The 139,404-nt window shown below is 50.6% G+C and overlaps 8 protein-coding genes across 9 annotated transcripts; 3 read left to right on the plus strand and 5 right to left on the minus strand.

Annotated features, from left to right (window-relative positions):
• Nucleotides 1-2,568: 2,568 nt before the first annotated feature.
• TGFB1 (transforming growth factor beta 1) lies at nt 2,569-17,289 on the minus strand. The gene is made up of 7 exons (XM_058529384.1): nt 16,922-17,289; nt 13,645-13,805; nt 12,247-12,364; nt 10,511-10,588; nt 10,205-10,352; nt 4,870-5,023; nt 2,569-4,375 (listed from the first exon to the last, which is right to left on the minus strand). The coding sequence occupies exons 1-7, from the start codon at nt 17,274-17,276 to the stop codon at nt 4,217-4,219; spliced, it is 1,173 nt and encodes a 390-aa protein (XP_058385367.1). The 5' UTR covers nt 17,277-17,289; the 3' UTR covers nt 2,569-4,216.
• A 996-nt stretch (nt 17,290-18,285) lies between these two features.
• Nucleotides 18,286-24,897, minus strand: B9D2 (B9 domain containing 2). 2 transcript variants are annotated; one of them, XM_058529387.1, is made up of 4 exons: nt 24,760-24,897; nt 24,185-24,276; nt 21,406-21,531; nt 18,286-19,393 (listed from the first exon to the last, which is right to left on the minus strand). In XM_058529387.1, the coding sequence occupies exons 2-4, from the start codon at nt 24,270-24,272 to the stop codon at nt 19,080-19,082; spliced, it is 528 nt and encodes a 175-aa protein (XP_058385370.1). In that variant the 5' UTR covers nt 24,273-24,276; nt 24,760-24,897; the 3' UTR covers nt 18,286-19,079. The 2 variants fall into 2 exon arrangements, with proteins under 2 accessions (XP_058385370.1, XP_058385369.1); XM_058529386.1 differs by having other exon boundaries at nt 24,695-24,897.
• Nucleotides 24,898-32,124: 7,227 nt separating this feature from the next.
• Nucleotides 32,125-37,302, plus strand: TMEM91 (transmembrane protein 91). Its single transcript, XM_058529390.1, has 4 exons — nt 32,125-32,348; nt 33,374-33,612; nt 36,311-36,460; nt 36,963-37,302. The coding sequence occupies exons 2-4, from the start codon at nt 33,406-33,408 to the stop codon at nt 37,119-37,121; spliced, it is 516 nt and encodes a 171-aa protein (XP_058385373.1). The 5' UTR covers nt 32,125-32,348; nt 33,374-33,405; the 3' UTR covers nt 37,122-37,302.
• Nucleotides 37,303-39,335: 2,033 nt separating this feature from the next.
• On the minus strand, nt 39,336-47,944 carry EXOSC5 (exosome component 5). Its single transcript, XM_058531076.1, has 7 exons — nt 47,813-47,944; nt 47,446-47,686; nt 43,354-43,467; nt 42,938-43,059; nt 41,516-41,656; nt 40,327-40,416; nt 39,336-39,506 (listed from the first exon to the last, which is right to left on the minus strand). The coding sequence occupies exons 1-7, from the start codon at nt 47,942-47,944 to the stop codon at nt 39,414-39,416; spliced, it is 933 nt and encodes a 310-aa protein (XP_058387059.1). The 3' UTR covers nt 39,336-39,413.
• On the plus strand, nt 47,923-66,011 carry BCKDHA (branched chain keto acid dehydrogenase E1 subunit alpha). The gene is made up of 9 exons (XM_058529388.1): nt 47,923-48,195; nt 54,537-54,725; nt 54,827-54,913; nt 58,669-58,777; nt 61,337-61,498; nt 63,565-63,771; nt 63,976-64,117; nt 64,341-64,512; nt 65,457-66,011. The coding sequence occupies exons 1-9, from the start codon at nt 48,025-48,027 to the stop codon at nt 65,625-65,627; spliced, it is 1,410 nt and encodes a 469-aa protein (XP_058385371.1). The 5' UTR covers nt 47,923-48,024; the 3' UTR covers nt 65,628-66,011.
• Nucleotides 66,012-66,393: 382 nt separating this feature from the next.
• Nucleotides 66,394-69,396, minus strand: B3GNT8 (UDP-GlcNAc:betaGal beta-1,3-N-acetylglucosaminyltransferase 8). The gene is made up of 2 exons (XM_058529389.1): nt 68,252-69,396; nt 66,394-67,827 (listed from the first exon to the last, which is right to left on the minus strand). Exon 2 carries the CDS (start codon nt 67,794-67,796, stop codon nt 66,603-66,605), a length of 1,194 nt encoding a protein of 397 aa, XP_058385372.1. The 5' UTR covers nt 67,797-67,827; nt 68,252-69,396; the 3' UTR covers nt 66,394-66,602.
• A 1,615-nt stretch (nt 69,397-71,011) lies between these two features.
• Nucleotides 71,012-76,326, minus strand: DMAC2 (distal membrane arm assembly component 2). The gene is made up of 6 exons (XM_058529391.1): nt 76,292-76,326; nt 74,908-75,104; nt 73,799-73,879; nt 72,891-73,027; nt 72,619-72,781; nt 71,012-72,228 (listed from the first exon to the last, which is right to left on the minus strand). The coding sequence occupies exons 1-6, from the start codon at nt 76,307-76,309 to the stop codon at nt 72,078-72,080; spliced, it is 747 nt and encodes a 248-aa protein (XP_058385374.1). The 5' UTR covers nt 76,310-76,326; the 3' UTR covers nt 71,012-72,077.
• Nucleotides 76,145-80,843, plus strand: ERICH4 (glutamate rich 4). Its single transcript, XM_058529392.1, has 2 exons — nt 76,145-79,013; nt 80,126-80,843. Exons 1-2 carry the CDS (start codon nt 78,681-78,683, stop codon nt 80,357-80,359), a joined length of 567 nt encoding a protein of 188 aa, XP_058385375.1. The 5' UTR covers nt 76,145-78,680; the 3' UTR covers nt 80,360-80,843.
• The last annotated feature ends 58,561 nt before the right edge of the window (nt 80,844-139,404 follow it).

The raw sequence follows: 139,404 nt of genomic DNA on the forward strand, positions 1-139,404 counted from the left end.
CGGGCTGCTGCCGCCCCCGGGCTGGGGCCGAGTAAACACAGCGGCCGACAGCCCGGGATATTTATACCGAGGGCCGGGCGTGGGTCCAGTGCCCACCACAGCCCCTGCCCTGCCCTGCCTGCCACAGCCAGCCCCGAGCCAGCGTGGCACCAGCCAGCAAGGAGATGCACCGCAGACGCAGCCTCCACTCAGCACGGAAGCCACAAGGCGCATTGCTCAGGATGCCAGTGACTTCACTGGGGACACACGGTGCCCCCTCCCCTGGAAACACCAGCACGAAATGCAGACCCGCACCACAGCTGCTCATGAATGCGAACATGAACACACACCCACCCCGCTGAGAACCTGAAACTCCCTCGAAAGTGATGCAAAATGAAAACCCACACACTGAAGTCACCAGCCCACATGTGGGCACACAAAATGCAGACAGCACCTGCTCAAAGACACCCACAGAGGCTGCGAACACCAGTCCCCAAGATGGACACAGACACGCACACACACGCCAAGAGTGACAGCAAGCATGTTGGAGACACACCAGACAAACATGCTCAGAATGCCAGTGACACACATTGATCAGAAAACAGAGCCCAGAGACACCTTCCCCACTGATACACAAACACTGGGCACTGTCTCACACACGCACTGAAAACACAACTCATGTAAGAAACACAAAACAACACCTCCTGGAAAGGCACTTTTCTCACAGACCCATAAACACAGAGAGAACATCCATGTTTCAAGTGAGACTCACTAAGAATGCACAAGTTTACACCCAGAGAACAGCCTAGGTGTCGAGGAAAAATTCAAACCCACAACTTGCCCCAGGGATTCGGCCCACTCATACACACAGACAGACCGAGTCACAGTGTCAGGATCCAGCACCCAGAGAGCACACGAGCTCGTGCAGCAGAAACAGCCTGGCCACAAACATGTAGAGTCAAACGTGCCGGGGACACACATGTTGAAAATATCCGTCCATCCCCAGCACAGGCCACAGGCACCCAGCTGGTGTGTGAGAGACCCCCATGCTAGACACACAAAACTCACAACCATAAAGCTTGCAGACTCACACACACACAAAGGAGTCTGAACTCAAATTCACATGAGAAACACACAAAAGACACCAACACTCAGATGTCCCGAGATTTAGAGGGAGAGGGGCTTTCTCTGTCTCCCTCCTTTCTCTCTCTCCGTGTCTCTCCCCCGCCCACCCTTCTGCGCTGACCCCGGTCACAGGCCTATCTGGAGGAGGGGGCAGGAAGACCTGAGCTGGCCTCCCCTGGCCCTGCTTCCTGCCCCGTGGGGGCCGGACGGGAAGCCGGGGCTCCAGCCGGAACCCAGGCTCCCTCCCCATGACTTCCCTCCCTGCCCGCGGAGGCGGGGGAGGGGAGCGGGGCACCCTGAACCCCTGATCTCACCCCTGTGCTTGGCTGGGGGCTGGAGCTGCCTTCTCCCAACCAGGCCTGGCCACCCCAAGGGGCCAGGGGTGCCTGGTGGCTGGGCCCACGTGGCCCGGGGAAGGTGCTGAGCCCGCAAGTTTCCCTTTCTGGCCGCAGCGCCAGCTCACCAGGCAGCCCCGGGCAGGTGGGCGGGGTGTGTCACAAGGGCGTGGCGAGGGCTTGGGCGACCGCGGGAGTGTGCAGCCCCGGTGCGCAGCCAGGACTTGTCCTTGGGCCGGGGCACGCGCTGGGCGTGTGAGGGCCACGACCCTGGGGGTGTGTCTGGGTGTGTGGGACTGCTCGTCTGGGACCTGGGGTGTGACAGTGTGTCTGGGTATGACGGGCCATGTGGGACTCCCCAGGCCCAAGCGTGTGGGGCTGTGAGATGTCAGACTGAGTGGGCACAATCGACGGGCAGGCTGTGATCGTGACATGTCAGATCTCCGTGTGTGGTGCGTGTCCGGTTGGGACTGTGACGCATCAGGTCGTGTGCGTGCGCACTGTGCCTGTCTGTGACCGTGACCCCATGGAGAATCTTTGTATAACTGTTGGTGGGTCCCGGCTGGAGTCTCTGTTTCATTTCCTGATGGGGCTCTGATGCTGTGAGGTGTGTGTCTGTGCGTGGCACCGTCTCTGAATCTGTGTCTAGTGTGTGGTGGTTGTGACTGTGACCCTACAGAATGTATTTGTGTGACTGTGTTTTGCCACGTGCCTACTGAAGTCCTTGCTTGTGTTCTGTCCCAGTGAAGCTCCAGGGCTGGACTGTGTATGCAATGGGGCGGCATGTGTGTCCGCCAGGTGTCACAGTCCACGTATCATGGGTCCTGTAGGAGTTTTTGCATGTCCGTCGTGGCTCTGAGAGGTGAATGTGTTTTCGTGGCTGTGGGACACCGTCGACATTTGAACCTGTGTGAGTGTGAATGTGTGTGTACATGTGCTGCATCCTCACGGAGCAGCAGTGACAACAGTCCGTGTCACTGTGTTCTTGCAGGTGTCTCCACACACCAGACTGGTGACAACGGCGGCGTTTCCTTGCATAGTGAACTCCTCCCACCCCCACCTCACCCCTGGCCCTCTGCAGCTCCCACACCTAGGACAGGAGGAATAACCACATTTCTACCTCTGGGCTGGGCTGGGAGAGCCCTGGTGCCCACTTACCCCGACCTAATGCCACCCATCAACAAACACTGTCCTCCCCCAGGACAGTCACTGGGCAGAAGAGCAGGTCGGCCCGGACCTGGGAAGGGCACGGGAGAGAGACGGAGGAACTGAAAGCTGGGAGGAAGAGGGGAAACTGAGAGGCCAGAGAAAGAGGAAGCAGGCGAGAGTTCACAAGCAAGACCACAGCAGATGGGAAGAAATGAGACAGCAGAGGGAAACCTACCCTATGTCAGGGCACTGTCATTTCTCGCCTAGACAACCGGTCTCCCTGCAGTCACCCTCTCCCCCGTTCAGTCTACTCTCAACCGTCAGCCAGAGGGACGGTCTGAGCACCGATGTCAGATCACACCTCTCCTGTTCAGAACCCTGTCAGGGCTCCTGTCTGCCCCAGAGTACAAGTTCTCACAGGTGCCCACAGGCCTGATGTGGAAAGCCATACCAGGGCAGAGGTTACCTGCATAGACCCTCCACTCCAGTTGCCTAGGTTCAAATCCCAGCTCTGCCACTTGCTAGCTCTGTGGCCTTAACAAGTAACTTAACCTCCCTGTGCCTCAGTATTCCCATCTGTGTAGTGGGGAGCAAATAGTCTCTACAGCAGGAGTCAGCAAACTTTTTCTATAAAGGGCCAGGAAGTAAATAGTTTTGACTTTGCATACAGTTTCTACTCAAGCCTGCCCTTGTAGCACAAACAGCAATAGACAATACCTAAACGAACGAGCGTGACTGTGCTCCAATAAAACTCTACAGAAACAGGGAGCGGGTCAGAATTAGCCTGCAGGCAGTAGTTTGCCAGCCCCTGCTCCGCCAGGCTGTGGGCAGAATGCAGCAAGCTAGTAGATTCATACCTGGCGTGGGGAATTGTTATTACTTCTGGCCTGTGAGTGTTGCCATCTGACTCAGCTCCCAACACCCTTCCTCCTGCCCCTCCCTTCCAACCACACTGGCCTGTTCCTTCCCTGTGGAGCTCACCCCAAGTTCACCCTCACCTCCAGGCCTTTGCTTTTGTCCTCCTAGCAAGGACACTCTCCCGTGATCCTCCCCCAGGCTACCTTCTTGGCTTCCTTCAAGTCCCAAATGCCACCTCCTCCGAGAAGCCCTCCCTCCTCTCCACAGCCATCTCTCGCTCCATTCTGCTTGCCTGTTTGGTGCCCCTTCCATGTCTGTCTCCTCCCCAGAAAGTAGATTCCCGGTGGGCAGAATCTATTCCCTTAACCTTTCGGGGCTTCCGTTTCCTCACCTTTAAAGTGGGTATTATCAGAGTCCCTGTATCTCAGAGCTTTGTTACGGTGATTAAATGAGTTAATGAACATAAGGCGCTTAGAACGGGGCCCAAGGCGCTCAATCAATAAACCTAACCAGGGTTCCCCAGGAGTACTTGGAAGGGGAGTGTTCGTGCGAGGAGGGGCAGATGAACGCGAGAGAGACAGGAGGCGGCAGATGGAGCGGAGGCCGGGAACGTCAGGCGCCCAACGACACGGAGACCCCGTCCTCTCTCCACCTTTAATGGCCCCCCCAGTGGGCTTGGGGCGCGGTGTCCTTAAATACAGCCCGGGCGAGGCGGGCGGGGGCGGGGCCGGGCCTGCCGGGGGCGGGGCCTGCCGGGCGGGGGCGGGTCCTCAGCTGCACTTGCAGGAGCGCACGATCATGTTGGACAGCTGCTCCACCTTGGCCTTGCGGCCCACGTAGTACACGATGGGCAGCGGCTCCAGCACCTGCGGCACGCAGCACGGCGCCGCCGACGCGCCCGGGTTGTGCTGGTTGTACAGGGCCAAGACCTGCGGGCGGGCGGGCGCGTCAGGTTCGGGGGCGCGGAGAGGGCGCCCCCACCCCGCCAGCCTCTCCCCGTCTCCCCGTCTTATCTCGGGTCGGTTTCTCTCTCCATCTCTGCCTCTCCCCGTTTTCTACTCTTGGCTTGCACCTCACAGTCTTTCTCTCTCCTTCCATCTTCCTAACTCTCTATGTCTGCATCCTCCTGCCTTTTTCTCTGTCTCTCCGTTTCTCCTCCTTCCATTTCCCCGACTCTGCCCCTCTAAGTCACTCGTCTCCGTGGGTCTCCCCATATTTCTGTCTCCCTCTGCGTCGTGTCTCTAACCACTCAGACCCTGTCTCTAGCTTCTCTCCCATGTCTTTACCAACTGCCTCCAAGCACCCTGTCTCTCTCTTTTTCTCCCCAGCTCGCCAGTTCATCTCTGACTTGACCTCTTTCTCCCTTCCCTCCCTCGGTCCCTGCTCCCCGCGGCCCCTACCCCCAGCCCAGGAGCGGACGCACCTTGCTGTACTGCGTGTCCAGGCTCCAAATGTAGGGGCAGGGCCCCAGGCAGAAGTTGGCGTGGTAGCCCTTGGGCTCGTGGATCCACTTCCAGCCCAGATCCTTGCGGAAGTCGATGTAGAGCTGCCGCACGCAGCAGTTCTTCTCCGTGGAGCTGCAAGCGGAGACGGGAACCGGTCAGGAGGGTGGAGAGGCTGCCCCATACCCCTCCTCCTGGGGCCGGTGGGGGGGTGTTTCACCCTGGTTGCCCCCAGCACCCCTGTGATAATAACAGCAATAACAGTAATAGTAATGATAATGACTAACTGATAAAGCACTTCCTCTAGCCAAGCACTGAGCTCAGGGCGTCATAATAAACATTATCTCGTGCGATGCGGAAAACAAGCCTGTAAGAAGCCAAATGACCATCCACAGGGGACAGCTAAGTAAATCACAGCACAGCCACACACTGGAACGTAAAGACAGTGCAGCTCCGCGGGTGTGCAACGTGTTTATGGAACTGCTGCATGCTGGGCCTCAGCACACGCACAACAGACAGGAATCCCTGCCTTCTGGGGCCCATGCTACAGAGTGTCATGTGGCTCCTCTGCTCGGAACATGGCTCCATCTCACTCAGGGCAAACGCCCAAGTCCTCACCAGGAACTGCAAGGCGCTCCTGAATCTGGCTGATGTCAACTCCCTCTCCACTGTCACTCTCCTCCAGCCCCACTAGCATCCTCGCTGGTCCTCAAACACAGTCCTATCCCAGGGCCTTTGCACCTGCTGTTCCCGCTGCCTGGCCTGCTATTCCCACAGATATCCACTCTGGCCCGTTCTTCACTTCATTTAAATGTGTGCTCAAATGTCCTCTCGGGGAGCCTTAACTCCTAGAACACTGCCTGGCATGCAGTAGGTGCTCAATAAATACCAGTTACACAAATGAATGTCATCTCCTCAGAGTCTTTCCTAGACCATCCTCTCCAAAATCCCCATCCAAATCATTGTTAATTCCATTCAGTGTAATCACAGCATTTCAGTTACGCAAGAAAATGGGAAAATGTCTGTATCCGAAGTGGTGCAAATCTTAATACCTGTTGGAGCTGGCTGAGAGTTTACGGGAGTTCATTATACTATCTTGGTTGCTTATGTATACTTCTGAAATTTTCCATAATAAAAAAAAATTTTAATCAGAATAGGAAAAAAAAACAGTCCCTAATATCTATTTCTTCCTTTCCCTTTCCTCTGATTTATTTTCCTTCTTAGAACTTATTGCTACCTGCTCTTTATTAGAGATGGGTTTATCTGTTCATTATCTGTGTTCCTCTGAGGACGGCACTTTTGTCTGTTTTGTCCTTTAATGTATCCCCAGTGCCTACAACAGTACCCAGCACACAGGAGGCGCTCAGCAAATACTGGCTGTATGAATTAATGGATCAATATGTTAGGTTTTTAAAAAGCATGTTGGAGAATAGTGGTGTATAAGGCTCTATTTCTCTGGACTCTTGATCTCCATCCCATGCTCGGATGCAAAAGCCAGTCCTCCTGAGCCTTCTGCTGGTGTGGAAGGAACTCTCAGCCCTGGGGCCATGGCTGAGATGGGCAAGGAGCTTGGCTAAAAAGCTTGACTCACGGGCAGCCGAGAATGCTTTATATTCCATGTTCATAACATGTGCAGGAAACACGATGCAAAGCTACAGGTGCAGTATGGTCCAAATTTTGTTTTGCATAAAAGGACTAGAAGGAAATATATTAAATTGTTGACAGTGACTTTTTCTGTGTCGTAGTGTGATGGGTGACAGCTTTCTGTATTTTCCAAATTCTCAAGAGTGAGTACATGTTACTTTAGAATCAGGAAAAAAATTTCTTTAAAATAAAGAAAATGCAGCACCCTCTCCCTTCAAAAAGAAAAAAGACAACCATTTAGACAAAATAAAAAATCTATGGATATGTGTAAGTGTTTCATACAGAGACTGTCTCTGGAAAGAGACACAAATATAGTAACAGTGGCTGCCTCTTCAGAGAGGGGCCGCAGGTCAGAGCTGGGGGCGGTCTCTGAGAATCCTTCTAGGTTTGGTCCATGTGCCTGTATTTACCTAATCAAAAAGGAATCAATAGAGAATTAATTAATTTCAAAACCCTGCAAGGCAGGCCTTATTATTATTCCCATTTGAGGGATGAAGAAATGAGCCTCAGAGAAAGGGAGACATTGCCTGCTCATATGTAGCACGTAAGTGGTGGAGTTCGGGCCAGGTTCACAGCGAACTCTGTGCCACCCCAGAGCCTGTAGCCTCAGCTGCCCAGTGCCACCAGGTCAGCTTAAGCAGAGGGGGAAGAGGCGATGACACAGGATCTCTCAGGGCAAGACAAGGCCTCTCCAAGAGCCACAGAGCCCTGAGATCCCTGGGAGCTCAGCCTGGTCCCTCTCCAATCTGGTTGGGCCTCAGTTTCCCCATCTGTGCAAAGATGCAGGGGTCATTGGATCAAATTGGGCCAAGGAGGCATCGGGAAGTCCATGTTTGGGCTCAGGGAGGGTCCTGAGCCCAGGAAACCAGTGGGGAAAAAGGTTCCTGAATTTCAAGAGGGTCCTGGTCTCACAAAAGGGGAAGCACCACTGTCCAGAATAATCTTTCATTTCTGGTCCAACTCTGGCTGGGCTTCTGAGGTCCTAAGATTTGAATAGTCTGTGATTCTATCATCCAACTCAGCCGTTCTCCGTGCAAGGTCCCTGGAGCAGAAGCAGCATCGCCTGGGAACTTGTGGGAAATGCCAATTCTTGGGCCTCACCCCAGACCCACTGAATCAGAGACTGGGGGTGGCAGTGGGGGACCTCCAGGTGACCCTGAGGCACTCTCCAACCCACTTGTTCAGTACACATCTGGGCCCTGGGATACCCACAGCCCAGGCCCTTGCAAAGCTCCTGCAGATTCCTCTGCCCTCCCATCTGTCAGGACCCAACAGGGCCTGCTGAGTAACAGAAACCCACTCGGGGCCCCAGGGCAGGCTGAGGGGCCTCACCTCCACCTTGGATGTTGGGGGATGGGTCAGGGAGCCTTCCCAGTGGAGATGGTGTTTGAGCTAAGAACAACTTTTTATTAGGGAAAGCCTCAAACTTATACAAAAGCAGAGAATATTACACTGAACCCTCATGTCTCCATCAGCAGCTTCAACAATGGTCAAGTCATGGCCAATTTCATTGTATCTCTGCCCCTGTCCACTTCCTCACCCCCACTGAATGATTCTGAAACACATGCCATCCATGGTGTAATTTCATCCATATGTATTTCAATATGCATCCCCAAGAAAATCAGGACTATTTTAAAACATAACCACAACACCATATAAGAAAAATTAACCATAATTCCTTGATATCATCACATATCTAGTCAGAATTCACATTTTCCCAACAGTCTCATAAACATCTTATTTTATTTTTTTTTTTTTGTGAGGAAGACTAGCCCTGAGCTAACATCCGATGCCAATCCTGTCCTTTTTTCTTGAGGAAGACTGGCCCTGGGCTAACATCCGTGCCCATCCTCCTCTACTTTATATGAGACGCCGCCACAACATGGCTTAGCAAGCGGTGTGTTGGTGTGCGCCCGGGATCCAAACCTGCAAACCCCAGGCCGCCGCAGCGGAGCGCACGCACTTAACCACTGTGCCACCGGGCCGGCCCCATAAACATCTTTTTTTTAATAATAGTCTGCATAGGGGCCGGCCCTGTGGCGTAGCGGTTAAGTGCACGCGCTCCAGGGCTGGTGGCCCGGGTCCGGATCCCGGGCGCACACTGATGCACCACTTGTCAGGCCATGCTGTGGTGGCGTCCCACATAAAGTGGAGGAAGATGGGCACGGATGTTAGCTCAGGCCCAGTCTTCCTCAGCAAAAAGAGGAGGATTGGCATGGATGTTAGCTCAGGGCTGATCTTCCTCACACACACAAAAATATATATATATAATAGTCTGCATAAATAAAGGTCCAAATAAGGTCTCCACATTGCAATTGGTTGCTGTATCTCTTAAGATGCTTTTTAAGATCGGCAGAACCATCTCTCCGTGTGTTCCCCCCTCTGCATTGTATTTGTGCAAGAAACTGGGTCAGGTTTCCTACAATCTGGCTGTTGTGGACTGCATACCTGTGGTGTTAACATGTTCCCCTGTCCCCATATTTCTGAAAAATTGGTAGTTGTTTTGATTGGCTTTGGGTTCGATTTTTTGGCAAGACTTCATAGGTGACATTGTGTCCCTCCCTACGGAGCTCACAAGGCTGGCTGCCTCTCTTTGTGATGTTATTAGCTGTTGGTACTCAAGACCTCAATCCATTCATTCATTCATAGGGTTGCGGGGTTGAGGGTAGGATCTGGTGGTGAAGAAGCCTGGGAGCAGAGCTGATTTTCCAGCAGGGGAACAGCATGTAACAAAGCCCAGAGGCACCATCAAAACATTAAGCAGAGGAGGGACAAGATCAGATTATCATTCTAAATTCCCAACATTCTAACTCTGAATTTCAACCTTCTAGGAGTCCAACTTTTCAACTTTCTTAGATTGCAGTACTCCAGCATTTCAAGATTTAAACACTCCAACAGCATTTCCAACTTTCTAGGATTCCCACATTCTAACTCTTGAGGATCTTGGCATTCTTGAATTCTAGGATTTCAAAACTGCATTCCACAGTTCTGAGCCCATCACTCAAGAGGTCCAAGCTGCCACTTTCTAAGATCTCAGCTTTCCAAGATTCTAACATTCCAATACTGAGTCCTAACATTTCTAGGCATACCAATATTCTGGCTTTCTCCAACTCCAACATTTGTGGATGCTAATATTTTAACACAGGATCCCACCACTCTGAGCCCAAGATTCAAGGACTCCAATCTGCCAACACTGGAGACTCCAAACTGTCAATGGTATAGAAATCCAACACGGGCAATCTTCCAATTCTGAATTTCCAAATTCTAGGATCCCAACATTCCTGGAGTTAACATTCTTAGATTTCAATAATTAACACTGAATTCTAGCATCCTACAGTCTCAACATTCTAGAACCCCAACCTGCCAACAATATAGGAATCTAACACGGCGACCTTCCAACATTGAATCCACACATTCTCAGTGTTCAACATTCCAACGGTCTCTGATTCCAACACATCAGCAAGAAAGCAACCTGATCTCAACATTCTAGGACTCCTAGTTCACACGTCCCAGCATTCTAGGACTCGGACCTCATCCCCTGAGCTCCCTAGGCTGAAAGAGATGCCAGCCCCAGCCCAGCACCAGCCGGGTGCCCAGCCCCCGGCACCTGGTCAGCAGACGGCAATCGGGCCTCCAGCCTGGAAGGCCTCAGTGGAAGGCTGCAAGGTTCACCTGAAACAGTAGTTGGTGTCCAGAGCTCGGCGGTGCCGGGAGCTGTGCAGGTGCTGGGCCCTCTCCAGCGGGGTGGCCATGAGGAGCAGGAAGGGCCGGTTCATGCCATGAATGGTGGCCAGGTCACCTCGGCGGCTAGAACTGAACCCTGCTTTGATATGGGAGTCAGAGGGGGCCAGGGGGAGACAGACACACACACTCTCAGATGGATGACTGGGTGGATGGGCAGGGGGAGGAAGACACACACATGTGCACCACACACACACACTCATTGGGCATGGGGCCAGGCCAGGGAGGGGGGCTCACCGTTGATGTCCACTTGAAGTTTGTTATCTTTGCTGTCACAGGAGCAGTGGGCACTGAGGCGAAATCCCTGCATTACCTCTGTGGGAGTGGGGAGAGGGAAGCCAGTGTGAGGGTGCTGCTCACCCAGCCCCTGGGGGAGGAGTAAGGAAGGAGCAAACCCGGGCGGCTCCTGCCTGCCCCTTCCTCTACCTGTGCTCACTGCCCCACTTGCTCCAATTCTTTGTCTTGTGGGCCCTTTTTGCCTCCTTCAGGTCTCAGTTCAAATGTCACCTCCTACGAGAGGCCCTCCAAGACACAGGCTCCTCCTCCACTGTGACATCACTTTATTTTCTCCACAGCACTTATCCTCTCTGACATTGTGTTTGGCTATTTATTTCTCGCATTGTTCTCAGTGGAAAGCAGGATGCATGGGGGAGGGATCCCTGTTTTCTTGTTCCCCGCTGGGCCTGGCCCTCAGTCATAAAAACAAACATCTACTGAGTGTGCAGGGGGCCCCAGGTCCTGTGCTAAACACCCTGTATGCATCATCTCCTTTAACCCTCACCAAAGCTCCCTATTGTACAGACGAGGAAGCCAAGGCCCACAGAGAGGCGGCGACTTAGCCCAAGTGGGAAAAGGCAGGGCTGGGATGCACATGCCGGGGCTCCTGCCCCAGGGCAGGTATGGGAGGAAGGTTTCCTCAGCGAACGAGAGAATGAGGTTTTCTAGGCTCCCACTAGGTGCTGAACCCTGTGCTGGGTGCTCTGGACTCAGCAATGACCAAGACAGGCCTTTGTCCTGCAGCCCAGGACACTCCTCTCACCGCCCACCCGCTCCCTAACCCTCACCTTTTCATCTGGCCAAACCACCACTTTCCCATGAGTCTCAGCACGATCCCCCTCACCCAGGAAGCCCTCCCAGACCCCCCCGGATGGGTTTGGGTGTCTGCTCTGGTGTCTCACGGCATTTACGGCCTCCCCATCCTGGCCCTGATCATTCCAGTCATCACTGCCTGCTAAAGGTCTTGGCAAGACTTCCTAGGTGTCTAGGAGTGACTGTGGGCCCCATGAGGGCCAGAAGTTGTCTTGGGTACCATGTGACCCCACAACACCCAGTACAGAGCCAGCACAGACCTACTGGCATTTTTTGAGTGAAGGAATGAATGAGAGAGAGATTAGGAAGGGGATGTGGGAGCTACGGACTCAGTCGGGAGAGACACAGTCCTCTTCCAGACACGTCAGATGTGTCAGGCTCTCCCTGGACTCTGGGCCTTTGCACAGCCTGTCCCTCTGCCTCGAACTCTTGTTCCTCCTTTCCTGGGCTGGTTCTGCTCATCTCTCAGACACCAGCTCCAATGTCCCCTCCTCCAGGAAGCCCTCCCTGACCCCAAGCTGGGTCAGGCACTTCCTCTGGGCTCCCCATTCCAGCCTTGCCCACTCTGGGTTATTACTACCTGGTTTTCAGGTCTCCCCACTCCCCCCACCTTCTCCCACCCCAGCAATGGGCCATGAGCTCCATGACGGCAAGGATGGAGTTGTTTTGGTCCCTGCTGTGTCCCCAGCATCACCCAGCACGGGGCAGGTGCTCAGGAAATGGATCAACCATCAATCACTCAGATTAGAGTGTCTGGGAGAAGGGCCAGGTCTGGGCTCTTTGGCGCCAACACGGGGTGGGGGTGCTAGGCAAGGTGAGCCCGGGAAGAACAATGGGGTCAACCCCATTACAAAATAGGGGCGGGGCAAACAACCAGTCCTCACCTCCCTGGCTCAGCCACTGCCGCACGACTCCAGTAACATCAAAGGACAGCCACTCCGGCGAGTCACTGGGGGTCAGCAGCCGGTTACTGAGGTAGCGCCAGGAATTATTGCTGTATTTCTGGGGGATGACGACGTGGGGGAGAGAGACAGCGGGTAGATGATGCCACAGCCCCCGCATACGCTGTGCACCCCATACTTCATCTGCTCCCCAAAACAGGCCTCCAGACAGTCCCTCACAGTCCCCTCCCAGACATCCACACTATGGGGTCCCCACCAAAGCATCTGCTCCCACAGCGGCCCTCAGAGGAGAGAAGGAGAGAGAGCCCCAGGCTGGGAGTCAAGGCACCTGGGCAGCCCAGCCTCTGCCCCTGGCCCCCTGTGGGCCGTGGACACTTCTTTTCCCTCTCTAGGCCTCAGTTTTCTCACTGGTGAAGTGCCAGGCCCCTTTCAGCTTGGACAGCCCACGATGCTGATTCTGCAGACATCCTGGGGTTCCCTGAGCATACAGTTTCACAAACTTGACAGCCCAAATTCTAAGAGTCTATAACTTTCTAAGGGTTCATGTTAGAAGTCATTTCATAACTCCAGGGCTCAGTGGTGCCCCAAGAATCACACATTCAATGAGCCCGAGAAGTTCTAGGAGACGAATGTCCTACAAAGCCAGGAGTCTGACACGCCACAATCCTAGATGCTGCAGATGCCTGACATCCATGTGGAACGATCCCCTGGGGTAGACAGGACACTCCAGGGGCTGGCAGCAGAAAGCCGAATTCTCTAGACTCCAAGAAGTTAGCATCAGACATAGTTCCCTCGTTGTAAGGTCTAACCCCTACCAGTGAATCTAATGTCCCATATAACACGGATTCTAGGTCCCATAACCTTGTAGAGACTCCAGCCCTTCCAGAGGCTCCAGTCTTCCTGGGAACTCTAAATCTTCTAGAACAGAGCTACCCAAGAGAACTTTCTGTGATGGTGGAAATGTTCTTTACCTGCGGCGTCCAAAGTATCAGCCGCTAACCACATGTGACTACAGGCCTCTTGAAATGTGACCAGTGAGACTGAGGAATTGAATTTTTTCTTTAATTCTAATCAACTTAAATGGCCATATGTGGCTAGTGGCTACCGTACTGGACAGGGCGGTTCGAGAGTCTCCAACATGGTTCCAGAGATTCCAGCTTTCAAGAGTCCTGCGTTCTTAGAGTCCATCTCCTAAGATTCCAGCCTTCTAAGTGGTTAACATTCTAGGGTGCAAGGAGTCTGCAAGTTCCCAAGAGCCCTATGACTCTATGGTCTGTGCTCCTCCATCCTTCAGGTCGTCTGTGTGGACCTTGCAGCCACCAGCCTTTCAGCCGCCCCACCTGGCCCCAGCCCGGCCCACCTGTGTGGCGCGCGCCCCACCTGGTACAGCTCCACATGGTGCTCCACTTTTAACTTGAGCCTCATCAGACGCAGCTCTGCCCGGGAGAGCAGCACGGGATCGGGCACTGCCTCCCGGAGCTCCGATGTGTTGAAGAACATATATATGCTGTGTGGACTCTGCTTGACAGTCTTATAGATGTCTAGGTAGAAGAAGCGGAGAGGGGGGATATCAGGGGTTTGGCAGGAGTGTGGGAGCTGGTGCACCCCTGGTCTATGAGCGTGGGCCCCAGGGCTGACAGCCCTGGGTGGGAGTGCAACCCTGATGCTTTTTAGCTGTGTGATCTTGGGCAAGTGGCTTCCTCTCTCCAGGTTTGTTTCCTCCTCTGTAAAATGGGGTCCTACCCACTCTTCTCTCCCATCATCTGTAAAGTGCCCACTCAGTACAAAGCTGGCACCCAGGGGGCTGCTCTGCTTGCTCAGGCCTCCCCAGTGCTTACAGCCTCAAATGCAAGTTATAACGCAGCGTAGGCATCAAGGGCATTTGGATCAGACCCTGCCTCTGCTGCCTGCCAGCTCTGTGACCTTGGGCAAGTCACATTCCCTCTCGGAGCCTCGGTTTCCTGCTACTCTTTGGGAAACAGCAACTTGACATCAAGTTCCCCGCCTTCCAACCCAGGCTCTCCTAACCGAAGCGCTGTGTTGTAACTTTGGGCCAATGAATTCCTCTCTCTGTGCCAGATTCTCACCTATGAAACAAGGACCGAATGCAGGATTATAGTGTGAAATAAGTGAGCTGGGGCAGATAAAAGCGTATAGCACAGAGTCCGCGTACAGCGCTCACTCTAATGTGTGTGTTAAAGAGCGTTTACTACATGCCAGGCACTATTCAAAGCCCTTTACAAGGGTTAAGACATTTAAACCTCATAACAACCCCGGGAGGAAGACACTATTATTATATGCATTTTATAGATGGGAAACTGAGGCACAAAGAGATTAAGTCATTTGCCCCAAGGCCACATGGCTAAGAAGCTGCAGAATGGGGATTCAAACTCAGGCAGTCTGTCCAGAGACTGTGCTCTTAACCCCTGGACTATGCTGCCTCCTTGCTAATGTGATGTTATTATTGCTCTTATTTTATTATTATTATTAATTGCTTCCTCCATTAGCTGGTTAGAAAGCAAAGTTCATTCTAGGTAGCAATGGCTTCTGGGGGGGAGAAAATTAGGAAGAGTGTGTTCTAGCCTAGGAAAAGTTCGGGGTTGGTCATGAACTCCTGCATGAACTGGGTCACCTGCTTTAGGCCTCAGCAGTGGGGGTGCCGAAATGGTGGAGACAGGATCTGATGAGAAAGAATGGAGGAAACCCCTTCTGTGGGCCCCATTCTCCTCCTCCCCCCCACTCTAGCCAGGCCAGCCCCCACCCCTCACAAATAAGCCCTATCTTGGCCCAGGGGTTACTCAGCAACCCCCAAAGGAAGGATAGAGCCCAGCCGGGGAGACAGATAGGCAGGAAAAGAGAAAGGAGGAGCAGAAATGGTCAGAGGGAGAGATGGAGAGACCACAGAGACAGGGAGAGGAGAGGAATTGGGTATGGAGGAGAAAAAGAGAGAGAGAGAGAGGGAAGAGATGGAGAGACACAGACTGGGAGACCCATACAGGGACAGACAGAGTAATGGGGATGCAAAGAGATGAGAGACAGACACACACGGGAAGAGAGACACAGGGTTTGCGGGCGAGATGGAGACAGTCCGGGAGGACAGAAGGCGATCGAAGGTACTATCAGTGTTAGAGAAATCCCTACAACGAAGGTGAAGCGACGACGGAAAAGAAGGTGAGACCGAGATGTGTGTGGGGAGCAGCGTCATTTGGCTGGAGCCGCAAACTAAGCGCACGAATGGGTCAGGGACCCACAAGTCCACCGCCCAAGAGAGAAAATGAAAGCAGGGGGACCGCCCCCCAACCTCCCGCCCACCGGGACGCCTGGGTCCCCGCTAGGGCGCCGAAAGGGCGGGCCCAGCGGTAGCTCCGCCCCGAGCCGGGGTGCAGAGGGCGGGAGGCGCCGCCGCCGCGAAGGCGGGGACCCGACCTGCCTCGTCTCGCCCCAGGCTCCGCGCGCGATCCCCGCCCCCCCGGGGCACGGGAAGGAAAGGGAGGGAGGGAGGGCGAGGTGGCCGGACGCTGGGGTTTCCCCAGCCTCCCAGAGAGGAACTGGGAGTTTGGGGTCCAGGTTCTCAGCCTTTGGCTCTGCGGGGTCCTCCTCCCTCCTTCCGGAAGCGCAGGCTCCTCCCCCCGCGCGTGGCACCCACGTGGGGCTTCTTCACCCCTACCAGCTCAGTTTCCTCACCCCGATCTTGTAGAGTCGTACCCACCCACTTCTCCCCCTACGGCTCGACTCCTCACTGAGCTCACTTCTTTCCATACGGCGGCATAGGGGGGGCTCGCTGCTCCCAGCACGGCACCGTCTCTCTCTCCTCCGCCCCCCTCCCGGGTCCACCTTTCCCACGCTTGTCTCCCCTCTCTGTAAACCCCTTCCCACGACCCAGTATTCTAGGTTCCCCGGGGGCTCGCTTCCTCTGCTGGGCTTCCTCTCACGTCCCCATGCGAAATACTGAGGGCACCTCCCCGCGCATCCCCGGCACCCTCCGGGGTCTCCGCTTCTCTCCCACTAGCTTTCCCCTCCCTACGACCTCGCGTCCCTTTCTTCCCCGAATTTACACCCTCCTCACCGTCTCTCTCTCTCTGGGCCCTCCCCCAATCCCGCGTGCTCCTTGCGCCCTCCACAAGCGGGTCCACTCTCCGCTTTCCTGACACCTCCGGGATTCGCTTCACCCAGCTTTTCTGTCCTTCTTGAACCTCCCCGCCTCACGACCCCTGAGCTCTGGGTCAGCTTTCCGCACTGCCTCTCCTTTCCCAAATGCTGGGATCTTCCCGTCTCCCAAACAGGGCTCCCACTCTGCAGCCCCCCACCCCACGACCCCCGCATTCTAGTGCACCCTGGAGGGAGAAGTCTTTTTCTATTCCTCCCCCGAATTGCTTCTCTCTCTCTAGGGGACTTCCCCCACGATCCCGCATGTTCCTGTCGCCCTCTAGAAGCGGTCCACTTGGCTCACTATCTCCTCTTCTTCAAGACCAGATACCTGGTGGGGTAAGGAGCTCAGCCCTATCCTGTTTGGGATCTCCCTCCCACGTTCCTGGCGCCCCCGGGGGTCCTCTTCCTCCAGCCAGTTTTCTCCGCCAGTATTTTCCTCCCCATGACCCCCGCACTCCGGCGCCCCCTGGGGGCTCCCCTCCAGGGTCCCCTGCCCCTCTGAGCTCACCCTTGCTTGTTTCCACCATTAGCACGCGGGTGACCTCCTTGGCGTAGTAGTCCGCCTCGGGCTCGGGCTCCGTCTCGGCGCTCTCCCCGGCCACCCGGTCGCGGGTACTGTTGTAAAGGGCCAGCACGGCCTCGGGCAGCGGGCCGGGCGGAACCTCCCCCTGGCTCGGGGGGGTGGCGAGCCGAAGCTTGGACAGGATCTGGCCGCGGATTGCCTCGATGCGCTTCCGCTTCACCAGCTCCATGTCGATGGTCTTGCAGGTGGACAGTCCGGCGGCTGGCCGGCCAGGCGTCAGCACTAGTAGCCACAGCAGCGGCAGCAGCAGCGGCAGCAGCCGCAGCCCGGAGGGCGGCATGGGGGAGGCGGCGCCCCCCGGCACTGCCGAGAGCGCGAGCCGGGCTGGGGTGGGAAGAGGGAGGCCCCACCCCTACAGGGGCTGGGGGGGCTCCCGAGGAAAGGTAGGAGGGTCTGGGGGGAAAAGTTGAGGCCCGCAGGGAGAACGGAGCGGCGGTGGAGGGGAGGCTCTGATGGGTGGTTTCTCGGTATCCCACCGAAGAAACCCAGATGGGCGAGATCTGGTACCAGAGGTGGGTGGTCCTGAATAGGGGAGCTGTGGCAGATCTGAGCGAGATCCCGTCTCCCGGATCCCGGAGAAGGGTCCTTGGGCGCGCAGGGGCTCAGGAGAGAGGCTGGGGAGAGGGCGTGCAGGGGGGTGCGCCCGAGGTCTGGGTCAGGTCTTCTTGGGAGTCGGGTTTGCGGCTCCTGAGGGCTGGTCCGGAATGAGGGCGCCTGGGGGACGCCGTGTAGGGGCCAGAGAGGGAGCAAGAGTCCGAGGCGGTGGGGGGGCGGTCTGGGGTCCCCAAGTCCTGCCTCCTCGCAGGGCAGCGCCGCGCCAAGCGGTCCCCGCGCCTCCAGCTCCCAGCGGCAGCGGAAAAGTCTCAAAACTTTTTTTCCTCTTCTCCCAACCAGCTCGTCCCTCCTCCCGCTCCTCCTCCCCCTCCTCCTCGCAGTGGCGGCGGCGGCGGCGGGGGCGGCGGCGGCTGGTCTCAGACTCTGGGGCCTCGGGCTGCTCCTCGGCGGCTCCTTCCTCCGCTCCGGGCCGAGGCCGGCCCCGTGGGCCGCTCCGAGCCGGGGGGTGCCCCGGAGGGGGCGTCCCCCCTGGCCCCGGCCGGGGGCCTCGCTGTCTGGCTGAGCCGCGGCGGGCGGAGACGGTGGGACGACCGGGGCGCGAAGGGCGGCGGCGGCGGCGGCGGGGACCGGCTGGGGCGGCGGGGGGTTTTGAAGCCGCCCCGGCCCCACCCAGGAAGCGCGCGGGGCGGGGGCGGCCCCCAGGGGGAGGGTATGGGGGGGCCGGGCCACCGTCCTCATCTCGCGTGGGCGGGCTCCGAGGGGGGTCCCTTAAGCCCTGGGGGGAGGGGGCGGGCACCCCGGCTCCGCCCCACAAACAGGGTGCTGCCTCCTGGCGGCCGAGCGCTACCAAAGCGCTCCCAACGACCGGGATGCGTGTAGCTTTGAGGACTGTGCGGGTCAGCGAGAAAATGAAGACCTGGCCTTAATCAGAGGATGGGGACACAGCGTACAGGGGATCAGAGAAGGGGGACCCCGGGCAGAGAGAGTGGGAGGCTGAGGCAGAGGGGACAGGGTCAGCCAGAAGACGGGGACCCACTGGGGAGAGGGGGACAGAGGAGGGGGACCCCCAAGGAGAGACAGTCATAAGAGGGTAACCCAGAGTGGGGAGGAGTCAGAGGTTGAGGCAGAGGATGGCGGTAGCGGGTCTGTCAGAAGGTGGGGGCCTGAGGATGGCAGGTGTCGGGGAGGATGGGGCACAGGACATCCGACAGATGAAGGAGGTCAGGAAGGCACCCACACTGGTGGGAACTGCTCTCCTTTATTGAGCACTTCCATGTGCCAAGCAGCCCCTTCTCACCCCTCCCTCTGTGACCCCACGTGCTTACTGCCCCGGTTTTACAGATGGGGAAACTGGACCTGAGAGGGCAGCCACTGGGCTGAGGTGGTAGCCAGGACAGAAGCTGCGCCATGCCTTGGCTGGGGTCAGGTGTGACAGTCTCCAGAGCCCACACTTCTGACCACTGTACCATCCTGCCCCTCACTGGGTCCAGGGGTGTGGATGCGGGTTGGCCGTCGGAGGCAGGGTCCCTCAACATTCAACGCCATAGCGGTCGAAGTGGCGCAGCAGTAGGCCCAGCTCAAGGTGCACGGTGCCACCGGCAGCTGTGTGCAGGCGATAGCGGTCGGCCCCACTGTAGATGGCATCCCCATGCAGCAGCTGAGGCCCGCCACCCACGAAGGCCCGTGCCAGCTGCTCCCGCCAGCTGCCCAGGGGCCGCCACGTGGGGCAGTCCAGCTGGTGGGTGCCTGGACTGCTGGGCACGTGGCAAAAGCCGTAGCCTGCAAGCTGGCAGCGGCCAAAGCTGTCCTGGGACCACACCTGGAGATGGAGCCGGGGCCAGCCTGCAGGACAGGAGGGAGAGAGGAAAGGAGGGATGGGTAAAGCCCAGCCTCCTGTTCCTGGAGACCCCAGGCCCAGTCCTTCCCCCCTGGGTTTCTGCCTCAGCCTCCTCTCTGGACTCTCAGCCAAAGGGATCTTTCTGAATCCATGTTCCTCCCCTGCTCAAAACTCTTTCATGGCTCCCCGGTGCCTTCAGTATGAAGTCCAACCTCAACATTCAAGACCCTTTGGATCAGGCCTCTGCTGACTTCCCTCTTTGTGGCCTCCTCATCCATGTGCCCATCTCAGGGCAGCCCAGTCCCCAGTGAGCACCTTGGGCCTTGTCCTGGACACCTCCTTCCTTTGCTCCCCATGGCCACACCCTGTCCCTGTCTCTGGGCTCAAGGCCCTTTTTCTTCCCCCTCCAATCCATCTTCCACTTTTCTCCCCCTTCCACAGGTTTCCCAGTGTCCTTAGAATACAGTTCAGCTCCTCAGCCTGGTAGGCAAAACCCTTGGAGATCCGGCCCCATTCACCCCCTTTTCTGAACCCCTCAGTGCTGGGCCCTCTTCTAGAAGCTGAGGGACACAGCAGTGAGCAGAGCAGACAAAAATTCCTGCCCTTGTGTAGCTGACATCCTAGATAACAAACGTAGTAAAGAAGCAAATTATAGGGTATGTCAGGTGGTGATAACAGCTCTGGAGAAAAATAAAGCCGGGGGGGGGGGGGGGCGGGATGGTGGGGATGCAGTTTTAGAAAGAAGGTGATCAAGAAAAGGTTCATGGAGAAGGTGACATTTGAGCAAATGCTTAAAGGAGAGAAGGGAGCGGGCCATGTAGACATGTAGGGGAGTGCGCTCCCAGCAGAGGGAACAGCCAGGGCAAAAGCCTTGAGGAGGCAGCTGCCTGATGGGGCCAGGGTGCTGGAGCCCACTGAGAGGGGAGCAGGGGGAGGAGGTGACAGAGCCAGATCACGCAGGGCCTTGTGATTCCTGGTAAGCCTCTGGCTTTTACCCTGAGTGAGACGGGGTACCCGGAGGGCCCGGAGCAGAGGAGGAATGTGACCTGACTTAGGTGTTCACCGGGGGACAGACTCTGGAGGGTGGGGTGGAAAAATCACTGAAGAGCCTACTGTAATAGCCCAGGTGAGACATGAGGGTAGAAAAAGGTGAGGGTGGGAGGGAGAGGGGAGAAGTGGTGGGATGTTTGGCATTTCAAAGGTAGAGCCAACGGGATCTCCTGATGGACAGAATGGGGGGTTGAGAAAAGAAGAGGCAAGGATGATGCCCATACTGGGCGACTTGGGGTCCCTAAAAGCTGAAAGGACTGTTGCCTACCTCACCTCAAAACTCACAAGGCAGCCAGAAGGATCTTTTAAAAGCGAAATCTGACTTGTCAGTCGCCTGCTCTGGCTCTCTAGTGCCTTCAGGAGACGGCCTCAGCTCTGCGGCCTGGCATTCAAGGCCCTGCGTGGCCTGTCCTCTGTCCCCTGCCACCTCACCCTCTGCAGTCCTCCTGCAGGCGCTCAGTAAATACTATTTATATTGTTGAAATATATGGCATATTTACCTAGGCTATTTCCTGGAATGCACTCCTCTCTAATGACCCAAATTTTCCACCAGAAAAGGTTTTCTGATACCCATCCTCCGCCTGCATGCTCATTTCCCCTCTGAGCAGCTGAGGAGCCCTTCCTGCCAACTGCTACCAGCCCTGCCTCTCTCCCTCTCATAAGCCCCTCCCAGCTTCCTCCTGATTGAAGACTCTCTTCATTTGTCTCTTTCAAAGTCACCTCCCTCTCCCCCTGGTCCCCACGCTCCCCTCTCCCCCACCACCCCTGGCCTCTGCCCTGGTCCCATGCACTCTAGAGCCAGCCTGGGGAGGCCTCCCCTCAGCCTCTCCAGGGCCAGGCCTGGCTGGGAAAGGGACCCAAAGGGCCTGGGGAGCAGGCAGAGGACTTGGAGCTCCCAGTCCCAGGAGCGGTGGGGGCTGCTACCCCCTCCCCTCAGCCTGGCCCGGGGCCCAGGCCGGGGACCTACCTTGAAGGCCTTTGGTGGCGAAGTGCAGGTCGATGGGGTGGGACCAGTAGGCCATGTCCCCTACTTGGGGGGTGTCCACCTGTGTTTGGCCCTCCCGCACGCCAGACAGGAGCTTCCATGCCGCCCCTGCAGTGAGAGCCAGGACATCACTGGGGCAAGGAGGGGTGGGTGACAGCCACCAGGAAGGGGATGTGACTGTGGCTGTAGGACCCCATTTCTCCCTGACATTAGGGGGCAGGGCTTACAAAGCATGGACTCTGGAGCCAAATGTCTGGGTTCAAATCCTGGCACTACTTCTTCCTGCCTGTGCAACCTTGGGCAAGTCACCTTTGCCTCAGTCCCCCTATCTGTAAAGTGGGTCTAACAATAACGCATTTCTCAAAGTTTTGTGAGAAGATTACATGAGCTGATACACGCTAAGCCCTTAGCACAGTCCTGGGGCATGGTAAGTGCTAGATAAGTGTTGGATATCATCTTATTACTGTTCTCACCCCACCTGGTGCAAGGACTAAGACTGGGCTAAGGGTGCTCTCCCCAGGCACATGGAGAAAGGTGCATGATAACAGCGATCCCACTGAGGCTGATAATAATAGCAAAAATGCGCTGGGTGCTTACTCAATGCCAGACGCTGTGCTAAGCGCTTTAGGAATGAATTCATTTAATCTGCCCTCTGGGACTCTTAATCCCCACCCTGGCCCCCAGTTTACCCACTCTCCTCCACAGCCCACAAGGCCTGTGTAGCCTGGCCTGTGCCCCCTTCCTCAACTCAGCTCCCATCACTCTCCCCAGCCCTCACCACCCTTGGGCCTCACTGGTCCTATTTTTGTTCCTGTCCTCGGGCCTTTGCACTGGCTGTTCCCTCTGCCAAGAAAGCTCTGCTCCTGGATGTCCCCATGCCTGGCTTTTTTTTTCATCCTTCAGGAACCAGCTCAAGTGCTGCTTTCGCAGAGGGGTTCTCCCTCACCCCCCTTTCCCCAAACTAGTCTCCATCACATCATCTCTTCCCATTTCTTCCTAGTGCTTACCACGATCTGTCATCACTGTGCCCGTTTCTTTATCTGCTGATTTATTTTCTGTCTCCCCTACTGTGAGCCCCAGGACAGCAGGGATCTTGTACACTGCTAGGATCCCCTGGACCTCCAACCCAGATCTTGGTATACAGAAGGTGCTCAACAAATGTTTGTTGGACAAATAAGTGATCCTAGGAGGCAGGTGCTAATCCAATCCTCATTTTACAGGTAAAGAAACCGACTCTAAGAAGGAAAGTCACTTGGCCATTCATTCCATGAACATTCATTGAACACCTACTGTGTGCCAAGCACTGTTCTCCACGTTGGGGATACAGCAGGACCACACACCTAGGTCCCACAGTGGAGCTGGATTCAAACTGAGCTCTGTCTGACTGCAGAGTTCAATCCCTTTATCCGACTGCCCCTGAGCTCTCTGCTAGATTAACTACCTCGCAAGAGCCCCCTGAAATAATAAAAATCACGTTAGTTACTGCTCCCTTCTGGGCCATGCAAGGAAAGTGCCAGGCCCTGAGTCTAGTTCTTCACATGCGAGACTTCCCAACATCCCTATGAAGGACAAACGTTCCCACTTTACAGAAGAGGAAACGGGGGCTCCAAGACGGGACAGCTGGACTGGAACCCAAGTCTGACTGGGCTCAGCTGGAGGACCCCAAATTCCCAGGCAATCTCAACCAGCACCCTACCCACCAGTGAAATCACCAAGGACCCGGGGCCTGAAGACATGATAATGGCAATAGCCACACTCGTAGCACGGGCATGTTCCTGTGCCAAGCAGCATACCTGGGCTTTAAAAATAAGTCCCACCCAATTGTTACAGGAGCCAGACACTCACTGAGCACTTACTAAGCCAGGCCCTCTTCTAAGTGCTGGTGATGTCCACTTAGTCCTCACAACAACCCCATGAGGTAAGTATTGTGATTATTCCTATAGTACAGACAGGGAAATTGAGGCAAAGACAATGCCCAAGGTCACATAATTAATAAGCCACAGCTGGTTTTGAACCCAGGCAGTCTGTGCTCTTAACCTCAACACTCTGCTGCCTCTTAGCTGCTGTTAGCTTCATTATCAGACAAGGAAGGGAAGGCTCAGGGCAGTCAAGTCCAAAGTCCCCCAATGAATAGGTTCGTATTTGAGCCCAGATCTGGCAGCCTATGGCCCTAACCATTATGCTGCACCACCATGCTATACTGCCTTTGATGGGGAGGCATGAAAATTGGAGCCTCTGAGGTCCCTCCAGGGGCTGTGTGGATGGACTTGTATGACAGCCAGAATGGGGTTCCTACATTCCCACAGAGAATTATGAATACAGGAGGGTGGCCTCTCCTGTGTAAATCTGGGATGAAAACTTCCATTTTACAGTAAGAACTCAATAAAGTAGAGGCTGTTAAGCAAAGAATTAAGATGCCAGAGGGACCCAAGGCACCCCTAAGACAGGGAGCAAAGTCCAAACAGTGGGGTTAGGGCTGTCTACTGTTTTGAGCATTGGAAGTGTGTGTGTGGGGGGGTCTAGCCTGTAGTCCCCATCTTTAGGGGCTGTGTGTTCAGAGAGTGGGAGTCAGAGCCCCCAGAGATGGGATAGGAAGGAATAAGAAGGGAGCCTGAGAATCACGTGGACAGTGTGGTCAGGCTAGGAGTCCTGAGAGCCAATGGAAGATGCAGAGCAGGGAATGGTCAGGGCATCAAGGAAGGAGGGTGGAGCATCTAGGCTAGGGGGCTCTTGGTGGGGAAATGAACCAGGCCCGGAATACCTGTGTGGACGCCCCACTTGCAGAAGAGGCTACTTTCCGAGAAACCTGTGGCACCCAAGATCTGCCCGATCACGTGCACCTCAGCCATGGCCCTGAGAGGGGAAAGATATAATCACAGCCCTCTGAGATACGGGTATTATTATGTCCACCTGACAGATGGGAAAACTGAGCCCCACGGAGTAAGGGGCTGTACTAGGATTCCAAGCTAGTTTCGTCAAACCACTGAGGCAGCAGTCTTAACCATGATCCTAACTGCCTCGCTAGGAGAGCCCCGGATAAATATGGGGAGCTGGGCTGAGAAGCTGGCGTCTAACTTTGCCTGCCTTAAAATAACCTTTTCCTCTTGCTCATTACGACGGAAAGCCCCGCCCCAGGGGCCTACGGCTCCGCCCACAAGCACAGAAGCCCCGCCCCCTCGCGTCAGATCGCCCAAGCTCCATGAGGCGCATGCGTCTTAAGTGCATGGCCGCCTTAGCCCCGCCTCTAAGCCCGCGCATGCGTTATTCCTACCTCAGAGCGCTTAACGGTTAGGAGGGGCGAAAGCGGCAGTGGGGCTTGGAGTTCATGGGCCTGACCTGTCCCTCTCTCCGCGGGCGCTGAATTCCCAGGCCTGGTTCGCCCCTCTCCCAGGACTTTCCCAGCAGTGAGAGATCTGAAGCAGTGAGATCCCTCCGAGCCGCGCCCGCCTCCGGGCTCCCTGCTTGTTGCTGGGGCAACAGCAGCCTCTTCCCCTGGCCTTGCACCCGCCCTGCGCGTCGCTAATTGGCCCTAGCCGTCCTCGAGGGTGGGGCTAAGCTATGATGGACGTTTTCTCTCCCCCGCTGTCTCCATTTTGGGAAAAGTGTCTCTCCAGCCACGACCCACGGTTCCGCCTTTTGGGGCGTGGCCGGGCAGCTGCCATCTTGAGTGTGGCTGAGGAAGTTTGAGCGCCAACTGTTTCTTCCAGTAACCCTCTTTACAAAATAAGCGAAGACGTCGATGCCCTATGCTCCCCTAAACTCTCTCCCAACCGGACCACAAATCAGAGACTTGAGCCAGGAACAAGAGGGACTCTTTCTCAGGTCATTGTGTGCATCCCCCTGCCTCATAACTGGAAAAAAGATCCTTCCTCTTTCAGAGAGACTCGAGAAGTTGGGGAGGGGGGTTTCCTTCCTTTTTTAGAGTTCCCCCAGGCTCCTCAAGGACTGATAAATCCAACTTCCTTCTCAGAAATACTGCCCAGTTCAGTTACTGCTGGCTCTGAGCAAGGAGGCGGGTGTGGGGGCAGGGGTATGAGAAATGAGGAACTGCGGCCCCTTTTTCTGCAGAAAATCCGGTTCTTGAAGACTAGACTCTGCCAGTGTCTTATCTTGTGGCCTTGCACGCCTTTGTGTCTCCATTATCTCATCCATGTAATGGGCGCAAGGAGACTGTCAGCGGCCCTGATACGTTCTGATTTCCTGAGCAGGGCCTTTCCCGCCCCCTAAGTGCAGTTGACCCTTAGTTACTCCTCCAGCCCAGACCAGGAGTCCAAAGGGAACTTTTTCTCCTACTTTTTAGCAAAACGGGACCACAAAAGTTCGAGTCACCAGCTCAAAGTTATAGGGAGGGGGCAACATTTCAATAGTATAATATTTATATAAATAATTTAATAGGATAATATTTCACTAATAGATATATTTGAAAGCTACCATTTATTGAGTGCTTTCTCTGCGACAGCCCCTGTAAACTGATCGTTTTGCATGCATGGTCTCCTTTAATCCTTGCAGGGTAGGTAACATTATTGGCTTTATTTAAGATGAAGAAATTGAGGCAAAATCTTTTGTCTTAGCCAAATCGATCACAGTTCTGTCTGACTCTTTAAACCTTGCTTTAAACCTTGTGTTCTCAACCTTTCTGCTATCCTGCCTCTCTTGGATACACGTCTCCCAGTGTCAAAGGAATATGGAAGTTGTGCCTGGGTGTCCTCCTAGACTCCATCACTTCCCACATGCGACAAGTCATCAAGGCCTGTCAATGCTCCTTCTTAAATATTTTTTCTTCAATTGGTTTCTTCCCCACTGGGTGATATTAGTGATTAAGAAAAAGGTTCCCAGGGGCTGGCCCTGTGGCGTAGCGGTTAAGTGCACGCACTCCGCTGCAGCGGCCTGGGGTTGGGATCCTGGCACTGACGCACCGCTTGTCAGGCCACGCTGTGGCGGCATCCCACATAAAGTGGAGGAAGATGGTCACAGATGTTAGCCCAGGGCCATTCTTCCTCAGCAAAAAGAGGAGGATTGGCAGATGTTAGCTCAGGGCCAATCTTCCTCACACACAAAAAAAGAAAATGGTTCCCAAGTCAATTGCCTGGATTTAAGTCTCGGCTCGGCCCCTTCTATGTGACCTTTAGCCTCTTTGTGCCTCAGTTTCCTCATCTGTAATGTGAGGTTGAATGATAGGACCCACCTTGTTGGACTGTTGTCAGGATTTGATGAGCTAATGGATGAAGCTGTTTTGAAATAATGTCCACAGCTTCTTTGACACCCCTTCTTTCAATAGGTGGAGACTAATTCCTCTACCATCCAGTATGGGCTGCACTTAGTAACTTGCTTGTAACAAATAGAGTGTGACAAAAGTGTTGCTGGGTGCCTTTTTTTGTTTTTTGTGAGCAAGATCAGCCGTGAGCTAACATCCATGCCAATCCTCCTCGTTTTTTTTTTTTTTTTTTTGGCTGAGGAAGACTGGCCCTGAGCTAACATCCGTGCCCATCTTCCTCCACTTTATATGGGATGCTGCCACAGCATGGCCTGACAAGTGGTACATGGGTGCGCATCCGGGATCTGAACCTGGGCCACCAGCAGCAGAGTGCGCACACTTAACCGCTATGCCACAGCGCCGGCCCTGCTGGGTAACTTCTGAGACTGGGCCACAAAAGGCATTGAGGCTTCCTCCTTCCTCTTTTTCTTGGATCACATCACTGAGGGAGGTCCACCACCATGTTGTGATGATGTTACTGCGCAAAGGGCATGATCTGCTTGCCACAAGACAAAAGCCAATTGTCAAGAGGCAAGATGGTGGCAGAGAAAGGGCATTTATTAAGCAATAAGCTAGCAAATTGGAAGATGGGGGACTAGCGTCCTAAAGAACCATCTTAAGGGGAGCACAGCATCTTGAGGCAGTTCTGTAGGCCAGTGGGTTATGCAGGAGGGGGTTAGGAATGTTAGCCCTCTGGTGTTAGACTGGGAGTTGCCACACCAGATCTTTCCATTGTCATTGATGATGGCTATCAGCATAGACTCTCTGCCCAGGGGGTCATCACATTACTTATCACAGCTGACAGGTACATACTCAAGCAGGGGCCATAAAATCTACAGAGCATGTACATCGCCTGAAGGGTGCATATCCAGTTGGGTCAGTGAGTCAGAGGTCATTGAGAATTACAGTATGGTTTCTTTTCTACAATGTGGCTTCCCTTATGTCAATCTTGTGTTGAGACGGTATCAATGGCGGTGAAGCAGGCACTTGAGAGACCCAAATGGGGAAGAACTGAGGCCTCCTGCCAGCAACCAGCACCATGTGAGTGACCTATCTTGGAAGCAGATCTTCTAACCCCAGTCAAGTCTTCAGATGACTATATATAGCTATGGCCAACATGCTGACTGTAACTTCGTGAGATGTCCGGAGCCAGAACCACCCAGCTAAGCTGTTGCCAGATTCCTGACTGACAGAAACCATGTCAGATGATATACGTTTGTTGTTTTAAGCCACTAAGTTTTGGGGGATAATTTGTTACGCAGCAAAAGATAGCTAATACGAGTATGTAATGAATTTAGGACAGTGCCTGGCACATAGGAAGCACCATAAATATTTGCTATTATTGATGGCTTTTACTGTTGTTGTTATTAGTGAAATGGCATATTTTACATATTATTATTATTATTACTATTTTTGGTGAGGAAGATTGTCCCTGAGCTAACATCTGTGCCAGTCTTCCTCTACTTTGTACATGGCTTGATGAGCAGTGTGTAGATCCACACCCAGGATCTGAACCCCTGAACTCTAGGCCGCCAGAGCAGAGTGCATGAACTTAACCACTATGCCAGCAGGCCAGCCCCCACATATTCTTTTTTTTACAAGAATCACACTGAATACTTATTTATTTACTTTTTACTTTTTATTTTTAAATTTTTCAAAAATGTGGTTGGAGCTGGCCCAGTGGCACAGTGGTTAAGTTCATGCACTCTGCTTCAGCAGCCCAGGGTTCGCAGGTTCAGATCCCCAGTGTGGACCTAGGCACTGCATATCAAGCCATGCTGTGGCGCCGTCCCATGTACAAAATAGAGGAAGATGAGCACAGATGTTAGCTCATGGCCAATCTCCCTCACCGAAAAGAAAAAAATGTGGTAAAATACACATAAAATTTACCATCTTAGCCATTTTTAATTGTACAGCTCAGTGGCATTAAGTACATTCGCATAATTGTGCAACCAATCTCTAGAACTCTTTTCATCTTGCAAAACTGAAACTCTGTAACCATTAAACAAAAACTCCCCATTCCCCCCTCCCTTCCGTCCCTGGTAACCACCCTTCTACTTTCTGTCTCTATGAATTTGACTACTCTAGGTAACTCATATAAGTAGAATCGTTCAATATTTGTCCTTTTATGACTGGCTTATTTCATTGAGCATAATGTCCTCAAGGATCATCCATGTTGTACCACATGTCAGAATTCCCTTGCTTTGTAAAGCTGAATAATATTCCACTGTATATATACACCCTGTTTTTTTAATCCATTCACCTGTTGATGGACACTTGGGTTGCTTCCACCTTTTGGCTGTTGTGAATAGTGCTGCTGTGAACGTGGGTGTACACATATCTCTTGAAGACCCTGCTGTCAGTTCTTTGGGGTATACACCCAGAAGTGGAATTGCTGGATCACGTGGCAATTCTATTTTTAATTTTTTGAGGAACTGCCATACTGTTTTCCATAGTGACTGTACGTATTGTTTTACATCTTGCTTTTTTCACTCAGCGATACATCTTGGAAATTTATAGACCGTGTCAGTATGTAAAGCTCTAACTCACTCTTTTTCAAAAATAACCATTCGAAGTATAATATATGTACAGAAAAGTGCACAAATCATAAATGAAAAGCTGGATTCAATTTCATAAACTCAACACACCTAGTAACCAGAATTCGCTTCAAGAAAAGAACGTGACCAGCCCCCCAGGATGCCCTTCATGCCTCCTCCAGGATGCCCCCAAGGGTAATCACTAACTGAACTTTTTTTTTTTTTTTTTTTGGTGAGGAAGAGTCACCCTGAGCTACCATCTGTTGCCAATCTTCCTCTTTTTGCTTGACATGTGTTGCCAATCTTCCTCTTTGTGCTTGAGGAAGATTGTCCCTGAGCTGACATCTGTGCCAATCTTCCTCTATTTTGTATATGGGATGCCACCACAGCATGGCTTGATGAGCGGTGTGTAGGTCGCACCCGGGATCTGAACCTGTGAACCCTGGGCTGCTGAAGCGGAGCGTGCGAACCTAACCTCTACAGCACCAGGCCGGCCCCAATTGTCATGTTTCTTTAGTCACCTTTAATCTATTTTTTAATTTTTTTATTGATTTTTTTGGGTGAGGAAGATTGGCCCTGAGCTAACACTTGTTGCCAATCTTCCTCTTTTTGCTTGAGAAAGATTGTTCCTGAGCTAACATCTGTCCCAATCTTCCTCTACTTTGTATATGGGACGCCGCCACAGCATGGTTTGATAAGCGGTGTGTAGGTCCGTGCCAAGGATAGGAACCCGTGAACCCTGACCACAGAAGCAGAGCACGCAAACTTAACCACTATGCCCCCAGGCCATCCCCTAGTCACCTTTAATCTAGAACAGACCTGCCAGGTTTTTAATTTTTTTGTTATTATTTTGGTTTTCATGACACTGACATTTTGAAGAGTACAGGCCTGCTACTTTATAGAGTGTCCCTTAAATTGGCTTTGTCTCACGTTTTCTCATGATTAGATTCAGATGATGCTTTTTTGGCAGGAAAACTACAGAAATGATGTGTGTCCTTCTTGGTGCACCTCTGGAGGCACGTGATGTCGATCTGTCCCAATACTGGTGATGTTAACTTCTGTCACTTGGCTGAGGTGGCGGCTGCTGGTATCCTCCACTAAGACTATTTGTTTTCTTTTGTAATAAATAAGTCATCTGTGGGAAGATACTTTGAGACTAAATAAATATCCTGTTTCTAGTCAGACTTTCTCTCAATGGCTTAAGCTTCGTTGATGATCCCGGCTGGAACCTCGTGTTTAATATCCCAGGACCATCACAAACGTTAAGAGTCCCGGGCCTCTTGTGACCCCCTGAAACGGGTGGGGTTGGGGACACTGTACAAGGCTGATGGTGGCCAGAGAGATCTAACTGGAAGTGAAGGAATCTTTAGGTGGCCTAGAGGGCGAAGGGACCCATAGAGCTCAGAGATTTGGTGAAAAACTGAGGCTGGTGGGAATTCATGCCCTCACCCCACAAATATGTATTAAAGGCCCACTTTATGCCAGGCACTGTTCTAGGCTCTGTGACACAGCAGTGAACAAAACACGTCAAATCCCAGCCCTCCTGGAGCTGACACTCCAACTACAAACAGAAATATATCATGCTTCATAGTGATAAGCCAAGGTTAAGGAGATAGAGAGTAACAGGTTCTCTCTCCCGGATAAAACAACCCTGCTCCCTTTCCCTCTCATCTACCCTCCCCTGGGTCTCCCCGCCTCTGTTGTCTGCCAGAAACTCTGGCTGAGCCAAGTGCACTTGCAGACGCCATCTGCTCTCCCCGGGAACGGGGCCCGTGCCAGCTCCAGCGTCTGGTCTTCTGGCACGGAGCCCTGGAGCCCTGGAGCGAGGGAACTCTGCCTGGCCCCATGTGGGCAGGGGAATCCTCCAGTTTGGCTGACTGGGACTGCTGAGACAGAGGGTTTCTGGGAAAGGGAAGCCAGTGCAAGTTGGGTGGGCTCCCTGAAGGAGGTGGAGGCCTGCAGGGCGAGGAGAGTCCCCCAGTCAGACTGAAGGAGATGGATATAATAATCATATTCACAAACATCATCAACCACGTTCAGAGCGCCTACTTTGCCAGGCTTTGGGTAAATGGCAGACATTTGTTATCACACCAATCTAAGTGCTTTATGTATGTTATCACATCTAAGAGGCAGGGAGAATTTACCCCGTTTTACTGATGAAGACATTGGGGTTCAGAGAGGTGACGCCATTATGCAGAAGTCACACAGCAAGTGCCTTGAAGAGCCTGGAAAGGAACTCAGGTCTGTGTGGGTCCAAACACTGACTCATAACCACCACCTGTACCACCTGATAACCAGCGTTATCACTCCCACCTCTGCCTCCTCTCCCTGGAAGCCCCCACCCCAATTTCTGCCTCTTAGGCCAGCAAGGAATACAGCCCTGGGTTTCAATCTGCCGGGCCTGGTTCCAGTTGTTACCTTAGCCAAGTGAGCATATGTCTGAACCTCAGTTTCTTTATCTGCAAAATAGGGACAGAAAGAGAGCTCCTGAGAGGAATCAACACGATGATGAGCGTGAAGCATCTAACGCACAGGGGCGGAGATAGTCTGCACTCAGGCAACTGGCAGCGTGCTCTCAGGCGAGGCCCTCACCTCTCCGCGCCTGTATCCTCCCGTGCACAACAGGACAATACATGATGGTGCCTCCGAGGTCGTTCTGAAGAGTAAATGCGTACGTGTGTATGGAAGCACTAACAACAGTACACATAGTTAGCCGTCATTGCTGCTGCTATTATTATTGGGGAGGGGAGGGAGAGTGGGGGTGGAGGCGGGGCCAAGCCAGGAAGGTCCTGGAGGATCGGGGGCGCCCCCTCCTCCGCCCCGCTGCGCTCGGGCCTGGGCTCAGAGCCTGCCGTCCTCGGAGACTCCCGCTTGCTCCCGCACACCCGGGGAGGCAGGGGTCGGCCCGGGCGCTGACGTCGGCCTTCAAGGCCCCCTCCCCGACCACCGCGAAGGAGGAGCCGGGGAGCCCGCGCCCCGCCCCCATCCCCACCCCCGCGCGCTGCGGGCCCGGGGCGCAGAGAGGGGAGCAGAACCGGTCGCGGGGCGCACTGAGTTCCCCATCCCCGGGCGGCGGGGTCGGGGCGGGCGTCGGTGCAGGAGGCCCAGGAGGTCCCAGCATTTGGCCGTGGGCGGTGAGTGAGAGGCGGAGGTGGGGGGCACAGCCCCTCCCGCGGGTCCTGGCGTTGGGGATGGGGAGGCCAACCGTTAGCGAGGAAATCGGCTCAAGCCAGGTTTGGAGTCAAGGCGAGAGGCTTGGGCGCCCCCCGGGGGGATGGTGGGGTGAGAATATTCTTTGTGGTTGAGTGTGCACAAGTGTGTGGTGGGTTGGGGATGTTATGGGGGAGGTGTGTAAAGGTGGATTCTGGTAAAACAGGAGGTGTCTGGGGAGCGGGTGGGTGCGCAGGGAGTAGTGTGGGGTCATGGGTGTGGGTGGAATAGGGGAAGGGTGCGTGGATCGGGTGTTTGGGGCAAGTGTGCAAGGGATGTGATGGGAACAAGGGAGAGTGTCCGGGCTGCATGTGTGGGAAGCCTATGCATATGGGGGCATCTGATGCTGGGGGGATTAGGAGCCTGCAAGGAGTCACTTGAGATGAGTGTGTAAGAAGGTTGGGGGCTCCGGAGCGGTGTTTTCTGGAAGCTGATGTTGTCTGGGGCAAGTATGCCGGGAGTCCCTTGGGAGATGAGTGGGCGGTGGTGGGGGTTAGGCTTGCCTGAATGGGTGGGTGTGGCAGGGCACTTGGGTATTCAGAGTGTGCAGGCTTCCGTGGCAACAGGGGGTGTGTGGACTAGAGTGAAGTGCAAAGTGTCATTGGGGATGGGTGTAGGTGAGAGGGATGGGTATGTGAACCCAGGATGGGTGTGTTAAGTTCATGGGGCAAGTAAGTGTGTAAGGCAGGGTTTGGAATAAGTGTGCAACAGGTAAGTGGTTTAACTTGAGGAGAGAGATGCCCAGAATTGAATGTGCAGACCCCTGAGTTCTCTTCCCAACTTGGGCCAGCCTCTTTTATGCTCTGGGCCTCAGTTTTACTATCTGTAAATGGGTCTAAGGGTTGTTGAACTAACTAGTCTCTGCCTGGAGTCTCTCCAGAGTCAGAAGTCAGGGGAAGGAGCAAGGGGAGACTTTTACAACTTGTCTTTTTCTTTCCCCTACCCCCAGGACACTCCTCCCAGAGGAGCCTCTCCCCAGCCATGGAGAGCCCCAGTCTCCGAGAGCTCCAGCGGCCTCTGCTGGCGGGCGTGGGCTGCGAGCCGGCTGTCCAGAAAACTGGGGAGCCTGAGCTGGGGCCTCCCTTTCGAGAGACAGCCTTTGCGGAGTCGCTGAGGGGTTGGCAGTGCCTACCACCTCTTCCCTCTGTGAGCGCCAGCCTGGGGGAGCCAGGGCCCCCCGACCTTGAGGTAGGCCTTCGTGGGAGCAGGGGGAGGGGGCTAGAGGCCAACCCAGCTGTGGTCAACATCTGGCAACCTGGCTGGGCTATCTGCCTTCGGCCTGGATTCTCACTTTTTCAGGTTATGGTTTTTCCTGTGCTACATCTCCCCTGGTTTCTTTACCTTTTTCTCTCCAGATGTGTCTCTCATCTTTGTCCTTTTGCCTTTGGCTCTCCATCTTCCCTCTGATTTCTGACTCCCTGGCTCTCCATGTGTCCCTCTGTCTCCAGAGCGGACACATCTCTGGCCTCTGTTGGCCCTGGTGTCTTTTTTCAAATTAATGTCACTTTTTTTTTTTTTTTGGTGAGGAAGATTGGCCCTGAGCTAACATCTGTTACCAATCTTCCTCTTTTTGCTTGAGAAAGATTGGCTATGAGCTAACATCTGTACCAATCTTTCCTCTATTTTGTATGTGGGTTGCCGCCACAACACGGCTGCCACTGAGTGGTGTAGGTCTGTGCCTGGGAACCAAACTGAACTTAACCACTACACCACTGGCCTGCCTCCTTAAGGTCACTTTTTATAATTTCTCATTCCTTGTACACATTGTCAAATTTGTCTTTTATTTCTTTTTTTGTTTTGTTTTGTTTTGTGAGGAAGATTAGCTAACATCTGTTGCCAATCCTCCTCTTTTTGCTGAGGAAGATTGGCCACTGAAGCAGAGCGCACGCACTTAACCACTTGTGCCACCGGCCAGCCCCAGTCTTTTATTTCTTAAACATGGTTTTCAGGTTGCTATTGCTGTATAAGAAATCACCACATGGGGCCGGCCCGGTGGTGCAAGCGGTTAAGTGCACGCTCCGCTACAGTGGCCCGGGGTTCGCCGGTTCGGATCCCAGGTGCACACCGACACACCGCTTGTCAGGCCATGCTGTGGCGGTGTTCCACATAAAGTGGGCATGGATGTTAGCCCAGGGCCAGTCTTCCTCAGCAAAAAGAGGAGGATTGGCATGGATGTTAGCTCAGCGCCGGTCTTCCTCACACACACTAAAAAGAAATCACCACAAAATTTAGTAGCTTAAAACAACAACAATCATTCTGATGGCTCATGGTCTCTATGGGTCGGGAATTTGGGAAGGACTCCGTTGGTGGTTCTGCCTCAGGGTCTTTCATGAGGTTGCAGTCAGCCGGTGGCTAGAGCTGGAACTGTCACGGGCTGAAGCAGCTGGGGGCTGGCTGGGTATCTCTCTCTTCATGTAGTCTGAGGATCTCTATGTGGGTCTCCCTATGTCGCTGGTTTGGGCTTCCTGACAGCATGGTGGCTTCACGGCCGTCACACTGCTTACATGCCTCCAGCCTCCAGCATGTGTGTTTCAGCAAAGCAGAAGCTGCCCCCTTTTCTGACTTTGGCTCGGAAGCCCTGTGGCATTATTTCCATCACATTCTATCAATTACCAGTGAGTCACAGCCTCCTTAGACTCAAGGAAAGAGGACAGAGACCTCACCCGTTGATGGGAACAGTATCAGTCACAATCTAAGAAAAGCATGCAGGATGGGAGAGGTGGTTGTGGCCATTTTTGGAAACACATTCTGCCACATTGTGGCAGTAAGCATCACCTTGACACTGTATGTGTCTGATAATTCCATTATTTGAAGACGTCGAGGGCCTTATTGGTTCTGCTAGTTCTCATTCACCGTTCCTTGTGTGCTTGATTATCTTTGACTGCATTCTGGTCATCATATTTAAAAAATTATTCTTAGGAAAAATTGTTTTGAGGCCTAGAATGAAGGTACTTTCCTCCAGAGTGGATTTGGTTTCCTTCTGTCAGCTGCCTGGGGGTACTCCCAGTTAGAGATCATTTTTAATCTAGTTTGAGGTTTGAATGAAAGGTTAATTTTTCTGGGATTGGCAAATGCCTGCAAGGTGAAAGGGACCTTCGCTGTTTGTTTGACCTCTTTGTTAAATTTTTTTTTTTTTGTGAGGAAGATCAGCTCTGAGCTAACATCCATGCCAATCCTCCTCTTTTTGCTGAGGAAGATGGGCCCTGGGCTAACATTTGTGCCCATCTTCCTCTACTTTATATGGGACGCTGCCACAGCATGGCCTGACAAGCGGTGCATCGGTGGTGCCCGGGATCCGAACCCGGGCCGCCAGCAGCGGAGTGCGGGCACTTAACTGCTACGCCATGGGGCCGGCCTCGACCTCTTTGTTAAGTTAACCTTGATTTTTCACTTAATTTTTGGCCTTATAGTAACTCCTTAAAATCTTGTGAGCTATTTGATGCAAGATTTTAAAATATGTATTTTTTATCTAGAACTTATAGGTTTCAGCAGGCGGGTTTGTCCTAGACATTTAGGCCACCAGAGCTGTCTCCCCTAATCTCCATCTTTTTGCAGGTTCCTGTCCCCGATGGTGGCTGTCTCTGCTTCAGGGGTTTTCAACTCAGAGATTATAAGCAATTGTAGTATCCATGATTGGACTGGTGAACTCCTTGAAAATGAACTCAAAACTTTGGGTGTGGGTGGGGCTTTTCTCTGGAGACAGGGCTCACAGCTTCCCCTCATGGGGATCCAGATGTAGAACAGTTAAGAGCCTATCCCCTGGACGTTTTTCTGTCTTGGTGTTTCTGGGGAGGCCCTGGTATTGGTCTTTGGGGGCTATGGGGAGCAGAGCAGTGAGGCAGGGAAGATGGGTGGAGATGCCCACCAGGCCCTCTGTTGCCCATAGGATGTGTCATCCAGTGACAGTGACTCAGACTGGGATGGGGGCAGCCTTCTCTCGCCGCTCCTACCCCACGACCACCTCGGCTTGGCCGTCTTCTCCATGCTGTGCTGCTTCTGGCCCGTGGGCATTGCCGCCTTCTGCCTAGCCCAGAAGGTCAGTCTGTGTGTGGGATTGGGAGGGGACTGGATATAAAAGAGAAAAATGCATTCAAAAGAAAACAAAACAGAGGAGCTCTTGCGGGGGTTGGGGGGGGGATAGAGATGGAGCGAAGGATTCGCACATCCTTCGAGGGGAGCGGAGTGGTGGTGAAGAACCTGAAGTCAGATCCTAGGTCTGTCACACTTAAGATTTTGGGCAAGCCACTGAACTTCCCTGCGCCTCATTTTCCTCATCCGTGAAAAGGGAATAGTTCCTACCTCAGGGTCATTGTGAGGATAAAATGAGTTGGAACAGTGGCATCTAGTAATAGTATATTTTTATTAGTCACTCGTACCCCCAGTGCCCAGCTGTGCGTGACCCACAGTGGTACTCCCTAGTTTTTTTTGTAATATATGAATAAATACAGGGGTGTGTCGGGTGGGGGAGGGACTAGGGCTGCGGGAAGCAGGGTGGGGTGAGGGGATGCCTGAGTCACCGCTGCCCAACGCCTCCACAGACCAACAAGGCTTGGGCCGAGGGGGACGTCCAGGGGGCAGGGGCCGCCTCCCGCCGCGCCTTCCTGCTGGGGGTCCTGGCTGTGGGGCTGGGCGTGTGCACTTACGCGGCCGCCCTGGTGACCCTGGCCGCCTACCTCGCCTCCCGAGACCCGCCCTAGTGGGCCCCGCGGCCCCCACTGTGAACCCAGAGGCCGGCAGCCCAGCGCGCCCGCGGTCAGAGAGGAGAATCCGGGGGGATGAGGCGGCGGCGGCGGCGGCATCCGGAATCGGGAGTGAGCTGGACCACCCCCTCGCCTTCCTGGCCGCCGCAACGTGAGATTAAACGCCAGACACTCTTGCAGCCAAACCTGTGTCTGTCTGTGTGTGTGGGAAGGTGGAAAGGGCTGGGAGCGCCTGAGACCAGGAAGGGACAGGCCAGGGTGACAGGCTGTCCCCAGGGTGTTCCTGGACACCTCAGAGCCGGAGACGGGGGAATCCGAGGGGGGAGGGTTTCCAAATTAGATGTTCTCTTCACAACGGGGGTGCTCAGTAGTGAATTAGAGAGAGCCGGTTCCAAGTCTTTACTCCACATATCAGCTGTTAACCTTGGCCCAAGTGACTCCTTTTTGAGCCTCACTTTTCCTCATCTGCAAAATGGGACTAATTTTCCCCACACCCCGGAGCTGTGGCAAGGACCAAATGGGTCATACATGTGAACAACAGTCTCCCTGAGCTCTTTGGGCAGCAAGAGACAGAAACTCAACTCAAACTGCCTTATGTAACAGGGAAGAAAGCTGAGGTAAAACTGGATTCAGGGGCTCAAATGAAATGGTCTGGCCTCTCCATCTCTTGGCCCTCCTTTCCTCTGCTGGCTTCATTGCATGCCGGCTCCCCCTTCTGGAGGAGACAAATGGCCCGGCAGCTCAGGGACCCCAGAGGTCCTCTTCCCCAGGCGCCCCCTCATTGGCCCGCCTTGGGTGGGAGGCAGCCCCATCCACTGGCCTGAGATGGGGAGAGGGATGGAGCCCTAAAGTGACATCAAAGTGCTGGCACCCAGCAAGCAAAACTGACTCTGCCATGAGCCCTTAGCAGAGGCACACAGCAAGTGCTCACTAACTGGGACCCCAATACTACCAAGTAATGGAGTGAGAGGTGGTTTAGTTTTCTCTCTCCCTTTAATGCCATGCCAGTGGATCTTGCTAGAAGAAAACACTATTCCCCATCTAGCATTCCCCTGAGCATCTCATGGAGCAAAATTTCAAGCTCAAGATACTTATGTGTTTCCTTCTTGGTTACCGGGGCAATTGTGAGAACTGCCTGAGTATGTGTAGGGCCCGCCAGATGGGCCATTTTCATCATAAACCCCCAGACGGCAGTGGCAGACAGGATCCGGCGGCCATGTGGCCCAGCTGTGGGAGTTATTCCTTGCAGGATGCTCGCCTGTTCTTGGCTCCTGGACGCTAAATAGGAGGGGGTGGCTGCAAGCAAATGGCAACTAAAAATGTCCCCCATATTTCCGTATGCCCCTTCGGGGGTGCCACCGCCCCTGAGAACCAGTGGGCCTCAACCACCTCTGTTTAGAGATGGGCATTGTAGTCCAGTGTGCTGGTGTCTCCCTGGGTTTGTCTGAACAGTCAGGGCTCTGGGACCGGGCTCTGGGTGGGACCCATGCTCCATCGCTGACTAGCTGGTGACCTCCTGACTAGCTGGTGACCTCTGGCAGCCAACCGGGTTCTGGGCTTGATTCCTCATCTAAAAAGGGGAACTCTAACAGCCCTGCCTCCCAGGGTTGTTGGGCGGGTAACAGCAGCGCTCAGAGCCAGACTCCTTTCCGAGGCCCATTCCCTCCCTTGACCCATCTCCTCCCTCTCCTGCCCTTACTTGCTCCGCTCCAGCCACACTGGCTGCCTTGCTGGTCCTCGACTCTCCGCAGGGCTCTGCCTGAGGCCTGTCGCTCACACACGGATGAGCTGGCTCTCTGGCTTCCTCCCGGGCTTCCCTCAGACATCCGCTCTCTGTGAAGGCATCCCTGACTGATGTATTAAATTCACCCTGCCCAAACGAACTCACCCAAACCCCTCTTCCCCGCTTTTTGTTTTTTCATAGCATTCACCACTACCTGACAAACACCAATTTATTTGTCCATCACCCCACTGCTCCTCGAACCTGGGACCTAGGTCTTGTTCACTGCTCAGTCCTCAGCACCTAGCAGGGCCTGCACACAGTGGGTGCTCAACAGGTATTTGTTAGACTGAATGAATTCATTCAATAAATGTGCAGGGCTAGGAGTGTTTTCCCAGGGGTGGATGGGGATGGGGTCTGTGACCCCAGACCGAGGGGCTGTAGCCACGCTCTCTTGGCAAGACCACAAGCTCACCGGGCACACAAGGACAGAGGCTGGGCCACAGGTTTATTTTGTGCTGGAGGTAGTGGGTGGAGGCCGCGGGAGGGGCGCCCTGCCCCAGCTCGCCTCAGCTCTTGGAGTACCGCCTCTGTAGCGATTCCCGGTAGAAGCAGAAGACGTGCTGTGAGGCGGCCTGGGCTGCAGCCAGGCACTGCTGGAGCTGGGAGGGGGAGAGACTGGTCAGTGCTGGGGGACCATCCGTGCACCCACACGGCCTGGCCAGCCCAAGAGCTTCCGCCCGCCCCCACCTGATTCCCAGAGCCCCACACCTACCACCTCCCCCTTCACCTGGAGTCCCTCCCCCCAAGGTGAGGCAGGTGGTAAGGGGATTATGCCAAGTACATTTCCTTCTTTCCCACTTCATGAGCTTTCTTAGAGGGAAAGGGGAGAAAAAAAGAGAAAGTGAGGGCTTCGGGGGTCAGAGCAGCTCCAGGTCCTCACACCAATGGGATCTGGCATCCTGACACCCAGAAGAGACCTCAACCTCGGAGAGCTCCAGAATTGGAGAGATCTGGAGCTTTAAAGCCACAGGCCCTGTGACTCCAAATAATCTTAAAAGCCATGGAATGTGAGACCCTAAATCGTTACTGCCACATATTCCTAGATTCACAGGAGGTCCGGTTGGCAATGCTCTTGGAGACCATTTGGCTCAACTGTTTCCAAACTGTTCTTCAGAGACCTGGAATTCTGGGTGTGTACTACTCTGAGCTGGAAGCTGGGGTGGGGTGGGGGGGCTTCAGTTGCCCCCACCTCCTGATTTCAACCTGAGCTTCTCCTCTCTTTTCCTATCTCATAATTGGGCTTCCCTTTCAAATTCCCACAAAAGTTTCTGTGGCTACAAAGTTCAAAAATGCCTGTTTACAGAAAGGATGCAAGGGGCTCTGCTTAAACCTCTCACAGTAGGGGGCAGGTTTAGGACAAGACCTCATGTCAGATGGGAGGGAAGGATCTGGCGTTCACCCCCCTCCACACACTGGTACCTCAGCATCTGAGTAGAGCCCCTTGGTGGTGGACATGAGCAGCTTCCGTTCCACGCTCTCGAGTGCAAAGGTCAGGACTGCCTGGGCCTCCTAGAGACGAGAGGAAGAAGGTGGGGGACCCGGGCCTCGCCCTTCCCACAGCCAGGCACTGGGGCATCAAGTGTAGCTGTTGTTTTGTCTGCATTCCACCTCTTCCCTGCTTCCCCTGGAACACTCTCTGCCTTGCCTTTTGTGGAACTGCTCCCCACACCAGATTCCAACCACACGGTTCTGACAGGGGCTTCCGAGCACAGCACTCCTGCCCCATAGGGAGAGCCACAGTGCGTCATTTACGTGGCGCCCCTCAGCCTCCTGGCCCCTTCCACACTCTGTACTGAGGGGGCTGGCAGCTGGCAAGCTATTTCCCAGAGTCCCTTGCCAGTTAGGTTCTAGCAGTAATCTGGTGGGAGACTGGAAGGAGAGGGAGAACAGCAGCCTGCTCCTCACTCCAACAGTCAGGGCAAAGCCGGGACTTCTTTTGTGCATCCAGGACTGGGACAGAGCCTCAACAGCACAGAGCTGGGGCTGGCCCACAGGCTTCCCCCAGGGCTGGGAGAGGCTCTCATCTCTGGGTGTCCTCGCCTCTTTCATTTTGCTCCTTCAGCTCTTCCAACACTGTTGTAACCAGTTCCCTGCATCAGATTCCCTGTCGGAAATCCCCCAAGTGGTTTCTGCTTTCCTGACTGGACATGATCATTATAGCCCTGGGTGAATAACTCAGAATAACCAGAGCCCTAGGACACTGTGAACTTGAGCTGATGAGGAAAGCTCTCTTCTCTCCTCCTTTGCTTTTGAGCCTCTTAAGAGGGAAGCAGGGAGCTTAAGGGGCCAGTCGCAACCTCAGGAGAGACGCTGGCCAGGGGGGATGGAGCTGATGTGCAGAAAAGATCAGGGACTGAGAAATGAAGCAAAAAACACTCGGTTGGCATGTGAGGCCCTGGCTCTAGCCAGACCTCCGTTCTTTCTGAGTTTGGTCCTGAATGTCAGTAAATTCCCTTCTTGCTTAAGCGGGTTTGAGCTGGGTTTCTAGCACTTGCCCCGATGAACAGAGCAGAGCTTGCCAGCTGCGACTGAGGTGGTAGGGGCCGAATGTTGTGGAGAAGCAGGCACGTCTGCCCACGGCCCTCGCCACCCTGGGCTTCATACCTACCTTTTCCTGCTTGGCCGTGGGGTCCAGCACGAGGGTCCCATCAGAGTACAGGGCACAGGTGACCCCACAGAAGAGGGCCCGCATGGGCACACCTGCATCCACCAATGCCATGCAGGCGGCGTTCAGGCAACAAGCCAGGAGCTGAGTGCCGCGGGGAGTGGTTAAGAAGTTTCCACCGTAGGGCTGGCCGGCAGAATGTATCCTCGCCTCCGTTCACCCTAACAGTGCTTGAGGTGGACTTCACTAACTGGTCCAGGAAGGCAGTATGGCAGAGTGGTTCTAAGTGGTTCTGGCATCAAGTCACCCTGGGTTCCAGAGCTGACTCTGCCATCTCTCAGCTGTGTGACCTTAAGCAAGTGACTTCCTCTCTCTGAGCCTCAACCAGGGATCATAATGATATTCAATAGATATGTACTTGGCATCTGCCAAGCACCTTCAGGGAAACTGAGGGCCAGAGAGGGGAGAAACCTTCCAAGATCACATGGGGAGGGAGTGGCAGAGCCAGGCCTGGAGCTGGGGAATCTAACAGGCAGCTGATACCAGGTGACAGATGGGTGGGGTGACAGAGGGGAGTCATTACCACTGCCCTCAGTCCAGTGGAGAGGCGTGGCTGTGGCATGGTGGAAGGCGAGCCTGGAGTCAGACAGCAGGCCCTCAAGTGTTTCTTCCCCAGGGCTAGCACAGTGGATACAGGCCAGCTTTAGAATCGGGCAGTCCCACCTCTGCCACTGACCCTCCATTACTTCCCCTCTGAGCTTCAGTTTCCCCCTCTGTGAAATGGGGTCATAACAGCCCTTCTTTCCTTCCTGTCTGTGAAATGCCTGCTCAATGCAGGGCCATGTGCCAGCACGGCCTTCTAGAAATGCCCATTTCTGGTCCTCAGCCTCAACCTCTCTCGCCCAAACCATAGGGATCTTTCAGGGTCCTTCTGCAGACCCAACCACTCTGCCTGCTCAGGGCCCCCCAGTGTTGACCCTCGAATCCAAGCTCAGGGTCAGAGGAGAGGTCAATGGCACAGGCTTTGGAGTCAGACAGGCATAGGTGTGAGTCTTGCCTCCCTGCTTTCCAGCTGTGTGACCTTGGGCAAGCGACTTTCCTTCTCCAGGTATCAGTTTCCTCACCTGAAACATGGGAACATAAGTACACCCACCTGCCAAGGACCTTGGGCTCAGGAACCAGATGGCTTAGGCGCAAGTCCTGGCTCTGCCAATTACTAGATATGTGAGTTAATATGTGTAAGGCACTCAAAACAGTGCCTGGCACATAGTAAGCACTCAAGCTGTGTTTGCTATTCTTTTTCAACAAGTTGGTGGCTGTCAAGTGTTTGGAGGTCTTCTGGCTGGCAGAGAGCCATCGGCAAGGGAGGCAATCAGGGAGATGCTGGAGGACTTCCTGGAGGCGGTGGCCCAGGGGAAAGGATACAGAGCCAGCATCGCTGATGATCTGCAGCACCACAGTGATGGAGGTGCGGGGGTGCAGTGCCCCCAGCACCACCGCTTCACATGTGTTCCTGATCAGCCGCTCCCGGCTCTTCTCTGCTACGCCTAGGGAAATCAGGGGTGGGGTGGGGTTGTCAGGCTCTTCTCTTCCATCTGGCTCACCTTCCTTCATAGGCCCCACCCAAGCCCTCTGGAAAGAGCCTGCAGTCTCAGCCCGGGTTGGTGCAGGACCCTGCATGGATGACAGATCCCCAGTGGGAAGGAGACAGGGCCTGACTGCCACCCACCCCACCCCTCCCACCTGCATCACCCAATGAGGGAGCCTCCTGGGGGAGGAAAACCCGAGAGTTTCCATGCCCCGTGCTGCTGCCTACTCCCATCCCAGCTGGGCCCAATTACCAGGCAGCCCGATCTTTGGCCTCAGGATCACTTCTAGCGTGGCCTTGTTGAAGATCTCTTTGCTGACCTTCACCTCGGCCGGCCCGTACACGCCTGCCAGGACGGAGGTATCCCCTGGGGAGACAGCATGGGAGGCCTCACCCACATCTTCCCTGCCTCTGGGGCCCAATGCGTGGTACTTAACAGTGTGGGCACTGAGCTGGATGGCTGGGGTTCCCCACGTCACCCCCACTCCAGCCCACTATTTGTTGGCAGTGATTCTTTGAGTACTCGCTTCACTTGTCTGCCCCTGCTTCCTCATCTGTAAAGTGGGCATAACAACAGTACCTCCTTCAGTGTTGTGAGGATTAAATGAGACCATCCATGTAAACACTTATGACACTGCCTGGTACATGCTGAGTGCACAACAGACTTTAGCTGATATTAACTTTATGGGAAGTTCTTCCTGAGAGCTAACCTTCCTCCCTCTTACTGCACTGGTCTCAACTTTTCCTTCCAAAGCTTCTCTCAACCCAGCTCTCTTCCTTCAGGCTCTTGTCTCCAACTCTGCAGCAATCAGGACACCTGAAAAAGGGACAAATATCTGGGGGTGGGTCCTGACTCCTGCTTATTTTCCCAGAGTGGGAATGAACGGGGGCAAAGAAGGTAAGACCCGGGAAATAAAGGCCTCGCTTCTGGTCCTGTCTGCCTCCTACTGGCTCTGTAACCTCAGCTGATTTTGCTCACTTCTCTACCATTTGCAAAATGACGAGACTGATTACAGCAGCGGCTTCCAAACTTTTCTGACTATAACTCCCAATTTGTTACTGTTAGTACCATCAAGTCAATTCCGACTCCTAGTGACCCTGTGGACGGCAGAGTGGACCTTCTCTGTCTTTTTGAGCCATCCTCTCGCCTTCTGGCACTGTATCAGACAATGCTCTGCTGCTATTCATAGGGTTTTCATGGCCAGTTTTTTCGGATGTGGCTGGGCAGATCCTTCTTCCTAGTCTGTCTAGTCTGGAAGCTCTTCTGAAACCTGCCCACCATGGGTGACTCTGCTGGTATTTGAAATCCCAGTGGCATAGCTTTCATCATCACAGCAACACACAACTGCCACAGGATGACAACCGCCAGACAGACGGGTGGCGTGGTTCCCTGACTAGGACATAAACCCCGGGCCGCAGCGGTGAGAGTGCTGAATTTTAACCACTAGACCACAATAACTCCCAATAAGAAATACATTTTACAGCAAGTCCCAAAACTCACGCAAATCCGTGTGTGTGTAAATGGAACAGAGCGCTCACAAAACAGCTCTTATCATCACTGCTTTGCTACACTCTGATATTTTCTACTCTATTCCAGATAAAAAGAATGCTGGTTGCAACCCACTAACACAGTGGTTCTCAACCCTGGCTGCACACTGGAATCACTGCGAAGCCTGAAAAGATGCTGATGCCTAGGCCCCTCCGTGAGAGATCCGAATTCACTTGCTCAGGGGTGGGGCTCAGGCACTGGGAGCGTCAGAGGTCATCCTAATCTGCAGCTGGGCCTACACTCTGCAGCTCTAGCACAGCTTCAGAACACTGGCCTGCAATCAGAATCACCAAGCAGTGAAAAATGTGGAGGGTGAGCCTTGGTAGGCGTGGGGTGGGTTCTGGGGTGCTGCATTTTTAACAAGCTCACCAGAGGTCCTGAGGCCAGAAGCACACAAGGGACATACTCTTGAGGATCTGCAAGGACTCCTCTTGCTCCAGGGTCCTGGGGCTTTGCGGTTTTACAACATGCAAGGGGCTACCTTTCTCCTTATTTCTTAAGTTCTAAGAAACTCCAGGCATCTGAATTTAGCAAGAGAGCTAAGCCTGGGGGAGGGCCTGGGTCGGAGCTGTTTTTCCTGGGGCTTGGAAGGAGGAGCTGCCACACAACTGAGGAATTCTCATGGCTCCTGGAGAATCTGCCCTAAAGGGGGAAATTACCCAAGCAGAACTAGATCCTGCTGGGGGCTTCATTCCTGTTACTCCAGACGAGCTGTCTGTGGTCCACCTGAGCATAGGACCACCCTCCCCTCTCACGTTCTTGAGCAATTCTTTCCTCTTTGGACCCACATCCATCTTCAACTCCTGCCCCACCTATATGATCATCTTACAGCAAAGCTCTGGAAGAGCTGTCTCCACTGGCTCTCTTCTTCCCTTCTTCGACCCCACCACTCCACTGGAGCAGCTCTTGATGGCGTCACCAGTGACCTCCAAATTGTCAACCCATGGGTCTATTCCATCCTCACGTGATGCAACCTCTCAGTAGGACTGACGATGCAGTTGGTCGGCCCTTACATCTCAAACACATTCTCTGGGCCCCAAGTTACCACCCTCTCTCGGTTTTCCTCCTACCTTGCTAGCTCCTCACATGTTAGAAGACCCAGGGTTTAGTCCTGCAACCTCTTCTCTTTTCTATCTATACTCATTTTCTTGGTGATTTCATCCAATCAATAGCCTGAAATACTATCTAAAGCCAGAGGATTCCGAATTACATGTCCAGATTGGGTCTTTCTTCTGAATTCCAGACTTGTATGTCCAACTGCCCAGTCCGCATTGCCACTGTGATATCTACTAGGCACTGCAAACTTAATGTTCCAAACTGAACTCACCTTCCCCCAGCACAGCTGATCTGGGGAAAAACCTTAGCGTTATCCCTTTCTTCTCATACCCCAAAACCAAACCACCTGCAAATTTTGTTGGTTTTACCTTCAAAATAACCCCAGAATCTTACCACGTCCAGTGCTTCCACTCTGGTCTGAGCCACCATCATCTCCCCCTTTCCTCCATACCATCTACAGTCAACACCGCAGCCAGAGAGATTCTATTAAAATATACTCAGACCATGTCACATGGCTCCCATGGCATTCACTAGGCCTTCTGTGATGTACAAGCCTCCTTACCTGTCTCCAAAACCTCCTCCCACTGCTCTAGCCACGGTGGTCTCCTGACTTCCTCAAACATACCAGGCAAGTTCTTGCCTCAGGGCCTTTGCCCTTGCTGTTCCCCATGCTTTGGTGTGCTTTCCCTCCTGATATCTTCAGGGTTTGCTCCGTTACCTTTAGGTCTTTATTCAAATATTACCATCTCATTGCGGCCTCTCCTGACCATCCTGTGCAAGATTGCAACCCTCTCTGGCACACTCTATTCCCCTTCCCTCCTAATTTTTCCCCATGGCATTTTACTTAGTTATTGTCTGTCTTCTTGACTACAATGTAAACTCCATTAGGTCAGGGATTAAAAAAAAATTTTTTATCATGTATTCTCCCTGCCTAGAACAGTACTTAGCACAAATATGTACATGTTCAGTGAAGAAATGAATGAGACGAGCTTTGTACTGGGTAGAAGGTAATGCCCTAGTGAGGGGACTGAAGCATCCATGGGGGTTATCCTTAGGCTTATCTCCAGGGCAATATTTATCTCAGTCAGGGAGTGGAGTCTAGTTTGAGGGGTATTTAGCTACAAGAAGGGGATACTTACTCAATAAGTAAGACCTGCCCCAATCTAGCGATATTTACTCACATGGAGAGATGTGTATCCTAGTCAAAGGGATATTTACCCAATTGGTGGGGTGGGGACATTACCCTCAATCTGAAAAGTATTTACTGGGGTAAAAGATCTGCCACGGTCTGGGAAGTAATTAAGCCGGTAGTGGTGACTGGTCAGTCTACCGGGTATTTATGCAACTGGACAGGTTTGCCTCAGCCTGGGATGTGTGGACTCAGGGTGTGCGTGTGGGAGACGAAGGAATCTAGTCAAAGGGGATATTTACTCCGGTGAAATTTTCCCTATTCTAAAGTATTCATTCTTATGGAAAGGTCTGCCCCGCTCTCATTCTGAAGAGTTATTTACCGGAATGGAAATATCTTCTTCCTTCTAGTCGGAAGAGATATATGTACCCTGGCGTACCTGGTAGTATCCAGCCAGGCATGAAGTTGTGTGCCAGTCCAGGAGGGACATTTACCAGCTAGTATAGGAGGAGGAGGGCACTCCTTTGCATGGTACACTGCAGCCGCGCCCCAAAACAATTATGACTTGAGGGAACACGGCCCGGGCAGTATTTACTGGGTTAAGTTCTTACCTTGCAGGAAAGAGGCAGAGCCATCCGGCCGGGACAGCAGGTTCTGTTCGCAGGCAAAGTGCCGGAGGCTGCAGCCGGGGCCTCGAGGGTCGGATTCTGTTCCGGACTCCTTACGGATCTTGGCGTGAGTCTGCATCGCCCCGGATCCCACGTGCAGCGCGGACGGTCGCTTCCGTCCAAAAGCTAGCGCTTGCGTACTGGCTGCGTATTCAGTGCGCACGCGCCGATCCAGGAGCCCGAGCTTTGGCGCCCGCACGTGGCTCCACGTTTACCAACAACCTGACCCCGCCCACCCCGCCTCTCAACTTCAGGAAAACCATTGGACAGTAGAGAAGAGGGGGCGGGCCTTGGCATGGGCTCCTCCTACCCGAGGCCCCAGGGCCCTAAAGCCCTGAGGCACTGGTGAGGTTGTCCTCTTCTTTGCCTGTTTGCCTGTTACGGAAACAGCTACAATGAGGCGATCAGAGTAGATTTTGGGAAGCCAGATTGTTTTATCCATCCATCTATGTGTCCTAGCGACCGCAGGACTGGTAGTAGGTGGTGTGCTGGCAGGGTGGTACTGGCATTTGAGTCAGATTTATGAAGGGGCAGCCCCCGGTCTCTCCGAGGAGAGGGGCGGGTCACCGAGGGTTGTTAGCCAAGATGGCGGTGGCGGCTGCCGCGGCGAGTGTGTGGGGGTCAAGTCGAGGCTTGGGTCAGGCTGGCCTCTTGCTCCTGCGGCGGACTGGGGTTCGGGGGCTGGCTAGATCTGTGAGTACCTGGGGCACTGGGGAGTTTTCCACAAGGAGGACTATGGATTCCAACGCTATCTTGAGAGTATGGGGTCCCTGCAGGGAGGGAAGGCAGGGCTGTCACAGAAGGGACAAGGGCTGGGAGAACCACTCGGAGAGGACACTCAGGAAGAGAACTTCCACTTCCTCAGGAGAGAAAAAGCAGGCAGCTCCTTTGTGGGCCCTGAGGGAGGGAGACAACTTGGAGAGAGGAAGGGGACTTACTCCTTGGTTGCCCCCCAACCCCCGGGGAGGCCGCTTGGAGGGACTTGGGAGGAAGACGAGACTTTTCCGCGCAGGGGTTGGAGAGTGAAAGGGGAGACTTTCTTCTCGGTAAAAATCCCCTCTTCAAAGAGGATAAAAGAGAGACCAGGTCCCCCGTCACGGGCTTTTATAGTGCCCTGTATTTCTTTGCTCCTTGGCTACAATTCTGATTTTAAAATGAATTGCGTAAAAAAATCGTTTGATCCTGTGTTCTCTGATAAATGCCAGGACAGGGGTCTTGTCTGTTTTGGTCACTCTACAGAAGAGAAGATCAGTAAATATTTGTTGAATTAATGAAAGGAGAGAGGTCCAGACTTTGCCCGCATTTCTTAGCAACACTTAAAAAATGCCTCGTTTCTTGTCAAAAGGGTGAGACTCCCTTTAGGTTGATGCTGCTATCGGCAAGCTCCCCTAGCACAAATCTAGTTGGAAGCTCTTATTTAGAGGGAGAGAGGCAGTGGGCTGCAGGAGAGCTATGAACTAAAATTTTACAGGTAAGAGAGAAGTGGTTCAAAAGGTGGGTTGTGAAGCTAGACCATGTGGGTTCATATATGTAATGGGCCACTTTCCAGCTGTGTAGCCTTGGGCAAGGGACTGCTTTTTGCACCTAATTTTCTCTCTCTGTAAAATGGTAACAGTGGCCACCTCATAGGGTTGTTGTGAAAATTAAATAAAGTGCTAAGAACTGGATCTGATATATGATAAAGGATATAGGAATGTTGACCGCTGTTGAAAGTGAGGATGGAGGGAAGGGACAGAAACCGACCTTGAAGATGTGAAGAAAGGAGGTGACTTTGGGAGGGCCTGGATTGGTGAGGGCCCTGGAGGGAAATATGTCAAGATCTTGTGGGGTTGGGTCTGACACTCTGATCCCCAGTTTATAAGGAAGGGAAGATGGAGTCTGGGAAGAAGCCCTAGGTAGGGAGAGAGACAGGGCAGGAAGGTGAAGAGGATGGGCCAGGAGTAATATGTGGGAGGATCTAGTGCCGGTGTTAACTTGCAGCAGGTTGCTGGGGCAGGATGGGGGTGGAGCATTCTCCTGCCTTTTGGTTGTTCTCTGTCCCTTTTTTTTGGAGCAGTCAGATTCTCCACAGCTGATGTCAGTCCCAGGAGCCCATTGGCTGGGTCAGTGGGGCGGGACCGGACTGGGGCAGGAGTATGGAAAGGTCATTTATAGCTGATTAAATCTGCTTCCTTTCAGGCTGGTCTCCCTGCTGCCCTTCCTTCTTGCCTCCCTCCTTCATTTTTTTGGGGTGAAGGTGGGGGAGAGGAGGAGGTGTTTCAGAGTCCTTACTTTTTGCTTATATATATATTTCTTTGCTGATGAAGATGCACCCTGAGCCAACATCCATGCCAATCTTCTTCTACTTTTTAGTATGTGGGCCGCCAGCCCAGCATGGCTGCTAACAGAGTGGTGTAGGTTCACGCCCAGGAACTGAATCTAGGCTGCCGAAGGGGAGCATGCTGAACTTAAGCACTAGGCCACCTATATATTTTTAATTTATTAAAGTCCCTGCTTTTTCTTCTCCACTTTTATTTCTCCCACTTATTCTTTCTAAGATTAAAAAAGAGGCATACTTTTTTTGAGCGGAGGAAAGATGTAGTAGCATTTGATCAAAGAAGATTTTAGGCCAGGGCTGTCCAATAGGACTTTTTGCAATGATGGTCCAGTACGGTAGCTACTGAGCACTCGAAATGTGGCTAGTACCACTGAGGAACTGAAGTTTTTGTTTCATTTAATTTTAGTGAGTTTAAATTTAAATAGCAGGTGGCTTGTGGCTGCCATATTGGATGGTGCATTGTTAGCCAGTCAAAGTGAAGCCAAGAGATAGTGTCTTGGGGGAAGGTGAGAAGGCTGTCGTGTAGTGGGACAGATTGGGTTGTTGGGGCAAGCTGGGTTGGGAGGAAGGATGGGCTGCCTTACTGCGTCCCTGCCTGCTTGCCCCTCTTTTCCCCATGCCCTTTGCTGAACACCCTGATGCCCTGGAGGCATTTGCCTGATTTCTGCCTCCCTCCCCCGTCTAGTTGCTAGCAGATGTTTTAGTGCTCAGGGAGAAGAGGAGGAAGAAAACTCGATTGTTAAGGAGTCCTGAGTGGGTTTCTCAGCAATCATCCCTAGAAGCAAGTGGGGCCTTGCCTTAACTCCGCCGTCTCTGAGAAGCTTCTCCTCATCCTCCGCCTGATGCTGGCTAGTGAAAGGTTCCTCCTAGAGCTGCAGCAGGCGCTTTATACCTGCCTCACCAAAAGCCTGTGAAGTAGAAATTCTGATTTTTTCCACCAGGGGATGCAAGTTCAGGGAGACTGTCTCCTGCCCAAGGTGACATAACTGGAAAGGGACAGAGCCGGGATTCAAACATAGGCAGTTTAGCACTAGAGTCCTTCATCCTACCCTGCCCTGTGGTTAACTACTGAACTATCCTGCTTCCTCTGAGATCGCCTCTCTTAATTGTAACTTGTGTGTTCAGTGTTTGTTATCCGTCCCTCCCTGTCGTCTCCAGCCCTCAGTTCAGGGCCTGATTTGGAGCAAATATTCACTATCTACCTATTTGACAACAATAATTGTCAAATACACTTGTTAGCTACTTATATTTATCAAGCATTTATGTGCCACGCACTGGGCTGAGCACTCTATATACATCGACTCATAATCCTCGTGACCCCTAATGAGATAAGTACTCCCATCACCCTCAGTTTACACACAAGGAAACTGAGGCTCAGGCTGCTTTAGTTACACAGCCAGGAGGTGCGGTCTGCTCGGAGTCCTTGCCCTTGACCTTGGCGCCCGGGGGAGTGGCTCCACCAGGGACCACACTACTACCTGCTGGGCCTACCAGACCACCCAGAGCAGGCCTGTTTCCTGCGTAGTGGGAGAGGATGTGGCTTCATGCTTTGTGTAAATCTGCACAGCTTCTGCCATTGTAAGTCGCTGGCCAGTGGGACAAACTCACCCTCCCACCAAAAACAAGAAGAGATGGGTGGAGTCACATCCTTTCTCTGCAGGCCTTTTACCACCCACTGCCTTAATGGGACATTTCCTCAGGGCCCTAGCTCCTTGAATCAGCACGGTAATCCTGGGCTGGGTACCACCGGCATCTCTACAGGCCCAGGAAAGAAGGTGTACAGCCAAGGCCCAACTTGTATGTGGGGTGTGCCAAGGCGCCCTGACGGTAACTCTGCAGCCTCCACAGGCAGAGTCCTGCCCTGACACCCTGGTTGGTTCTGAGCCCTGTGACCCTGTCCTGACCCATGTCATCCCCTGACCTACCCTCCTAGAGCCCCTTCCCAGACCACAGCCCTCGTCCTGTTCTGCCTGTGTCTCCTCTGGGCCTCAGTCTCCCTCTAGAGTGTCTGCTGGGGCCACAGTCTGGAATCACAATCCAGTGTGAGGGGCATTCAGTCCTTCTCCCCAATCCTCTTTTCCCCTCTTCCTTCTGAGGTGCCAGGCATTTTTCTTATTCCCGTTTTCAAACCTTCCTTGATTTTGTTTTTTCCCCTTCTACCAGCTTTTGGGCATATAATATGTCCCATGTCTATGCTGAACTCTGTGTGTGCCTTTTCTTAGGAACTTTTCGCCACAGCCCTCTGCAGCCTTTTTGCAGATGAGGACATTCAGAGAGGCAAAGTGTTTTGCAGAGGGCCATGCAGTGAGATAAAAAATTGGAACCCAGGTCAGTCGGACTCCAAAGCCTTGAACTTAACCGCTCATTCATCTGTTCGTTCAGTAATGGCCTGCTGAGTGCCCGCTCTGTAAAGTGACCTGGGCGTGATCTCTGTCTTCCTGGAGCTTGTGAGGTGTGTGAGAGACAGACAGGGACAAACGGATCCTCCCCGTAGATGGAAAGGTCCGGCCATGTGAGCACACTGCAGGGAGAAGCCTGGTCTGCGAGTTTGACTGCTTCCCTCGCAGGCGGAGGGGAATCTGCTTGTGATGGTGTCAGGCCTGGGCCTGCCCTGCTGTTGGGGCTGTAATTTCCTTTATTTCTTCACAACCACAAATGCACATAAATGCATCCATGTTCCCGCTCCCCCGCTGGAACCTTGGACGGCTACTTCACTGCAATGAAAGGTGGGAGGGAGGGGAACACACTTGAGCACACACACGTGAGACCCAGCTCATGGCAAACCTCAGTCATTCTTCTTTAGCTCCTATGGGAAGTGAAGCCGCGATTACTGAGCTCAGAGCCAACTGGCGACGGTGGGAAGTCAAGAAGTAGATGTGTGGAAACCTGACCAGCAGTGGCACTTGGGGTTAGGATTGTGAGTTTGGGGTCTGGGTGTCAGCCCTGCCCAGGTTTGAAGCCCAGTCCTGACTTAATTAGTTGTTTATTTTTAGCTCTGTGGCCTGGTGCAGGTTACTGTACCTCCCTGAACCTCAGTTTCGTTATCTGCTCAAAGGCAGTAGTAAAGAATGCCTGCCTCACAGACGTGCTCTGAGCACTCAGTGCAACTGTGCATGCGGAGCTCAGCCTGGCACCTGGCAAGTGCTGAAGCAAGGGGCACTGTTGCAATCCTGAGACCAGTCCAAGGCTAGCTCAAGGGCTAAGAAAGCAAATCGGTTCACATCCGTTGAGCACGTAGGCTTCTCCCGGGCTTTGCCAGCCAAGCCTCCTCTGATCCGAGGGATGTGAGCTCCCCACAGGACTGCTCCAGCCACTCGGAACTCCCAGGTTCCACGGGGGACACGCCATTCCTCACTTTGTGCCTTTTGTGTGCTCTGTTCCCTGGCCTTGAATGCTCTTTCCCTGACTCCTAGACATCCTTCAGGCCTCAGCTGTCACATGACTTACTCAGAGAAGCCTGATCCTCTTTCTACTCTTCCCTGGCTTCTCCTAGGAGAATATGGGTCACCCTCATTGGTACCTATTCAGCATCTGTCTTCCCTGCTGCATCTCTTGGGTCCCGCAGAACGCAGCACAGGGCTTGGAATGAAGCAGGTGCTCAAATGTTTGTTGAGTGAGTCAGTCTGGGCTGGTGGAGGGAGTTAGGACGGCAGTGGAGAGGGCATCGAAGCGTGTGGAGCAGTTTGCCAGGTGATGGGGGAAGAGGCATTCTAGTAAAGAGGTGAGAGCAGGGACATGGTGGGAGAAATGATAATCAACATTTTTTTGAGCATTTACTGTACGACTTAACAAGAACTCTGCTAACCATTTTATACACAAGATCTCGTTTAAGCCTCGCAACACTTCCATGAGGTGTTCTCCATTCTACAGATGAGAAAGGAGAGACTTGAAGAGGGGAATCACTTTCCTGTGGTTGCTCAGCAAGGGATTTGAACCCAGGCAGACTGACTTTTTTTTTGAGGAGGATTAGCCTGAGCTGACATCTGTTTGCCAATCCGCCTCTTTATTGCTGAGGAAGATTGGGGTAACATCTGTGCCCATCTTTCTCTACTTTACATGGGACGGCGCCACAGCATAACTTGATAAGTGTGCGTTGGTCCGCGCCCGGGATCTGAACCTGCGAACCCTGGGCCTCCAAAGCAGAGCACGTGAACTTAACCGCTGCACCACCAGGCTGGCCCCAGGCGGACTGACACTTAAGAGCTCACAAACTTAATCTCTATTCTGGGTGGCCTTCCTGATGGGTATGGGGTCAGTAAAGAGCCCATCTGGCTGACTCAAGGACACTGTGTATGTGCCTGTGGTACCAGTAGGAGATTGAGAGAAGGGGTGTCTGTGGCCAGACTGGGGAGGCCCTGAATGCCAGGGTGAAGAGTTAGAGCATTTGATAAAAACAGCTACCAGTTCTTGAGCTGCCTGCCACTTTACTGAGTCATTTAATCTTTATGACAACTCTGTGGGACAGATACTGTTATTTTTGTCCCAGTTTTACAGATGAGGACCTGGGACACAAAGAAGTTCTAGTAACTTGCCCAAGGTCACACAACGAGAAAGTGGGGGAGCTGGGATTCAGACCCTCTGTATCAGGGCCCAGAGTCCACCAGGGGTATGGAGGCTTAACCACCAGGCCATACTGCCTGCTGCCATGGGGTTGAGCCATTGGAACCTCTGCTGCTCATAATGCATGTGTCCCCCCTCTCCTGCCCTCTCTCGCCAGCAACCTGAGAGACAGCAGCAGCAGCAGCAGCACTTCTCGTCCCTGGATGACAAGCCCCAGTTCCCAGGGGCCTCGGCGGAGTTTATAGATAAGCTAGAGTTCATCCAGCCTAATGTCATCTCTGGGATCCCCATCTACCGCGTCATGGACCGGCAGGGCCAGATCATCAACCCCACCGAGGACCCCCACGTGAGAGGCCCCCCCGCCCCACCGCTTCCCATGCTCAGGCCCCTTGCCCATCTCCTCTCTGGTCCCACCTGCCCCATGTCTCTCTGTGCCTCCATCTGCAGCTGCCCCAGGAGAAGGTGCTCAAGTTCTACAAGAGCATGACGCTGCTTAACACCATGGACCGCATCCTCTACGAGTCCCAGCGGCAGGTGCGTGGGGACCGGCCTTGGGAGGGGCTTGGAATTACCTGAGGTCCCCTTGCTTGCGTTTGGGCCAGAACACAGCTCCCAAGGAGGAGAGAGTAGAGTGGAGATCCTTTGTCTTGGGGTACTTAGAGTTTTGGAGCTCCGGAGGAAGAGTGTGGAAGGGGTCCTCTCACGGGCAGAAGGATGGACCAGATCACTAAAACACCTACTGTGCGGCGGGCTGGGGGATTAGCTGTGCTGGGAGAGGGCAGGCCGGGAAAGACCTGATGGCCCTTCCTCTTGGGAAACAGGATGACCCTCGGGGCTTCCCAGAGTGCCCATGTCAAATGCGCTGTGACCCTCAGCAGCGTTAGCATCAGCGGACAGAGACCCAGTCAGAGCAGTGTCAACAGAGGGAATTTATTGACTCAAATAACGGCACGTTCCGAGGGCCCTGTTTCAGGCAAAGCTGGATTCAGGAGGCTCAAAAGATGTCATCAGACCTGTTTCTCTTCTCCGAGTGTCTTTTCTCCTCTCATTTGCTTTGGCTTCCTTCATTCTCAAGCTGCGGTGGTCTTGAGAAGCTCTAGGCTCCTGGAGACGTGGCAGAGAAAGGGCTCAGGGCACAGGCTCTGGAGCAAGACTATGATTAAAGTCCTTACTCTGCCTGTTTCTGGCTCTGCAGCCCTGAGAAAGCTGCTTAACCTCTCTGCTTCCACTTTCTCGTCTGTACCTACTTTGTGGGGTTGCCGTAGAATTGCTGATGGCGCATGTAATGGCCTTAGGAACAGTGAAACTGGTTTTTAGCCAGCACACAATAAATACTAGCTCTTATTTATCATGACCCTACCAGCCTCACAATTATTAGCCTTTCTACTTAGTGGTGGGAAGAGAATGTCTGGTCCCTAATGTTCCAGCAAAAGGCCCAGGGCTGATGCTCTTTGGCCAGGCTTTGGTCCCAGACCCCACCTGAACCAGCCCCTGTGACTGGCCAGGCCCGGGCCATGTGCCCATCCCCAGGAACCAAGGGAATAGAGGCCTCTGTGCCCCAGGCCATGTAGACTGAGAGCAGGGGCACGGAGTTCCTGTTAGGAAAGGGGGAAGAGTGTCGGGGCAGGCAGGCCCTCAGATGTCCACCACACCTGCTGGCTCAGGAGGCGGGTGGGCTTGGGAATCTGCATTTGTATCAAGCCCCCAGGTGATCCTGTGAGGACCCGAGTGGACTAAAGCGTGAGGCCCCCTGGCCTAGAGGACAGTGCTGAGCAGATTCAGGCAGGCAGCTCATAGGAACACTCCGTCTGGGCTCTCCAAGTTAGGGTAGTGTCTCCACGCTGCCCAGAGACTTCCCTTGGCTCCCACTGTCCTCAGGATCAAGTCCGGCCCTTCACGACCGCCCCGTCTTCCGTTCCACCGTGGCCTCGGCAATGCACTTCCTTCTCCATGGCCTTGTCACCAGGCCAGGCCTTTCCCACCCTGTCTCACACGTGCTTGGGCTTCTTCCTGCCCCTGCGTTGGCTGTACAAACAGGGGCCTTGGAATCTGATGGATATGGGTCTAATCATGACTGTGACCTTGGGCAGGCGATTTTTCTTGTCTTGGTCTCAGTTTCCTCAGTGTATTTAAAAAAATGGGGATAATAAGAGAACCCACGCTATAGGGTTGGGGGAGAATTCTGTGAGACCCAGCACTGAAAGTCCCTGGCCCATTGGCTGATGCAGAGGAAGCCCTCAATAACCCCCACAAATCCCAACAAAAATAAAAGCAGTAACTTAAACAGATTAATATTTTTTCTCTTGCATAAAAGAAATCTGGAAACGGGTGGTCTTGGGCTGGTATGGTAGCACCATGATGTCATTGGAAACCCAGCACTGGCTTCTAGCCTTGAGAGCCCCTAATGAACCAAATGGCTTCTGGAGCACCCTCCATCACGTCTCATTCCAGGCAGGAAGGAGAAGGAAAGTGGAAGATTTCAGATGTGACACGTCCCAGCTATTTCCCCACACCCACCTTCATAGAACCTTCTAGGTAGTCAGTTCCACCCAATAACATCTCACATTTCATTGGTTACTCCTAGCTGTAAGGGAGACTGAGAAATGTAGTCTTTTAGCCTGGGCAGTTGCTGCCTGTGGTGGAATGAGCAAAGAGGAAGGGGGAGAGGATACTGAGTAGGCAACCAGTGACCTCTGCCACCAGTCCAGGTGCTGTTTCCTCAGTGAGCCCCTCTCAGGCTCCTCCCCACACCAACCTTACAGCCCTGCCAGGCCCTCAGCACCCAGCATCCACCCAGTTGCTTGGCTATGGGAGGTCAATTAACTTTTAATTGGCTCCCCACTTAGAAGAAAGCATTATTCATCTGCTTCCCCAACCGTGACAGAAAGCCAGGCCTGCAGAGTGCATGAGGGCTGGGCAGAGGGCGTCCCGTGGGTGCCAGTCTGGGCTCTGTTTCATTTCACACACAGTCCTGGGGAGCTCTTTCTATTTCTGTGCCAGGGGCTCCCCAGATCTTCAGCTAGACTTCATCTCTGAGCCCCAGATCTACTTGGCTTCTCGCCCTGCATGTCTCACACCAAATTCAGCCTGTCCAAACTTGATCTCTGCATCTTCCTCCCAGACCTGCTCCTCTTCCTCCCTTAGGCCATTTCTCAATGAAGGGTGCTACCATCCACCCATTTGCCCAAACTGGAGACTTGCATCTCATCCTTGCCTCCCCCCTCCCTCTCGCTATCACTTTGTTCCTCTCATTTACTGTGTCCCTAGGTATTTAGTTAGAAATCCGTTCTGCTGCTCAGCAGCACCATCAAGGACCCAGACTCCCTATCTTTCTGCTTCACTGTCATGGGCAAGTTGGCTTTCATCCTATGCCTGTTGCCTCATGTTCACAAGATGGCTGCCACAGTCCAGGCTTCACGGCTATGTGCGAGGCAAGAGCAAGGGCTGGCACCAGCTGCAGTGGTCTGTTTTATTGAGAAAGCAAAAGCAGATTTCCACTCAAGTCTCTGGCTAGAACTGTGTCCCGTGGCCACCTCTGGCTGTAAGGGGGGCTGGGAACCTAATGTTTAGCTCCTCAGGCTCTGGGGTTGGGGGGCTCAGGAGAAGGAATTGGCCTGGGCACTCGTGTAGCCAGCTAGCAGTCTCTGCCACTCCCTGACATTACTGTCTCTGCTTCTTAAGACTCTTACTCATCCGCTCCTCTCCCTGCCTCCCGCCACTACCAAGCCGGGCCACCGCCCCCCTCACCTGGCTTGCTGTACTTACTCCTGTCTCCTCCATCCAGTTCCCACATGGCAGCCTGAGAGACATTTCTAAAACATCGCTCCCCTGAGGAGAACTGGCTGCAGGTTGCCACCATTCTCAGGGTGAAGTCCAAGTGTATAACCCCCTGCATTACCTGAGCACTGCCTCTGTCTCCCACCTTATCTTTCCCCAGCCCTCCCACTTCATGTCCCAGCCCTTCTACCTCGTGGCCTTTATTGTTCTTTCTCCTGGAAACCGCCACCACCGCCGCCTTTGCTCAGCTTAGTCATTTCTTGCCGATGCCCCTACATGGTGGGGCAGGTGCCTCTTCACAGCTCCCATCACACAGACCTGACACTCTGGCTCTAACCAGTCTGGCAGTTCTTCCGTGAAGCAGGAGCCCCAGTGTGGCCTGGCCCAGAGCCAGCCTTCAGGAAGTATCTGTTGATTAACTGAGTCATCAGAGGTTGGTTGGGATTTGGATGCTTCTCTGTCATTGCCCAGCATAACTGAGCCCAGGCCTCTGGGCCCCCCTCCACCCCCAGGGCCGGATCTCCTTCTACATGACCAACTACGGCGAGGAGGGCACACATGTGGGGAGCGCAGCAGCCCTGGACAACACGGACCTGGTGTTTGGCCAGTACCGGGAGGCAGGTACGTCTGCCCATGGGCTGGCCCTGAGGAGCAGATGCCAGAGACCTGGGTGTGTGGTCCCCGTCGAGGCAGGTCAGGCCCAGTCCCTCCTGGTGTGATGGCGAGGCCCACGTCAGTGACCCTGTGTGCTCTTCCAGGAGCAGCATGCTGCCAGGGAGGTCTAAGGAGCTGTAGGAAGAACTTTCCGAGCAAGAAAGAGCCAAGCCAGGGACAGGAGTTTGGAGGGGGTGGGCTTCCCCTCTCAGGAGGCTTGCTGGGGTCGTGGTTAAGAGCCTGTGCTCCTAACTCTTCCATGCTCTGCTGGATACCAGTTGTCAGATTTGGGCAAGTTGCTTTCCTCCTCTGAGCCTCAGGTTTTTCATCTCCACAACAGAGATTCTGACGCTAGTGCAGCCCTTGCATGGTGGGGCCGCTGGGAGCCGGCAGTGAGGTCAGCCTAGCTGTGAGTGGCGTGTGCTGCGGGCCCCTGTCCACACAGTGTGGGGCTCTCCTGGCCTCTTTCCAGCCACCATGTCCCTTGGGGAGCAGAAGCAGATGGAGGGCCTGGCAGGGTCCCAGCCAGGAAGCTGAATGAGTGAAGAAGGAAGGATCAAAGACTAGGAATAAAGAGAATCGATGAGCATTAAGGAGTGACTGGGGGTGAAGGAGTTAGCCTGAGGAGCTGTGAGTGGGGGGTTCCAGAGTGGATGTTGGGGTATGGGGGCCCTGCAAAGGAGCCACCCTGTGGGGGTGCCAGGGAGGCAAATCTTGACCCTTCCTCTTAGGTGCTGCCTGATCGTGGGCAAGTTGTCTAAGTGCTCCTTGCCTCAGTTTTCTCATCTATAATGGGAGATGGAGAACCTCCCAAGATGGTTGGTGAGGGGCTTCATGGCGCAGCTGATACAAAGACTTCAGCGCAGGGCCTGGCATGGGGTGAGCACTCAGTCGAGGCCATGCTGTGATTGGGGCCTCTCGTCCTGGGACAGCTCTTCTGCAGGGAGGCAGGGCCTGGCCAGGCTGGCTGTCCAGATCCCTCTCTGGACCAGCATCGCATTCCAGTCTACTCTCCGACTATCTACTCCCCACTCAGCTGCCCCAGAACCCCCACCCCAGGCCGGCCCGGTGGCTTAGTGGTTAAGTGCGTGCACTCCGCTACTGGCAGCCTGGCTTCGGATCCCGGGCGCGCACCGACGCACCGCTTCTCTGGCCATGCTGTGGCGGCATCCCAGATACAGCAACTAGAAGGATGTGCAACTATGACATAGAACTATCTACTGGGGCTTTGGGGGAAAAAAAAAGGAGGGGGATTGGCAATAGATGCTAGCTCAGAGCCGGTCTTCCTCAGCAAAAAGAGGAGGATTAGCATGGATGTTAGCTCAGGGCTGATCTTCCTCACAAAAAAAAAAAAAAAAGAACCCCCACCCCCTACATGCTGTAGGAGCACAGATGCCCTGTGATGTCTGTGGTTCAGCATCATTAGCAAGGAATATGAGATTTCCCCAGATACTGGGCCGCAGGCCAGGCACCTGCCAGGTTTGCTGAGCACGGCCCACCTGTTTCTGCTGGAAGAGTCTCTCCGGTGAGGGCTCCAAGCAGGGCTGAGTGAGGGTCTTCGGAATCCTGGGTGGCAGCCGGGCTCTCCACACAGGGGTGTTTGGGCCCTGGCTGGCCGCCTCCATAGGGGTGAGCCCTCCTGCACCGAGAGTCGGCAGAAGGCCCTGCGTCTGGGCAGCTGCAGAGGGTGCTTGTGCAGAGTAAGGACGTGAGTCAGACTCCACACCCTCGCCCTGACTCGCTGACTCTCAGTCTCCCACCTGTGGCGTGGGGAGAATGAGGGTACTCAGAACAACAGCTAGCACTCCCGCATCTCTTGAACACCAAGATGCTGTTCTCAATGCTGGAAGCGGTGGAGGCTCTCTCATTTCCCCTCACAGCAGAGCTGAAGCTGAGGTCCCTGCCCAGGGTCCCACCAGATTGTGCTGCCTCAGGGAACCCATCGGCCATGTGAGGTTTACGTCGCAGTTACCTGTCAGAGCCAGGTGGAAGCCCGGTCAGAGAGGTTCAGTCTTGGGGTTCCCTTTGATGGTGAGGTGGGCATCCACCGGGGGTTTTGTGTGAAGAAAGGGTTTTACTGTCATAACAGATTTGAATATTTCCTCTGTAGTCTGGAAGTTGTAAGCTAGTGGCTTGTACTTTTATTTGGTTCATATGGTGATTTTTTTAAGTAATTGAATTAGTTGAAACACTTAAAATCATTTAAAAAAAAAAAGGAAGCTAGATTTCTGCCTTTTTTTTGAAAAACTGGACCATCTGGCCTCCCTGGGCAGCAGTCAGTTGGTCTGAACAGTGTCCTCCCTGTTGAGACAGGCCTGTGCTTTCTGGTCTACCCACCTGGTTCTTGCACCTGTCTGTTTCCGTAAGCGTCCGAATTTGCCTCCCCTGCTCTGGTCCAGCTCCCTTACTGTACAGATAGGGAAACGGAGGCCCCAGGCAGGAAAGGTCTTACCCTGAGACTCCTTCAGGGTTGGTCTGCTCCCCTGCACCTCCCACCAGGCTAACTGCTTCCTCCTCCCCATCCAGGTGTGCTGATGTATCGGGACTACCCCCTGGAACTGTTCATGGCCCAGTGCTATGGCAATGTAAGCGACCTGGGCAAGGGGCGCCAGATGCCCGTCCACTATGGCTGCAAGGAGCGCCACTTTGTCACCATCTCCTCTCCACTGGCCACGCAGATCCCTCAGGGTGAGGATGCATGCCCTGGGCCTGGTTCACGCAGACCAACGAAGTACCCCTGTGCAGGCCCCAATCCTTCTCCGTCCCTTCTCGAGGCTTCCTGGCTGGTGACCCGGTCAGAGTGCTGGTCCGGGCTCCAGACTTTCAAGACACCTCTTGTCTGGGACCCTTCAGAGGAGGGCTGTGGTGGTGTCCTCACCTGTTCGGCAGGCCTGAGCCGGCATGACCACACTCTTAATTTCCCATACTTGCGCCACCCCATTTGTCCACGCGCAGACACAGCCAGCTGCATGTGACTGAGTGTATGCCAGGTTCCTTGCTAAAGGTCACCCGGCAGGTAGTGAAAAGAGCAGGGACTTCAGTCATGGGCCGTGTGGCTACAGAGTCCAGGTTCTGGACCCCGACCCTGCTCTGCCTTGGTCCTTGGAGTCCAAGTCCCCTGAAGCTTACTCGGGAAGCCCACAATGCTTAGAGCAGTCGGTGTGGTTTCAAATAGAGGTGACTGCTTGGAAAGCAGACCCACCAGGCGCCAGGCCTGTGCCCACACAGCGCGGAGACCCTGGAGCCGGCCATCCCTCCCTGCCCTCTGCCGCCTGCAGTTGGTTGAGGTCAGTGTGGGCTCCGGCACCCTCTGCTCCCGGGCAGCCAAGACATGAGTTGGTGGTCAGAGTGCCTGGCACGATGTAAGGCCCCATGCACGTTTGCTCATAGTGTTCGTTTGGGAACAAGGAGCGTTCATGCCTCTGAGGTGGGAGGTGGGCAGAACAGCTTTCTGGGAGGAGGTGCCATTTTTGCTGAAGGTAGGTAGGATTTCTACAAGGTGGGGCCCTGGCTCTAAACCTTCCATTTGGGTGACCATTAAATCACTCATTCAGCAAATGTCTAGAGTCCATGCTGTGTGCTGGGTGCCATTCTAGGCACGATGAACCAAGAGACAGACAAAACCCTCAGCTCTCCTGGGGCTCACATTGTGGTGGGGGAGACAGACAATAAGCAAGATGGAGGAGTAACATAGAGTATGTCAGGGGTGATAAGTCCCACAGGGAAAAATAAAGCTGCGAGGGAGTAGTGTGTTGAGGGGGAAGGTGGGTGACATTGTAGTACAAACCAGGTGAAGGAGCCATGCAGCCATCTTGAGGCAGGTGCCTGTTTGATGTGTTTGAGGCGCAGGGAGGAGCGCATGGGCGGGTGTGGAGGTGGGTGGTGGAGGAGAGAAGTCAGAGGTGGGGGAGGGGTGCAGGTCTGGAGGCACTTTGACTTTTTTTTTTTTTTTTTTTTTTTTTGTGAGGAGATCAGCCCTGAGCTAACATCCGCCAATCCTCCTCTTTTTTTTGCTGAGGAAGACGGCCCTGGGCTAACATCGGTGCCCATCTTCCTCCACTTTATATGGGACGCCGCCACAGCATGGCTTACCAAGCAGTGCGTCGGTGCGCGCCCGGGATCCGAACCAGCGAACCCCGGGCCGCCGCAGCGGAGCGCGCGCACTTAACCGCTCGCGCCACCGGGCCGGCCCCAACTTTGACTTTTACCCAGAGTGGAATGGGAGCGGGGGAGGGGAGTCATCGCTGTGGAATGACTTGGCCTGACTCACATTTTAAGAGGCCTCTGGCTGCCGGATTGGGGTGGGAGAGCGAGGGCCAGTGAGGAGGCTGCTCAGGAACTGGGGCAAGAGGTGCCAATGCATGACCGGGGTGACGTGGGGAGGGATCAGGTTCTGGCTCTGTTTTGAAGGTGGAGTAGGTGTGGGGAATGACAGAAAGTTAGGAGTCAGAGATGATGCCGAAGATTTTGGCCTGAGCAGTTGGGAGGACAGAGCTGCCATCAGATGAAGGGAGAAGACGGGGGGGGGGGGGGGGGGGGGGGGGCACAGGTTCTGCGGGGATAGTCAGGAGATCAGAGCCCGGCAGCAGGCAGCCTGAGCCCCAGAGCCGTGGGTTGGCATGTGGGTGAGTGTATGAGGTGTGTGAGTGTGTGAGGTGCATGTGTGAGTGTGAGGGGTGTGAATGTAGGGTGAATGTGTGAGGTCAGTGTGTATGTGTCTCTGCTCCTGCTCACTGCCCTCTCCCTCCCTGCAGCGGTGGGGGCAGCCTACGCGGCCAAGCGGGCCAACGCCAACAGGGTTGTCATCTGTTATTTCGGGGAGGGGGCGGCCAGCGAGGGGGACGCCCACGCCGGTTTCAACTTCGCCGCCACCCTTGAGTGCCCCATCATCTTCTTCTGCCGGAACAATGGCTATGCCATCTCCACGCCCACCTCCGAGCAGTACCGCGGGGATGGCATCGGTATGGGCCCTGCCTGCTTCGTGTCCCTCCCCTGCCCCCCCCCCCCCCGCCACCCCATGGCGTCTGGCGCAAGGTAGGTCACAGAGACAGTGAACTGAGCGCTGCCATTTGCTCTCCTGTCCTCCCTTCCCTCTCTCCCCACCCCCTGCTCATCACCCTCATCTGAGCCCTGGGGTCTGAGCTGCCTTCTCTCTGTCCCCACAGCGGCTCGAGGCCCTGGGTACGGCATCATGTCAATCCGTGTGGACGGCAATGATGTGTTTGCTGTATACAATGCCACCAGGGAGGCCCGGCGGCGCGCCGTGGCAGAGAACCAGCCCTTCCTCATCGAGGCCATGACCTACAGGTGCCTGCCTCCCTCTCTCTGTCTCCCCCAGCCTTGACAGCCACCATCTTGAGCATCTCCCCCACACTGGTCAGTGTCCCCAAAGCATGACCCCATGGCTCCATGTTGTATCCCCTTCCTTGCCTTTATTCCATTTCTATCCCTTCTCCCTAGTCTACCCTCCTCCCTCCTGACCCCTACCCCAGGGACCCCAAGCTGACCCTGGGCCCCTCCCCCTCGACAGGATTGGGCACCACAGCACCAGTGATGATAGCTCCGCATACCGCTCGGTGGATGAGGTCAGTTACTGGGACAAGCAGGACCACCCCATCTCCCGGCTGAGGCACTACCTGCAGAGCTGTGGCTGGTGGGATGATGAGCAGGAGAAGGCCTGGAGGAAGCAGTCCCGCAAGAAGGTGAGGGCCTCCCTCTAAGAAACTGATGCCCCAGAGGGCATGTTCTGGGGTGGGGCATCGTGGAGAACCCCAGAAGGATGGAGAGGCTGAGGTTTGGGGGACATTGAACGGGGAGACTCGAAGATAACCCCAGTGATGTCTCTAAGCGGCCAGGGTGCCTGGGCACATGCCCCTCTGCCATGTCCTAGCTCTGTGGCCTTGGCACCATGTCTGCCCTCTGCTCCCTCATCTCTGAAGAGGGATACTGGGGTACCCGTTCCAGAAGGTTGTTTGAGGATTAGGTGACTTAATCCGCGTGCAGTGTAAGAGTCAGTGTGCTTCCCTCCTCAGCCCTGTCATCATAGCCAGAGGCAGTGCATCCCAGTGGCAAGGGCAGACCCTGGCGTCAGGAAGATGCTGCGGCCCCTAACGACATCATTGTGGGCACGTCCCTTCTCTGTGCCTTGGTTTCCTCATTTCTTAATTTTATTTATTTATTTATTTTTTCCCCCAAAGCCCCAGGAGATAGTTGTATGTCATAGCTGCACATCTCTCTAGTTGCTGCATGTGGGATGCGGCCTCAGCCTGGCCGGAGAAGCGGCGCGTCGGTGCACGCCCGGGATCCGAACCCAGGCTGCCAGCAGCGGAGCACGCGCACTTAACCACTAAGCCATGGGGCCGGCCCACGGTTTCCTCATGTCTAAGCTGCCTGCTTCTTAGGGCTGCTGAGAAGCTGAAATGATTCCATACACTTAGTACAGTGCCTGGTCCTGCTAAGGATGGAGAGGCTGGGGTTTGGGGGATGCTGACGTGGGGTGTTAGTTTCACCACTGTTATGATGATCATCTCCACTGTCCAGATGGGAACAAAGGCTTGGGGGTTAACCCCTTGCTGAGGCCCCACAGGTAGGAAGCGGGGCCCTGGGTGGGAGGCCGACTGCCTGCTCACCGTCCCATCTCCCCCAGGTGATGGAGGCCTTTGAGCAGGCCGAGAGGAAGCTGAAGCCCAACCCCAGCCTGCTCTTCTCAGACGTGTATCAGGAGATGCCCGCCCAGCTCCGCAAGCAGCAGGAGTCTCTGGCCCGTCACCTCCAGACCTACGGCGAGCACTACCCTCTGGACCACTTCGAGAAGTGAGGCCTGCTCACCCACCCCCACCCACCTCAACTACGCTGAGAGGCAGCCCCACGCTGAGGGGTGGAGGGAGCTGCACGATGCTCCCCCGTTCCCCAGCCAGCTCCCTCCAAAATACTCAGGGGCCAGGGCAGTGCCCAAGACGGTAACAGGGGGTGGCTCCCCTCACCGGCCCTGCTCCTCCAGGCTGTTACATTGGGGAGGGGCCTCTGTCAGCCCCCTCTTCACCTGTTGTTACAGTGCCTTCTCCCCCGGAGCTGGGCGAGGGCGCCTCCAGGACTGGAAGCCCCTCTGGGCTGGGGCTGGGTGTGGCAGGTCAGCCTGTGGAACTTTCTCAGAGTGAGAGGCGGTCAGCAGCTAGTGAATAAACTGTGTCTCTGCATTTGGCTCTGTGCCACCTCCGGTTTCTGTTTCCTGGAGTTTTGGACGTGAGAAGAGAGTCCAGAACGACTGGTTTGGGACTACTCCCTGCTTCTGCACTTCAGATAAATGCGGCCAAAGCCGTTGAAATATCTGCTTCCCCCAGAAACTTGCGCAAGCTGGAGAGTCAGCCTCAGAAGATAGGATGTGGGGGATCCTCCACAGATGGTCTCCTGCTCTCCCATAGCACGGGGCAAGCCTGGTGTCCAGCAAGGTGACCAGTAGGCCATTGGAGCTGGCCCTGCCCAGTCAGGGTGGGGAGGGTGTTGAGTGTGGAGCTCAGGGTGTGGCTGAATTCTGCTCTCTAAACTTCTCTGGGGCCCCTCAGGTGCAAAGACAACTCTAGGCCTCAGAGCAGGCAGTGCATATTTTTCAAAAACAAAAAGTAAGACAGAAATAGTCTGCCTCTTCTTGCTGCCCAGCCTCCTGGCCTGGGGGGGCCCAGGAGGGACTCAGGCTGTGCAATTCTAGGATCTCCTTCCTCACACCAAAGCCTAGAAGGAGAGGCTGAGCAAGGGGCAGGCACAGAGGCCCCACCCAGGGCCCAGGCCAGAGGGCTCAGCATTGGAGTTGAGGGTCCCACAGCTGTTTCCAGAGCTGGATGCTGTCCTGGGGGCCAAGGGGCCGCACCAGCAGCAGGTCTCGGAGAGCACAGGGGTCAGCGGTGCGGTCTGCTGGCCAGGCTGTGAGGAAGCCTTTGTGAGCCCTAGGCACCAGGCCCAGGGCACGGAAGCACAGGCCGGTGTAGACGTCGTCGAAGGGGAAGGGTGCCACACGGGCTGCTGCCTGCAGCAGCCAGGGTGCCAGGCGCCCAGCGATGACATAGCCACCCCCACTTGCATAGGCCGGGTAGCCACCTTCAAAGAAGGACCCGGGCACGTAGAAGGGTCCTCCAGGCTTCCGGAGGGGCTTGGCCTGGGTGAAGACCTCACCCAGGTAGAGGCCTCGGGCCCAGCTGGGTGGCAGGGCCCGCAGGTGGTCCAGCAGGGCAGGGGTGTGCACGAAGGCGTCATCCTGAGCTTGCAGGACAAAGCTCACGCCGGGGCAGTGGCGGTCCAGCCAGGCCAGCAGCAGCAGGTCCTTGAGCGTCTGGTTGAAGGGGACATCAAGGAAGTCCCAGAGCAGCAGGTCACTGTAGCGGTGGCTCTCCCAGGCCACCAAGGAGCCTAGGTCAGGCCCCCTGTCACCTGCTGGGGACCCCAGCAGGAAAAGCAGCCGGATACCGGGAGCCGGACCACCCCACGTCTCCCTCACAGCCTGCCGTTCTGCAAAACGCCCTGGTTCCGACTTGACAGCCAACAGCAGGTAGGGAATATCCATATCTGTGCAGCTGGCCACTTGGCCACTGCCACCTTCAGGGAGCCACCGTGGGAAGCTTCGGCAGGCTGCTGACAGCAGGAAGCGGCGGAGGTCCTCAGGGTAGGAGGCGAAGTCGGGGATCTCGGCGGCAGCAGCAGCCCCCCAAGCCCGGCAGTCCCCCGCCTCAGCACTGTCCCCACTGGGCAGGGCCCCCAGCCGCCACTGTTGCATGTTCCAGTAAGCCGAGGGCAGTGGGCCAGTCTGACCCAGACGGGCTGAGAGGTTAGCCGGCAGGGTGGGCTCAGGGCTGGATGGAGTGGGGCCTGGCGGGGTGCCCCGGGGTCCTGGGTAGGCCTTGCTAAGCCGAGACTCGGCAGTCCACTCGATGTACACTTTGAGGCCCAAGAGCGTGAGCAGCGCTGACAGGCAGAGAAGGCATTTGGGGCAGCGCATGACCTGGCCCAGGGACGGGTGGCTACAGAAGCTGCAAAGGAGCCACAGAGGCCTTTGGGGTGTGGGGAGGGCCCCCACAGTCCCCGCCAATGCCTGTAATGGCTTCTCTCTCTCCCAGACCCTAAACCACCCCTCAGCCGAGGACCCAACTCTTCCCTGTTCCTGGACCTAGGAATCCTTGCTCCAACCCCATTCCAACACCCTGCTCTTTCCACTCTCAGCCCCACTCCTTCCACCTTCCTAGAAACCCTGGAGGTCTACCTATTTCCCACCCCACCCCAGGCACCAGGGACTCTGCCATTCCAATCCCCTCCACTCCCCAGTTCATTCCCCTCACCGGGAGTCAGGATCACTGGGGTCAGCTCCTTTCACCTCCGTAGAAACCCAGCCTCCCTTGCCCCCACAGTCCCCACCCCAGGGACCGGGGAACCAGGGATCTGCTCCCTCCTCTTTACCTCTGGGTCCGGCTCCCGCCAGCTCTGGCACCCCAGGGCTTCTGGTCCAGCCCTCCCTCGGCTCCCGCCCTTCTGCCCTAGTCGGTGCGGTGGTGAAGTCGTTGTTCTTCAGCCCAGCCCAGCCAGTCCAGAGGGGCGGGGAGGGGAGGGGAGCAGGAGGCTGGGAGGGCCCCAGGGGCCGGGAGGGGCTTGGGCGGGGCTGAGGGAGGAGGAGAGGGAGGAGGAGGGGAAGAGGCAAATCTGAGAGCTGGGGCTTTGGCATGTTATGGCTGGTTTTCTGGTGAGACAGTGGGAAAAATGCAGGGGTGGCTGCCGAGACAGACGGGGGACCCAGAGAGGCTCCAGAAGGGAGAACCAGGGGCCTGAGAGAAAGTCTGAGGGAGGGTGAGGCTGAGGGCCAAGTGGGCTGGGTGGTGTCAGAATGGCCCAGGGACAGGCAGAGTCCTAAAGTGGCAAAGCCTGGAGGCGAGGGGCTGGCGCCTGGCCGCGGGAGGAGGTGGTGGTGAAAGTGCTGAGAGGGAATGGGTCAGTCCTGCCAGATATGGCGGGGGAGAGTGTTGTGGCTGCCCAGAGTCAGGGTGGGGGTGGGGAAGGAGGCTGATGAGGAGGAGGAGGAGGAGGAGAAACAGAGACAGACATTGTAGAGAAGGAGGGACAGCCAGGGAGACCTTAGGGGCAGGCAGGGAGAAGAAAGAGGAGAGATAGGAGACGGAGACTTGGGGGCAAAGAGGAGAGAGCTGCAGGGAGAGAGATGGCGAGGACAGGGAAGGTGGAGACAGAAGAGGAGGAGGGGAGTGGAGACAGTGAGCAAGAGATCAGGGGTGGCCGGGAAGCCCCCATGGGGGAGGGAGGGTAGAGAGGAAGACAGATCTGGAGAGGCAGGTGGAGGGTTGGGGCAGAGAGGAGGGAGTCTACGAACAGAGAGCCACCCTCGGAGAGGCAGGGAAGGGAGCCAGGAAGGAGTGGGAGAGGATGAGATGGATGAGGAAGGGGTAGGTGGAGGGGGAGCCAAGCCAGAGGGCAACAGAGGGTGACAGGGTCCTGGCCCCGGGAGCTCTCGGAGCTGGACTGACCCCTGCATCTCTTCCATCCCCTTTGCATGGGCTGCCAGCCTTGCAGGACGGGAATCCGTCCCCACCCGGTTCCCTACTCCAGCCCAGGCCAGCCGAGCCCTGGGGCCTTGGCCCCGCCCACAGCTTCTCAGTGACTCCAGGAACACTCACATCCGGCCCCCTGGGAAGAGGAGGTGTTTGCCTGTGTGTTTACACCCCTGCCCTCCCGAGGCCTCTGCTGTTGGGGCTGCATCAGCTGTCTGGGGAGGCGGGCAGGTGGGGCCTCCTCATCCTAGACCTTCTGGAACCTGAGGTGGGACTAAGAGTCCCCCACTGAGCCTGGGCTGACCCCTTTATCCCCCCCGGGTTGGGGAGGGACTGTCCGGATCATCTCAGGAACCCAGTCAGCAGCAGCTGATGATCTGTCTGGTGCTGATTCCGCCCCGCCCCCTCCCCAAGTTTGAATAATGGAGCCCATGGGAGCAGCTGGAGGAAGAGTTCAGAGGAAGTGGTGCATGCCAATGGAATAAAAGCTAGAGGGGTTGGGGGCAGGCGCCTGAGTACCCCTGGAGGAGTTTCCATCCTCCCCCCCACCCCCCCGCCCTTCCCCATTCCCCCTGGGGCTGGGAGAGGGCGTCAAGGCCCCCTGAGCTGTCCTGGCTCATCTCACTTCTCTAGGGGTGCAGAGGTTCTTGACCAGCGATGACACTGCCCCTCCTGGGGGAGGTTGGAATTCCCAGAGGGTACAGTTTTGGTTGCTATGTGCATTGTTCTGGGGCCAATCAGGAGAGAGAAACCACACAGCAATTGGAACAGGGAAAGGTGAATATCTAGAAAGATTCAAGAGGTGCCTTCTTGTGGAACAGAGGTGGAGGTGGATGTGCGGGTGGAACATGATCAGCCCAACCCAACATTCCTGCCTCCCTAAGCCTTTGGATCCCCCTCTCCAGTTTGCACCAGGGTTCTGGCTTTTCGCCTCGATAATCCTAGGCCACTGTTGAGTTCAAGTTCCAGTCAGCCAACCAGAAAAGCAGTCAGAACCACCCCTGCTCCACTGGCTAACTCATTATAGCCAGAGTCTCTAGTAAGTGCCCGCATACCAGTGAACTTGGCCCCATCCAGTGTTCTATCTGCCCTCATTGGTCTAAGACCCTCAGAACCCACTCCTGCACGGGGTCCCCAGGTCTCTGCCATACATATTGCAAGCCTTGCAATTCTTTCAGGGTTTAAGCTGTTCCCTCCTGGGTGCTGGTGAGTACCTGTCCCCTGGAGCATGCTGAAATTTGACCCGAGGTATTTATGGGTCTAGTGACAGCAGGGGGTGCCTGTGATGAGTCTCAAGAAGAACAGACACCCCCTTGCAAGGCATCTGCCCCAGGTGAGGCCATCACAGGGTTTTCAAGCACAGGAAGGCTGGTGGTCTCCTCAGACATGGGTAAGGGAGGTTCACAGTGACTTGGGAGTTTGAGATCGTGTTTCCTCTGGGTCCAACCAGATGACCCCAGGTGACAGCTTGATTGTGATGCCACTGCATGCCCTGGATTTCTGATATCCCTTCCCATCACCAAGGAGCTCAGCACTGTGCTCAAGCCAAAGGCAGGACCAAACCAAGCCCCAAATCCCACCTTTGTGAGTCTCTCCTGGAACACTCCAGATGCCAATGCTGTGTCAGTCTGGATCCAATCAGGAGAGGTAAAGCACACAGTAATTTGAGCAGGGAAAGTTTAATATGAAGAATTATTAACTTTAACAGCAAACTGAAATAACAAGGGATTCACTGGTAAGGTGCCTTGGAATTTACTGGAAATCCACCTCCTGGGGTGTGGTGGAGTCATTCACAGGGAGGTACCTCACTGGAGGCACTCCTCCGTGAAACTGCCTGGGGGGCAGTGCCAGGGGAAGCTGCTGACCACCTGGCACTTCAGGAGCCAGGTGCTGGGGAAGCCACACACACACTGCAGGAGCCTGAGCGAGCGCGCCTAATCAGAACCAGGAAGCAAAAGCCTTTCCTCCTGTACTGTCTCTCGAGCGCCCTCTACTGACAACCTTCTCATGCCAGCGAAGCAAAAATATTTCCAAGGCCCAGGTCAGTTTTCACAGAGCAAACAAGAAAGTTGAATTTGGAGCTGATAGAGTCCATAAATCGATAAGTGGGAACACCACGGGACTTGGGGTGCTACCGGCATTGAGTGAGTGTGGGCCAGGATGCTGTAGCCCGCGGGAGCTGAGTCGACCCACACAGGGAAGAACCGTACTGTAAAATGCCAGGAGCACCCCCGTATCAGTCAGGGTCCCAGGAGGAAACAGCTACACACTCAAATGAGGATAATTTGAGAGGAGTCTGTTGACAAAAGTCAAAAGAAGAGTTTCTGGACATAGCAGCGGGCAAGGCGTGGGGAAACCACCAGAGCGAGTGCAGCTCCCCGGGCTATTTACAGCCAAGCCCTGACCTCCCTAGGCCTGAAGAGGCGAGAGGAGGAGGTGACTGGAAGTGGGAAGGAGAGGAGAGTGTAGGAAGGGCTGCCTGACAGGGTGACAGGAGCGGTGACCTTCCACCCAGGGCACAGCTAGCCAGAGCCCCCGAGGTGGGGCCCCCAACCTCATGCTCTCCTTCCCCCTGACCTGCCAGTGCCACACCCCTCATCCCACCCCGACCCCCACGTGGAGTGAACCCAGTTGAAAGCCAGAAGTATGGAGAACTGTCAGACACTAGCAGAGGCCAGCTGAGATCCAGCTTGATGGGGGGGGGGGGCAGGGATGGGGCTGGCTGAGTCCTAAGATTGCTCCTCGGGCCCCAGTTTCAGGCCCTGGGCCCAGTCAGCCCCCAGAACCTCGCAGTTGGGCAGCATCTCCTCCACTAAGATCCGAGTGAGGCCCGGGTTGGACACGGCAGGGAGGTCTGAGATGTCCAGCCTGCGGAGCTTCCTGAGAGGAGGCAAGAAGAGGGGAGGCCCGCGTGAGGATGGCATCTGTGTGTGAGTGTGAGCAGGGGGTGCACCAGTCCCCACTTCAACCCCTAGCTTCCTAAAATAAACCTTCAACTGTCCAAGTACATGAAATCCACTGTGTCAGTTACAAACAGACACCTCTGGCTCCTACTGTTCTGCAGCAGTGTAAATATCATGGAGTTTTCATTAAAACAAAAAGGAAGAAAAACTAGGAGTCCTTCCACTCTCCCAGAGATTCCCTGCGACTGCTCATCCGTGCTGACCTAGCACCTACACTCGAGGTCTGTCATGGAGGCAGGGGATACAGGGAACCACCCAGCAGTGCCCCCGCCCCCGGCTTGGGGCCCAGCCTGTGCTGAGGTCTCACTGGAGGTGGTGGAGGCAGGCGAGGCCCCGCTCAGAGACTTGAGGGCAACCGGCCAGCGAGAGCTCCTGCAGTGAGCCAGCCAGCTGGTGGAGGCGGCTGAGACACCAGTCATCCACGTGGGGACAGCGCTGCAGAGACAGGGACTGGAGTTCCTTCAGGGCCACTGTAGGGGGAGAGGGCGGATGGCACCGAGGGCCCTTCTGGAGCCCACCACAAAAGGGAAAACGCAGAGCCTAGCCCATCTCCATGCCACCCCGCCCCACCCCACTCACAGAGGTTGTCCAGGCCTTGGTAGTTGATGGCACAGCCACTGGCATCGACAGCCTCTACAGGCACTGCCTGGAACTTGAAGAAGTCAAGAGAGAAGCGGCCACGCCCATTTGACTGCATCCACTCCTGGCCCTGAAACCTGGAAGGGGAGACGGAGTGTCAGCAGGGTATCCCACCCCTCCCCAGGTCTCCAGGCTCTCGAGAATGCTCCCCGGCCCCGTACAATAAGATGATTGTACTGCATCTGATGCACTTACTACACATCAGGCCCTGTACTCAGGGCTTTACATGTCTGGTCTCATGGGAACCCCTGACATCCCATCCAAGATGGAATGTTTGGTCAGTTTTACAGACCTGGAAGCTGAAGGCCAGAAAGATTACTGATAACATAAGAGAAAAGAGCTATAATACAAGAATCCTCACAGATGGGCCAAAGCTGAGACATTTTCAGACAAGTCTACCATTTCTAAGGAAGGTGCTGGAGGAAGTGCTCAAACCCAGTGAAAATTTTAATCAGAAGCAAGATGAGGAGTAGATGAAATCTACATGAATTGTGTTTTTCAAAAAAGAAGAAAAATAAAGAGGAAAACACCCCAAAGGGAAGAAGGAGAAAGGAGGAAAGAAGAGAAACACATTTATTGAGCACACATGCTATGCCAGGCCGTGTTCCAAGTGTTTAGTTTGCAAATGTCTCTGAGACTTTACAGCAAACCCTGTAGGTTAGATACAACTACCATCCCTTTTTACAGATGACAAGACTGAAGCTCAGGAACAAGACCCATGTCACACAGCCAGCAGGGGGCAAAGAGCAGGGGACTCACAGGGAAGCCTGTCTGACTGCAGAGCCCAGGGCTTAGAGAGATACTCTAGCGCCTCCCCCAGGCCCCCTCTGACACCTTTGCTGTCGTACTTGACTGCGCCTCCCTGCTTCAGGACGAAATAGGCACCTGCGATGTACGGGCCGTATTGCTCCTTGATGTGGGTGAAGGATCTGCCGAGAGAACAGGAGCCGAGGGTAAGGCCTGGGGAGCACTGCACCCATCACTATGCCCCGGTGCTGAGAGGGTCAGAGTCCACAGCACCAGGACTGGCTGACAGACAGGGGCGACAGACAGACAGAGTCAGGCTGCAAATATTTACTGAGTGCCTATTAAGTGCTGGGCACCGGGAGAGTGGTGACAAAGACAGACAACCGTCCCTGCCCTTGTGAAGCTATTTTACAGAGGACACAGAAAATAAACCAGGGAGTAAAAGCCAATTGCAGACAGTATCAATTCCACGATGAAAATAAAACACAGGGACTGATCAGGAGTGGTTCGGGTCAGGGGTGGGGATGGAGGAGGCTAATTTAGTTTGGGGGTTAAGAAATGCTTCTTGGAGGAAGTGACCCTTGAGCAGAGATCCGAGTGGTGAGAAGGAATGCAGAAGTAAGGGCAAAGCCTGCCAGGCCAAGGGAGCAGCTAGTGCAAAGGCTCAGAGGCTCAGATGAGGATGATTGAACAAGGAGCAATAAGGATGCCATGTTGGCGGGGGTGAGGGGAGTCCCTGGCAGGGGTCCCGAAGCTCAGTAGGGACTAGGTTTTTAGGCCTTAGAGTTTGGCTTCTATTCTAGTTGCCATTGGAAACCAATGTGGGGTTTTAAGCAAAATGGTAATGTTGTCTATTTTGTTGATGGACTGGATGTGGAGGGCAGAGAAGCAAAGAGAGGAATTAGGGATGACTCTTTAGAATCTGGCCTGAAAGACAGGGTGGGCAGTGGTGCTGTTTACTGGGATGGGGAACACTTGGGGGTGAGCAGAGTTTTTGAGGTGCCAGTCTAGACCTCCAAGAGGAGATGGTGGGCAGCAGGTTGCCTGTGTGAGCTGCAGTCCTTGGGAAGGGTGTGGGCTGGAGATGAAGATGCAAGCCGGCAAGGCTGGTACTGGAAACCACAGGGCTGCCTGGGAGTGGCAAGGGCAGAATCTGGGTTCTGCCTAGTGCGGCCTGAGTGCCAGAGTCCTGCAGGTCAGGAGTTCTCACCGATTTTTCTGGTGCACCTTCAACACCTGCTTTCGGAACAGATACTCCCTCAGAGCCTCGACATCATAGAAGTGGTCAGCCAGGAACTGGAGCAGCGCCCTCCCCTTCCTCTGACTGCCCTCTGGGGCCACTGTCCTGCTCAGGCCACGGATGTCCCTGGGACCCCATTTCCATATTGAGGACGCCAGGTGCAGGAACTGGGGAGGAGGAGAGGAGATGAGGGGCTGAGCCTGGAGCCTCCTGTGAGAGACAGACCCAGATCCTCCCGATCTTGCTCCACGAATCCCCCACTACCCCAATGCTTCCCAGCTCACTAAATTCTCCTTTCAGAACTTCCAGATGCTGCCTTTGGGATCCCCAAATTTCCCCATGTTTACCCAAGTTCTCCCCCTTAATGAACCCTAAATTCTCTCTTTGATTTGGCCAAACATTCTTGGTTTTCTCAAATTCTCCCCCAACCCTTATTTTTCTCTCTCAAGACCTCTATTATCTGACCTCTTAATTTCCTACAAATTATTCCCCTGATTTTATCCAATTCTCCCTGGAGTCTGCCTGAATAACCCGTTTCTTTTCCCAAAATATAACCTTAATTTCTCTCCAAACCACCCTTAACTAACCTCTTAAAGCCCCCAAACTCTTCCTCCAATTTCCCCTCCAAAGTCTTCTCTTAGCCTGCCCAAATTTCTCTTTTGGCTTTAACCAAATTCTCCGAATAATTTTGCCCAAATCCTTATTTTCCCCCAAAATTCCTCTAGCTCCCCACTTCTTACTTTAATTTTCCCTAAATCCATTCCTTGATTTTACCCAATTCTTCCCGAATTCTCTCCACGAAATCGCGAATGCTCCCCTTAACTTCCCCCAGGTCCTTCCCTTGGAACTCGCCAATTCACCTCTTGGTTCCTGTCCCCCCAACCCCCCCATCATCCCTTTGGTTTTCCATCAAAATTCCTAACTCTCCTATGAGTTTCCCTCACCTGTATCCTTTGGTCTCCTACTCTTGGACCTCAAAGCACACTTTCTCCGCCAATCCCCTCTAAACCCTCTTGCCTGATAGGAAGGACCCACTCTCGCCCGCCCATGACTCCCTGCGCCCGCAGTAGGATCCCTCGCGCCGATTGGCTGATGCGTCACCTCCCGAACGCACTCCCTGCTTCCCCATTGGTTGTTCCCTTCCAAGTCCCCGCCTCTCTAAAGCTTCTCTGCCACCACCACGGCTACTTCCCGGCCCCCAAGGGCCACACGTCTACGTCCCAGCGCGAGGCCCAGCGGGAGAGGCCTCCTGCTCCCTCTCGCTTCCTGATCCCTGGGCGCCGACAGAGGCCCTGGAGGCAGAGGCAGCAGAGCGGACTTCAATTTTGGGAGTCCAGGAGCTCCGGTCACCTACCGCCCTGGGCGCCGCCATCTTGCTAGGCTTACGTAACCGGAAGGGGCCGGTTTTATTACACCCACCTGGCCCAGGCTGAGGCTTCTTTTATGTCCACGCCCCCTCTGTTTTCCAACCCTCCTCTTAAAGGCGCACGCACTTTTTACGCTTCTCGGGTTTAGGGATTGCTGGGAGTGCCCTCTCCATGAGCCTTAAGATGGGACTCTGTAGCCTTTGCCTAGGAGAGGGTGGGCTATACTTCCTGTTACAGGACCTTCTTTCCCTCCGACTGTGCTCACAGGGCCCCTGAGCTTCCGTGTTCGTTCAGCTCTCACTGGCTAGCTCCTTAAAACACGGAAGGAGAGTGAGAAACTGACTGCGTCTTTCTTTAAGCCCGGGTCAGGGAAGGGAAAGGTCAAGGGGGTGGTGAGGTTAGATTTCAGGGTAGGAGACGGGGGATGAGTTCTCAAGACTAGTATTGTGATGTGTTCGTGGTTTCAGTTTGGAGTTCAAGGCTAGATCTCAGCGTGAAGATTCAGTGTGAAGCCTTGAGGATATAATTATTCATTCATTCATTCCACAAGTATTTATTGAGCTCCTACCACGTGGCAGGAACTGCTCTGGGTGCTGAGGTTACTATGGTGAATAGGACAGACCAAGTCCCTCTCTCAGGGAGTGAACATTCCAGGCAGGGAGAGGATGGATAAGAAACAAATGAATAAGCAAGATAATTTCAAATAGTATTCATTAAGAGGCAAATAAAAAGAGGCAATATAATAGGGAGTGACTGGGGGGTAGGGCCATCAGCAAAGGCTCTCAGAACAGGTGACATTTAAGTGAAGGTGAAGCTAGGAAGGAAACAGTCATTCAAAGATCTGGAGGAAAAGTGTCCCAGGCAGATGTAATAGCCAGTGCAAAGGCCCAGAGGTGGGAACCAGCTTGAGGAGAGAGGGAGGAGACTGGGTCAGAGAGGTGGGCAGAAAGCTGACTGTGCTTTGTTGCATTCCCAGGGGCGTGTCATGATCTGATTTACATTTTCTGAAGATCATCTCTGTCAGGTGGAGAACAGACCTTGGAAGGCAAGGGAGGAAGCTGGGAGTAGCAAAAAGGCTACTTAAATAGTCCACGCAAGAGATGAATGGGGACACGAGCAGGGATGGGGCAATGGAAATGGTGATAAGTGCTCAGATTATGAGTCTATTTTGAAGATTGAGCCAATAGCTTGAGAAACGAACAAGGATAGTGATGCCAGTTATGGAGCTGGGGAAACTGGGAATGTAGCAGGTTTGGAAGGGCTGGTGTGGTAGGCTGAATAGTAGCCCCTCCCAGAATATCCACGTCCTGATCCCTGTGAATATGTTACTTTATATGGTAAAAGGAAGATGTGATTAAGTGAGGAATCTTGTGATGGGGAGATTCTCCTGGATAATTGGGATGGGCCCAATGCAATCACAAGGGTCCTATCAGATGGAGGCAGGAGGGTCAGTCGGTAGGAGACGTGATGAGAGGTGCAAGAGGTTAGAGTGATGCAAGGAAGGGGCTATGAACCCAGGAATACAGGTGGCTTCTAGAAGCTGGGAAAGGCTAGGAGATGGGTTCTCCCCTAGAGCCTCTAGAAGGAACCCAGCCCTGTGGGCCCACTTTAGACTTGTGACCTTTAGAACTGTAAGATAATAACTTTGTGTTGTTTTAAGCCACTAAGTTTGTGATAATTTGTTACAGCAGCAACAGGAAACTAATACAGTGGTGCAGGTCCCAACTGAGATTTCTGTCTTGAGTATATTCACCTTGAGATGCCTGAGATATCCACGTGGAGATGCAGAGTAGGATCTGGAGCTCAGGAGTGAGGTCAGGACTGGAGTCAGAGACTTGGGAGCCATTGCCACATAGATGGAATTTGAACACCCTGAGCCTGAAAGACTGATTCTAGCAGAGTGAGGCCCGCAGTGTGTTCCAGCCTTTTCCATGGCAGGGCCCACGCTGATAGTGACAATATCTGTGGACAAGTCTGTGCTCAGCAGAATTGGCTGTTCCCCGGTAGGTCAGCAGCCTAGAGACTGAGGCATCCCAGCTGAGGGATCATCTCTGTGGAAGCCACCCTTGGTTCCTCAGGCACACTGGCTGGGGGGCCCTGGGATGGCCCAAGAGGAGAAGACAGGCAAGGACCAAGCTGTGGGTAAACTAGAGGCCAAATGGACAAGAAGGCAGCAGAAGAGGCTGAGGAGCAGTGGGAGGGACCGAGGACAGGGCGGGATGAGATGAGGCCAGGCATCCACAGACATCAGCACCCAGGAGGGGTCACGCCTGAGCAGAGGCAGGGACGGGTGGAATTTGACCTCCACCAGCTGGGCTGTGGTGGGAACCTTGTGAGCACAGTTGAGGTTGGACTTCAACAGGAAAAGAGAAACACATGAGGCTGCTGATTCTCACTGCAGAATGGACTTTGGGATATGCCATCCCAGCCTCCCCTCTGCCCTACCCTTTCCTCTCCCCAACCCCCAGCTCCCCAGGGGACTGGGTCACTCTGGACCTTGCTACTTCCTGCTCCTGGCTGCCACTGCTCAGAGATATGGAGCTGTGGAGGCAGCTCTGGCAGGCTGGACTGGTGCCCCCGGGACTGGGCCCACCTCCCCAGGCCCTGAGGGGCATCCCCCCAGTGGGGAGGGCTGGGCAGACCCTCATGTGCCCAGCGGTAGACACCAAAGGTGCCAGGGAGAGTCTGCTGTGGATCTGGGAGGAGTTGGTGAGTGAGAGGTTTGGAGGGGAAAGAGATGAGGGTTGGGGAGAGAGAGAGAATGGATGAATGAATGGGAATGAATGGAAATAGAAGGGGCCAGAGATTGAAGACCAACATTGAGAGACAGGAAGGGAGAAATAGGGGCAGAGACAGATAGCGAGAAAGAGATGGAGACAGGCAGCGACACAGAAAGACCCAAAGAGTGGGAGGCAGGAGTAGAGAGGGACAGAGACAGACCCAGAAGGAGATGGAAAGCAGAGATTGAGAGCAGCAGCAGACACAGAGAGATTCAGATTAAATCTGAGAGACAGAGAGAGATGGAGACAAAGGCAGGGGCAGAGAAACAGAGACAGACAGAGACAGACAAGTGAGACAGAGAGACAGATAGATAACAAGAGAGGGAGACATAATAAGAGAGATGAAGAGACTAAGACTCAGAGACACAGAGAGAGAGGTAGAGACAGTGAGGGACAATGAAATGGAGAGACAAACAGAGACAGAGGCAGAGATCAAGAGACACTGGGAGAAGCAGGATGGCAGTTAGGGTCAAGGGACACAGTGGGGACCCTGGCCAGGTGCTGTGGGCCTGGATTGTTAAAGAAAAAATATTTATGACACCTTTAAGGATGGTAAGGCCTTAGCTGTAGGGATCACAATGATGAGATTTTGGGGTAGAGGAGAGAGAATGGGCTCAGCTCTGAATACAGCGTGGGCAAGTGGGGATTTATAGCCAAGGAGCAGGGTGGGGTCAGTGGATGGAAAATAACTAAGAGGACACATCAGGATTACGGGGAATTCTGGTAAAATGACCTAACAGGATTCTTGGTGGAGGTAGGCCAGGTGATCAGACCGTGGATGATGGAGGGTGAGGAACCTGATCAGATATGGGGGGTGATCAGATGGGGAGGATAGGGGATTTTTGCTAAAAGTGGATTTGGCAAGGAGGTGTGCAGATGGGCCTAGGAGAAGGTTCAGGAGCCTGACTAATGTTTGGTCAAGCAAAGAATCTTTGTCAGGACTTGAGCTGGGACCTGGTCCCACCCAAGTTCTGGAAGGGGGCAGCCTAAGCCCTTTCCCTCTTTCGTGGGATGCCCATGACTCGCCCTTCCCACTGGCAGGGGAACCTCCGCCGAGTGGATGTCCAGCTGCTGGGCCAGCTGTGCAGCCTAGGGCTGGAGATGAGGGTGCTGCGGGAGGAACTGGTCACCTTCCTGGAAGAGGAGGAGGAGGAGGAGAGCATGAAGGAGGAGGAGGAGGATGAAGAGCCCGAGGGGAAGCAGGAGGAAGGACAGCTGGTGGTCTCCTGCCCCACCCAGTCTCACCGCCTCCCTGACTTTGAGATGACCATCTGAGGCCCTGCCAGTGTGCTTCCGATGGACACAGGAATGAGATGCAAGTTTATGCAAGGAAGAGGGGGGGATTTGCAGGTCAAATCAAGTGTAAATGGTGATTTGGAGTCAACTCCTGTTCCTTGAGCAAGTGCTTTCCCTGAAGATGTCTGAGATGAGATTGAGGGGTGGCCTGTGGGCTGTGGGTGTGTTTGCAGGTGATGTGGGAAGTTGGCAGAGAAACTCTAGGGATATTTGCAGAGGAGCCGCAGGTGGGTTGCAGAGGAGATGTGGGTCTTTGCGCATATGATGGAGAGCGGGCAGATGGCTATCGAGCCCCTGAAATGTGGCTAGCCCTTATTGAGGTGCTCTGTAAGTGTGACATATATGCCAAATTTCAAAGGCTTAGAATGATAAAAAGAATCTAACATTTCAATAATGTTAAAAATTAATTACATATTGAAATGATAGTATTTCGAGTATATTGGGATAAATAAAAATATGACTAAAACTGATTTCACCTGTTTCTTTTAAATTTTTTTATTGTGGTAAAATATATATAACATAAAATTTGTCATTTTTAGCATCTTTAAGTGTATAGTTCAGTAGTGTTAAACACATACACATTGTTGTGCAACCATGTCCTCCATCCATCTCCAGAACTCTTGTCATCTTGCCAAACTGAAACTGTACCCGTGAAACAACAACTCCCCAGTCCCCTTCCTCCACCCCCCAGCAACCACCATTCCACTTTGTGTCTCTATGAATCTGATACTCTGGGACTCTCCTATGAGTGGGACCGTACAGCATTTGTCTTTTTGAGTCTGGCTTATTGCACTTAGCATAATGTTTTCAAGGTTCATCCATGTTGCAGCATGTGTGAGAATTTCATTCCTTTTTGAGGCTGAATAATATCCCATTGTATGTACACACCACTGTTTGTCTATGCATTTATCTGTCAAGGGGCACTTGGGTTTCCACCTTTGCGCTACTGTAAATATCATTGCTATGAACTATGAACTAGGGTGTACAAACATCTGTTCAAGTTCCAGCCTTCAGTTCATTTGGGTATATATCCAGATGTGGGATTGCCAGGTTGTATGGTAATTCTTTGTTCAATTTTTTGAGGAACCACCATGCTGCTTTCCACAGGGGCTGTACCATTTTATATCCCCCCAGCAATGCACAAGTGTTCCAATTTCTCCACATCTTTGCCAACAATTTTGTTTTTTTTTTTTATCCTAATGAACATGAGGTGGTATCTCACTATGGTTTTGATTTGCGTTTCCCTAAGGATTAGTAATGTTGAGTGTTTTTTCCTGTGCTTATTCATCTGTTTATTTTTACATTTTAAAATATGCCTGGTAGAAATTTACACATGTAGCTCCCATTGTGTTTCTATCGCACAGCACCTTTTCAGACGATTGAAATGGCATGTGGGTGTGAGCAGATGAGCAGTGAGGGTTCATGGATGTTCCCGGATGTGATGCAAATGTGTCAGAGCTCCCCCTGCAGGAGACAGGCTGGTACTGCGGATGGCTGCAGAGGAGAAGCAGGGCTGCACATGGGACTATTGCCCAGGTCCGCGTTTGCAGAAAAGATGCTCGAGTCAGCAGATGGAGGGTCCAGGCTGAGGAGAGACACCTCTTCAGGGGAGACACTTGGACATTCATTAACCCATTGCTCCCAGTGAGGACAAACACACGCTGTCATATTTGCAATGCTTCATTGAAGCACTGTCTAGTTGGGAATAAAGATGTTTCCAGAGAAGTGAGATGTTGGCAGAAGAGGTGCTGCATCCCTGTCTGTGGGGACTTCCTCCTCAAAAACAGCCTGCTAGGGCTGGCCCGGTGGCATAGTGGTTGAGTTCGCGTGCTCTGCTTTGGCAGCCCGGGGTTCGCAGTTTCCGATCCCAGGCGTGGACCTACGTACCACTTATTAAGCCATGCTGTGGTGGAGTCCCATGTAAAGTAGAGGAAGATGGGCACAGATGTGAGCCCAGGGCCAATCTTCCTCAGCAAAAAGAGGAGGATTAGCAACTGATGTCAGCTCATGGCTAAGCTTCCCCACACGCAGAAACAACAACAGCAGCAAAAGTAGCCTGCTGCTTTCTGTCCAGTGGAGTCTCCCAAGTCTGGAGGTATGTGTAAGGGGGCTTAGGGGTTCAGGCTCCATCCCCAAATGGGTCCTTCTTTGCCAACCCTAGCCAGGTCTGCAGCTGCTGAGACCTCTGCTTTGGGAGTCAGGAGAGGATGTTGGAAGTCCAACCCCACCACCCAGGGAAGGTGAAAGACACCCCAAGAGTGTGCAAATGGTCAGAGCTTCCTCTCCCTCACTTTGCACTCTAGAAGGAGGCTGGGGGCAGCTACATCCAGGCTGTGGGAGTCATGAGGGCTGAAGAAGTGGGGGTCCGTGGCCACAAGGTCTGATTCACTCCTGTGAGAGAGGCACTGAGAGGAGACTTGGAGGGGGTGCTGTGGGAGGGAATGCTCACTATTCAAGGACAGCATGGGGGGTGGCCCCTGATGTCTGGGTGGGAGTTGCTTTCAGCCATGGCCTGGGACACAGAGGAGACATCTATGGGAGACACTCAGGGAGTTATGGTGGATGTGGCCAGCCCCACTGGTACGGTCCTCAGCAGCACATTGACTGAGCAATGTCCAGCAATGTCCAAGTCAGGATCAGCCCTGCCCTCCTGGAACTCTCAGGCCAGCAGAGGGGGAGAAACCCCTCACCACATGGGAACAGCCATGATGACTAGGGCCAGGATGGGGTTGCCAGGCAGAGGGGTCATGGCTGAGATGAGGGAGCGCAATTGACTGAAGGGACTCAGATGAGGCAACAGGCCCAGCCTGAAACATCAGGAAAGTGTTCCCAGAGGAGAACTGAAGGAATAAGTAAAAATGAGCCAAGAAAAGGAAGAATGGGAAGAGTGTAACAAGCAGACAACAGCACATGCAAGTGATCTGGTGACCCAACCCTCGGCTACTCAAAGTGTGGTCCATGGACCAGCAGTGTCAGCATTGCTACGGCTGTCCACTGCTGCATTACAGACAACCCCAAACTCAGTTCTTTTGAAAAAATGGCAACATTTATTTTTCTCACAATTCTGCAGTAGCAGGGATAGCTCATCTCTGCTCCATGATGAGTTACTGAGCTTCAGCTAGAATCATCTGAAGGCACATTCACTCACCTGTGTGGCAGTTGACACTGGCTGCTGGCTGGGGGCCTCTGTTCCTCTTTGTGTTGTCTCTCCACGTGGCTGGGTTGGGCTTTCACACAGCGTGGTGGGTAAGCTTCAAAGGCAAGTGTCGCACAGAGAGAGCGAGGCAGCAGCCTTATCACCTTGTAGGACCAGGCCTCATTAGCCATGTGATCACTCGCCCATATTCCACTTGTTAAGGCAATCACAAAGTGCTGCCCAAGTTCAAGGGAAGGGGAAATGGGCTCCATTTCTTTGTGGGGGAGTGCAAGGTTCTGGAAGTATGTGGGACAGGAAAAATTGCTGTGGTCATTTTCAGAAAGCACAAATTGTCACAGCATCACCTGGAAGCTTGGTGGGCATGCTGATTCCCAGGTCCCATCCCAGACTTACCGAATCAGAATTTGAATTTAATCAGATTCTCAGGTGCTTCCTCTGCATATTTGATTGGAGAAGCACTGTCTTAAGTTATACATATGGCACTGTTTTGAGCAGGAGGGGACATTAGTTAAGTTTAGAAAGTTCCCTCTGGCTGCTGTGTGGAGTGTGGATAGAGGGGTCTAAAGTGGTGGTTTTGTAGAAACAACCAAGGAAAAAAAATAGATAAATTAGAATTCATCACAATTTAGCACTTTGTGCATCAAAGTGTACTATCAAGAGTAAAAACATAACCCATAGAATGGGAAAAAAATCGCAAAAATACATCCAATAAGGGTCTAGTGTCCAGAATATATAAAGAACTCTTATAATCCAGCCCTAGAGAGACAAATAGTCTAATTAAAAAATGGTGAAAGGATTAAAATAGAAATGTCTACAAGAAGATACACAAGTGGCTAACAAGCAAAGGAAAAGAGGCTCAACACCATTAATCATTAGGGAAATGCGAATTAAAACCATAATGAGATACCATCTCACAATTAATAGGACCACTATAATCCAAAAAAAGGAAAATGAGGCCAGCCTGGTGGTACAAGCGGTTAAGTGCTCGCGCTCCGCTGCGGCGACCCGGGGTCCACCGGTTCGGATCCTGGGCGCGCACCGACGCACTGCTTGGCAGGCCATGCTGTGGCGGCGTCCCATATAAAGCGGAGAAAGATGGGCACGGATGTTAGCCCAGGGCTGGGCTTCCTCAGCAAAAAAAGAGGAAGATTGGCAGATGTTATCACGGGGCTGATCTCCTCACAAAAAAAAAAAGGAAAATGGCAAGTGTTGGTGAAAATGTGGAGAAACTGGAACTCTGCTGTGTTGCTGTTGGCAATGTAGAATGGTGCAGCTGCTGTGGAAAACAGTCTGGTAGTTTGTCCAACAGTTATACATAGAGTTCCCATATAACCAAGCAATTCCACTCCTAACTGTCTACCCAAAAGAATGGAAAACACATGCCCACACAAAGGCTCATACACAAATGTTCATAGTAGCGTTATGCACGAACACCAAAAAATGGAAAGAACTCAAATGTCCACTACTGGGGAATGGATAAACAATATGTCATGTATCCAGACAGTGGATTATTATTCATCCATAAAAAGGAATGAAGTACTGATCCATGCTCCATTATGGATGAACCTTGAAAACATTATGCTAAATGAAAGAATCACACACAAAAGGCCACATATTGTATGATTTTATTTATTTGCGATGTCCAGAAGAAGCCAATCCATAGGAAAACTGGATTAGTAGATTCCCGGAGTTGGGGGGAGGAGTGAATGGGGAATGATTGCTTAATGGATATGAGGTTTTATTGAGGTGACAAAAATGTTCTAGAATTAGATAGTGGTGATGGTTATACAATGTGAATATGCTATAAACCACTGAGTTGTGTACTTTAAAAGGATGAATTTTCTGTTTGTGAATTATATCTCAAAAAATCAAGTGTTTTTCTGTGGAGAGACCCAGCTGGGCTGGCTGGCGCTGGAGTGGGGCATGGCTCTGGGGAGGGAGGAGAGGTGGTCAGAAAGAGGCTCAGGAGGCAAGAGACAGGTGGTAGAGACTGCTGGAGAGGGCTGTGTTGGGAAGGGGCTTGGGCCTGGGGACTGCAGTATGGAGACACAGACAAGGAGCGGGTTTGTGTGGTTTGAGGCAGCTTGACTGCATGTGTGGGAGGCATGGGAAGGCCCATTTCATGTGTGCACATATGTGGACATATTAATGGAAAGTGTCTTCCAATGACCCATGGGAGCAGGGTCAGAGAGTCTGAGAGATGACCCATCTGCCTCAGCACAGGCTGTGTGTTTGGGATAGGGGAGCCTCTGCCGGCCCCTCGTGCCAGACACACTGAGTCCCTGCTCCCTCAACTCTGCCACCACCTTGGTCTGAGAAAATATAGAAACCTATCATCTAGAATGTCTCAGACATCTGGGATTATTCCGGCTCATGGCCAACGTTTGAGGCTCTGCGTCCTAGAGGTCAGAGGTCAGGGTGCTATGTACCTAGGTCTCCATGAGTTACAGGTCAGGGGACTGGGCACTTGGGTTCTCATGGGTCAGAGGCCAGAAGATTGAGTGACTGGGTTTTAGTGGGTCAGAGGTCAGAGACATGGGCACCTGGATCCCTGTGGGCCAGAGGTCAATGGACTAATAACCAGATCCTTATGGGCTCTGTGACCTTAGGCAAGTGGCCACTGCTCTGAACCTCAGTTTCTTCGTGGTGAAATTGAGATGATTATGTATTGCCTCTTAGGGCTGAGTGAAGATTCAAAGATAACTCATGAGTGGTTGGCACAGTGCCCAGCAGGCAGACAGGGCTCAGAAAATGAGGCCCAGATGGTCAGGTTGATGGTGAGTCTGGGGGCCTGGGGCCCTCTGTCCCAGGGCTCCACTTTTCATTCATTCCACAAATATTTACTTGGCACTTGCTGTGTGTGAGGCGCTGTTTGAATGCTGAGGTTTCTGGGAAAACAAGATAAGATAAGCGGAAAAGACAGCAATCACAGTAGCTAACTCTCACCAGCATGAGCTATGAAGGGCCCAGGTAGCGGGTTTCATATGCCCCAGCACACACAACCCTCAGCAGGGTGTCATCTTACAGATCAGTACAACGAGCTTCACCATGGGCTGTGGTCCCCAAAGTCAGCATCAGGGATGGGGCTCTAACTTGGTCTCTGAGTGCACCTCCCTGCCCCCTGTCCTCACCCTTCCTAAGCACAGAACCTGGTATTGTGGCCAGACCAAGGCCTGGTCTGGAAAGCCAGGCCCCACCCTCATGAGCAGGCCAACCCCTCCTTTAGTCCCCTCTCCCAGGCTCCATCCCATGGCAGAGCCCCTCCCACTCAATTTCTCCTCCCTGCCCCTCAGTCTTCCTCTAGGGCTGTGCTGTCCAATACTGTAGCTACTCGCCACTTGTGGCTACTGAGCCCTTGAAATGTGGCTGGTGTGGCTTGAGAGGTGATGTAAGTGTGAAATACACACCAGATTTCAAAAACAAGAGCATGAAAAAAAGAATGGAAAAACTCATTATTTTTGTTGTTGATTACACGTTGACATGATAATGTTTTGGATACACTGGGTTAAATAAAACATGCTGTTGAAATTATTTTCACCTTTTTTTCAATATGGCTATTAGAAGATTTAAAACTTACATACCTGACTTGCATTATATTTGTATTGGCTGCACACCTGCTGTGGTGCCCTGCGTCCACCAGGTGGCATCAACACAGGCTGCTGCAGCCCCACCAGCTATGGGAGAAACCGGACAGAGTGGAGATGGGATCCAGCTTTGAAGCCCCTTGAAGAAGTAGGATCTCATAGAGGGCATTGAGACACGCTGTTCCCACACAGGAGGCCAGTATAGGGGAGAAAGTCCAAGATCTGGTGAGCAGGAGACAGGCAGTGTGGTCAGACCCCCAAAGATATCATGTTGGAATCCCTGGAACTTGTGAACATTACCTTTTATGACAAAAGGGACTGTGCAGATGCGTTTAAATTAAAGACCTTGAGATGGGGAGATTATGCTGGATTATCGAAGTGAGCCTAAATGGAATCACAAGTGTCCTTATAAGAGAAATACAGAGAGAGATGTGACCACAGAAACAAGAGGTGGGAATGTTGTGATGTGGGACCACAAGATCTGGGTGGCCTCCAGAAGTTGGAAAAGGGAAGGAAACAGTTTTTCCACTGAAGCCTCAAGAAGGAACACAGCCAACATCCAACTTGATTTTGGACTTCCAACTTCCAAAACTGTCAGAGAATAAATTAGTGTTGTTATAAGCCACTAAGTTTGTGATGATTTGCTGGGGGAGCCACAGGAAATGAATACAGGCAGGGAAAGACAGAAGCGTCATTACTTTCTTACATGAAAATATAATTAAGCTCAAACAAATATACAAGCAATATTGAGACTTGAGGATGTGGGGCAACTAGAACTTTCATATGATTGGTGGGAGTGTAAATGGGCACAACTGCTTTGGAAAGCCTTCCAGGAGTGTCTATTACACTGAACATATATGCACCCTATGACCAGCAATTCCACTCCCGGGTATACGCTTAAAAGAAAGACGTAAATGTGTTCACAAAACACAGGCACTGGAATACTCACAGCAGCCCAATCTGAATAGCCCCAACTAGAAATTCCCCAAATGCCCACCAGCAGTGGAATGGTGCAGCAATTTAAAAATATGGCAGCAAATTCTTTGCCACTCCTGCCATTGACAGGTGGGGTCTATGTGCTGTCTTCTTAAATATGGGCAGGTGTGTGACTCCTAAAACTAATAGAATATGGAGAAGGTGACACAATGTGACTTCCCAGGCTACATCATAAAAGACATGAGTTGCCATGCCCAACTACTTCAAGACCACCGTGCTGGAGAGGTTACGTGTAGGTGTTCAGGCCAACAGTCCCAGCTGAGCCCAGCCTTCCAACCATACTCATCGAGGTCCCAGACACCAGATTGAAGAAGCCATCTCAGATGTAGAGTTTTGGGCCCCAGCTCTTCCAATCCCAACCATTTGCTTCATCCCAGTTGCGTCCTCAAACATCGTGGAGCAGAGAGAAGCCACCTCAGTTGTGCTCTGTCAGAATCCTGACTCACAGAGTCACTGGAGAGCACTGTATTCCACTAAATTTGGGAGTTTATTAAATAGCAATAGATACCCATAAAAAAGATAAATGGTGGGATATTTGCACAATGGAATACTGTACAGCAATGAAAATGAACTAACTACAACCACATGCAACATTTAATGTAAACAAGTGTAATGTTGGCTTTGTGTCTTTTCCCTGACTCTATTTAATTACCCCTGATAGTGTGTATTTGTGGATTGTCTCTCCCTCAGCCAAATAGAATGTCAAAGTTTGGAAAGTAGGAAACTCTACATTTTGTTTACTGCTGTATCCATCACACCTAGACCATGGCCTGGCATGCAGTAGGTACTCAGTAAAGATTTTGCTGAATGAATGAATGAATGAATGAATGACTTGTGTGTTCAGGGAAGTTCTCTTGAACTGAGACCATTAAGGCTGAAACCTGAATGAGGAGTGGGAATGTGATGGCTAATTTTAGGTGTCAACTTGACTGGACCACAGGGTGCCAAGATGTATTAGTCAGCTCAGGCTGCCATAACAAAATACCATACACTGGGTGGCTTGAACAACAGAAATTTATTCTCTCTCATTTTGGAGGCTGGGAAGTTCAAGATCAAGGTGTTGGCTGATGTGGAGTTTGACTTGGAGAAGTAATTAGAGTTAGATAAATCATGAGGTGGTGCCCTCATGATAGGATTGGTTTCCTTATAAGAAATCTCTCTCTTTCTCCCTCTGCATGCACACACCAAGGACAGGCCATGTGAGCACACAGCCAGAAGGTGGCCTTCTACAGCCAGCAAGAGAGCTGTCACCAGGAACCAAACGGGCCAGCATCTTGATCTTGGACTTCCCAGCCTCCAAACTGTGAGAAAATAAATTTCTGTTGTTCAAGCCACCCAGTGTATGGTATTTTGTTATGGCAGCCTGAGCTGACTAATATAGATTTTGTGACCGAAAATGGTTCTAGAGGAACAGAATATTAAGGATGAGTTTTCTGAATTGGTTCTGGGTTTTCTGGCATTGGCTCTCTAATATGATTAGATTTAATGATGCTAATGTCTCTATTTCCAGTAGTGAAGAGAGCACTGATAGTCCATGGCATGATCTGGCAGTAGAGATACACAACATATCTCCCCTGGATGCTCCTCATCCCCCACTCATAGGAAGTAAGGAGATAGGCAACGGTGTATATGATACTTTCCAGGATTTGTGGAAGAAATAACAAATATGATGAGTTTGGCTTGTTGCTCCTAATATCACTAGACACAGTGGTGACAGAAAATATGAGTTCAGGGATTCCAATTCCAAGCTCAAGTGCCACATAAATGTCCTGAAAGCTTCTGTGTTCCCTGAAGGAGATTCTCATCTCCTGTAGCGACAGGTGGGGCTGAGGTTGCTGAAAATCACAGGCAGAATCCCATCCTGTGACTCAGTGTATCTCAGCCTCTCAGTGTATTTACTGTCAAAGTGAGGGTGTTGATTGGGGAAGAATGGGATCCTCTAAGTAGGAATGGAGACATGTGGGAAGACCCTGATGAAGCTGTGGACATTGAGCTCCTAAATTCTGATGAGGCTTCCTTGCCAGTGGAAGAGGCCGCCCCACCTCCAATGGAAGTGGTCTCTCCATCCCACTCTGAGGGGTTAACCCTGCATTGCCAGAGGAAATGGTATTGCTTTTCCCTGAGGCTGCCTTCCCTGATGCAGTTGCCATGAAAGACAGTGCTGATTCTCCCCAAGAGCCACTCCCCATCACCTTTCTTTGCTTCTGGACCTAGAACTAGACTCAAGTCCCAGCAGGCCCCTAAAGGTGCGGTGCAAAGTGTGACCCATGAGGAGATGTGCTACTCCAAAGCAACTACTTGAGTTTTATAAGTTATACAAACAGAAACCTAGCAAATGTGTGGGAAAGGACACTAAGTGTGTGGGATAATGGTGGAGGGAAAATAAATTTGGATGAGGTCAAATTTATTGATCTATGCTCACTAAGCAGAGATTTGCATTTAATGTTGCAGCTCAGGGAGTTAGAAAGTGTTTTAAGTGTTTAGTTGGTTGTGTTGATGCAAGTAACCAATAATCAACCTATAGATTAAAAATGGGGTGAGTTTATTATCTGAGCAAGTCTGAGGACTACAGCCTGGAAGCACAATCTCCACCAGGGAAGAAAGCACTCTGGAGAAGTGAGGTGAACAAGCGTGGTTATATACCGTTTTGAAGCCTACACCAACATGACAGGAATACTTCTTTTTCTCTTTTACTACAATCACAAGATGTTTTGCTTCACACAGAAGGTTAATTGGGCCCTGATTTCTGGGAAGGAAAGCTTATCTTTAAAAAAATCATGATATGGGAGGGAGGCATTCATCCCTATCTTTAGAGAAGGGTTCTTTGCTTTGGGATACTGTTTAATGTTTAAATCAGATGTATGATGCATGCTTGATAGGCCATATCGGGCCATTCTGGAAAAATAAGTTCAGGCCGAATCAGTTTTAAACCCAAATGGCTTCCTCATCTACCTCAATACATTAACTTTCTTTATTAATTTTATTGCTTTTCATTTATTCCATTGGTTGTTGGATGAAACACACACCAAAAGGTGGCTCACAGTGAGTATATTAGAAACGGTAGTTCTGTCTAGGTTTGTACAGATCTTCCTCAACTAACGGTGTGGTTACATCCCAATAAATCCGTTGTTAGTTGAAAATATCATTAGTCAAAAATGCATTTAATACGCCTAACCTTACAAACACCATAGCTTACCCTAGACTATCTTAAAGGAGCTCAGAACAGCTCTATTAACCTACAGTTGGGCAAAATCATCTAAGACGAAGCCTGTTTTATAACAAAGTGTTGACTATCTCATGTAATTGATTGACTATTGTACAGAAAGTGAAGAACAGAATGGTTATTTGGATACAGGATGGTTGTAAGTGTGTCGGTTGTTCACCCTCGCGATCATGAGGCTGAGTGGGAGCTGTGGCTTGCTGCTGCCACCCAGCATCAAGAGAGAGAATCACACAGCATATCACCAGTTCAGGGAAAGATCAAAATTCAAAGTTCAAAGTACGACTTCTATTGAATGCATATTACTTTTTCACTACCATAAAGTTGAGAAATCTTAAGTGGAACATCATAAGTTGGGGACCATCTTTACAGAGGAAAGAATTCAGAGGCTTAGGGAGATTGAAATGTAAGAGCGTATTTGTCATTTAAAACTTACTCATCAACACTAGGAGGGGCCAGAAGACATATCTTTCACCATAACTTTGAGAAATAAATTTGTGAGGGAGCCCCAGCATCCTTGAAGGGCGCTGTGATAGCTCTTCTCTGTAGGTCAGACCTTACAGTGAGACTCGGGACTTACACTCACTGAATTGGGAAACCTAAATGCAATGGGAGGAACTTGATTCTGGAGTGGCAGAAACAGAAGACGGCACTCAACTGCCAAAGGCAGGGGGCAAGGTCACGGTGATGGACAGCAGAGTCAATGCAGCAACCAGAATAGTCTGACTCACAGACCTATGGCTTTCGCTAGTTGATCATGGTGTTCCTAGAAGTGAAGTATATAGGAAGCCTGGTAAATTCTTACCTGATCTGTGTAAGCAGACAAGTTGTAGGTCAAATGAACAAAAGTCTAGCCTGCATCATAAAACAGAAAGTCATGGCCCCTCAATCGATGCCCAGACTTGAGCCATTTATAGACGCAGAGCCCCTTGAATGAAGGGAAGGCTGGGTCCCCCTGTGGAAGGACCCCACTACACCACCAAAAATTTATACTGTTAATCTTTCTCCCAGTCTCCCCTCAAGAGACCTGTGGCCTTTTATGAGGATAACTGTGCATTGGGAAGAAAGAAATAATCAATGTTTTGGGGACTACTAGACATTGGCTCTGAACTGATAGTAATTCTAGGAGACCCAAAAGACACTGTCATCCACCAGTCAGAGTAGGTTCTTATGGACGTCAGGTGATCAGTGAAGCTTGAGCTCAGGTTCATCTCACAGTGGGTTCGGTGGGTCCCTAAACTGATCTTGTGGTTATTTCCCCAGATCTGGAATGCACAATTGGAACAGATATACTCAGCCTCTGGCAGAATCCCCACGTTGGTTCCCTGAGCCATGGAGTGAGGGCTATTATGGGGGAAAGGCCAAGTGGAAGCCACTGGAACTGCCTCTATCTGGGAAAAGAGTAATCCAAAAATATGGCATTCCTGGAGGAATGGCACAGATTAGTGTCACTATGAAGGACATAGTGACACTATGCAGGGGTGTGATCCTATGAAGGATGCAGGGGTGGTGATTCTCACCACATCCCATTCAACTCTACCATCTGGCCTGTGTAAAAGATGGATAGATCTTGGAGAAGGACAGAAGATTGTCACAAGCTTAAGTGGGCAGTGACTCCCATAATAGCTGCTGTATCAGATGTGGTTTCATCGCGTGAGCAAATCAGCACACCCCTTGGTGTTTGGTAGGCAGCTATTGATCTACAAATGCCATTTTCTTCATCTCTATCAATAAGACCCGCAGGAAACAGTTTTCTTTCAGCTGGCAAGGCCAGCAATACACCTTCACTGTCCTATCTTGGAGGTCTATCAACTCTCCAGCTTGCGTGATCACTTAGTTCACAGGGATCTGGATAGTCTTTTCCTTCCACAAGACATCACCCTGGTCCATGACATTGATGACATTATGCTGATTGGACCTAGTGAGCAGAAGGCAGTAACTATTCTAGACTTATTCATAAGACATTTCCATGTCAGAGGGTGGGAAAAAAATCTGACAAAAATTCAGGGGCTTGCTACCTCAGTGCAATTTCTAGGGGTCCAGTGGTGAGGGCATATGGAACTATCCCTTCTAAGGTGAAGGATAAGTTGTATCTGGGCCCTCCTACAACCAACAAAGAGACGTGTGATTTGGGACTAGTCCCACGTAAGGCCTAGTAGACCTCTTTGGATTATGGAAGTACCATTCCTCATTTGGGTGTATTACTCCAGCTCATTTATCAAGTGACTTAGAAAGCTGTTTTTCAGTGGGGCCCAGGACAAGAGAAGGCTCTGCAACAGTTCCAGGCTGCCAGGCAAGCTGCTCTGCTGCTTGGGCCATATGACCCAGCAGATCCAAAGGTGCTTGAAGTGTCAGTTGCAGGCAGAGATGCTGTTTGGAGCCTGTGGCAGCCCCTTATAGGTGAATCACAGTGCAGTCTTTAGGAGTTTGGAGCAAAGCTGTGCCATCCTCCACAGAGAACTACTCTCCTTTTGTGTAATAGCTCTTGGTCTCCTACTGGGCCTTAGTAGCGACTGAACGCTTGAGCATGGGCCGCTCAATTATCATGCAGCCTGAGCTGCACGTGCATTGAGGAAAAGAAAACTACCAGACCTTTTTGGGGTTACTGGACACAGGCTCTGAACTGACGCTAGTTCTGTCACGAACCGAGTGTTGTCTGACACATCAAGCCATAAAGCTATGTGCGCACAGCAGCACTGCATCATCAAATGGTATATACATGATCCGGCCTGAGCAGGCCCTGAAGGCACAAATAAGTTACACAAAGAAGTGGCCCAAATGCCCAAGGGCCTGCTTCTGCTACACTGTCTTCTCTTTCCCAACCACACCTACAGGGACTTCCCTACTATCAGTTGATGGAGGAAGAGAAGACTCAGGCCTGGTTTACAGGTGGTTCTGTGGGATGTGCAGGCACCATGTGAAAGTGGACAGCTGCATCCCTACAGCCCCTCTCTGGGACTTCCCTGAAGGACAGTGGTGAAGAGAAGCCCTCTCAGTGGGAGAACTTGAGGTGGTGCACCTGGTTGTTCATTTTGCTTGGAAGAGAAATGGCCAGATGTGTGACTATACACTGATTTTGGGGCTGTGGTCAAGGGTTTGGCTGGATGGTTCTTTGGAAGGAACATGATTGGAAAATTGGTGACAAGGAAACTTGGGGAAGAGATATATGGATAGATATCTCCAAATGGGACAGATATTTGTGTCCCATGTGAATGCTCACCAAAGGGTGATTTAGCAGAGGTGGATTTTAATAATCAAGTGACTCATTCAATAATCAGCATGACTCATTCTGTGCATACTAGTCAGCCTCTTTCCCCAGCCACCCTTCTCATTGCCCAATGGGCTCATGAACAAAGTGGTGTGTATTCCATCACCCAGTTGTAATCAGGTAAGTAAAGCAATCCATGTCGGAGGGAGTGGCCTTGTGTGTGTGTCACAGCCCAGGCAGAAGGAGAGCCCCCATGGAGGTGCTGCTTGGAGGAGGTTGTCAGGGTCTGAGCAGGATGATGAGGCCCTATATGGGTGGCCCAGAGCGTGGAGTCTGAGCCAGGCCAGGAAAGAACAGTGTACACGCAGGAGGCCCTTGGCCACCACACCCTTCTCAGGCCATGGAGGACTTACTGTACTTGACTACTTAAAACTGGGTGAAGGAGCACTGAGAGGCACCACATTGTGTCACCTGGGAATAGTCTGTGGCCACCATCATGTAACAGCACCCTTCCCCCATGTGGATTGGAGAAATGACTCCTGCTAGGAAGGCCATTCCTCCCCTTGCCTGCTGGTTTCTTGTTGCAAGGAACTGAAAGAGACTGAGCACCAGCCACAGCTTAAAGTCTCATGGGATTCTTGCTGTATCTCGTGGTGAAAGCATTTCCTTTCTGGGACCCAGACCCTCTAGACCCAGAGACCTAAAATTTATGAAGATGAGAAGCATAAATGTTCCAAGTGGTTACTGGGAGTGAAGGAGAATGAGAGGTAAAAGTGTTCTGCATCCAATTTCAGTGTGGATGGGGGGAGTTTTTCCCACATCAGGCAATTGTCTGTGACACCATCTGGGTGTTCTACAATTCAACTCAATTATGATGCTATCAACTTGGAAATAGCATCAGTTCCCACAAGTCAAGGGCTCAGTCCTACAAGACTGCCCAGCACTCCCACTGCAGATGCCAATCACAAGTCCAAGTTCTCACCTGTGCTTCTGATGGACTAGCTATAGATCAGAGGTTCCAATGACCTTCTCCTTGGGTTCTATTAATTTGCCAGAGTGGCTCAGAGAACTCAGGAAACCTGTTTACTCACTAGATGACCGATTCTTACAAAGGATATTAAAGAATATGAATCAACAGCCAGATGCAGAGATACCTAGAGTGAGGTCCTGAGCAAAGGGTCTGCTGTCCTCTTGGAGGTTGGGGCCAGGCATGGTGGCAGATGGAAGCGTTCTGGTTCTCCAACATGTCAGCTCTCTGAAAACCCTCCTTTTGTGTATTTATGGAGGCTTCATTACATAGGCACGGTTGATTAAATCATTGGTCATTGGTGATTGATTCAAGCTCTAGCCCCTCATCCCTCCCTGGAAATCAGGGGGTGGGACGGAAAGTTCCACCTCTCTATTCATGGTTGATTTCCCTGGCAACCGGCCCCCATCCTTAGGGGCTCTCCAAAAGTCACCTCATTAACATCAATGCAGTTGTAGTGGAAAGGGGCTTGTTCCAAATAACAAGACACGCATTTCACCGTCATGACTCTGAAGTGTTTTCAAGAACTGAGGACAAGAGGCCAAATATTATGACCAAAGATGCTCCCATTGCTCTTTTGCTCAGGGATTCAAAGGGTTTTGGGAGTTGTGAGCCAGGAACTGTGGACAAAGACCAAATGTATATGAGAAATATATTTTGATCATCTGAATGATAAAATATTTATTTCTTATAAATCACAATATCACAAGTGGAGACATTTCTATTTCCATGCCCTGGTTCCTAGGCCCATAGTTTCCACCTTTGGGGGAGACAGAACCATATAATTGCCATTGATCCAAAGTGTATACCACATCCTGAATGATAGTGTTCCATTCTCTTGGGGTGTCATTTCCAAGATGGTGCCTCAGCTGCATCTTTAGGAGGCCATTCCAATCCTCTGTCAGACTGGCAGCTGCTGGTAACATGTATGTGATAGGACCAGTGGGTCCTGCAATCATGTGCCTACTACACCTGCTTTTGCTGTCAATTTGGTCCTTTGGTCCAAGGTACTGTTGGTCTGGATGCCACACCGGTAGGTCCGATACTCTGTGAGACTCAGATGATGGTGATGTCTAAGGCACAGCAGGCAGGAAGGGCAAATCCGTATCTGAATACATCTCAATATCAGGTAGGATGACACATTACCATTTGCAGGATAGAAGAGATTGGATGCAATAATCTTGGCACCCAGTGGCTGGTTGGTCTCCTTAAGTGTTGATGCCATATTGCTGGCTCAGTGTTGGTCTACGATGGTATAAAGTCAGGCATTCAGTGGTGACAGTGGCTCTAGCACTGTGGCAAGAGGGAGCTCATGCTGTGGGGCCCATGCCTAGCTTCCATCTGCGTCACATTCATGATGTCTCTTTTTTATTCAAAAATGGTATGTAACATGCTGTACACCTCACTTCTCCAGAGTGCTTCCTTCCCTGATGGAGGTTGCTTCTCCCAGGCTATAGTCCTCAGATTGTCTCATATAATCAACGCATCCCAATTTTGATCTGTAGTCTGATTATTGAGTATTTGCATCAACGTATCTAAATCTGTATCTATATCTGTCTTTCTGTCAGAAAAATGTTTATAAAGCATTAGCTCACATGATTGTGGAGGATGAGCAGTCCCTAAATCTGCTGTCTGAAGGCCTGAGAACAAGGAGAACCGATGGTGTAAATTCTAGTCTGAGTATAAGGCAGAAAACTGATATCTCAGCTCAAAAATCATCAGGCAGAGAGAACAAACCTTCTGTTTCTCAGTCTTTTCTTCTATTCAGGCCTTTAAGGGATTGGGTGAGGCCCAGCCACATTGAGGAGGGCCATCTGCTTTACTCAATCCACCCCTTCTAATGTTAATCTCATCTAGACACACACATTTTCATAGACAGACCCAAAATAATCTTGAACTAAATATCAAGGGACCCAATAGCCAAGTCAAGTTAACATACAAAATTAACCATCACAGCTGGTCATAGAAAACCTCTCTGAGCCCATAGATAGGAGTTGAGAGGGTCTGAGTCACCTGTCCATGACTGATTCTGGATGTACCACTTTTTTTTTATGATGGATGGTGCTGGGCCTCCCCAACCTAAAGCTTTTTTGTGTCTGATAGATCATGATGAGAAGTTCTAGCTACCAGGTCACTTTATGTCCCATGTTCAGAAACGCTGTCTCTCCTCTGGCCTAGAAGCTTGTCAGGAGCTGTTTTTCTATTGCTGTAGATGGCATGGCCTTGCTCCAGAACTGTGTGAGTCTGCACTTCCACTCTCTTAGTAGGTCTTACCAGAGGCTACACAGAGCATCTTTCATTCTTTCAACATGAGTTAGAGGGAGGTACAGGTGCAGTAATGTGTGCCTGTCTTGAAGTATTTGTCCAGCCTTCCCCCGACTATTGGAACCCTAACACCTTCATAGATATAGCAGATCCCTGAATGGTCACAAATGTGGACAGTGCCAGGGGCCATCTAACTCTCACACTTCGTTTTAAACTGCTGATTACTGATCCGAGCCTGTTACTGGTGTCAAGTGGATGACACTGTCATCATTGGATGTCGTTGTCATCAGTCATAAATATTAGCAGGCATCCACTTCCACCCTTTGGAGCTGAGGGTGTGGGCAGATTCCAAAAAGGAAGAGAGTTGAGCTCTGGGTTGTCGACAGAATTGGGTTCCTGAACGCCTGTCAGGGGAAGGGTGGCCAATGAAGGACGGGTTTTGGGTGGGGACTAGAGACGTTGTACGTAATCTACAGAGGTAGGGCAGGGTGACGTGCCCAGTTCCTCTCAAAGCTGGGTCTGGATCAGGTGGTTTCAGAATCTCCGGTTGTGCTGTAGGAAAGCGAATGTCCACCTCTGGGCTTCAAGATGGCCTTCACCCCAGTTTGCAAGTAAACGAGATGCCGAGATTTGTAAGTGAAACTGATTGAGACCCTGCAGAGGCTGAAAGGAGCGTGGGCTCAGGGAGGGGGAGGGGAACTGGATGGAGCACAGGAAGACCTTGGAGTGTGTGTAGCCCCGGGAGAATCTAGAAAGTGAGGAGGGTGGTGGGGGAGGGGATGGAGGGACGGAAGACCTTGGAGTGCGCAGAATCCAGAGGAATCTAGAAAATCTGGGGTGGGGGGAGGGAATAAAGGGACAGGAAGACTTGGAGTGCCTGGAGCTCAGAGGATTCTAGAAAAGGGAGGGTGGATTGGGAGTGAATCTCGAGGTGTGGACTCTCTCTCAGCAGTTGGGATGACTTGTACACTGTTTCACTTTCTCCTGTGCTAAGAGGCTTCCAACATATCCTGCTGCTCTTTAAACCCTCAGCCTGACTGGCCCCTCTAGGACGGCACAGAGGCTTCTTCAAGCCCACACCCTTTCCCCTCCGAGGTCTCTCCATAAACTTCTGAGGGTCCCTCTATGGGCAGAGAATCCCTTTCCACTCTGTGCCCACCATAATTTGTCCCTTGAAGACTTCCACCGCCATCAACTGCTCGGGGCCTGTTAATTCCATTGACTTCTCATGGCGCCATTTCTCCCCGGCTCTCATTTATATTCCTCCCCTCAAACCAGGAAATGCCCTCTCCCAGCACCCGATCAGTACTCACGATGCCCGCCCTTGCTCCCCGTGCAGAGGCAAGGGGTTTTCTATGCCTCCTCAGGACTCAAATCCAGAATTTCACCTTTGAAACCTCCTCATCTCCTAAACTCTGTCCAGGCTTACCACTCCTCAGCCTCCTGCCCCCATGGAGATGTCCTCCCTGCTGCCCAGGGGTGTCTCCATGTCCAGACCACTTCCGTACTCAGAGCCCAGGCCATAGACTCACCCTAACAGGAGAAGGAAATCAGCACAGACTCGCCGCCGTGAGACCACATTCCACTTGGGTAATACTTTATTTCCTCAATTTCAAATCTGTCTTCTTTCTCGGCGTGGTGGTGTTGCTACGATCACGATGAAAGTAATGTTTAATTATCACAATTTCCTGCCAGTGGTTTGTGAGACTGCAGTTGAGGAATGAGTTCAGGAAGCCAGGACAGGAATCTGTGTGTCCTCCTGCAGACGGTTCTCATCACAGTGCAGGATTTATCCTTAGTAATGAAGCGCTTACTCTGCTGTTAACTTCCCAGGAGACATCGTCTTATAAAAGTAATATGTGATGTTGTCTTTTAAGATTTCCCGAGGATGTTGCAGATACACAGCTGGATTTATAAGTAGAAATTAAACCACAATCACTTCTGCTGGTTGGCGATGCATCATCTTTTTAGAGAAATATCCGACCTCGTTTTTGAAACATTTCGCGTCCAACTTGTTGTATGCAACTGAAGCTGTCTTTGCCAGTACATACGTGAGCATCTTATTGATGAGAATCCTAAACAAAGGTCTTAAGAGCACCAGGGCCTGTTCCATTCCATTTGTTATTAATTTGTCTTCTATGAGTTTCCATATCACATTTGTGAGAAACGCAACCACGAAACTCTGTAGCATTTCCACGGCCTCCTCCTGGCTAAATGAAACAAGTGAACCCACGGGACAAACGTACCAACTGTTTCCGTTGGTGTCAGTCGAAGTAATGGCTTCATTCCCGGCGAGCCCGCCTTTTTTAAGTAGTCTGTGGGCAGTCCCACAGAGGAAGTGGTTCTGGCCAATGAGGGTATGGCGGGGACCGCAGTACCACTTGCAATCCAAGGTTACCTCCCGCCATCTGGAACGTAGGCGGTGACGTCAGAGGAAGTGATGGAACTGGACCCTCCCTCAGCGCTGCAGAGCAAAGATCGGTGCACCTACAGGGGAAGCGCTTCGTCACTGTCCGGTACACGGGAGAGGAGATGGATAGTGTTTTCAAAAGCTTTTATGTATGAAGATGCAACATTTTGAAGTTGTTATAATACTCCGATAGGCTGAATAAGAGTCCCCAAAGATATCCATGGCCTAATCCCTGTGATCTGTGCAAGTTACATTACATGCTCAAGGGGCCTTGCACATGGGATAAAGTTAAAGATCTTGACGTGAGGAGATTATCCTGGATTATTCAGGTAAGATCTAAATGGAATCACATGGGTGCCCATATGGGCAATGGACAGAGAGATTTGAGTAGAGAAGAGGAGGAGGGTGATGTGAAGACGGAACAGGGGGAGAAAAGGCAATGTGATGAGGGGCCACGAGCCAAGGAGTGAGGACAGCCTTTAGCGGCTGGAAAAGACAAGGGATCAGATGGTGCCCAAGACCCTCAGGAGGGAACCGGACCCTGCTGGCACTCAGATTTCAGCCCTGAGAATCCTATTGGAGATTTCAGGACCACAGATTCTTGGAGAGTAAATCTGTGTTGTGAATCCACTAAGTTTGTGATAATTTGTCAGAGCAGCCATAGAATCTATCACCAATAATATTTACCTCAGCCCAAAATGTAAATTTCTAAAGCCTTCAGCATTAAGAACTAAATTGTTTATTTTTTCAAAGCTTCTTTTGATACCAGGTAAACAACAGTATGTATTTTTCTTTTTAACCACAGAGCCTGAGTATTACACTTCTTAGAATAGAAAAATAAAGACTGTACAGCCTGGGAACCATTAAACAGTATTTCATAGCTGGATGCAAGGAAATCTGAAACCAGGCCAGAGGGAAATGGCTGTGAGGGAGGGGACTGTCTGTTGAACTGTTGAGACACATCTCCATGGCCAGGAGTCATATACTTTGGGCATTGATGGAGGTCCAGTGTGTCTTGGGAGGACAGCCCCAGGGGAGGCCATCTGATGGGCAAGGAAGCTGGGGCTGATCAAGGCACAAGCTGGAAAGATTCCCAGGAAAGGAAGGTCAGTTCATCATGTCCAGGGCTAGTGAGTCTGTATGTGGGGGCAGGGCATTCCTGCCCAGGGCCAGCATGGGAGGGCCAGTAATATTGTTAGGAAATTTTATTAGGGTTCTGTAGAGAAACAGAACTTGTGTGTGCATGTGATTGTGTGTTACGTATATATGCGAGATTTCTTATAAGGAAGTGACTCACACAATTGTGGAGACTGAGAAGTCTTGTTATGTGACATCTGCAAGCAGGAGATCCAGGAAGGCCAAAGTCCTGAGACAGAACAACCAATGGTACAAGTTCCAGTCAGAGGGCAGGAGAAGACCTATATCCTAGCTCAAGCTCTCAGGGAGAGAGGGCCAATTCTCCTTTCCCTGGACTTTGTTTTCAGTTCAGACCCTTAACCAACAGGACATTGCTCACTCACATTGGGAGCAGGGTGTCTCTGCCGGTTCAAACGCTAACCTCAGCTGGAAACACCCTCCCAGAAACACCCAGAAAATGTTTAATCAAATACCTGAGTAGCTCATGACCCAGCTGAGTAGACACGTAAAATTGCCCTCACAGAAATCAAGCCCTTCTATTGTTTCTTCAAGCAAAATGTTCACTTATGAAAGAGCTAAGTTTCTTCACAGGCAAGTTACTCCCAATGTTGACTTTTAAAATCTTTGTCTGTTTTGCAGCCACGGATACAATCAGATTTCCTTGCCAGTGGCATTATTAGGGTGATGAACATTCTTCAGATATTAGTCTTTTGCACATGATCAGCATTTTGTGAACCAGACCATTTTAAGTCTTTTGTGCTATTCAGATCGTTGTTTGATTTACCCTGATGGTTCCCTAAAATACCTCCCAGTCAGGCACAGGACTGAGTGGCCCATCTTCCTGAGACAAAGAGGATTGTCTCAGAGACCCATGAACAACAGCTTTGTCAGGTCCCCTGCAGCACATGCTTCTGATGGTATCACTTCAGCAACTCTGACATCCTCCCAGGGAACCAGGCAGTATCCACATGGGGCCATGAGACTCCTCACTAAAATAGAGCAGACCAGGACTGGATTCCACACACTGAAAGCACTGGTGGAGGAGGATGATGGAGTTTGTTTAGAACTTGGTGATATTTCAATGTTCTATTTCTAGCCTAAAGAAGCCCTTTTTCTCTGTCTGAAGCTATCACCAACTCATAACAATCCAGTAGCCTCTCCTTTGTAAGCACAAATGAAACTTTGATCTTTTTCTCCTTGATTCCTCTCAAAGGGTTCCTAAAGTCTTCTTGAGTATTCTTATTTTCATGGCAATAGAGTTGTTTGCATAGGTTGATTAAGACTCTGTCCTGCTTGTTGCTAGGATATCATTGGAAACACTGGTGATACAACAATGGCTTTAACTTCAATGTCCTAGTTGAGAGTGATGCCCATGGGATCAGACATGACCCCACACTTTAAGGAGCTGAGGCTGACTTGATGGATATTTTGGGACCTTGAGAAGAGAGGACATTGTCCAAGCTACAGAGACTGCAGGTAAAACCTGAGGGTGAGGCTACCCAATCTCAAGAGACTTTAACAAGTTCAATCTGAGAAAACTAAGGAGAACTTCCAGCAAAGGAAACTGTGTGGTAAATGTGCAACCATCCTGCACCTATATGACAATTAGGCCAAATCTGGTGAGAGCAGCCATATTTTAGGGCCAAGAATAATCTTCCGTGCAGATGACTTTTTATCAAACTAAAAGGGAGGTGACTGTAGAAAGAAATGTTGAGTTTCCATGGAAAACCGCAGCAAGCAGAGCCTTCTGCTGATCAGATTCTGTCCCTGTTCACTGTCTCTCAGCTATTTGGCACCTCTTTATAAATTGCAGGGAATGGATGGAGATGCAGACTGGGTCTTGGCTGATAGAGATGCAGATGCGTTTCTTCCCGTTGTGCATAAAGCAGGCTTGTTATGACCTGGAGGCCTCATGTTCCCCTCAGACTCACTGAACACTATACAGTTCTTCCTGACTGTAGGAGCCTGGCCTTCGTTTTCTTATTTTCTTCATTTAGAAATGTAATTGTAATTTGTAATTGCATCTTCTTTCTCTGTCCCTTTGAAATGTATGTAAGTGTCCTTATAAGCCTCTTGCAGTTTTAGGTTCAAGGGAATGTCTTTCCAAGGCCTGGGCACATCCCTTTGAAATGTAGTCCTCCTGGAAGATCCTGCCCCCACCTCCCCATGTGTTAGTGAGGGCAGGAGCCTAACTTGGGTGGGCCCCTTACAGGTAGGATGTAAAACTACCTCCTGTTGGGATTTTAGGGGAAAATTTACTTTTCTTTTGTGTATGGCCATTAGCCAACGCAAGTGCCTACGAGTCCGTCTACGTGCTCTTAAAATCTCGCCAGCCTTTTTTTCAGGCATTGAGTTTGGTCTCTCTTCCCCTATTGCACTGGTCTTGAATAAAGTCTTTCTGCCTGTTTCAATTTATCTGGTGTGATTTTTATTTTGACATTACCTGCCTGTAAATGATCCTGTCATCTTGTACACAGTGTCAATCCTCAAAATATTTTCAAATCTTCCAAATTCTTTTTCTATCTGGTTATTATCCTCAAATGAACGTCTGCAATTTTCCTACTTCTGTTCTGATATGAGTGGACAGCAGGAGACAACCTGTCTACCCACTGGTTTCTCAGGTCCCAGGTTACCTCCTACCTGGCTTTTAGTGACCCTAACTCCAACAGTGTTCTCATTCCACACACATTTTCATCTCCCCTTCAGGGAAAAAGATCACACAGATTTTTTAATGTATCCTGTCTTACAACCCAAGAACTCTAGTGGACCACAGTTTCCTGCCATGTCAACTCCCCACGTGCCCACACTGGACCACCATGTCCAGGTCCCTTCCCAGCCTTGGGGTCAGGTCAGACATGTGTGTCCTCATTTCTTTGCTTTCTTTGTTGTTTTTACAAACTCTGTGTGCCTTTTCTAAGTAGAGTCCAAAAATAGAACCTGAGAAATAGTAAATAGAATCCATCCTCTGGTTCTGTTTCCTTTTCAGGTCCTTTTGTACTCTGGGGTATTTTGGCTGAGTCTATTCAGACCCGGTGTTGAGGTGGAGTGTGGATAAGCTGAGGTGCATAAGACCTGGTGTTGAGGGGTGGTGTGGAGTAGCAGTGTATGTACAGAGTTTGGTTGAGAAATAGTAGAGCGTGGGTGGGGTTTTGGGGTGTTAGGCATGATTTGAGATGTAACAGCCCATGCAAGAGGGCTTTTTCTGGGGAGCTCCAGGGTGAGTCTGAGGATTCTGAGTGAGAGGATGACATCCCTGTTGAGGGGGGAGCAATGGGAGCTGGTGCAGTGAAGTTGGATGGGTATGAGTGGTGATTCAAAGGGTAGTGGGGAAGAATAAGATTCTTGAAGATTCAAGGACCGGCTCGGTGGCATAGTGGTTAACTTCGTGCAGTCTGCTTAGACAGACCAGGGTTGGCAGGTTCAGATCCCGGCCTTGTGATTCACGAAGTAGATTCCCATGATTCTATTTGGGCATATAACACAATGAGTGTAGGCTTTATGGGCCACTGTGGGAGAAAGTTTCCAAAAGCATTGTTTTCCCCATAAAATCACCTTTTCAGGTGCCCGATGGCTTAATTGGTGTATATCCTGGAGCAGTGGCAATTAATTCTGCTTCAATAAGTACTATGGGTTTCTTATTGGGCCTGAACCACATCTGTGAGGGGGTGTCAACAATTTCCCCTTTTGACTGCCATATATGTTTCTCTTCTTGTCTGGTGATTTCTTGAGACTGTAGAAGGAAATCTTTTACTGGGTTAGCAGAGTTAACAGAAAGTTGCAGGCATTCTCGAGGCTGGACAACATATCCAGCTTGATAATATCTTGCTTGCCATTTAAGCAAGATTCATCTGTAAAGCAAATGAAGATGGAATGCAGTCGTGATGTTTTCCTCTTGTGATGTTGGAAGCAAGGTAGCAGGGTTAAAATAATGAATAATATTTACCTATGCACTATAGCCTAAGAAGGTTTGTCATCATTTACTTGACAATGCTTCTCTCGCAATCTAGCATACCAAACAAGCCTAATTAGCATCTGCCCCTTTATAGGAAGAGAGAACAAATTTCTTTGAGAAATCCCAGGGGCCTTCTGAAAATTCCCAAAGGAAAAGTGAAAACAAAGACTTCATTTAGGATATGAACTTAGGGGAGCTTGTCAAAACTATCCAAAGGTTTTAAAACACTTGGTCAAAGAAGATCAAGGGGTTGCTGGTCTTGTTGCTGTGAAACAATGCTTAGTTATTCATTCAATGAAAGTGACAACAGAAACGGTTAATGGGAAACAGAGCATTAAATCAGTCACAAAACGTTAATAGAGAGACCTCAGTCTTTTTGAACCTAGGAAATTTCCTTAGCAAAACTCAGGTCTCTGTCTTTTAGGTAAACTTACTCAAAGGTAAAGAAAAACTTTTTATCACCTCTTTATCAGAGCAAACTAAGAGTTTAATAAAATTATCCCTTAGAAAAAGAAAATCAAATTCTCATTTTTGTACCAACTTACTTCTGATATTAAAACTTATTCACTTAATTACATTTATTCTAATCTTAGCCAACTTGACCAAGCATAAAACTCTTTCCTCAGGGTTCCTCTTCAACAAACCTTCTACAACTTTCTTTGTTCGTTCAGAATTTATCCCATGCCTTTCTTTTTTCCTTCTAGTACTTTGGGACAAATTTATGTTTCCTAACAAAAGGAGCAGAAATATTTCCATTATTTATACCTGCTTTACTGAAAACATACATTTTTCCTTGTATACAAATAGGTTTTCTTTAATTTTTAGTAGCTTTAATCACATATATTAGAATTTTTAACCCTTAGAAACCTTAATTTTTAGTGAAAACTAAGCAAGCAATTATAAACTTTCTTTTACTTTAGCATTCTGTGGCTTGGCAAATTTATAAATACCTTTTATATTTTCTCAAAACACGTTACTTCATAATACAATCTTTTAATAAAATACAAGACATGTTTGCTAACAGACCTAAACACTTTTTTGTTTTTTTATAGTAAAAAACCAAGAGTAAGTCAACTTCTATTTAATAATTGATGTCTAATATTTTTTCTTATTTGGAGATGACCTTGATAATTAATGAACTTTTATCAATTAAACAAACCTAGCAAAACTTCAAAGTTTCAGTTACCAGAGAGATTTTGGAAGTTATCTTAAATACATACACCATAACACATAATTATTTTCCAAAAGTTCACACAACACTCATCTTTTTCACATATATTCAGTTGCTCGTTCCCAATCATTATTTAGGTTGCCTACAAGATTTCACAAGACATTAGACAAAATTAGCCATTGTTTTAAGTTATTATTTTTGTTAACCAGTTTTGTAATAGAGATAACATCAGCTTATTTGACAAACAAATGTAGAATAAGGGCTGCAGGTCTGCATCATCTCCAATGCTCATAACTCTGAGGACAGGCCTATTTGAATCAAACCAACAAACTTAACCAAGCATTTACTTGCCAAAGATTATTTCATATCACGTTAACTTGAAAGACATTTGGGTTAGTTGCATTTAGAAATAAATTTTGTAAGTGCTTACTTTAAGCCAATTGAATAGAGCTTTCTAGAAATTATACCACCCAGAGGTAAAATATCACACATTTATAACATCGATCTGTAAACACACACAGAAACAAACATATGCAACAAAGATTTTATAGCCTCTGTTTTAATAATTTTCCTTAGATTTTTGGGCAAGGGTGCTTTCACAGAAGACTGCATCTGCCAAAACTTCTTTTCCCGTTGTGTTCTTTCTTTCAGTCTTAGGAAGCTGGGATGGGCTAGATATTCCCGTTTTGTTTAGCACTTGCACAAGTCTCCAGAGTTCAGAGGGGAGGCTGGCCATTTGGGAACTGGTTGGGCTTTTAGAAGCTCCATTTCCCACTTTTCTTTTAGTTTCATTTTGCTATGAAGTGTGGACAACATCTAGGGACAGTGTAGTGGGTCAGAAGTGTGCTGCTTGTGAGCGTTACTCCCTAAAGAAAGGTGATAAACACTCTCTTAGGTGCCTCAGTTTCTCCCGCTGGGAGTCTGAGACTGCTGTGGGGGCTTGGAGTGCATGGGAGACCAACCCTTTATGTGCTTCCCTGGATGAGCCTTTAATTAATTAACGTGCATGATAGTGGAGTTCACTATGGGACTGCTATGCATCATGAGACATTCGATCCTTCACGACTCCTGCTGAGGTTCTCAGTCACCTGAGAGTACCTTTCAGCTGGGAGGAGCACTGTCCCTTTTCTTCAGAGCTGAACACATTCAGTCTCTCATTTCTCTATCAAGCAGTTTGTTCCAACTTTATAAAGACAATTGTTTCCAACTTAAGCCAAATTAAAAAGGTCAGCCTGCCCCATTCACTCCAAAGGTCCCCCTAGGCTCCCCTGGCCTAGGAAATTCCTCTAGGATTCTCTTTCCTAGGAGTTCCTCCCCCCAGGTTCCTCTTACCTAGGGTAGGTATGGGTATCCCCTTAAGACACCTAGTCTTAAGATTTGAAACAGCTCAACTAAACTCTGGACCATCGACTTAAACTAAGGAGGTCCAGGTTTCAGGAGAACTTGCTGGGCTCACCTAAAGAATGCAGTCATCTGGGGGGCTCAATGGGCCTGAATGCCAGTTCAGTGTAGATTCCAGGTGGTCTCCGGTGGGTTTCTCAGAAATCCTGCTGCAACTATGCCAACAAATGTCAACACAAAATAACCAATAACTATTCTGTAGATAAGAGAAATAAGGTGAGTTTTCTTGAGCCAGAGTGAGGATCATAAGCCGAGAAGCCTTAGAAAGCGTTCCTGAGAAACATGGTTTTCAATATAGTCTTATATCTTTTTAGAACAAAGAACATACATTGAACACACCAAGGATACATTTTCATCAAGGTTTCCAAGGTATTCAGTTGAAAATTAGCAGGTCAACATGACCGTGATGTCAGGAAAGGGACTAATCCAGGCATTACCAATAGGGTATTACTTGTAGGTGGTTAAGTATGCATTCTTATCTTAGGAGAGTGCATTCTTTGCTTTAATGGTTAAGCAGATGTACAATGTATGTTTGATAGGCCATAAGTTAGGCTTTTTAGTTCAAGCTGAATCAGTTTTGAACCTGAATAGTTACCCTATATACCTCAATATGTGAGAATCTCTTGTCACTGGAAAGCTGGGCATTCAGTGGTGACAGTAGCTCTAGCACTTTGGTAAGAGGGAGCACATGCTGTGGGGCCCATGCCTAGCTTCCATTTGTGCCACATTCATGACCCATTGTGCAAGCATTGGGATGGCTGAGGACCTATTTCACCTTAACTCTGTCTGTGTATCAAGGCTGCCCATGATTGGGACTGTATCGCAGCCTCTCTCCTTTTCTGCTCAAAGGCACATACTGAACTTCTACCAGTGAACATGCTCAGACTTTTTCCTTCTTTGTTGGCTGGTGTATTAGTCTGGGTTCTATAGAGAAACAGTGCTAGTAACATATAGATAGATAGACAGACAGACAGATAGATAGATAGATGATGGATAGATAGATAGTTATTTGGAGAGACATCTATATATCTGATTGAATAAATGAAAAACAATTATTGAAGTTAATATATATTGGGGTAGAGGAGAAGCCATTTGACTGAAAACTGATGCAGCCTCACTTTTTTTTTCCCAGAATGTCCTGATGTGGACTGTGAAGTATGTCTTGTACATCTGCTTTAAACATTTACAATCTCTGAAAGCAAAGAATTCTCCCTTTCAAGATAGTGGTGTATGCCTCACTCCCATATGAGCATTTCTTTAAAAATAAGCATTTCCTTGCAAATCAAAACTACGATGAGGTATCCCCTTACACCAGTTGGAACGGCTAGAAGTACCAAGACAAGACCCAACAAATGTTGGAGAGGATATGGAGAAAAGGGAACCTTCATACGCTGCTGGTGGGAATGCAAACTGGTATAGCCACTATGGAAAACAGTATGGAGATTTCTCAAAAAATTAAAAATAGAAATGCCATATGACTCAGCTATCCCACTCCTGGGTATTTATCCAAAGAACTTGAAATCAACAATTCAAATAGATTTATGCCCCCTTGTGTTCCTTGCAGCATTCTTCACAATAGCCAACGTGTGGAAGCAACCCAAGTGCCCAGCGACTGATGAGTGGATAAAGAAGTTGTGGTCTACATACACAATGGAATTCTATTCAGACATGAGGAAAGACCAAATCATCCCATTTGCAACAACATGGATGGACCTGGAGTGTATTAAGTTAAGCAAAATAAGCTAGACAGAGAAAGACAAACACCGTATGATTTCACTCATATGTGGAAGATAGACAAATACATGGACAAAGAGAACAGATTAGTGGTTGGCAGAGAGGAAGGGGTTGGAGGGTGGGCGTAAGGGGTAAAGGGGCACATATATATGGTGACTGACAAATAATAATGTACAACTGAAATTTCACAAGCTTATCAACTATTATGACCTCAATAAAATAAAATAAAAAAATAATAATGATGATAATCATTTCTTCCTGGAAAATAGGGTCAAATTGACCTGCTGTGTATATCTTGTGATCACTGACCTGCTATGTGTACCAAAACATCTTGTGGTTGTAGGAAAAAGAGGAAAAATGGTATTCTGGTCATATGTGATGTATGTTCCTTGTTCCAAAATGGTATATAACCAAATGGTACACCTCTATTCTCCAGAGTGCTTCCTTCCATGTTAGAGGCTGCTTCTCCCAGGCTATAGTCCTCAGATTAGTTCATATAATCAACTCCTCCCAATTTTAATTTTTAGATTGATTATTGGTTATTTGCATCAACATATCTGTATCTATATGTGTCTGAAAAGTTTTTCATAAGGCATCAGCTCACGTGATTATAGAGGCTGAGAAGTCCCAAGATCTGCTGTCCCAAAGCCTGAGAACCAGGAGAGCCATGGTACAAATTCTAGTCTGAGTCCAAAGGCAGAAGACTGATGTCTCAGCTCAAAGATCATCAGGCAGAGAGAGTAAATTTTCTCTTGCTCAGTGTTTTCTTCTATTTGGGCCTTTAGGGGATTGGGTAAGGTCCAGCCACATTGAGGAGGGCAATCTGCTTTACTCAGTCCACTCATTCAAATGTTAATCTCACCCAGACACACACATTTTCATAGACAGACCCAAAATAATGTTGAACTAAATATCTGGGTACCCAGTAGCCCAGTCAAGTTAACACATAAAATTAAGCATCACATCTGGTTATAGAGAACCTCCCGTGAGCCCAAAGATATGAGTTGAGAGGCTCTCAGTCACCTGTCCATGACTGACCCTTAATGAACCACTTCCATTTTTGAGGATGGTGCTGGGCCTGTCTGACCCAATGCTTTTTTGGGTCTGATAGATCACGATGAGAAGTTCTGGCTACCAGGTCTCTTTATGTCCCATGTTCAGAAACGCTGTCTCTCCTCCGGCCTAGAAGCAAGTCAGGAGCTGTTTTTCTATTGTTGTAGATGGCATGGCCTTGCTCCAGAACTGTGTGAGTCTGTACTTCCACTCTCTTAGTAGGTCTTGCCAGAGTCTCCACAAAGCTTCTTTCATTCTTTCAACATGGGTCAGAGGGAAGTACAGGTGCAGTTATGTGCCCCTGTTTTGAAGGATTTGTCCAGCCTGCTCCAGACTACTGGAGCCCTAGCACCTTCATAGATATAGCAGATCCCTGAATGGTCACAAATGTGGACAGTGCCTGAGGCCATCAAACTCTCACACTTTGTTTTAAACTGCTGATTACTGACCTGAGCCTGTCACTGGTGTCACTGTCAACACTGATGTCATTGTCTTCTGTCTTCACTATCAGCAGACATCCACTTCCACCCTTTGGAGCACACGTGTCTTACTAAGGCTTTCAGAATACTTGCCATTTCTTGTTCATCACGTATGATTATCATGTTGTCATCAATATAATGGACCAGTGTGAGATTCTCTAGCCTGTCCAGATGGGCCAGATCCCTTGGGACTACAGTGGAGCACAGATTGTGACTGTGTTCTTTTTTTGTCCCGTATCAATGCAAACTGTTACTGATTCGTCTTCCTGAGAAATTTTGAAAAGAATGCATTTGCCCGATCAACACTGCATACCACATCCCCGAGGCTATGGTTATGAACTAACCTAGTAAAGATGCAACATCTTGCACAACAGCTACAGTTGGGGCTACAACTTGCTGATGTTGGCAGTGGTCCCCCGTTATCTGCCATTCTGCCATTATCCACCTGGACTTTGGAGATGCCGGACCCATGAACTAAATGGAGAGAAGCTGGGACCATCACCCCAGTGTACTTCAATCTTTCATTGTGTCCCTACTCTTTCCCATTTGCCCTGGGATGTGATATTGGTGTTGATTAATTGTATGGTTGTGGGGGGAGTTTATGTAAAGAGGTTTCCACTTTGTTTTTCATACTGTAATAGCTTTTACCCACACGTCAAGGAACCACGTGAGGATTCTCACAACTGATAAGTATATCCATTCTTATTATACATCTGACACACATAGAGGACTGTCAACACCCCACCTCCAAGCTGTGTGATGTGCTTGCTGTCATCCATGGTGAACGACCCAACCCAGAATGTACCCTTGTGGCTGGTTCCTAGGTCCACTACTGGCGTGGACAGTCTTGGGTCATGTTTCCTAGAAGCAGTGTATGGGATGGGAGTCAAGAGGTTCATGGAGGGGGTGCTGGAGGGAATCTGGGCAGTACAGATCAAAGAAGCTAGCAAGGGTCTGGTCCAAGTGGGGACCTGCTGCACCTGACCACAGGGGCTCTGGGGCAAAAGGTGTAGCCCAGAGTCATCTCATGTTTGGCTCCAGAGCCCTGTGCCAGGCTGTACCTGGCTGCTGGCTGCTCTCAGGAAGGGGGGTGTGAGCAACCACCTGGGGAAGGGACTGTGGCTCCACTGAGGGCAAATCTCTGCAGTAAAGAGCATCTGTGGGGTGCGTGTGCAACTTGAGCAACAGTAAGTGAACAGTGAACCAAAAGCATTCACTACATTGTGGACATACTTTTAAAGAAAAATATGAGGTACTTCGGTCTAAAATATCAGATATTTTGGAAATCAGAGATGGCATTGGGGAGTGATGAGCAAGGATGGTGCTCTGGTCAGAGGCGAGATGAAAGACTGTAAAGGCTCCAAAGCACCGTCAGGGTTAAACAGAGTCACTAAAGGAAGAGAGAGAGTCCAGGCCACCCTCAAAGGAGGTGGCTTTCAAGGACAGGCCCCTTGTGGGCACCACTTAAGAGCCAAGGAATCAAGGCCTGGAAACCACTTTGGGGCTAGTGTGTGTGTTTTTGTTTGTGTGTATCTGTGTGTGAATGATTGTGTGTATAAAAGCGTATGTGCATATGTGTATGCACTTATGTGTGAAAGCGTGTATTTGTATATATGTGTGTATGTATGAATGTATACATATGCATGCATATGTGAGTGTGTGTATACAAGTGTACGTGTGTGTATATGAGTGTGTGTGTGTACTGAGGGACTTAGACTGAGGGACACATAGACTGATATCCTCAGGGGCACAGGAGTCTGCAGGGACACGTGATGAACAGGCCAACAAAGGGCAGGGGTCGGGGAATATGGTGGAGAGGGAGATTCAAAGCACCATGGGGGTAGAAATCCAGACAACGAACAAGGACTGGAGGACGATGTCAGGACCCAGCAGAGGCAGGAGACCTGAGCTGAGAGTGTGGGCAGATTCAAAACAGGAAGGGAGTTGGGCGCTGGGGTGTCGACAGAAGTGGGATCCTGAACAGTGGCAAGGGGAACGTGGCCAAGGAAGGACAGGCTTGGGGTGGGGACTAGAGACGTTGTACATAGTTTCTAAATGGAGGGCAGGGTTTCCGGCGTCCAGCTCCCACTAGGCTGAGACCTGCCCAGTTCCTCTCAAAGCCGGGTCTGGGTCCAGTGGTTACGGAATCTCCTGTCATGCTGTAGGAAAGTGAATGTCCACCTCTGGGCTCCAAGATGTCCTTCAGCCCAGCTTGGAGGTTAACACGATGCCGAGATTTTTGAGTAAGTGAAACCGACTGAGACTCCGAGTGGAGAATGAAAATGAATCTGGGCGCAGGGCGGTGGGGGGAAGGAAATCTAGGGTGACAAGATACTGGAGTGTGTGGAGCCCAGAAGAATTTAGAAAATGGGGAGGGTGGTGGGAGAGGGGTTGGAGGACAGGAAGACATTCGTGTGTGTGTAGCCCAGAAGAATCTAGAAAATCTGGGTTTGGGGGAGGGGATCAAGGGCCAGGAAGGCCTGGATTGTGCTGATCCCAGAAGACTTTAGAAATGGGTGGAGGGGAAAAGGATTAAGGGGGTAGGCATGACGAGATGGGCATCACTCTGGAGGACTAGGGGTGAGTCTCGAGGTGAAGAATCTCTCTGGGGCATTGGGACGACTTGTACTCTGTTTCATTTCCTCCTACAGAAACAGGCCTCCACCTTATCCCTTGCTGTTTAAACTCTCAGCCTAACCAGCCCTCTGGGAGAGCAAAGTAGCTTGTTCAAGTGCACTCTTCCCCCTCTGAGACCTGTCCTTACTCTTCTGAGAGTCCCTCCATGCTCAGAGCGTCCTCTTCGTTCTGTTCCCACCATAATTTGTCCTTTGTAGACGTCCACCTGGAGTCAACCCGCTCGGGGCCTGTTCATCCCGCTGACTCATCATGGCGCCATTTCCCCTCGGCTTCCATTTGTAGTCCCCCGTTCAAACCAGGAAATTCTGCCTCCAAGCACCACGTCATACTTATGGTGCTCTCCTCTGCTCCCCAAACGGAGGCAGGAGGTTGTCAATGCCTCCTCGGGACTCACTTACAGAATTTCACTTTTGAAAGCTCCCCATCCCCTAAACCTCATCTAGGATCACACTGCTCAGCCTCTTGCCCCCGTGGAGATGTCTTCCCCGCTAGGCATGGGTTCCCTCCATGTCAGGACCGCTCCCCTGCTCAGAGCCCAGGCCAGAGACTCACCTCAACACAAAAAGGAAATCACCACACAACCACTGTGAGACCACATTCCAATTGGGTAATACTTTATTTCCTCAGTTTCAAATCTGTCTTCTTTGTCAGGGAGGCATCTTCTCTGTCAAGGAGGCGATGTTGGTACAGTCACAATGAAAGCAAAAGTTAAACGTCGAAATTTCATGCCAGTGGTTGATGAAACCGCCGTTGATGAGTGGTGGGTTCAGGAAGCCGGGACAGGAATCCGTGCATCCTCCTGAAGATGGTTATCATAACGTGCAGGATTTATCCTTAGTAATGAAGTGCATTCTCTGCTAACTTCCCAGGAGACATCATCTTATAAAAGTAATATGTGATGTTGTCTTTTAAGATTTCCCGAGGATTTTGCAGATACACAGCTGGATTTATAAGCAGAAATTAAACCACAATCACTTCTGCTGGTTGGCGATGCATCATCTTTTTAGAGAAATGTAAGACCTTGTTTTTTAAACATTTCACGTCCAACTGTTTGTATGCAACAGAAGCTGTCTTTTCCAGTAGGTACGTCAGCATCTTATTGATTAGAAATTTAGACAATGGTGTTAAGAACACCAGGGACTGCTCCATTCTATATGTCATTAATTTATCATTTATGAGTTTCCATATTTTATCAGTGAGAAATGAAATCACTCTACTTTCTAGAAGTTTCATGGCCTCATCCTTGATAAATGAAGTAAGTGAATCCATGGTGAAAATGTAGTGAGTGTTTCCGTTGGTGTCAGTCAAAGTTGTGACTTCATTCTGGAGAGTCAGCCTCTTTTATACTCTGCATGTGTGTCACACAGAGGAAGTGGCCCTGGCCAATGAGCGTGTGGCAGGGTCCTCAGCACCACTCACGATCGAAGGTTACTTCCCGCCAACTAGAATTTAGGCAGGAAGGTCAGAGGAAGTGATGCAGCTGGATCCTCCCACAGCACTGGGGGAGCACATAGCCGTTCACCTCTAGGGGCAGCACTTCACCACAATCCACCAGACAGGAGTGGAAATGGACAGGGTTTTCAAAAGCTTTTGTTTATGAAGTGGGACATTTTGAAGTTGTTTTAATACTGTAATAGGCTGAATAAGGGTCCCCGAAGATATCCATGGTCTAATCCCTGTGACCTGTGAAAGATACATTATATGATCAAGGGGCCTTTGCACATGGGATAAAGATAAGGATCCTGATGTGGGGAGATTATCCTGGATTATTCAGGTAAGATCTAAATGACTCACAAGGGTCCCCATAAGGGCAGTAGACAGATAGAGGTTTGAGTACTGAAGAGGAAGAGGGTGATGTGAGGATGGAGCAGGGGGAGGAAAGGACATGAGGCAAGGTATGAGGACGGTCTCTAGCAGTTAGAAAAGGCAGAGGGTCACATTGTCTCCAAGAGTCTCAGGTGGGAGCCTGGCCCCGCAGACACTCTGATTTTGGCCCTGAGAAACCTATCGGAGGTTTAAGGACTCCAGACTGTTAGAGAAGAAATCTGTGTTGTGACTCCACTAAATTTGTGGTAATTTGTCACAGCAGCCATAGAATTTATCACAAATAATATTTATATCAGCAATAAATGTAAATTTCTAAAGACTTCAGCATTCAGATCTAAATTGTTTATTTTTTCAAAGCTTCTTTTGACACCAGATAAACATCACTATGTACTTTTCCTTTTAACAACAGAGCCTGAGCATTACACTTCTGAGAAAAGAAAAGTAAGACTGTGAAGCCTGAGATCAGTTAAGCAGTGTTTCATAACTGGATGGGAGGAAACCTGAAGCCAACCATGAGGGAAGTGTCTGTGAAGGGGGGACCCTCAGATGAACCGTTGAGACACATCTCCACGGCAGGAGTCAAAGGATTTGGGCATTGATAGAGGTCCAGTGTGTTCATGGAGGATAAGCCCTGGGAAGACAGTCTGATGGGCAAGGAAGCTGCTTACCAAGGCACAAGCAGCAAAGATTCCCAGGAAAGGAAAGTCAGTTCATCACGTCCAGGGCTGGTGAGTCTGTATGTGGGGGCAGGGCACTACTGCCCAGGGCCAGCATAGGAGGCTCAGAAATACTGTTAGGAAATTGTATTAGCATTCTCCAGAGAACCATAGCGTGTCTGTATGTGTGTGTGTGTAGGTATAAAAAAATTTCTTATAAGGAAGTGGCTCACACAATTGTGGAGACTGAGAAGCCTTGTCATGTGACATCTGCAAGCTGGACACCCAGGAAGGCCAAAGTCCTGAGACAGGACAGCCAATGGTGAAAGTTTCAGTCTGAGGGCAGGCGAGGACTCAAGTCCCAACTCAAGCTCTCAGGCAGAGAGAGCCGATTCTCCTTTCCCTGGAATTTGTGTTCAGTTCAGGCCCTCAACAAACTAGATACTATCCAGCCATGTTGAGGGGGCCTCAGCCAGTTCAAATGCTAACTCACCTGGAAACACCCTCCAGAAACAGTCACATAATGTATCTTCAAATATCTGGACACCTCAGGACACAGCCAAGTGGACACCTAAAGTTGCTACCACAGAAATGATGCGCTTTTATCGCTTAAAAAAACACAATTGTTCACTTTTGAAAGAGCTAAGACACTTTAGAGGCAAGTTGCTTCCAATGCTGACTTTTAAAATCATGGCTGTTTTGCAACCACAGATACAATCAGATTTCCTTGTCAGTGGCATTATTTGGGTGATGAACTTTCTTCAGACATTAATCTTTTGCAAATGATCAGTATTTTGTGAATCACAGCCATTGTAAGTTTTGTCCTCTACGGGTTATTGCTTGATTTACTCTGGTGGTTCCCCAAGAGCACCTCCCTGTCAGGCAAGGCCAGAGTGGCCCATCTTCCACCAGAGAGGATTGTCTCAGAGACCCATGGACCACAGCTTTGTCAGGTCGTCTGTGGCACAGGCTTCTGATGGCATCACTGCAGTGATTCCGACGTCTTCCCAGGAGAACAGGTCTGTATCCACGAGGGGCCCTGAGGCTGCTCACTAAAACAGAGCAGAGCAGGAGTGGATTCCACAGCACTGAAAGAACTGATGGAGGAGGATGGGGTTTGTTCCAAGTTTGGTGATACTTTAATGTTCTATTTCTAGAGTAAGGAAATCCATTTTCTTTCTTTTAAACAATCACCAATTCATAAAAATTCAGTAGACTCTTCTTTGTACACATAGATGAAACATTGACTTTTTTCTCCCTGGTTCCTTTGAAAGGATTCTTAAAGTCTTCTTGAGCATTCCTATCTTCATGACAATAGAGTTATTTGCATAGGTTCAGTAAGACTCTTTCCCACTTGTGACTAGGATATCATTGGAAACATATGACCACATCTCGGACTCGAATGTCCTAGTTGAAGATGATGCCCATGGGATTGGATAGGACCCCACACTTTAAGGAGCTAAAGTGGACTTGAGGGGCATTTTGGGACCTTGAGAAGAGAGGATGTCACTCAAAGCGATAGAGACTGCAGGTGAAACCTGAGGGGGAGGTTCCCCATCTCAAGAGAGTTGAAGAAGTTCCATGTGAGCAAACTAAGGGAGCCTTCCAGCAAAGGAAACTGTGTGGTAAATGTCCAACCCTGCTGCACCTGTATAAAAACTGAGCACAATGTAACGAGGCCAGCCATGTTTTAGGGTCCAAATTGGTATTTTTTTCCTTTTGTTATTTTAAGAGGACTGGTTCACCAAACACAGGAACCAGGCCAAGCCTCACCACAAGAGCTATGCCAATGACCTTTGCTATAATTTTAATGCTAAGATCTCTCCAGGATGAGCTTAGGTCTTTTTACCGTAACCTGCAGTGTAAGCATGTTTTCCAAGTGAGCCTGGGTAAGCGAATACCCACCTCTCCCTCTTGAGTATTCATTCCCCATCTGAAATAAAATGTCTCTGCTTCTCTGTTTGGAGAGAGCCTTGACTCTAGAAGTGATTCCACATGGTCTCCTATTGGTCACAAATATACTTTGCTTTGTGTGACAACTACTTCTGGTGGAGAGTCTGATTTAACTCACCAGGAGGCAAAACTGCTTTGGTTTGGGTAACAATTCTACTGGTCTTGAATAAAATCCTTCCACCTCCTTACCTTTGTCCAGTGCGTTTTTCACTTAGACATTACTTACCTGTAATTAACTGATCTTGTCATCTATCATGTAGTGTCAATCCTCACCATATTTTGAAATCTTCCAATACCTTTCCTTATCTGGCTACAGCCCTCCAAATGAACACTTCCAACTCTCCTCCCTCTCTTCTGACTTGGCGTCCACAGCAGGAGATGACCTGATTGCCCAGAACCTTCTGGGGTCTGAGGTTGCCTCCTACCCGGCCATTGTCCCCAGGATCTGAGATATGCTGTGAGCTAAAGTCCAAGGACTTGAGAGAGACCTGGAAGGTGCCAGACTGCAGCTGCTCGGACCCCAGCAGTGTCTTCACTCCACACACATCTTCACCTCACCTTCAAGGAACAAGACCATGCTGATTTTTAAAGATATTCTCTCATAAAACCCAACTCCACTGGACAAGCAGGTCCTTGCCCCGTCAGCCACCTGCACTGAACCACCCTGTCTGGGGTGCTCCTCAGCCTCAAGCACAGGCCAGACATCTGTGTCCTCATTTCTTTGCTTTCTTGGTTGTTTTTACAAATTTCGTGCACCTATTCCGAGAGTCCACACACAGAACCGGGGAAATGGTAAATAGAGTCCATCTTCTGGTTCTGTGTCCTTTCTTGCTCCTTTTGGCCTCTGGGGTACTTGGCAGAATCCTTGGTGACCTGACAGCGAGGTGGAGTGTGGGTAGGCAGAGGTGAACATCGAGGGGTGGTGTGGAGGGATGGGGTCTGTGCAGAGTCAGGATGAGAAATAGTAAAGCCTGGGTGGGGTTTGGGAGTTTTAGGTGTGATTTGGGATTAAGAGGATGTAGTGGGGCCATGCAAGAGGGCTCTTTTTGGGGAACTTCGGGGTAGGGTGAGGATTCTAAGTGAGGGGCAGGCCTACGTGTTGAGAGAGGAGCAACTGGAGCTGGTGCGGTGAAGTTGGGGAGCCATCCTTCCAGACTTGGATGATGTGAGGGGTGAGACATAGCGCTGGGGCGAAGGATAAGATTCTTGATAACTCAGTATAGTGCCTTGACATTGGTGACAAGTGGGAATGCCAGATATACAGACCAACAGGAGACTGGGACAGGGTAGAAGGGGGAGATGGAGATGAGCATTGAGTGGGGTCTAGGAGTCTGCAGAGTGCTGTGGGATTTGAGGACGAAGGACTCCATGAACTCAGAAGATTTGAACTGAGTACATTTGGGAATCAAGTCAGGATGGGAGTTTGAGGGCTGGGTAGTCAGACTGAAACAGAGATCTGGGATGGAACATGGGGGAAGTTTGTGAATGCAGGGCAGGGGTATTAGTGAGGACCAAATTCAGGGCGAGAGTTTTCCAGTCTCCAGTTCTGACCAGTTGAGACAAGTGCAGGTTTCTCTCAAAGCCTGGAGCACTGTAGAAAAGCCAGATCTCATCCTTGTACCCTGAGACCTACTTCAGCTGAGTCAGCAAGTGAGCCACGTCCCCACGGGATTTGTGTGTGAGGAAGCCTGAAGAGGAGCCTGGGGACAGGCATGGGAGGGCAAATATAGGGGTGGGGATTGGGGACAAAATGAAGTTGGAGAGTGTGGAGCCTTTTCCTTCTTTGTTGACTAGTCAGAGTGAACTGCCCATGAGTCCACAGGTGAGAGCTTTGTGACAGGGGTCAGTGAGGAGTGGGAGGTGCCGTGACGGTCAGGACACCTGTCCTCGTCTAATCCAGGATGTACCACTTCCATTTGTGATCCATCTGCTATCCACACCTGACTTTACGTTGGTGAGTGTGATAGAACCCAGGTCATGATGAGGAGTTCTGACTCCCTGGTCCCATCACGTACCGTGTTCAGACACTCCATCTCTCCCAAGTCCTAGAAACAAGCCAGGAGCTCTCTTTCTTTTGTATAGAAGGCATGGCCTTCACTGTAAATCTAGGAACCTGTGTGTAATTCTCTCGGTACGTCCTGCCAGAGGCTCCATAAAGCACCTTTCATCCTCCTAACATGAGTTGGATGGAGGTACACGTGCAGGAACATGTCCTTTCCTCTGCAGGCTGTGTCCAGTATGCCCTAGACTATTGGAGCCCTAAAACCTTCATAGATGGAGCAGAACCCTGAATGGTCACAGATGTGGATGGCCCTACAGCCCATGGAATTCTCACACTGCTTAAATTTCTGATAGCTAGAGCTGATCCTGTCAACTAATGTCACTGTCATCAGTGATACCATAGTCTTGGATCATCAATATTAGCAGTTACCATATCCACTCTTTAAGGCATTCAGAATACTTGCCGTTTTTTGCTCAGCTGGTATCACTATCATTATGTCATCAATATAAGAGACTAATGAGATGTTCTGCAGAATGTCCAGATCGCCTTGGACTACATTAGGGAGATCGAGATACTGTCAATGTATGATGTTCTAAATGCACACTGTGGCCGATCCATCTTCCTAATGAGATTTGAAAAGAGTATTTTTGCCAGATCCACAACTACATACCACACACCTGAGGGTCTGTTCAGCATCTGATACATCTGATACAGCAGCTATAGTTGGCTATACAACTTGGTGATGTTGGCAGGAGTCCCCTGTTATCTGCCATTATCCACCTGGACTTTGGAGATGCCAGGCTGGTGAACTAAATGGGGATATGATGGGACCATCCCCCGGTGTCCTTCATTCTTTGAGAGTGGCACTAATCCCTGCCATTTGCCCTGGGATTCGGTATCATTTTTGTTGTATTAAATTGTCAGGGTGGTATAGAGAGATTTAGCTGTTTCCACTTCGTTTTTCCTACTGTAATAACTCTTAATCCATAGGGCAAGGAACCATGTGAGGATTCTCCCACTGCTAAGTACATCCATTTTTATTATACATCTGGAGCTGGGGAATGACCACCGGGTGGGTCCATGGACCCAGTAGGTCCAATGTGAGACAGATTTTAGTGAGAAACCCATTTATTTCCTGCCCTCCTTCACCATCACTTTAACAGGGGCCAAGGTGGTGCTGTGTGTCCTTGGGTATCATGTCAACCTGGGCTCCCTGTCCAAGAGCTCTTGAATGATCTGTATGCTCCTCCTTCCCCAGTGTACATTGACCAATGTAAATGAGGTGAGCCCCTCTGAGATGGCCTGGGGAATCACAAGCGTGTTCAATTGCATGCTTTTGCCCAGCACTGCCGTCAGTGTCTCCTGTGTTCAGCCCTGGCCTATGGAGAACAGCCATCACTAGGGTCCCAGTGATGCAGGTGCCCTTCACCATCCTGTGCTCACCGGCTCTCCTGAGGATCCTAGTTGGCTGGCGGGTTTTTCAGTTATATAGGCGACCTGTTCCAGCATACCCACTTCTCTGAAGCTTTGATCCCTCACCTCACCTCTGCAGTTTGGGCATCTCTACATCATGGAATGTGGCGTTCACTTATTCTAAGCTTCCAAGAGCTATCACAGCATTGTACTGGACCTGCTTCCTGGGGTCGTTGCCATGGAGTTCCATCCCGTGTGGTGGTAGAGTGGCCAAGACTGACAAACACTCCCTTACATCATCTCACAATCTTAGGCTCCTGGCTCCCAGGCTGCTCTCCTGACCCTTGTCATGCATGTTAGCCGAATTCTGTAGTCCTTTGAGGTCAAGTCCCTCTCCCGCCTTTCACAGATCCTGCAGCACCCCGGTCTGATTATGCTGCAGTTGACCCCGATTGTGGGTCTGGTGAGCAGGAAGGCTGTGGGGCAGCTTGGATGGGGAAGCCTTTTCCTGTAAGGCACTTGCTCCCTCTGAAGGCTCTGCAGGGTCGTTCAGCAACGGGTATCTTCGTTCCTATGTCACTGGAACAAAGCACCACACACTAAGTAAGCTTATTATCTTACAGTTCTGGAAGTCAGAAGTCTGAAATGAGTTTTATGGGGCTGAAATTAATGTGTCAGTGGGCTGGGTTTCTTCTTGAGTTTCTCTGGGAAAATCTCTTTCCTTGCTTTCTCCAGCTTAATTACATGGACTCATTGGGATGATCCAGAATTATTCCCCATCTCAAGATCCTCAACTTCATCAAATCTGTAAAATCTCCTTTCCCATGTACGATAACGTATTCATGGAGATGGGGATTAGGATGTGGGCGTCTTTTGGAGGCCATTATTTTGTATATGACAGTCGCTTCTACTTTAAGTGTGAGATGGGCCCCTTCTTCAGCGCAGAGGATTTAGGGAATCTGGGGTCAGGTCCTCACTTGCATCTCATCAGGAATATGTCCTCATCCCTACTCTCAGAGTTCCCCTCCTCCCTTGATTTAGGCATGACCATTTGCTGAGGCTGAGAAATTCTGCTCCTTCTGCTTAAGTCCCATGCCTGGTCTTCAGCCCTGTCTGCCCTTCTGCTGCAGGAGATGGAGGCTGCTCCAACTCTCACACTTTGCTTTCAATCGCTGAGGGATAGGTCTGAGCCTGTCCTCATCTCTCCTCAATGCTCAGCATCACTTGTTAGCAGCCATGGGATTCCACACTCCTTGTCGTTACCATTCCCCACATTTCTCAACTTAGAGACAATGCACCAGCCGTGCACCCCTGTACCCACCTCAGCTCACTGAGGTTGAAATGTCCAAGGCCCCACAGCTGACACACACCATAGACTGTCAGCACCTCACCTCCCAGCTGTGTGAGGGTCTTACTGCTGTCCCATGGTGAGTGACCCAACCCAGAATCTAACCCTGGGGACAGCTTCCTAGGACCGCTGCTGGTGTGGACGGTTTTGGGTCATGTTTCCTGGAAGCAGAGCATGAGACAGAAGAGGTTCACGGAGGGGGTGCTGGAGAGAACCAGCAAGGAAGCTAGCAAGGGTCAGTTCTGAGTAGGGGCTTGATGCACCTGACCACAGGGCCTCTGGAGCACACGGTGCACCCCAAGTTGCCTCAGGTTGGGCTGCAAAGCCCTGTGCCATGCTGTCCCTGGCTGCTGGCTGCCCTTAGGTGTGGGTGGGGGCAACCACCTGAGGAAGGGACTGTGGCTCTTTGAGGATGAATCCCTGCAGTAAAAGTCATAAAGTCTGCCTGATTTTGACCTTTGTATAAATACATGGAAACTATCGACTTTTTATGCTGAAAAATGTCAAACATACACTTGGAAAGACTATTCTAACGGTCATATGCCCACCACAGAGATAAAACTCTCATAATTTGGTGCTGATATTTGCCATCTGTCTGTCTGTCTGTCTGTCTATCTTTCTTCCTTTCTTTCTGTCTATCTACCTACCCATTTATCTATCTGTCTGTCTATATATCTATCTATCTATCTATCTATCTATCATATATCTATTTTTATACTTGCCTATATGTTACTTTTTTTCTGAAACACTTCAAAGTAAATTAAAAGTATCACAACACTCAGCCCTCAATACTTCCACCTGCCTGCCTTCAGAAGGTGACATTCCTCTGTGGAACCACAATTCCATTAGCACAACTAATAGAATTGTAATTCCCTTGTATCATCTAATGCCCAGTCCATTTTCAAATGTTCCTGCTGGTTTGTGGTCATTTGTTACAGCAGCAATAGGAAACTAATACACTCACCTTGCTGAAAGACTATGTTAAGGATACATGTTAACATCTTTATTGAGATAGAATTCACACACCATACAATTTACCCCTACAAAGTGTACAATTCAATCTTTTCAGTGTACACACAGAGCTGTGAAACCATCACTACCATTCAATTTTATAACATTTTCACATCCTCAATATAACCCTATACTACATAGCAGTCACACCGCATTTCCCCCATACCCTCAAACCCCTGGCAACCACTAATCTATACTCTGTCTTTAGGGATTTCCCTATTTTGCGTTTTTCACAGAAATGGAATGATACAATATGTGGCCTTTTGTGTCTGACTTCCTCCACTTTGCAGAATGCTTTCAAGGTTCATCCATGTTGTAATGTGTATAGTCCTCTTTTCCTTTTTATGGCTTAATAATATTCCACCATACGGATATACCACTTTTTGCTTATCCATTCATCTCTTGATGCATAATGGAGTTTTTCCACTTTTTGGCTATTATGAATAATGTGCTATGTCCAAGCTATTGGGGACATATATTTTCATTTTTCTTGGGCATACCTAAGGGTGGAAAGCTGGATCATACTGTAACTGTATATCTAACAGTTTGAGGAACTGCCAGACTCTTTTCCAAGGCAGCTGCATCATTCTACACTCCCACAACAGGGGGTGAGGGCTTCCATTGCCCAGAATCCTCCTCACCACTTGTTATCATCTGTCTTTGTGATTCTAGCTCTACTGGTGGGTGTGTAGTGGTATCTCATTGTGGTTTTTATCTACATCTCACTGACGACTAATGATGTCGAGCATCCTTTCATGTACTTCTTGGCCTTTTCTCTATCTTCTTTGGCCATCTGTCTGTTCAGGTCCTTTGTCCATTTTTTCAATTAAATCATTTCTCTTTTTTATGATTGTGTTGTGCATCTTCATTCTATATATACCAGTTACAAGTCCCTTATCAGATACGTGATTGGCAAAAATTTTTTCCCATTCTTTGGGTTATTTTTTTCACTTTCTTGATGAGGTCCTTTGAAGCACACAAGTTTCATGTGTTGATGAAGTCCAGTTTATCTATTTTCTCTTTTGTTCCCAAATGTATTTTATGCCACTCTTCCCTAGGCCAGGGTCTAAGCAAAGTTCCCACATTACAAGTGATATTAATCTACAAACACTTCTGCTTCGAGAAACTTGACTGTGTTTAGGACCCAGGCTGGTGGTCTTTGGGGGTCCAGGTCTGGCTCTGTCTGGTAGTTTTCTCCAAGGATCTCTGTCTGGCCCCTCCATAGCCCCTCTTCTGTAAACTGGAGATGAAGCCTGGACTCAGTGGCATTCAGTGCAGAGTTTTGTAGAGCACCTCATGGGCTGTGTTCTAGAAATCTCTCCAAATCCAATTAGGGACTGTACCTGAGGGCCAGGCTACCTGTAGTGGGTTGAGTGGGGGTCCCCCAAAAGACATGTCCACATCCTGAATCCCAGAACCTGTGAATGTGACTTTGTTTGGAAAAAGTTTCTCTGTAGATATAATTAAGGATCTCAAGATGAGATCATACTGGGTTATCTGGGTGGGTCCTAAATCCAGTGACAAGTCTCCTAACTGGAACCAGAAGAGGAGAAAACACAGAGGAGAAGGCCACTTGAAATGGAGGCAGAGATGGGGGTGATGCAGCCACAAGCCAAGGAATGCCGACAGCCGCCAGATGCTGGAAGAGGAAAGGAACAGAACGTCTCCTAGAGCCCCTGGAGGGAGCGTGGTCCTGCTGATACTTTGATTTTGTATTTCTGACCTTGAGGACTGTCAGCGAATAATTTTCTCTTGTTCAAAGCCACCAAGAGTGTGGTAATTTGATACGACAGCCACAAGAAACTAACGCACCGTCCCTCCTGAGGGTGAGGAGTCCACCCCCAGTACAGAGACAGCTCTGTCTCCCCAGAATTAGCTCCATAGTCCCTCAGATCCTGTGGGTCCTGAGCGGACACCTAAGTCCTGTGGACATCACATCCACAGCTCCTGCCCCCTCACCACTGCTGCATCCCCACCTGTTCCCGGCCTGACCCCATCGTGTCCTCTGGGTGCACAAGGAAAGTCACTCCCTCTCTCGTCTCTCCTGGTTTCATACAAAGACTCCTCCTGTGCAGAGAGCCTTCCCTCATCCCCGGAGTCTGGTCCCTGCTGGGAGGACAGGACTCAGGCTGGACAAGCTTCAGGGTGAGGAGTTTATTCCTCCCACCTCTATGGGAATAAATTTTGCTGTCTCTCTTTGAGGATGATTATGGCTTTCTACATAATCAATGTGTTTCATTTATTCTTTTTGATGCAAAATCGTTTCTCATTTGGTTACAGATTTTGTCACAGCAAAATATCTACCTAATAATCATCAGAGCCACAAATGTGAACTTTTCAGAAGAAAGGGAACCATGTCATTGGGGATTTAAAGGCAGTGAGGGATCTGTCTGTAAATTTAAACCCTTTTCTGTAGGTTTTCTATGGCTTGGGTTGATGTGGCATTCACATAGAGGATGAACACATCCATCTGCCCTGTGAGGCAGGCCTGGCTACATGGGCAGTCACAGTCACTTAGAAGGACCTGTGCTAGGTGTAATCCTCTGCATTTGCCGTCTTGAAATTCTTAATGATTTTTGAACAAGGAGCCATGCATTTCCACTTTACGTTGGGTACTGCAACTTATGTAGCTGGTTCTGCCCCTGGGAGTGACCACGGGTTGACCGGCGGTGTTTGGAGAAAGAAAGGTGTGATGCCATCAGGAGCTGCAATATGTCCTGTAGCCACTAGAGGTCAGCACCACCACAGGGTAACCTGGGGAGCTGACAACACAAGGATCAGAGTATGAATTTTTCTAGTCTATTCACGTCCTCATAGGTCTCTAATTGCTCCCACTCCCCACCCCCAGTTAACAGCCGGAATTTTTCCAGCCCTGATGTACTTAGAGATTCAGATTTTGTGGGCTTGCTGGCTGGCATCTTCAGCCAGTGTTTGGTCTTGAAGATTGAATTTCTTTTTGCTTAGATCGTCTGCACTTTTCTGGTCAGTTTTCATCCTCGGCCTGCATTTGGCCTTGTGAGGCTGAATCTCCTTTCCTCTTGATGTCTTGACCTTGACTTCCTGGGGAAAACAGCTCACTCACATAGTAAGGAGGGACAGAAAGTCCTGCTTAGTTTAAACAACGGTTAATTATGCTGCGTCTGCACAGCTACAGTTAGCAAATCTTATCCCAAATGTTTTGCTCTGTGGAAGGTTGTAACTCCTTCATTTTCAGTTTCAACTGTGTCGGCTGTTTACCCTCGTGATCACGTGGCTGACTGGAAGCTGTGGCTTGCCGCCCCTGCCCAGCATCACCAGAGTGTTGTATGGCAAGCACCAGCTCAGCTAAAGATCAAAATTCAAAGTAATGTTTCTACTGAATGTCTATCACTTTTGCGCCATCATATAGTCAAAAAATTTTAAGTGAAACATCACAATTTGGGGACTGTGTGTATAATGGAAGGGATTCAAAGGCTTAGGGAGATTGAAATGCTGGAGTAAATTTATCATTTAAAATCTGCTCACACACTGAGAAGGGCCAGAAGACATCTCTTTCAGAATGATTGTGAGAAATACATTTGTCAGGGAGCCCCAGCATGCTTGATGAGCCCTGTGATCTCTCTTCTCTGTAGACCAGACCTTACAGTGGGACTTGGGACTTACACTCACCGTATTGGGAAACCTAAATGCAATGGGAGTATTTGGATCCTGGAGTGGCAGCGAAAAGAGATGGCACTCAACCACCAAAGGCAAGGTAGGCATGGTCACCATAACGGACAGCAGAGTCAATGCAGCAACCAGAATAGGCTGACTCTCAGACCTACGTGTTTGGCTAGTTGATCATGGTGTCCCTAGAAGTGAAACAGATAGGAAGCCTGCTACATTCTTGCTTGATCTGTATAAGCAGACAATTTGTAGGTCAAGGAAACAAAAGTCAAGCCTGAATCATAAAAACAGAAAGGCATGGCTTCACAATCATTTCCCAGATTTGAGCCATTTACAGACCCAGAGCAGGCCAGCTCCTGTTGAGGAAGGACTCCACTAGAATACCAAAAGTGTGTACTCTTAATCTTTCTCTATGGCCTTTTACCAGGGTAACTCTGCATTGGAGAAAAAGAAATAATCAAACCCTTTGAGTGGTACTGACATTGACTCTAAACCGACAGTAACTCTGGGAGACGCTAAATCACTGTCTTCTACCAGTCAGGGTAGGGACTTACAGAGGTCAGTGGTCAATGGAGTTTTAACTCGGGTTCATCTCACAGTGCGGCCAGTGGGTCCCTGAACACACGTTGTGGTTATTTCCCCAGTTCTGGAATGCATAATTGGAATAGATATACTCAACTGCTGGCAGGATCCCCGCATTGGTTCCCTGACCTATGGAGTGAGGGCTATTATGGTGGAAAAGGCCAGGTGGAAGCCACTAGAACTGCCTCTGTCTAGGAAAATAGTAAACCAAAAGCAATACCACATTCCTGGAGGGACTGCAGATTTTAATGCCCCCATCAAGGACTTGAAGGTTGCAGTCTTGATGATTCCCACCACATATGCGTGCAACTGATCTTTGAAAATGTTTGTTAAACAAGTTTTGCTGGGCCCAAATGAGCTTATTGGTGCCTTTGTATCACACCTCTTTTACATTATACTCTGTCTATCTCATGGTATTAGCTCTTTCCTGGAACAGGCCTTCTATGTGAAATTCTTTTAGGCAGTTTGGGGGAAGGTCAAATGTTCTTCCTGAGTTTTCTGAGCCTCTATTGTCTTCAGCTTGAAATAATCCACATACCAGAGTGGGACACCTTGGGGTGGCCTGCCCTGAACACCATCACCACAATTGTGTAATGGCATCCCTCCCTCCTGTGGATCACAGACCATGACTCCTGCCAGGAGGGCCATTCCTCCCCTTGCCTGCTGGTCTCTTAGCACAAGGAGCTTCAAGAGAAAGGGAAGCAGCCACAGCTTAAAGTTTAAGAGGATTCTTGCTGTGTCTCCTGGTGAAAGCATTTCCTCTCTACGACCCAGACTCTCTAGACCCATAGACGTAAAATTTACCAGGATGAGAAGCACAAATTTTCCAAGTGGTTACTGGGAGTGAAGGTGAATGAGAGGTAAATGTGTTCTGCATCCAATTTCACTGGGGACGGGAGGAGATTTCCCCCACCACCAAGCAATTCTCTGCGACGCTGTCCGAGTGTTCTACAACTCAACTCCATTCTGACACTATCAACCTGGAAATAGCATCACTTCCCACAGGTTAAGTGCTCAGTGCTACAAGACTGCCCCACACTCCCACTTCAGAGGCCAGTGGCAAGGCCAGGTTTTCACCAGTGCTTCTGATGGACTGGCTGTAGATCAGAGGTTCCAATGATCCCCTCTTTGGATTCTACTAATAGGCTAGAGCAGCTCACAGAACTCAGGAAGCTCAATGTACTGAGTAGATCACCAATTTATTACAATGGATGTTAAAGAGTGCAAATCATCAGGCAGATGAAGAGATATGTACAGTGAGCTCCTGACCAAAGGAGCTTCTGTCCATGTGGCATTTTGGGCTCAGCATGTGGCACATGGAAGCAGCCAAGCTTCCTCTTCTGGTTCAGAGGAGCTCTTGGAAACCCCTCCTATTGGTTTTTCTGGAGGCTTTGTGACATAGGCATGATTGATTAAATCATCAGCTGTTGGTGATTGATTCACCAACGCTCCCTCTCGGCTCCCCAGAAATCAGGGGGTGAAAGTCAAAGTTCCACCCCTGTATTCCTGGTTGGTTGCCCAGACAACCGGCCCCCGTCCTTAGGTGCTCTGCAAAAGTCACCTCATTAACATTAAGCCAGTTGTGGTGGAAAGTGTCTTGTTACGAATAAGAAGACACTCATTTCACCTTATGGCTCTGAACTGAGCCATTTTTCAGGAACTGAGGACAAGAGACCAAGTATTATGGACAAAGATGCTTCCATTGCTCTTATTGTTCAGGAAATTCCAAGGGTTTTGGGAGCTGTGAGCCAGGGACTGTGGCTAAAGATCAAATGTATATGAGAAATATATCTTGGTCATCTGAATGAGCAAATAATATTTTCTGTAAATCACAATATCCCAAGAGGGGATATTTCTATTTCCATCCCCTGGTTCCTAGGCCCCTGTGTTCCACTTTTGGGGACACAAGACCATATAATGGGTATTGATCCAAAGTGTACACCACATCCTTAAGGATAGTGTTCCAACCTCATCGGGTGTTATCTCCAAGACGTGCCACAGCTGCATCTTTAGGAGGCCATTCCAATCCTCTGTCAGACTGGCAGCTGCTGGTGACATGTATGTGATAGGACCAGTGGGTCCTGCAATCATGTGCCCACTACATCTTCCTTTGCTTTCAAGTGTGTCCCGTGGTTCGAGGTGCTGTTGGTCAGGATCGCACAGCGGTAGGTCACATACTCTGTGAGACTCCGATGATGGTGCTGGCTTAGGCACAGCAAGCAGGAAGGGCAAATCCATATCTGAATCCATCTCAATCTCAGGCACAATGACACATTGCCCATTGCAGGATAGAAGAGATCCGATGCAATCCTCCTGGCACCAAGTGGCTGGTTGGTTTCCTTAAAGGCTGATGCCATACTGCTGGCTTAGTGTTGGTCTCTATTGTTAGGGAGTTGGGCATTCAGTGATGATCGTAGTTCTACCAGCTTGACAAATGTGAGCTCACGCTGCGGGAACCATGCTTAGTATCCGTCTGTCCCACATTCATGACCCATTGTTCAATCACTGGGATGTCTGAGGAGTAATTTTCCCTCACCCCTCACCACTGTCTATCTATCAAGATTGCTCATGAATTAGACGGTAGTGCAGCCTCTGGCCATTTTTGCTTAAATGCACATACTGATCCTCCTCCTGTGAACAAGCTCAGGCCTTTTCCTTCTTTGTTGGCTGGTGTATTAGTCTTGGTTCTACAGAGAAACAAATAAGAGATAGATAGATAGATAGATAGATAGATAGATAGATAGATCGATCTATATATATTTGCAGACAGATATCTACATATTAGTATGCATATTATCTCTATCTATCTGAAAAATTGATTATAAGGAATCAGCTCACAAGGCTATGGAGGCTGAGAAGTCCCTAGATCTCCAGTCCAAAGGCCTGAGAACCAGGAGAGCCGATGGTGTAAGTTCCAGTCTGAGTCCAAAGGCAGAAGACTGATGTCTCAGCTCAAAGTTCATCAAGTAGAGAGGGCAAATTTTCTCTTGCTGGGTCTTTTCTTCTATTCAGGACTTTAACAGATTGGATAAGGCCCACCCACATTGGAGAGGGCAATCTGCTCTACTGAGTCCCCTCATTCAAGTGTTAATCTCATCCAGACACACACATCCTCATAGACACACCCAAAATAACATTGAATTACGTATCTGGGGACCCAGTAGCGCACTCAAGTTCACACATAAAATTACCCATTACAGCTGGTCACAGAAATCTTCTCACGAGCCCCTAGGTGTGAACTGAGAGGGTGGGTCTGATAGAACTCCGGTCATGACGAGAGCTTCTGGCTACCTGGTCACTTTGTGTCCCATGTTCAGACACTCCATCTCTCCTGAGGCCCGGAAGCATGTTAGGAGCTCTTTTTCTAGTGCTGCACATGGCATGGCCTTGCTCCAGAAGCCTAGGAGTCTGCACTTCCACCCTCTCATTAGGTCTTGACAGAGGCTCCACAAAGCATCTCTCATTCTTTCAACGTGGGCTAGAAGACGGTACAAGGAAACAATGTGCTCCCTTTTTGGATAATATGCCCACCATGCCCCAGACTATTGGAGCCCTAAAGACTCCAAAGATAAAGCAGATCGCTGAATGGTCACAAATGTAGATAGTGCCCAAGGCTCGCAAATTCTCGCACTTTGTTTTAACTTGCTGATTCCTAGAGCTGAGACTGCCGCTTTGTTTTTCCTACTATAATAGCTTTCACCCAGAGGTGAAGGGAGCACATGAGGAGTCTCCCAACTGCTAAGTATATCCGTTCTTATTATACATCTGACACACACTGGAGACCTGTGGCACCCCACGTCCCAGCTGTGTGAGGTGCTCGCCACCATCTGTGGTGAGTGATCCAACCCAGAATCTCCCCTTGAGGCCGGCTTCCTAGGTCCATTGCTGGTGTGGACAGTCCTGGCTCCTGATTCCTAGAAACAGAGCATGAGACGGGATTCAAGAGTTTCATGGAGGGGTTGCTGGAGGGAATTCGGGAAGCACAGAGAAAGGAAGCTATCAATGGTCAGGTCTGAGTGGGGATCTGCTGTACATGACCACGGAGGCTCTGGAGCACACGGTGCAGCCCAGGCTCACCTCACTTTGGGCTCCAGAGCCCTGTGCCAGGCTGCCGTGGCTGCTGGCTGCTCTCAGGAGTGGGAGGCAGGCAACCACTTGGGGAACGGACCGCAGGTCTGCTGAGGGCAAATCTCTACAGAAGAGGGCATCTTTGGGGATGAATTAACAGCTTGGGGAACAGGAACTGAGAGTGATCCTAAAGCATTCACTACATTGTGTAAATATTTTTAAAGAGAAATACCAGATACTTTAAAAATTAGAGGCGGCAGTGAGGAGTGATAAGCAGGGATGGTGTTCTGGGCAGAGGTGTGGTAAGAGACTGTAAGAGCTCAAAGCACACTTAGAGTTAAATGGAGTCACTAAGGGAAGGGGAGAACTCCAGGCCCTCCTCACAATAAGAAGTGAATTTCAGGGTGGGACCCCTTGTGGGTACCACTTAGAGCCAAGTGAGTGTGTGTGTATGTGTGTGTGTTGAAGGAATTGGGCTGGGGGACCACAGATGTAAATCTCCTGGGCACAGGAGTCTGCAGGGACACCTGAAAAACAGGCTGACAGGGGACACGAGACAAGTAATATGGTGGAGAGGGAGATCCAAATCCTCATGAGGCTAGGAAACCTGGAGAATGAGCAGGACCCTGAGGAGACAGGAGGCCTGAGCTGAGGGTGTAAGCAGATTCGAAGCAAGGAAGGAAGTTGAGCACTGGTGTGTTGCCAGAAGTGGGTTTCTCAACATCTGTGTTGGAGGCGGGGAGGGTGGCCAATGAAGGAGGGGCTGGGGGCGGGCACTAGAGACCTCAGAAGGAGTTTCAAGAGCTAGGGCAGACTTTTCAGTGTTCAGCTCCCACCAGGCTGAGAGCTTCCAGTTCCTCTCACAGCCGGTTCTGGGTCAGGTGGCTGCGGAATCTCCTGTTGTGCTGCAGGAAAGTGAATGTCGACCTCCGAGCTTGAAAACGGCCTTCAGTGCAGCTTACAAGTTAACAATATGCCAAGATTTGTAAGTGAAACTGACTGAGACGCCTAATGGAGGCTGAAAAGGAGCCTGGGCACTGGGAGGCAGGAGGGGAAGAGAATCAAGGGTCAGGAAGACCTGGAGTGTCTGGAGCCCAGAAGAATCTAGAAATAGGGGAAGGTGAGAGAGGGTAAGGGGCAGGAGATGAAGAGAGAGGCACCACCCTTTGAGCATTGGGGGTGAATTGGTGAGGAATGTCTCTCGGGGTTGGGAAGGCTTGTACACAGGGTCACTTCCTCCTGCACAAAGAAGCCTCAGTCGTAGCCTGCTCTGTTTAAAACACCACCCTCACTGGCCCCTCTGGGACAGTACAGAGGCTTGTTCAAGTAACCGCCCTTCCCTTTCCGAGGTCTGTTGTTACAGTTCTGAGGGTCCTTCCTTGCACAGAGCATCCCCTTTCCTCTGTCCCCCCGAGAATTTCCCTTGAAGACTTCTGCCCCCCTCAACTGGCTGAGGAGATTTTTATTCGCCAAACTCATCACGGCGCCCTTTCCCCTCAGCTCCCATTTCTAGTCCTCCTTGAATACCAGGAAATGCCCTCTCCAAGCCCCTGATCTTCCTTTTAGTGCCTGCCTCTGCTTGCCATACTGAGGCAGGAGATTTTTAATGCCTCCTCAGGACTCCACTCCAGAATTTCACCTTTGAAATCTTCCCATCCACTAAACCCCATCCAGGCTCACAACCCTCAGCCCCCTGCCCAGGTAGAGATGTCCTCCCCGCTGACCATGGATTCACTCCAGATGGGGACCACTCCCCTGCTCAGAGCCCAGACCAGAGAGACTCACCCCCACATGAGAAGGAAATCACCACAGACCCACCCTGAGGCCACATTCCAGTTGGATAATACTTTATTTCCTCAGTTTCAAATCCCTCTTCTTTGTCACAGAGGGGTTGTTGTTTGTCAGGGAGGCGGAGTTGGTAGACGATGGTGAAACCAAAACTTAAGTATCCACGTTTTCTGCCAGAGGTTGATGAGACCACAAGGTTCAGGAAGCCAGGTCAGGAATCTGTGTTTCCCCCTGAAGATCGTTATCATAAAGTGCGAGATTTATAATTAGCAATGAAGCACATTCTCTGCTGTTAACTTCCCACATGGCATCGTCTTATGAACGTAATGTGATGTTGTCTTTTAAGATTTCATGAGGATTTTGTAGCTACTCAGCTGGATTTATAAGTAGACATTAAACCACAATCACTTGTGCTGGCTGGCGATGCATCATCTTTTTAAAGAAATGTGCGATCCCGTTTCTTAAACATTTCACTTGCCACTGGTTGTATGCAACAGAAGCTATCTTGCCCAGTACATATGTCAGCATCTCACTGATTAGAACTTTAGAGAAAGGTGTAAGGACCTTGAGGCACTTCACCATTCCATATGCCATTAACTTATGTTTTATGAGTTTCCATATCTTATCAGTGAGAAATGCAACCACTCTACCCTCCAGAATTCTCATAGCCTTGTCCTTACTAAATGAAATAAGTGAATTCATAGCAAAAATGTAGCGAGTGTCTCTGTCGATGTCAGTTGAAGTAATGACATCATTCCTGGACAGCTGGTCTCTTTTATACTCTGCCCAGTTACACAGAGGAAGTGACTCTGGCCAATGAGAATGTGTTGGATTACTCATAAGCACTTTTAATCCACGATTACTTCCAACCAAGTGCAAGGTATGTGGTAACGTCAGAGGAAATGCTGCCACTGGACCCTCCCACACTGCTGGGGGCGCATAGGGCTGTTCACCTATAGGGGCAGCACTTCACCACGATCCAGTACACAGGAGTGGAAACGGACAGTTTTTCCAAAGGTTTATCTATGCAGATGGAACATTTTGAAGTTGTTTTAATAGTGTGATAGGCGTAATAAGGGTCCCTGAATATATCCATGGCCTCATCCCTGTGACCTGTGAAAGTTACATTATATGATCAAGGGGCCTTTGTACACGGGATGAAGTTGAGAATCTTGATGTGAGGAGATTATACTGGATGGTCTGGTAGGGTCTAAGTGACATCTCAAGGGTCCCTGAAAGGGGAGTGGACAGAGAGAGATTTGAGTACAGAAGAGAAGGAGGATGATGTGGGGACGGAGTAGGGGGAGAAAAGGCACTGTGGTGAGGAGCCACCAGCCAAGGCATGTGACAGCCTGTAGCAGCTGGAAAAGACATGGCATCAGATTGTCCCCAAGATCCTCAAGAGGGAGCCTGGCCCTGCAGACACTCTGCTTTCAGTCCCTCGAATCCTACTGGAGATTTCAGGACCCCGGACTGTCTGAGGATAAATCTGTGTTGTGACTCTGCTAAATTTATGGTAATTTGTCACAGCAGCCATAGAATCTATCACAAATAGTATTTACACAGGCAAAAATGCAAATTACTAAAGACCTCAGCATTAAGACCTAAATTGTTCAGTTTTTCAAACTTCTTTCAATGCCAGGTAACAACAGTATGTATTTTAATCTAACTTAATTAATTAATTGCTTTATTTATTTCTTCATTTGGTGAGGACTATTGGCCCTGAGCTAACATCCATTGCCAATCTTCCTCTTTTTGCTTGAGGAAGATTGTCACTGAGCTAACATCGGTGCCAATCTTCCTCTGATTCGTATACGGGACGCTGCTGCAGCATGGCCTGATGAGAGATGTGTAGGTCCCCGTCAGGGATCCAAACTCGAGAACCCCAGGCTGCCGAAGTGGAGCATGTGAACTTAACTGCTACGCTATTGGGCCGGCCCCAGTATTTTCTTTTTAACAAGAAGGGCTGAGACACTTCTGAAAAAAAGTAAATACTATACAACCTAGGACTGTGAAACAGTATTGCATAACTGGATGTTAGGAAACCTGAAACCAACCCCGATGGAAATGTCTGTGAGGAGCAAGGTTTCCTCAAGTTAATAAAATTAGGCCTGATGCTACTGGGATGCCTTGTGTGACTTCGGGCACTCAAAAGTGAAATGAGTTGGACTGGCCCCGTGTCTTAGCGGTGAAGTGTGCGCGCTCCGCTACTCGTCTCCTGGGCTTCAGATCCCGGGCGCGCACCGACGCACCACTTCTCCGGCCAGGCCGAGGCAGTGTGCCACCTACAGCAACTAGAAGGATGTGCAACTATGACATACAACTATCTACTGGGGCTTTGGGGAAAACAAAGGAGGAGGATGGGCAATAGATGTTAGCTCAGAGCCGGTCTTCCTCAGCAAAAAGAGGAGGATTACCATGGATGTTAGCTCAGGGCTGATCTTCCTCACCAAAAAAAAAAAAAATTGAAATGAGTAGAGTCCAAGTTTTATGATAACCGCTGTTGTTATAAGGGCAGATTTTTTATTTATTTTTTTGGGGAAGACAGGTCTGAGCTAGCATCCATGCCAATCCTCCTCTTTTTTCTTGGTGAGGAATACTGGCCCTGGGCCAACATCCGTGCTCATCTTCCTCTACTTTGTATGGGACGCCAGCACAGCATGGCCTGACAAGCAGTGCATCGGTGTGGTCCCGGGATCCAAACCCGGGTTGCCAACAGCAGAGCGCGTGCGCTTAACTGCTACGCCACGGGTGGAAGCCCCTAGTGGCAGAGACTTTTGAGTTGGAGGTCTTTGTGATTGTTCATTGGCTAAAGTATATTAGATTAATAATGATGGCTATTATGAGGAGTGTTGATGCAGTGGCTGTGTTAAGAAATATTTAGTGGATGCTTTCGTGGCTTGTGGATTAAATTTTTTAATTAGGATTGGAATAATAGGTAATATATTTATCTCTACGCGAATTCAGATTACTAGTCAGCGTGAGCTTATTACAATCATGGTTCCTGAGATGATGGTTGACAAAATGATGGTGATGAGGGGATTTATCAGTATGGGAAGGATATAAAGCAACATTTTCAGAGTATGTGCCTGATCGCTTATTTAGCTGATCTCCCTGTAGAATATGGTGTAATGTGGCAGCACAGAGGTTTTTAAATTCTTAGGAGTAGGATTTTATAATTCTAGAAATAAGACAATTTAAACCCCTGTGGTTTACTCTATCAAAGTAACTCTTTTGTCAGACATATTTCCTATGTTTGTGGTGGGATGCTTGATGCGACGATAGGAAATGATACTGTCATATGCAGAGGGCTACTGTAATTGGACAGGAGGTTTTCCATAAGAGATGCATAAGTTGGTAATATCAGAATCATGGATAGTATACTCAGATTCATAAAAAAGAGATAGTTAGGAAAAGGGTTTAAATAGTAAAACTAGTTGTGTATAGTTCTGGTCTGTAGGGGTTGTGGAAATGTCCTAGACAAGATTGTTGTAAAAATATTGTAATGATGTTGACATATTCTGCCAGGAAGAACAGGGCACATAAGCCCACTGCACATTCAATGTTGAAGGCAGAGAGGAGTTCCAATTCTCCATCTGTTAGATCGAATGGGGCTCAGCTAGTTTCACCTGGGATTGAGATGAATCATATTATGGCTAGTGGTCAAGGTGGAAAAGTCAGTCATAGGGATTCTTTGGTAATAATTAGAGTCAAAAGCATGAATGATCCACTTATTAGTAGGACTGATAGTTGAATAATTGTTAATGTTACTGTATATCAAATTGTTTGTGTCACTGCTTGTAGGGGTCCTATTAATGCATATGTTGAAAGTGAAGCTCAGCCTGATCAGAGAATGGAATAGACAGGTAAGCTCAATATGGCTAATAAGAGCAGCACGCCTAGGTTGATATTAATTAGTGGATATGGCATGGGTGGTGGAGTTCATCTTTTTAGGGCTAGGGTGAGGGTCAGGATTGGTGCAATGATGAATATGAGTCTTGATGATGTTAGTAGTTGTAGTGGTTCTTTAATGAATAGTTTGAGAGGATCAGTGGCACGTTGTAGGACACCATGGGGGCCAACGATGTTCGGCCCTTTGTATGTAGCCTAACGCTTTTCATTTGACCAGTGTGAGAAATTTCATGGCAAATAGAATTGGGTTAACTAATAACAGAATGTTGGTTATGAATCTTTCCAACACGTTGTTGGGAAGAGAGATTAAACCTCTGGTAACAAACGTTTGAAGTATTATGCAATTACTGGGCTCTGCCATCCTAACAAATCCTGTTGTTGGGCAGGTTTGGGTATACGTTAACTAGACTGAGATTATATCATCTATTAGTTTGAAGGTGCTTTTGTAAAGCGGGCCTTATTTCTTTTGTCCTTTTGTACTGGGAGAAATGTAGAATAGAAAGAAACTGACCTGGATTACTGTGGTCTGAGCTCAGATCACACAGAACTTTAATCCTTAAACAAAGGAACCATCAATAGTGGTTACACCACTGGGATTTCCTGATCCAACATGGAGGTCGTAAATCTCATTGTTGATACAAATTCTAGAATAGAATTGCGCTGTTATCCGTAGGGGAACTTGTTCTGTTGATCAATATTTTGGATCAATAAGTGATAAAATATTCTGACTAGTTGGTCTAGATTTTAATCACTCAGAGGTTATTTCATTTTCTGAGGTCACCCCAACCAAAATTGTTAGTCCATTTAAAGATTATTGTTCCTTTAACTTGGAAAATGTTTGTTCTTTTTGGACTTGTCAGCTAAAGCTCTATAGGGTCTTCTCATCTTATTATATCATCCCCCCCTCTTCATGGGAAGGTCCATTTCATTGACGAAAAGTAGGAGACAGTAAAATCCTAGTGTGGCCATTCACACAAGGCCTCATTTAGAGAATAAGGGATTATTCTCTTATTCTCGCACACATCTCACACACATCCTCGTAGACACACCCAAGATAATGTTGAGCTACATATCTGGGTACCCGGTAGCCCCGTCACGTTAACACATAAAATTAACCATTACAGCTGGTCGTAGAAAACTTCTCATGAGCCCATAAGTATGAATTGAGAGGATCTAAGCCACTTGTCCATGACTCATCCTGGATGTACCATTCCGTTTTATGATGGATGCTCCTGGACTTGTCTGATCTAATACTTTGGTGGGTCTGATAGAACTCAGATCGTGATGAGAAGTTCTGGCTACCAGGTCACTTTATGGCCCGTGCTCAGACACTCCCTCTCTCCTGAGGCCTAGGAGCATGTTAGGAGCTCTTTTTCTACTGCTGTAGA

Source organism: Diceros bicornis, chromosome 34, assembly GCF_020826845.1.
Source record: "Diceros bicornis minor isolate mBicDic1 chromosome 34, mDicBic1.mat.cur, whole genome shotgun sequence".
In the NCBI taxonomy this organism is placed as follows: domain Eukaryota; kingdom Metazoa; phylum Chordata; class Mammalia; order Perissodactyla; family Rhinocerotidae; genus Diceros; species Diceros bicornis.

Excerpts from the sequence above, each read along its gene's own strand:
- B9D2 (XM_058529387.1), bottom strand. The coding sequence starts at position 24,272 with ATGGCTGAGGTGCACGTGATCGGGCAGATCTTGGGTGCCACAGGTTTC. Across the intron at positions 21,532-24,184 it reads CAAGTGGGGCGTCCACACAG|GGGCGGCATGGAAGCTCCTG; the intron begins GTATTCCGGGCC and ends CTCTCACTGCAG. Across the intron at positions 19,394-21,405 it reads CGCCACCAAAGGCCTTCAAG|GCTGGCCCCGGCTCCATCTC; the intron begins GTAGGTCCCCGG and ends CCTGTCCTGCAG.
- BCKDHA (XM_058529388.1), top strand. The coding sequence starts at position 48,025 with ATGAAGGGGCAGCCCCCGGTCTCTCCGAGGAGAGGGGCGGGTCACCGA. Across the intron at positions 54,726-54,826 it reads ACCCCACCGAGGACCCCCAC|CTGCCCCAGGAGAAGGTGCT; the intron begins GTGAGAGGCCCC and ends CTCCATCTGCAG. Across the intron at positions 63,772-63,975 it reads GTACCGCGGGGATGGCATCG|CGGCTCGAGGCCCTGGGTAC; the intron begins GTATGGGCCCTG and ends CTGTCCCCACAG.
- ERICH4 (XM_058529392.1), top strand. The coding sequence starts at position 78,681 with ATGAGGCTGCTGATTCTCACTGCAGAATGGACTTTGGGATATGCCATC. Across the intron at positions 79,014-80,125 it reads TGTGGATCTGGGAGGAGTTG|GGGAACCTCCGCCGAGTGGA; the intron begins GTGAGTGAGAGG and ends TCCCACTGGCAG.
- DMAC2 (XM_058529391.1), bottom strand. Across the intron at positions 72,782-72,890 it reads CCAAGGCCTGGACAACCTCT|TGGCCCTGAAGGAACTCCAG; the intron begins GTGAGTGGGGTG and ends CTCCCCCTACAG. Across the intron at positions 72,229-72,618 it reads GCCTGCCTCCACCACCTCCA|GAAGCTCCGCAGGCTGGACA; the intron begins GTGAGACCTCAG and ends GCCTCCTCTCAG.
- TMEM91 (XM_058529390.1), top strand. The coding sequence starts at position 33,406 with ATGGAGAGCCCCAGTCTCCGAGAGCTCCAGCGGCCTCTGCTGGCGGGC. Across the intron at positions 33,613-36,310 it reads CAGGGCCCCCCGACCTTGAG|GATGTGTCATCCAGTGACAG; the intron begins GTAGGCCTTCGT and ends TGTTGCCCATAG. Across the intron at positions 36,461-36,962 it reads CCTTCTGCCTAGCCCAGAAG|ACCAACAAGGCTTGGGCCGA; the intron begins GTCAGTCTGTGT and ends ACGCCTCCACAG.
- TGFB1 (XM_058529384.1), bottom strand. The coding sequence starts at position 17,276 with ATGCCGCCCTCCGGGCTGCGGCTGCTGCCGCTGCTGCTGCCGCTGCTG. Across the intron at positions 10,589-12,246 it reads GCAGTGGCTGAGCCAGGGAG|AGGTAATGCAGGGATTTCGC; the intron begins GTGAGGACTGGT and ends CCACTCCCACAG. Across the intron at positions 5,024-10,204 it reads GACACCAACTACTGTTTCAG|CTCCACGGAGAAGAACTGCT; the intron begins GTGAACCTTGCA and ends CTCCGCTTGCAG.
- EXOSC5 (XM_058531076.1), bottom strand. The coding sequence starts at position 47,944 with ATGGATAAAACAATCTGGCTTCCCAAAATCTACTCTGATCGCCTCATT. Across the intron at positions 43,060-43,353 it reads GCCAAAGATCGGGCTGCCTG|GCGTAGCAGAGAAGAGCCGG; the intron begins GTAATTGGGCCC and ends TGATTTCCCTAG. Across the intron at positions 40,417-41,515 it reads CCACGGCCAAGCAGGAAAAG|GAGGCCCAGGCAGTCCTGAC; the intron begins GTAGGTATGAAG and ends TCTCGTCTCTAG.
- B3GNT8 (XM_058529389.1), bottom strand. The coding sequence starts at position 67,796 with ATGCGCTGCCCCAAATGCCTTCTCTGCCTGTCAGCGCTGCTCACGCTC.